Source organism: Daucus carota, chromosome 2, assembly GCF_001625215.2.
Source record: "Daucus carota subsp. sativus chromosome 2, DH1 v3.0, whole genome shotgun sequence".
Taxonomy (NCBI): Eukaryota; Viridiplantae; Streptophyta; class Magnoliopsida; order Apiales; family Apiaceae; genus Daucus; species Daucus carota.
The window spans coordinates 37,376,789-37,520,967 of NC_030382.2; the positions used below are offsets into that span (position 1 = coordinate 37,376,789).

A 144,179-nucleotide genomic window follows, 5' to 3' on the forward strand; every position below is an offset into this window, starting at 1 on the left:
TCTGCTCTGCATATTGCTTCTTAAGTCTTCCATGAACGAACTAAACACTAGGAATGACAATTTATCCGACCCGACGGATACCCGATCCGTTCCGATCTGTTTGAATTTTTCTAAACCCAATATTTTGGATTTGGATCCATTTCGATCCGGATTCGGATTTTTTTTCAGAACTGAAAGAGTTTGGAACTGGATTTGGATCTTAAGTATAGCGAACCGATACCTGACCCAAAATTGTACAAAATTACTCTTTTACCCCTGTAGCCATTAACTTTAACAATCAACTTGACGGAATATGGTCAAATGGGTGCAAATCGAAGCGCTTTTTAATCATTATGGTGCGTGCGTATTGACAAGAAATTTTATTTGAGATCAAATCGAAAAAATGGTTAAACTTAAAGGGTGCAAAGTGAAAATTACTCTTAAATTTAACATATTTAACACTAATGTTAAATAACATACATAAATATTCATACTACTATTTTTTGGGGTTATACACGTGTACACGCCGGGAGTTAGCCGCATCCCTGACCTACATTTAGGAAAACCAAAACCTCTCCGATAACCCTTTGTTAACTATTACTTTTCTATTCTTATTATTTAAAAAAAACCTTTTAACCTATCAAATTGTTACAATAATATAAATTTATTTATTTTTAAATAATTACGGTTATAAGATCCGAATTAAACCTTACCGAAATCAGAAAAAACCCGACGGGTCAGATTTAGATATTACGAAACCCAAACCGATCTAACCCGTTGACATCCCTACCAAACATATAGTAATTAATTATCATCTTATTCGACAAAAGGTCAAGTAAGATGTTATTGTTACTCATCACGTTCCTACTTCAAAGTGACATGATGATCTCTATTTACTAAAGCTTTTCTTCCGATCAGTGTGGTTTTTACTCTCCAAGTTTGGTTTTTGCAATTTGTTCAGACTCCTAACTTGACGGGGTATGTTATGCTACTAAGTTCAGATGATGAGGGCACGACATCAGAGATGCCAATTAGTCTCATTTTTGTATATAGCTATATATATGTGATACTTTTATATTATAAAGATAAAATTGTGTAGAAACTCAAGGTCATTTTCACTCCATAACTGTAAATACATCATCTCTTTACTTTTGATTTTTGAGTAAAAACTTCATTTTGTGACAAACTAGGTTTTGGAGAAGTGTTCTTAATTATGGATAGAGTACAAACCAAAATGCAGGATCCTGACTTGTGCTAGTACAGTGGAATATCGTGTAATTTTTTATAGATAGTGTGAATAATAGATTGATGCAATAGTAAGATCTACAATCATTGGTCTCATACGACATATAAATGAGGCTCAAAGATGGTGAACATCTCATTGAGTAGGTTGTAATTTGACATGTGCAAAATGATGAATTGAAAAAAAGATGAAGGAAGAAGCTAAAAATGGAAGACTTGTTGTATGCTATTGTTGTTGTATACCTTTCATAATATAAGCATTTTACTAACACAAGCATTTATACATTTACTAACACATTTCCACATAATATGAGCAAGTGAAGCCGTTGATGGTGTATAAAACCCTAACTCAGTATATCAAAAATATACCATTCTATATGAGGCTTTCTTTTCCTTTATACGCTCTATTATCTTCTTTAGACAAATCAACTCATTGCTATGTTTAAATAGATGATTCGATGGAATTCGGTCAATTAAAAACTAGGGTTTGGAGGGATAATGATTGGGGGTGAGATGGAGATAATTTTCAAAAATGGATGGAAATATATGAGTGTATTGATCTTTTATTTTAATTCATCTCATCTTGGTGAAAACACACGATATTACCCCTCATTTATCTAACGCCACTAACTCCTTTCCACAAATTTGAGGCGGAGACCACACATGACTATAAAATATTTCGGTCTCTCACAAAAGGTTTCAAGTTGGGTACATCAACCATCAAATCGCATAATATTTTTTGTTTAAATTACCAAAATGTAATTCAATATATAAAATATTGTTAAATGATTGTGCGTATATATCAAAATAACATATAAAAGACTATGGGAATCAAAATATTATACTTATTAAAATACATTTTATTTTTCATTTTTGGAGAAATATTAAATGAGATGCAATTTAGGCTCATTATTATTTATCTACCAATTTATATAATTAATTCGTAATTGTTGTTTCTCTAGAACCTTCTTGATTTTCACATTGTTAAACATCTCTTCTTATATAGACCATTCTCATATTTTTCATTTCACACAATTGTCCCATTCTGACCTCTTTTTTGTCGTCTAAAACTCCAAATCCCTCTTACCTCCTCCCCATATTTAACAAATCAGATCTTTCTTAAGACATTGATTCTGTCTATGAATGTTACTCTTTTACTTTCATATTAATCATAGATGCCAGAAGAATTTACACAAGAAATCGAGTACAGATCGGGATTTGTTTCGGTTTTTATTTCATTTAACCTTATTTTCCTTGCTATGCTTACAAAACTGCTAGAACTTTCGAATTTGCCTAATTCCAATTAGTAAGTAATTGTCAAATTCATATTTTCAATTTACTTTTCTTTGGATAGTTTTAGTTTTCTATAAAAATTTTGGATTTGAGTATTTTCGTCTCAATTTTTGATATTACTGTGTGCATTAAACATTATCTTGGTATATTTACATGAGAGCTTTGATATGTAGGAAATTTTCATCGCTTTTTGATACAAGTCCTTTGTAAAATTCTTATATCATATAATATATTTTAATTATGCTTGAAATTTTATCCATATTTTTTGTTTTGATTTCAGTTTACCCATATTTGGAACATTAGATGAGGAAATAATGAAGAAAATGCTCCAACTCGATTTAGGATCCGGAGACATATATTCAATCGGTAATTTATTCTTTATTTATTCATTCACTTGCACAATATATTTATCTTACCAATTTAACTATTTTATCATAAAATATTGTATAGTTCTTAATTTCATTTCTTTGCATTAGTTTAGTTAAAAGTGTTGTCATGCTACTTGAATTGATGAATTTTATTACTTATGCAATTACATTTTTATATTTAAAAATACAATGCTGGATTATGACGGAATTAAGACTTTCTTAGTGTTTTAAATTATCTATATCTTTCTGATAATAATTTTAAAATTCGGTATTTAGTCATAATACTTGTTACTAATATTTTTGGGACAGAGGGATACAGGGAGAGGGGGTATTTTAATTACTTCTCTTCATGTCTTTACAATATTAGTAGTGTTAATGATTGTTTCTTTGTTTATGGGCATTTCTTTTTAAATTTGAGTACAATCCAAACTCCATATTCTGCCGAATGGATCAAGGAGAAGATTATACACAAATCTTATTTACTTACTAGTTTTAGCGTGAATAACTGCAGTGAGTTATGCTAAGAAGACTACGGTCATGTCTCCGGAAGTAATTCTTAATGCTGGCATTCCATGTTGCAGGTAACTGTTTTATGTGTCTATGCTCCATGTTTTTAATACTCATCATTCTTTAACTTGTATGGAGTTGTAGCTTTAATCCTTTGTGAAACCAGGTTGGTCCAAAATCCGGGAAAATTTGTAGTCACATGTCCAAGGGCTTACCACTCAGGATTCAGTCATGGTCAGACATCTTTTTACCTTGGATTTTGTTTTTAATATTACTACCGGTTTTTCTATGGTGTGCCCATTGGCGCACACAATAAGCACAAAATTTGATAAATTTTTCTTATTTTGATTGGCTTACAGTCTTTAATAAATAATGGACCCCGTGCATTTACAACAACCACGTACTCAAGATCATCGGAATTCATAGATTTTAGTGCTTAGCATGTGCATATAGGCACACACCAGACTAACCCTATTACTATATCTATACTTTATCTATCTTGACATTGATTAATGCACACAGGATTCAACTGTTCAGAAGCTTCAAATATCGCAAATACTCCTGAATGGTTGCAGTTTGCAGGAGAAGCTGAAATTCGCCGGGCTGCAGTAAACTGTCCTGCATTGGTTTCCCACATCCAATTGCTCTACGATCTTGCACTATCATTCTCTTCAAGGTGGTCCCCTCTACATGAATTACCTCGACTTTTTAATGGCATGATTTAGTTGAACAGTGTTATATGTGTAGTCATAATTAATTGCATCATGATTAAGATTTATATGTAATTTTCACATTCTCAGAGTACCACTGAGCATTGGACGAAGAAGTGAAGGGGATTGCCTGGTTAAGAGGCTTTTGCTGCAAGATGAATGCATAATACCAACCTGCTGCATACTCTGGGGAAAGGATCTCCTGCTATACTTTTGCCCCGTGATTTTATGAAGAGAAATTCCCCTGAATTGCATAATGGTAATAATATTCCCTTATTTAGAAAAAACATTAATTCTTCGTGCACTGTGACTTCTCAGAACCAGAACATTTACACTCAAGAAAATGAAACTTGATCAATGTGAGTGGTTGGCTTATGCAGGACTTTTTTCATGCTTAGCTTGTGGGGTTTTATGTTTTGCTTGTGCTGCAATCATAAAACCTACTGAAGTGGGAAAGCATAATCTCATGTCAGCTGATTGTGCCAATATCAGAGGCAGTGGTGTTGTTTCTGACGTTGCTGGTACTAATTGGTGGTCTCGTTCCCCGGGATATGCTAACAATGTTGTGCTGGATTCCAGTTTAGGTAATGAATACTACATACTAGTTTAGATCTTTTAATTGAGCAATCAATCTTAATTGAATGCAGGGTGGATGGAAGATTCCTGTAGTAGTAGTATACCTCCAAAGGATACATCTTCACTTGCTCTTATAGCTTTGACCTATGAGGATGCTTCCGACTCTGAAAGTGAACCAAGAGAAGTTTCCCCAGTACCCGTCCTGGATGAGGACTCACTTAAATCACATGTCTTCTGTCTTCAGCATGCTGTTGAAGACTTAAAGTTTCACAGAAACTGGATGCTCTTGGGGGCATGCATACGTTACTCATTTGTCATCCAGGTACATTATTAGTTGTAATTGTTAGTACTTAATTATATGTGATTTCAAGTAATTACTTGTAATATGCATACTCCTTTACAATTTGGTGCATACTGCAACCAAGTTATTAAAATTAACCTATTTAATATATTGAGGCACAAACACTTGTGCGGTTATGCCTTCTCTGCTACAAGTCCTTTTATAACATTTAGCTATGCACATTTTGCAGATTATCCCAAATTTCTGGCTGAAACAAAACTAATGGCAACACTTTTTTATGCACAAATCCTATCTTCAGCCCTACGTTGATGATATTGATCTTCTCATTAACTATCCGCCTCTAGAGATAACAGAGCTCTAAATGCTCGAGCAAGAGCAAGAGAGATTGATGGCGTGCTTATTGAAAAAATATGGCAGGTCAGAAATCTTTATGAGCTGTATCATGTTTTATGACTGTCAGAATGTATCTGTTGTCAAAAAGTTTGTAGGATACTTCACCTGAGCACATGATTCTAAGACAAATCTTGTTTTTTGTGGCAGCAATTATACGCTTCTGTTACCAGGCCATTCACTGACACAACTGTTTGTTGAAGATGAAATCCCTAATATTTTGTGTAATCATCACATCTCCAAAGACCCCCACCTCCAATTTTGGGTAATCTTCCATTGAGCTTATTCGCAGGTAAATCTAGAGTGTACTATAATCAATCTGTTAAAAAGCGTTACAATTTGAACAAGTGTACTAAGGAAACTCCAGCTTCAACAGGCTGGTTTTTCCAGTTGTTGATGAGTGTTGCAACTGTTACCATTCACCGTTGCATTGGGTTCTATTCTGTTCGCCAGAGTTTAGATATTTTTCTTAGGACAAATAGCAGATTTTTTAGTTCTTTAATAGATCAAAAGATTAAAGATTTTGAAATACGAAGACAGTGGTTTGTCGTATCTGTGTAATTGTGAACCTTGTATATGATAATAATCTTGTTTTCTTAGATTATCACGAAGAATTAACTTTTGTATAATCTTCTAACAAAGGAACTTTATTTGTTTGATAATGCACATTGCACTGAGCTCTTATATCGACTCATAATAATAAGAAAGCAAATAAAAATGTTATTGAATATGCATATGTGATGTTTGTACGAATTGTCCTCTTCATTTCCAAACTTCACCACCCATCACACAGTGAATCATTGTCATTTGTCAATAATGAAATAATTAAATTGTAGCTCCGACTGAGCTCTCGGACTATGTGGAGGGTTGAGTTTGACTATCATATGATTTCTTTGTCAAGCTGGCTAGTATATAGGAGTACAATAGGTTATGTCCAAGAAACAACACTTCACAATTTTTATGAACAAAACTTGACAGATAATACTTTATCCTCAACTAGTGCTCGTACGAAATTGTCCTCTACATCTTCATCCAATACCAGGAATGAAAAATCTAATTGTTGTTGATTCAGTTGAACTTTCAGACTCTGTGAAAGGTCAAGGTTGACTTGGATCAGAAGAATTTTGTCTTCATCAACTTGAATATTATAGAAACAACAGCTTATTTGCATATTATATCTGTGACAGCTTCAAGTATTAAATTGTGTTATAATTATAATCAAACTACACACAGTGGTGATCGCAATCAAAACAAATTAAAATATATATACTGTACATTTTATCCTTTGAGATGCTTGATGAGGCTACTTATATTCATCATTTGACTTGGCAAGCTAAATTATTAGAACTTATCATTTAAACTAAATGTTGCATAATACAGCCCTTGGTAAGATTCACTGGCTTATCATATCATCCAGAATGTCAACCATGAAACCTATATAAACAACATCCCAAGACATAGGCCAGAACATCCTTTTATCAATAAATTTACTTGAGAGTTGTGCATTAAACACTTGTACAAGCAAAAGATGGGTGATATTGAAGGTTCCCCAGGGAGCTCAATGCATGGAGTCACCGGAAGAGAGCCTGTTCTTGCTTTCTCAGTGGCATCACCAATAGTACCAACTGATCCAACAGCGAAATTTGATTTGCCTGTTGATTCAGAACACAAGGCCAAAGTGTTCAAGCTGTTTTCCTTTGCCAATCCTCACATGAGGACCTTTCATCTTTCTTGGATTTCCTTTTTTACCTGTTTCGTGTCCACATTTGCTGCCGCTCCACTAGTCCCCATCATTCGTGATAATCTCAACCTGACAAAAGGGGATGTTGGCAATGCTGGAGTCGCTTCAGTGTCTGGAAGTATTTTCTCTAGGCTTGTAATGGGAGCAGTTTGTGATCTTTTGGGACCGCGATATGGCTGTGCATTTGTCATCATGCTTACAGCCCCAACTGTGTTCTGCATGTCATTTGTGGCAGACGCCAGCGGCTACATTGCAGTCAGGTTCATGATTGGATTCTCCCTCGCGACATTCGTGACTTGTCAGTATTGGATGAGCACCATGTTCAATGGTAAGATTATAGGAACTGTAAATGGCACTGCAGCCGGATGGGGGAACATGGGAGGAGGAGCCACTCAGCTGATCATGCCTCTTCTTTACGACCTAATCCAACGTTTTGGAGCTACTCCATTCACTGCCTGGAGGATTGCCTTTTTCATCCCTGGTTGGCTTCACGTGATCATGGGGATCTTGGTGTTAACACTTGGTCAAGACTTGCCTGATGGCAACCTTGGCGCTTTACAGAAGAAGGGTGATGTTTCAAAAGATAAATTCTCCAAGGTTTGTTCAGTAAAACACCTTATATCCTTTGGTAATTCTACTTTTGAGTAATAGATTAATTGACATACTTACTTATGTTCTTTTGTGCATCCAGGTGTTCTGGTATGCTGTCACCAACTACAGAACATGGATATTTGTTCTTTTGTATGGATACTCCATGGGCGTGGAATTGTCTACTGACAATGTCATCGCTGAATACTTCTTCGACAGGTAGTTTTTATTTCTTTCCTCGCTTATTTTTCCTTGTATTTCTTGTCTGGTTTGTCAATAGGAAGCAAAAACAATGCCTAACACATCTATTTAGTCAGTATGATTCTAAAAAGTGGTTTGGCAAGAACATATTTTCTGAATGTTGATTACTATTTTCACAGATTTGATCTTAAACTCCAAACTGCTGGGATAATTGCCGCTACATTTGGCATGGCTAATCTCCTGGCTCGCCCATTTGGTGGATATGCTTCGGATGTTGCTGCTCGAAGGTTTGGCATGAGGGGTAGGCTTTGGACTCTTTGGATCCTACAAACACTAGGAGGCGTATTCTGCATTCTCCTTGGCCGCTCTAATTCACTTCCAATTGCTGTAACAATGATGATTATCTTTTCTGTGGGAGCACAAGCTGCATGTGGAGCCACTTTTGGCATCATTCCTTTCATTTCACGTCGATCATTAGGTATTATATCTGGCATGACTGGTGCGGGAGGGAACTTTGGTTCTGGATTGACACAGCTTCTGTTCTTTACAAGCTCACAGATATCGACAGCAATGGGCTTAACATACATGGGAATTATGATTGTAGCATGCACCATGCCTGTGACATTGGTTCACTTTCCTCAATGGGGTAGCATGTTTCTACCACCTTCAAGAGACGTTGTTAAAGGTAGTGAAGAACATTACTACGTTTCTGAGTGGACTGAAGATGAGAAGCAGCAGGGTATGCATCAGGGGAGTGTTAAATTTGCAGAGAACAGCAGGTCAGAGCGCGGCCGTCGTGTGGCCTCTGCACCAACGCCTCCAGATGCTACCCCCAACCATGCTTGATGGCACATGGGCAAGATACAACACGAAGTTTTAGTGAACTGCAAGTTCAAAGTACAGAATTTAATTTTATAGTTCATCAATATATAATTTGATCAAGGATTTTGATGCCTCTCATATGGATGTAGCCATTGGATTTTAGTTCATATATATCATGTTGGTCGAGAGCTACTAGTTTCATTTTTGAGTATGACACTGGATTAGCACACACATAAGTATCACTTGTATTATCAGAGAATAGAGTTGGAACTTGCATAATATATTGGCCAAGCTCATGCATCGAATTCTGAATCCACATCAACTCTGTGGCTCCATCGGCTAATGCTTTAGACTCAGCCTCTAGATGATTGGGCGCGCTCTGTCAATGCAGGAAGTAAGTGCGTCGAAGCTTACTTTTAGTTTTTCCAGAATCTCATTGTTGGGTACTCTTATCAGTCAAGTATGCACCAATGACCTTGAGAGCTAATGGAAGCCCTCCACAATAACGTGCTGCTTCCTCTGAAACACACGCAAACTCTTCTAAAGGGGTTGGTTTGTTGAAGGCATGCCAAAAGAATAGCTCCATAGATTCCTTTTCATTTAATTTCTCCACCTCGTATCTGGTGTCTACTCTGGCTTGATATAGCAGTTGCACATGCATCTCTAGTTGTGATAATGATTCTGCTTCCTGAACGTAACCATCTTTATTTGTTTGATAATCCACATCATCTAGGACATTTTGCACATTCCTTCATCAAAACTTCCTTGATTAGCATTACCAAGGTTTACATCCCTCTACTTAATTTCCGAAACGAGCTGTTTTTGCATAAAATCTAGACCATCTTTCTTAGCAACATCCTTGACATTTTTCCATAAGCGTGTTTGGGCCAAAGAATTATCGTTGAAGCCCTTTGTATGAATACAAGTCCTTTGTACAGTTCTTCACTTGCTTGCATTGCTTTGCTTCAACATTCAAAGCAACTGAATTCATCTTGCTTGACTTTTTAATCTTTCTTTGTTAAATTTCCAAGTCACGAGTTTTAATCTACCATATAATTCATCATCAAACACTTCATTCAAATCAATGTTGTCCCTTATGTTTGTTGTTTTCGAATCCTAGTCTTTTGTAAGTGCCCTCATGCATTTGGTGTTGGAATCTTAATATGAATAATCTTAATCTGAATATTCTCTTCCAAGAACCAATTCGTTCAATGGATTCACAAACATATATATCGTAAACAAAGTTAACAGATTCACTTGGTTTTGCTTCAAAATCCTCATATTCTAGAGTTAGAACAGATCTTCTGTTCTTGGTTCCCTTTGTTCCTCGACAAGCAATCACCATATTTGATATGACTACATCCAAACTGTTCTAAAAAATGTTCCCCGCCTTAGCATCACTGAGATCACCAGTCTTCTCTTATTTGGTGTAATCAGCCTTTTCTTTAACCACATTATTCTAAGGTCCATTCTTTACATCAAAGTTATTTGTGGAACTAGCCTGTTTGGAACAAAAAAAAAAAGGCCCCCGTAGTCCCAAAACACTTGGATAATGCACAAAATAATAGATTTGGGAAAAATGACCCCAAATATCAGTTATTAACGTTGGATAACTAGCGTTTTTAATTTTGGAGGAAAATGTTAGATCGTGTAGCGTTATGTGTTATTTTAACCCCTTCTTTTAACCCCGCAAAACGCTATACGAAGTAATGTTCTATTCATTTGACCCTAACAAACGCTAGACGATTTAGCGTTTTTGATGATTATCTAAAATGTTGCACGATGTAGCGTTAATAAATAGTATTAGGGGCCATTTTTTCGGATTGTGATATTCTGGACATTAGTGATGAATATTTTAATAATGGAGTCAACACCCTTTGGAACATAGGGACCATGATGAATTTTGTGAAGATAGTCAAAATTTATGGCTTCTAAAAATTTCAACACTACGACTTTCCAAGTTTAATACTTATGCTTCTTTGGGATATTGATACTTTTATACTTTAAAAAAACAATTATAGAAGGGGTTTGAATATACAATTGTAGAACGTGTTTGAATACAATGTGGGTGAAATGGAGATTTTTTTTTCAAGAATGAAGGGAGAAATGAGTGCGTTGATTATTTATTTATTTGATCTCATGTGGACAAAAAGACGACCCTACCCTTCATTGATGCCTTTAACTCCGTTTCACAGAATTTGAGAAGGAGACCATACATCGTTTAAAAATAATTGGTCTTGCTACTGTAGGGCCGAGTTTACTTCCTCCATCAAAGTGCATAATAGTTTAATTTAAAACACCAAAATGTAATTTAATATTTATAATATTGCAAAATGATCGTATCAAAATAATATCTAAAAATTCGTGGAAATCAAAATATTATACTTAACAAAATACATCTTTTATATTATTTGAGAAAAAATTACACGATATGCAATATATTTTTATTAATTCATAACACTTATAACTTTGTTATTTTTCTGAAACGCTTTTCTATTATATATCTCTTCTTATATAAACTATTCTCACATTTTTCATTTCACACAATTGTCCCATTCTCATCTTTTTCAATCACACAATTGTCCCATTCTCACCTTTTTCTCTCCGTCTCAAACTCCAAACCCCTTCGACCTCTCCTTCCATATTAAACAGATCAGATCCTTCTTAAGACGGCGATTCTGTCTATGAATGTAACCCTTTTATCGAGTTCAGTCCAGATTAAGCACAAAAACCGCAAGAGTTGTATATAAGAAACTGAGTATGGATTTGTGCCCAATATTTGTATAATTGTTTCATTCATTCACGAAAATTTACCAATTAAGCCTCCTAGCTTTATCTGTTTTTATCTGATCTGTACATGATTTACCTAATTTTCTTTGTTATGCTTGCAAAACTCTTGAACCTTCCCATTTTGCCTGATTCTAATCGGTAAGTTATTGTCAAATTCATGTTTCCAATTGATTATTGTTTGCATAGATTTAGATTCTTTTATTAATTTTTGGATTATTTAAGTTTTTGATATTTACGGTGTGCAATAAGACATTATCTTAGTATATTTAAATTAGAGTTTTAGTCTTGGAAATTCACATCGTTTAATATTTTCTAATCATCCCTGAAATTCATATCGTAAAAGTCATTGATTATGTTTTTTTTATCTTGATCTCAGTTTACATGTATTTGGAACAATAATTTTGATAAACAATGAAGAAAATGCTTCGAGCCGATTTGGGATCCGCTTACATACTTTCAAGAGGTAATTCATTTTTTCATTATGCGTTTACTTGCTGGAAATGTTTCTTGTACTTGTTTAATGATTTTTTAATACATTTTGCATTAGTAATTTATTTCAATTTTGTGTATTAAGTTAGTTAAAAGTGTTGTCATGCTATATGCAGTCATGAATTTTATTAGTCACCCAATTCCATTTTTATAAATCTAAGATAAAATGTTAGATATAACATACGACGGAATTAAGATTTTATAAGTGTTCTATTCGGTTATTTAACAAGATAATTATTGTAACATGACTATTTAGTTGTATCATGACTTGATGCTTATTTATCAGAAATATCACCTTTTTAAAAAAAATTGCAATTTTAATATCCTCTGAAAATATTTGGGAAAATAAATTTCAATCCAAATTCAACTAAATGCAACTTTAGTATTTTTGTAAAATATATTTACAACCAATATCAACAGGATGCAACTTTTTTTCTCGTTTCTTTCTTTCATTCGCTCCAACAGCATCTATACACGACATCACCGACAATCCGGCCATCAGCACAACACAGCCTTATTGGCCATTAAGCTGAAATGAATGTGTTGCAGCTCACTAGCAGCAACTGGAAGTTTAATCAAATTTAAGTAACATCCTAAGTATTAAACGTCCATCCATCCGGTAGTTGATCTTATTATGACACAAGGTAAAAATTAAAGAGTACATGCAGATGAGCACAATCTTAGTCATGCCGTCTTTTCTTTCTTTGAGGATCGTTTGATAGCACCAAACACGAGCGTTTTAGTGGAAAAAAAGAACGGTCAATGCAAGCGAGGAAGACTATGCCTCCAATCATCCACAGCTTTCGTAATTTTTTATTCTTTGCCATCTCAGATGAGCCCATCGAGTCTGGCTGTAGTGATTCTGCCGGGTGTTGAGATCAATTCTTGTGTTGATCTGTGCAATTACTTTTGTGTAGGAGATAGGATACTTGAGGTTCAATTGAGTTTCATTGGCTTAGCCAAAATCAAATGAATTGAACCTCAAGTATCCTATCTCCTATACACAGCAGTCATGGCATAGATCAACACCAGAATTGATCTCAACTCCCGGAAGAATCACTACAGCCAGACTCGGTCAGCTTATCTGAGATGGCCAAGAAAAAAAGATTACGAAAGCTGTGGATAATTGGAGGCACTGTCTTCCTCGCTTGCATTGACCATGTTTTTTTCACTAAAACGCTCGTGTTTGGTGCTGCCAAACTATCCTCAAAAAAAGAAAAGAAGGCATGGCTAAGATTGTGCTGATCTGCATATATGTACTCTTTAATTTTCACCTTGTATCTTAATATGATCAACAACGGGATGGATGGGCCTTCAACACTTAGGATTTTACTTAAATTTGAATACACTTCCGGTTATTGCTAGTGATCTGCTACATATTTATTTCAGCTTAATGGCTGATAAGGCTGTGTTGTGCTGGTGGCCAGATTTTCCGGCGGCGATGCGGCGTAGCTGCTGTTGGAATGAAAGAAAAAGAAAGAAACGAGAAAAGAAGTCGCATTTAGTTGATTTTGGTTGTACATATATTTTGCTACAATAATACTGAAGTCGTATTTGGTTGACAGGTATTTCTCAAATATTTCAATAAGAAGATGGTAAAATTGCAAAAAATCTTTACAAAAGTGGTAAATACCCATCATGACATGAATTTTAATTTAATTATATATTTTTGGGTAACATTTAAAAACTAAGGAAGTTAGCCCGGGTCCTAATTTCACTATGTCTTTGTGACATACGGAGTATTATGTTGCTTTTCTTTATGTATTTACAGTATTAATGTTATGGACATGGGAAGTATTATGTTTACTTTTCTCTCTGTCTTTGCAATAGTAATGTTATGATCGTTTCTTTTGTTGATCGACTTCTTTGTCTAGAATTCAGTAAGTCCAATTAATATGTTATTGTCTGGCATGATACTTAAATGCATGATTGATACAAATGAATCAATTATTAACTGATAATTTTGTAGACACCGGAGCCTGTTTTATTTCCATCATACAGGATCAGCTGCCTTACCTGTGAGGTGCGGCTGCTAGGGTTGGTCCTGAAGAGATTCACAGGCAATGTGCTCAGGTAATATTTACTATAATGATTAGTAGAATGATTTTCCAACCTCACCGCATCCTTTCTAAGTACAATCAAAACTCCAGATTCTGCGGATATGGATGAAGGAGAAGATTATACACAAATCCTATCTTCAGCCCATGTTGATGATATTGATCTTCTCATTAAATATCCACCTCTAGATGACAGAGCTCTAAATTCTCAAGCAAGAGAGATTGATGGCATGCCAAATGAAGAAAATGATGTGCTTGTAGAAAGGTCTGTGCAGGGTGGAGTCTACTTATCCTGGAGGACAAGGGTTCCACATATTCACCAGCAGCACCTTATCGTGGTGTTGCAGTCTGGAAACACTGTAACTGAAGAACTAGAAGACTCTGAGGCTAATATTGACTGTCTTGTTTAACACTCTTCGAATTTGTGTAAACAAATTGTTCATTTGTCTTTTTAGATTTCACTTTATCATTTGAATAGCTTATAATTAATATATATCACATATTTATTCATTTACTTCATTTTCTTGTGAAAAACTTCTTGTACTCATAAAAAGCATTGTCTCATAAAATTAATTGAAACATTGATTTCTTGTTACAAAACCATTGTCCAGTAGAACGACCTACAACAATGATGAAACAGAAACAATTATCCGAACAATAACCGAAACAAACCACTACGTACTAAAAACAACTCAACAATTTGGCGGCATTTCACTTGCGTTAGATTAAGAAACTGTCTAAGCATGTTTGCCAAAAAGTCATGATACAATTCAAAAGAACATTTCACTTGCTCTTGAAAGAACCCAAAACCATATTTGTTACAAATTCAGAAACAATTCACAGGACTTAAACAATCCAAAGCACATTTGCTACAGATCAATAATATAACCCACAAGGACACAAAAAATAGTACAACTCAAAACTTTTCATCAAGAGGATTAAAGTTTTAAGCTTTGCTTACTCTTGCAATAACTTGCTACTGTCTTAAGCTTGCACATCATCTATCTTAGACTTGCCTTCATTTTTAGAAGTTTAGGGGCTACTTCCATCCTAAACATTTCCTTTTCTCAGAAGAGTGACTTGCTTTCTAGCATTTCTTTTGATTCTCTTGGGTGATCTAATTAGCTTGCACAACCTGACTATCTTATGTACTTGCATTTGGTGTACGTGTGGTAGTCCCAGTCCCAGTCTGAACTTGCATTATATGTACCTTGAAGACGTGCACTAGCTGCTGTAGTATGTGCATCCACTGGATCAACACTACTTACCTATATATGCACACGTATCTTAAACTTTTCTCCCTTTGTTTACAATAGATCGAATTTTGTACAAAGATGCAGATAAGTGCCAATATTTCATACTCTCATTCATATGTCTTAGAATTGTGTCCTTTAATTATAACCACAAGTTTTACACATGTTCGTCACTCTAGCTGTTGTTTCTTTTGATTCTTTCCTTCTTTTGCTATGCTCTCTTCATCATATCATTCTTTTTGACTTGGAAGGTTCTAAATTACGAGTATAAGCCTTGCATTATATGCACCGCATTACAGTTCCTACTTTAAATATATAGCATCGTTGGGTCCTCTATAATGCATATTTCTTTGACCATTTATCTTTTGACGGTCTTGTTACCACTTTGACAAGTCATGGAAGAGGCTTAGGCTCAGGTGCCATGTTGTGAAATTAATTACATGGCTTCTCTCCTTGTTCAAAGAACTACATATACCAGTTGTTACACCTGTTTCACTATATTGTGACTAAAAGTCTGCTCTGCATATTGCTTCTAACTCAGTCTTCCATGAGCGAACTAAATAGTAGGAATGATATGTTACAGTAACTATTCACCTATTTACGAATACTACTACAACTACCAAGAACTAATCAATATTTCACAAGAGGAAGATGAGACATGGCAGAAGAGAAGATGAGATGACAAGAACAACTTGATATATTTCAGAATGAATATGTGTTGTTGTAACTTCCTCACTTATACTAATTCTATTACAACCGAAAACGCATCCTGTAACTAACTTGAAACTCCAGTAACTAATAACAGTTTGTTTCCCGCCAACAATCTCCACTAGTATTTCACAGTAATGTAAATGTTATAGTGCCTACTATAACATATCCTCCCCCTTCCAAAAAGACTTGTCCTCAAGTCTGTAGATATGTCTGAACCACCTGAGGAAAACTGGTTGCAAAGGCTTCAGCAATCTCCCAAGAATCTTCATACACCTGAGCACCTTTCCACCTTACCAAATATTGCACCTGTGCCGCATTGTGTACTTTTACCATTCTATGATCCAGAATAAAATCAGGGACAGGTGAGGTTACTGCTGTCGGAGTATTGAGCCATTGAGGAACACTAGTAACAAGTGGAGGGTTTCCATGGAAAGCCTTGAGTTGTGATACATGAATAACATCATGAATTTTAATATCAGGAGAAAGCCTCAATCTGTATGCAACTTGTCCCACTTTTTCCATGATTTGAAAAGGTCCACAATACCTCTTTGCTAACTTCTGATTAGATCTAACTTGTAGAGTTGATTGTTTGTAAGGTTGAAGCTTGAGCCAAACCCAGTCCCCTTGTTGGAACACTCTCTCAGACCTGTGCTTATCTGCTTGCATTTTCATTCTGTTTTGTGCTGCCAGTAGCTGAGATCTGAGGGTAGCAATCATCTGTTCCCGTTTCCTCATACTCCTATCCACTTCCTCATTGCCTGACTCCCCTGCTAGGTAAGGTAAATGCAATGGAGGTTGCTGATTATACACAATTTCATAAGGAGTCAACTGAGTGGAAGTATGATAATGAGTGTTGTACCACCACTCAGCTAGAGACAACCAATTTGGCCATTGTTTTTCTTGATCCCCACACATACATCTGAGATATGTTTCTAAACATCTGTTGACAACCTCTGTCTGCCCATCTGTAGCAGGATGATATGCTGAAGACATTTTGAACTCAGTACCATGTAAAGAAAATAAAGACTTCCAAAAGTTGCTCAAGAAAATTGCATCTCTGTCACTTACAATACTTTGAGGCCAGCCATGTAATTTGAAAATGTTATCCAAATAGGCTTGAGCTACATCAACAGCTGTAAATGGATGACTTAAAGGAATAAAGTGTGCATATTTGCTGAGTCTATCCACTACGACTAAGATAACAGACTTACCTTTTGAAATTGGTAAGCCAGTTATAAAATCCATGCTCACATCTGTCCAAACTTCTGTGGGTACAGGTAAAGGCTGCAATAATCCAGGGTATGCAGCTGTGTCATATTTCACACTTTGGCACACTGAACATCCTCTCACAAACTGGTTAACATCCTTAGACATGCCCTTCCAAGTGAACAATGATCTAACTCTTTGAATAGTCAGATCTCTGCCAGAATGACCTCCTTCTGGAGTATTGTGATGCCAGTTCAAGATTTGTTTCCTTAAATTTGTATCAGGCCCAACTAGAATTTTATTGTGCTTCTTAATCAAACCCCTTTGTAATGTATACTCACTACTAGCAGTCTGATTCTCCAACTGAACTAACAGAGCTGTCAAATTGTTGTCCAATGTGTAGCTATTCTTAATCAAATCTTCTAAATTTGAAGAAATAACAGAAATAGCTAAGAACAATACCTCAGAACCATGAACCCTTGATAATGCATCTGCTACTACATTATCAACTCCCTTTTTGTATTGTATCTCATAATCAAAACCAAGCAATTTAGAGAGCCAAAACTGTTGAAATGGAGTAGAAATTTTCTGCTCCAGTAACCACTTCAAGCTTTTTTGATCTGTCTTAATAATGAAATGACTCCCAGATAGATACTGCTCCCACCTTTGCACAGCAAACACAATTGCTAAAAGTTCCTTCTCATAAACTGACAGAGACTTCCATCTTGGCCCCAAGGTTTTACTGATGAATGCAATAGGGTGACCTGCTTGCATTAAAACTGCTCCAATTCCCAGCTGAGAAGCATCAGTTTCCACAATAAAAGTTGAGTTAAAATTTGGTAAAGCCAAAACAGGTGCTGACACCAAAGAGTCTTTAATCTTTTGAAATGCATCTTGTGCATTTTGATTCCACATGAAAGCCCCTTTCTTCAGTAGTTCAGTCAAAGGTCTACATAACAATGCATAATTCTGGACAAACTTCCTGTAGTATCCTGCTAGACCCAAGAAACTTCTGAGATGCTTTATGTTTGTAGGTGAGGGCCAATCTGCCACAGCTTTGATTTTGCTAGGATCTGTAGATATTCCTTCTGCTGAGATGAAATGCCCCAGATATTCAATTTTGTTAACAGCAAATGCACATTTGCTGTCTTTGGCATACATCTGATTAACACTCATTAGTTTGAAAACCTCCTCCAAGTGCTTCCAATGGTCAGCCAGAGATTTACTGTAGACCAATATATCATCAAAAAACACCAATACTGTTTTTCTGAGTAAAGGCTTGAAAACAGTGTTCATCCACCTCTGAAACGAAGCTGGTGCATTAGTTAGGCCAAATGGCATAACTAAAAACTCATAATGGCCTGTATGAGTCTTAAATGCTGTTTTAAAAACATCCTCTGCGTGTAATCTCATCTGGTGGTAACCAGCCCTTAAATCCAGTTTACTGTAAACAGTGGAACCAGATAATTCATCCATCAATTCCTCAATTATAGGGATAGGAAATTTATCTTTGACAGTCCTCTTATTAAGCTCCCTGTAGTCAATACAAAGCCTCCAACTACCATCTTTTTTTCCTACTAGCACCACAGGAGATGAAAAAGGACTTGCACTTTCTTGAATAATACCTCTGTCCAGCATTTCTTGCACCAACTGCTCAATGATATCCTTCTGTTTTAGTGGGTATCTGTAGGGTCTTATGTTCACAGCAGATGACCCACTAATGAGAGGAATTTTGTGATCCAGTATTCCCCTTGAAGGTGGTAATTCCTTTGGTTCCTGAAAAATCTCTGAATATTTCTCTTTTAAATTCACAACTTCTTGGTATTCATTTGTAGATTTCTTACAATTAACTGCATTGACAGTCTCTGAATTTGCAGTTATCAGTTGTAAGAAACATAGTTGAGCAGCATTTGTGAGAATCTTCTTAGGTGCTTGCTTCTCTAATATCTTCAATTTCTTTGGTGGTACTCCCTTTAGAGAAACTGGTTCATCATTATATACAAAATCCATTCTTAGTTTCTTAAAATCCCAGTAAATAGGACCTAATGTGCTCAACCACTGAATTCCAAGGACCATATCACAACTACCCAAGGGAATCAACATAGCCTTTGCTGAAAATTGCTTATCACTCATTCCCCAACTGAACTTTGTACACAGCTATGTACAACTGATACTATTCCCATCTGCCACAGCTATAGATTGTGGAGAAATCTTCTTAACCTCAATATTCAGAGTACTAGCCAACTCTTCATCTAAGAAATTGTGAGTACTCCCAGAATCAACTAAGATGTGTAATGGTTTCCCATTGACCAATCCTCTAACCCTCATAGTCTGATAAGTGTGATTTCCAGCTAAAGCATTGACAGAGATACAGGGTTCCAACTGCAATTCAGCCTCCTCCATGTCACACTCACTAACCTCAGATCCGGGAACTTCAACAGTGAACAACTGAGCCTCCCTAAACTTACATTTATGCCCTTTTTCATACCTTTGATCACAGAAATAGCATAAACCTTTTGCCATCTTTTCAGCCCTAATATTTGCAGGAATATATGTGTTATTTCTTCCTGAGTTCTGAACCTTTTGAGGTACTGCAGACACATTATTGCTGGTAGCACTTTGGCTGGTGGAAGGAGTAGGCAAAAGTGGTGGTTTAGTATTTGCTAACAAAGGTGTAGACCAAGTCTTAGTCTGATTATTACTAAATTGTTTCCCTGGTTTACTCAACTGCAAAGATTCCTCCTGTAATCTTGCATAGTCAATAGCTTCAGTAATTGAAGATGGTTTAAAGGCTTTAACAAAGGGTTTGAGAGCAGGTTTAAGGCCCCCAATAAAGCTATCCAAGATATATCCCTCAGGCAAAACATGATTACTTTGCAACATGATTGATCTTAAATTCTCAAATTCATCTACATAAGTTTCAAGATTATCTTGCTGCTGTAGCTTATTGAATTGCTCCACAATATTAACCCCAGATTCATCCCTAAATCTCCCAGTTACATCCACAATGAATTCATCCCAACTCACAAATCTTCTACCAGAAAGATAGCTAGTTACCCACCCCTCAGCCTTATCAGTCATATGTAAAGAAGCTATATCGACTTTTTGATCATCAGGTATTTTACACAGCTCAAAATATTTCCCACACTTCTTGATCCACGTTCTTGTACTAGTGCCATTGAACTTTGGAAATTCCAATTTGGGAGTAAAATGTAAAGCTCGAACAGAATGATTACCTGTTTCACTTCCATTTCTGTTGTAATATCCCATATTATTAAATTCAGATTTGCTTATTATAAATCTATTTGTCTAGATATTATTGTTGTCTCTAGTTGAATATTGATGTGATTATGTGAATAGTTGTATGTGATTATGCTTATTTGTGGATTAATATGGATTATACTAATTATGCGTCCTCCTTTTTTCTCTGATTCCGAGGACGGAATCCCTATAAGGAGGGTAGATTGTAATGACCCGGATTTTTAAAAATATTTTTATTAGTATTAAAAGTGATTTTCTTATAAAGAAGGAATAAGATTTAATATTTATTCCAGTTTAATGAGTTTTCAAAATTTTATATTAAACTCCGGGTTATTGTGTTACTGATAAATGATTATATTTTTAAAACTGATTTTCATATATTGTTTCGAAAATTCTAGATGATTATTATGTGAATATATGTGTGATGTGAGTAAGTGGTATTGGTGGATTTGTTGGTTAATTAATTGTGGTTAATAACGGATATTATATGATTAATACATGAATTTTGTGAATATTGTACTATCTGGTTTATTTAATTGACCGCTCATATGTGCTCGGATTTGAGATATTTCAATTTCTATATAATCAGGATAAAATGTAGTTTATTTGGATATTTTGTATCGATTTATGGAATGTTAGATGATTTTATAATCGATTTACAGATTTAATTGCGTATATTTGTATTTATTTATTAATTATTTGATCTTTTTGGAAACCGTCCACTCGTGACGGAGCAACGATTTTATTCCCGAAAGTTTCGAGAAAACTCACCTTTAGCCTAATTTGAATATTCCGGACAGTTTTCGTGTTTTGACTTTTTCGATCCGGAGTACGGTTTTACTCGGAGTCGGTCCGGCGGAGTTTTGCGGGTATCTTAATTGTTGATAATTATCCAGTTTGTCTCGATAAGCGTGAAACGAGATATTTTGATTATTATATTCATCCTTATCTTGTAATAATTGCAATGGGACCCGCAGACCAATAATTGAGTTAAAAAGCCCCGTTTTGATGATTATCTCGAAAACCAGTACCGATTGGACCCCGCTTTATTAATATAAAGCTATTAAATACGTATTTTCATGTCATATACGATCCAAAGGGGTACCAATTATTGGTAAATATAAATAGACCTTTCTAGAGCTTATTTTCACCCGTAAAATCATTTCACCACTTTCTCTGCACCAATATCGAGAGAAACCGAGCGGTGTTCTTCGTGTTCTTCATAATCAAACAAGGATTTGAAGGTGTTATTGGAATCCGATGGAGGCGTATGAATAGTCAAAACGAAGCTCTCGACGCGTAGAATATAGTATAATCAATCATAACACTGCAGATTCATCAGGTGATTTTACATGATTTTTACAAAATTCGAATTATTATGATTTAAATAGTGGATTTTTGCAAACGTGTTTGTTTGATTGTTTTGATGATTCCATGTTGTAGTACATGTTTTTCTCGTCGTTTTGGTATATTATATGTTGAATTTTGAGTCCAGGATCATATAGAAAAAGGGGTTTGATTATCGAAGCTTGTTCTTGAATGTTCTTGGAAGATTATGAATATTTTCAATTGAAAATTGGGCGTTTCTTCCTTACTGATTCTGGGTAGAAATTGAAGCTACTGGAACGTTCAGGAGGATGAGGGGATGGTGTACGTGTGATCAGATGTGGTGTGGAGTGCCGGGAAGTCGGCCGCCGGAGTTTCGAAAGAAACTCGCCTCCGGCGAGTTTAACGTTACAATTCCGGCGAACTCCCACGGTTTTTGGCGTTTTCGAGTGCATGTACAAGTTCTTGGCAGTGGTTAGGATGATTCTGGAGATTCTGGGAGGCAGTGGTGGCCTCTGTGGCCGTCTCCGACGAGTTGGGGTGGCGGCGGCGGCAAATTGCCGTTTGTACCCCCAACTTTTGGAGATGGTGACTTTGAGTCACCCGGGTTTTCATTCTTTCAAAACAAACCCTGATAGTTTCAGTTTTTACAAATTAGACCCTGTGACAAAGTTTTAAAATCTTACAGAATAAACCTTTTCATTTTGAAAATGTTTTTAATTATTTTGATTTTCAAAAATAGTTTTTAATTATTTCTTTATTTAAAAATAAATCTAATTTGATTTATTAATTAATTTTAATTAGTAATTAATTATTTTAATTGGTCAATTAATTTAAATATTAATTGATTAATTGTTTTAATTAATTATTAATTGATTTTAATTGATTAATTAATTGGATTTAATTATTCTTTTTGATTTAAAAATTCTGAAAAATAGTTTCGAGCTTTAAAATATTTTTTCCAAATTATTTTCAAGGCTCGATAATTGTTTATGAATGATTTCAAGTCCAATTTCAAGTATTTGAGACTTGATTATTTATCCGAAAAGTGATTCTTTTATCGATTTTAATTCCGAAAAATGTTTAAAAATTCTGGAAAATTCCCGAAAAATCATTTTTAACCCAAGAATTGATTTGACATCCCTTGGGGTGGGAAACTTGGTGTGTAATGAGTTGTTTGCTATCGGTGTGATATATTGTATGACGATAGGGGAGTCAGGAAACGGTTTTGGTCATAACTTTTGACTCGTAATTCAAAATGGAGTGAAACGAAAAAGAGATTAAAGTTTATAAAGTCTATTTTATTATGACATAATGATATGATGGAGTCGAGAATGTGAATAATTGTTGTTAAATGTGCAGAATGTGATTATATGTTATTTGATTGCTATTAATCGATGATTACGTGATATATATGTTTATTCTCGATATTATATACATGATAAATGATTTGAATGACATAGTGTCATGACTTGACTGATATTGGATAAGAACATATGGATTATAGGAATTGAAATTGGTTGATTGGTTGTTGATTGAGAATAGGTTGACAGGTGGATAGTCGTATAAATAGACGAGACGATGTCGGATTTTCGATAGGATTCATATGATAAGTGATTGGTAATATGTTATGTGGAATATGATTTGACTATATGGTAGAGTCAAAGCATGATTATGTGTTAAGTGATATTTGATAGGTTTAAAAGGGTATATAAGTGGGTGTCGATATACGTGATATGTATATGCGATAAATCGATTAGTGACTATAGTATTATCTTATTCTCGTAAAGGATTTGGACGAGACGTGTACGCTCGAAGACGTCAGAAAGTCGAAATGGTATTGCAAAGCGAATAATGGATGAATCGAGTAAGCGAAGCGATGTGGCGAATAGAGTACGGCTAGAGATGGTCTAGAAATTATGATATGGATAGATTGTGGAAATGGAAAGATGAGATAGAGATGTGAGACTGGAGTCAGATTTAAGGCAAGTATCCTAAACCTTTCTCTTGGATATATTGCAAATATTCTGATCCATTCCTTTGGTATATGTTTCAAGTATTCATACCTTTCTTTTCAATGTTCGAAAGTGCGAGTATTCTGAACCATTCTTTCTAATCTTCAAGTTTCTAAAGAATTTCCGTTTTACAAATTAATTCGAAGTTCAGATTGTCATTGAAGCATGTGTTGCTCAGTGATAGTTAGAGCTTTGAATGAATTGGGATCTTCTTGATTATTCAACCCGCCATTGTCATGCTGGTTTAGCAGGCTAAATTCAGTTGCTTAGCCGATAATGGAGGATACTGAATAGTTGAGGATTTCCTGAACTGTGATTTATGAAATGATGGATCATGATTTATGAATAGATTATTATCAAAGTTTGAATTGAAATTATTCTGTTGTTGATGATATTTATGATGATGTTCTGTTAATTTACATTGGCTTCTTGAATTGAATTAGAGAATTGGATTATTGTTTTTATATAAACCTGTGGACCAGATTCGTGGTCATGTAAGGCCAATGAGTGCCTTGGATCCAGTGATAGAGCATGGCGGGGCCTGCTCGGGGTTAGTGCGGAACTGATCAGCTGCCTAACCTTGGTTTTAATTAAAATGTGATAGTCCAATTCAATAATTCTTTGGAAAGATTGAATTTCTCAGTTTAAATGCTGCAAGGTATTGTAAATCATTCTATACAATACCATGAACTCATGAACTCAGGTTGAATCCTCTTATATCTTGAACTCGTGAACTTCTATTATATCATTTCAGAACTATCATTGTTTATTATTACTTGCTGAGCATTGTTGCTCACCCTTGCTATTCTTTTCTAACCATTTCAGAAAGGCTTAAAGATGAGATGATTGATTGAGATTGTGAGTAAGGCTAATGCTAGGCGAGGAGACAGAGTTGAGGATCCAGTGGTCGAGGAGTGTTCAGGAAAGTTGATGAGGTTGGTGCAAGCTGTAATAGTTGACAGTGATTCTTCTTATCGAAGATGATCTGATTTGGTAAGAGATGTTGTGTAATAATAGTGGTAGATTCTAATTTCAATACTGTAACCTGGATGCGATCCTGTTGCTTTTAGGGGGTTTAAATGTTCTCTTTCGAATCAGTTATTAAAGTTTAAATGTTCTCTTGAAATTCTCCTATTATGGCTTTCAAGTTTGAAATTCAGGTTTTGAAATCATTCGATTTATGTTCTCATTCAAATCTTTTATTAAATGTTTTCAGGTTTTAAATTCTCTGATTTTATTATCTAAAAATAAATAAAAAAAAAAAAAAAATTTACAGGTTTTCGAAAGGGTTTTAAAAAGGTTTTTATGTGGTGACGTCAGAATCCAGACCCCCGGATTCCTGGACCGTCACATCTGTGCTCTCTGTTAGTTGCATCTGAATCTTGTCTTTGCTTCTGTAATTCCGTAATTGCTTGTACCAATTTCTCCAATGTATCCTCCACATTTCTGTTTTGCGTATCTTGCCGTTTTGCGAACAACTCAAATTTATGATCGATTGATTTGATTTGCTCGTCCATGGCAGCTGCTTTCCTTGTATGAGCCAGAATTGTGTTTAAGAACTTCTATCAAACAGTTTATATGCCTTCACGAAAGCTGTGTAAATCAGTTTAGCAGAGTATTAATGGCCCCCGGAAAGATGCTCTGATACCAATGTTACAGTAACTATTCACCTATTTACGAATACTACTACAACTACCAAGAACTAATCAATATTTCACAAGAGGAAGATGAGACATGGCAGAAGAGAAGATGAGATGACAAGAACAACTTGATATATTTCAGAATGAATATGTGTTGTTGTAACTTCCTCACTTATACTAATTCTATTACAACCGAAAACGCATCCTGTAACTAACTTGAAACTCCAGTAACTAATAACAGTTTGTTTCCCGCCAACAATCTCCACTAGTATTTCACAGTAATGTAAATGTTATCATGGCAGAAGAGAAGATGAGATGACAAGAACAACTTGATATATTTCAGAATGAATATGTGTTGTTGTAACTTCCTCACTTATACTAATTCTATTACAACCGAAAACGCATCCTGTAACTAACTTGAAACTCCAGTAACTAATAACAGTTTGTTTCCCGCCAACAATCTCCACTAGTATTTCACAGTAATGTAAATGTTATAGTGCCTACTATAACATGATAATTTTATGTGACCCGACGGATACCCGATTCATTCCGATATGTTTGGATTTTTCCGAACCCATTATTTTGGATTGGATCCAGATTCAGCACCTTTTTTTGGATCTGGTTTTGGATCTTAAGTATAGCGAATCGATACCTGACCCAAAATTGAAATTCGTTCTAATCCCTATCCGAACCTGAAACGTGAAAAAACCCGATAGCATATACATATATATAATACATATATGTCATGAATCATTAAAGAAATTAATATCTTACACAATTTTATAATAATAATAATAATAATACATGACTGATATACATTAAATAATCGAATCTAATAATTATAATGGGTAAGTTGGATAATTGTTGATAATTAAATTTAACACATTTGACACTAATATTAAACAACATAAATCAATCAATCAATATACTTATATAAAGGAGAAGCGAGGGGCGTGTAGGTGGCGCCTCTCACATCGCTCCGTCGTTTTACTAATTTTCTGGAATTTTTGGATGAAAAATATCAAAAATTAGAACTATCTTTTTCAGTTTCGGGTATATTAGAAGCACGTTTCAGAATCTGATTTTGTTTCAGATTATTTAATGGAATATGGTGATAGTTCTTTTGCTTGATTTATAACTCGGTGATGCCGTTCTTCTGCAACGATAAGTGAAGTCTGTTTATATAGTATTAAAAAAATAAATGTTGTTGCAAGCAAAGGTAGTTATAGATCGCTATGAGGGAGTCGACAAATTGAAACTGGGGAAAAGAATATAGTCTTGACATTATATTGATGGATGATATCAATAAATTAACTAATATTTGTTTTGTTCATCGGATATGTTGTTGTTAATTTTTATATGATTTACTTTGTATACAGGAAAATATGGTGGAGAAGCGAGGGGCGTGTAGGTGGCGCCTCTCACATCGCTCCGTTCTATTTTTTTAATTTTCTGGAATTTTTGGATGAAAATTATCAAAAATTAGAAATACCTTTTTTAGTTTCGGGTATATTAGAAGCAAGTTTCATAATCTGATTTTGTTTCCGATTATTTATAGAATATAGTAACTTGAAAGTTTTAATCTGATTTTGTTTCAGATTATTTAATTATGGTAAAGAGTAGCGCACAAGTCTCTCTGTACTTATAAATACCCCATATAGATAGTAAGGTTTTGGATCATCTAAACACAACCTCCTCTCTCTCAATAATACAACCTCACGGAATTTAGTTAGATGTTTTTGTGCACAATCAATCAAAAAAAATTGGCGGAAGGTGACAATGTAAGAACATAATTACTTTTCATGATTATTTTTCAAAAAAAAAACACAAATAAAATTAAGATTCGTCGTACTTTAAATTGTTAATTACTTGTATAAATTTATTTTCATTTTTTCACCATGAATTATAGTCCAATTTTGCAATTTTATATATTAGTATTGGTATTACATCAAAAATTTTATAATATAAAATTTATTTTATCCTACAAATATTAATTTTGAAACGTTAATATAGTTTTTATAGACAGCCACAAAAATATTTTATAATACAAATATTAATATTGAATCATTAATATAATTTTTATAGGCCGCCGCAACGCGCGGCTTCTCAACAAGTAATTATATAGAGTACTATTTTTTGCGGTTACACACACGTACACATCAGGAGTTAGTCGCATCCCACCGACATTTAGGAAAACCAAAACCTCTACAATAATCCTTTGTTAGCTATTACTTTTCTATTCCTCGATCGTATTAAAAAAAACTTTTTACCTATCATATTGTTAAAATAATATAAATTTATTTATTTTTAAATAATTATGGTTATAAGATCCGAATTAAACCTGAACCCGAACCGAAATAAAAAAAAATCCGACTGATCGGATTTGGATAATATTCATCTTCAATATCCAGGCCCGAACCGAAACATAACGGATCAGATTTATATCTTAGGAAACCCAAACTGATTTGACCGGTTGACTTCCCTACCAAACACATAGTAATTGATTATTTTGTTATTCCTACTTCAGAGCAGCTATGGATGATCTATTTACTAAGGCTTTTCTTCCAATCAGTTGTGGTTTTTACTCTCCAAGTTAGGTGTTTGCAATTTGTTCAAACTCCTAACTTGAAGGGTATGTTAAGCTACTAAGTTCACATGCTGATGAGGGGTCAGGTAGACACAGCAGAGATGTCAACTGTCATACTCCCTCCGTCCCTCTCATTTCTTTACAGTTACTATTTTGGGATGTCCCTCTCATTTCTTTACATTACCATAAATAGTAAGTTTTTTCAATCATTACACCCACTATCTTCCCCCACTATCTCATATTTAACAATAAAAACTACTATTACACCCACTACTTTCCTCCACTATCTCAAATCTATTATTAAATATTGATGGGTCCCACCACTTTACCCACTTTTCATCTAAATTTACTCATTTTTCATACATTGTCTTGGTCTCCGTGTCCCCCTCCAATGTAAACAATTGAGGGGGACGGAGGGAGTAACAAAATAGTCACAATATAATAATTATAGCTAGAAATTCAGTTAATTAGATAGTTAGTCTCGTTTTTTGTATATATCTATAGATGTGAGACTGTTATATAAAGATAAAAGTGTGTAGAAACCCAAGGTCATTTTCACTCCATACTTGTAAATACATCATCTCTTTAGTTTTGGTTTTTGAGTAAAAGCTTCAATTTGTGACAAACTAGATTTTGGAGATGTGTATTGATCGGAGATAATTTTCAAGAATGGAGGTTAACATGAGTGTATTGATCTTTTCTTTTAATTTATCTCATCTTGGTGAAACTACATGATGTTAACCCTCATTTATCTGACGCCTATAACTCCTTTCCACAAATTTGAGGCGGAGACAACACATGGCTATAAAATATTTTGTTCTCTTACTAAAGTTTCAAGTTGGGTGCATTTGCCATCAAATTGCATAATAATTTTTGTTTAAATTACAAAAATGTAATTCAATATATAAAATATTGTTAAATGATTTTGCGTATATATCAAAATAACGTATTAAAGACCGTGTGAATAAAAATATTATACTTATTAAAATACATATTTTATTCCTTCTTTGAGAAAAATTAAATGAGATGCACACTATTCTTTATCGAGTAATTTACACTTTGCACCCCATAAGTTTAAACGTTTTTCTGATTTGGTCTCCAACAAAATTTCTTGTCAAAACGCACCCTAATGTCTAAAAAACGCTTTAATATGCACCCATTTGACCATATTCCGTCAAGTTGACTGTTAAAATTAACGGCTGCAAGGGTAAAACAGTGATTTTGTATTGAAAAAATCAGTAGAAGGAAGTCTACAAAATTACTGTTTACCTCTGCAGCCGTTAACTTTAACAGTTAACTTGACGAAATATGATCAAAGGGGTGGATATCGAAGCGCTTTTTAAATATTAGGGTGCGTATTGACAAGAAATTTTGTTCGAGAACAAATCGAAAAAACGTTTAAACTTATGGGGTGCAAAGTGTAAATTATTCTTCTTTATCGAGTAATTTATATTAATTCGTAATTGTTATTTCTCTAGAACCTTTCTTGCTTTTCACATTGTTATATAAACCATTCTCTCAGTTTTCATTTCACACAATTGTCCCATTCTCACCTCTTTTTTTCCGTCTGAAACTCCAAATCTCTCTTACCTCTTCCCCCATATTTGACAAATCAGATCTTTCTTGAGACATTGATTCGTTGTATGAATGTTACTCTTTTATAGAGTCCAATTAATCACAGACGCCACAAGAATTTATACAAGAAATCTAGTACAGATTTGTTCCGGTTTTTGTTTCTTTTAACCTTATTTTCCTTGCTATGCTTACAAATTAAACTGCTTGAACTTTCGAATTTGCCTGATTCCAATTAGTAAGTAATTGTCGAATTCATGTTTTCAATTTACTTTTGTTTGGATAGATTTAGTATTCTATAAAAAATTTGGATTTGAGAATTTTCGTCCCAATTTTTGATATTTACTGTGTGCAATAAACATTATCTTGGTATATTTACATGAGAGCTTTGAGGTAGGAAATTTTCATCGCATTTTGATACAAGTCTTTTGTAAAATTCTTATATTGCATATAATATATTTTAATTATCCTTGAAATTTTATATCATATTAATGATTGATCATAATTTTTTGTTTTGATTTCAGTTTACGCATATTTGGAACACTAGAGGAAATAATGAAGAAAATGCTCCAACTCGGTTTAGTATCCACAAACATATATCCAACCGGTATTTTATCCTTATTTATTCATTTAGTTGCAGGATATATTTATTTTACTAATTTAACTGTTTTATTATAAAATATGGTATTAGTTATTAATTTCAATTTTGTGTAGTAACTTAGTTAAAAGTGTTCCATGTGCTACCTGTATCCATGATTTTAATTAGTCATACAATTATGTTTTTATCTTTAAAAATACAATACTGGATAGAACATATAATGGATTCATGCCTTTCCAAGTGTTTTAATTTAATTATACTAGCCTTCAACCCGTGCTTCTGGATTATATAGTTCATAATTTTTTATTTATAATTTAAATTTTAACATCATTTTATTAATATTTTAATATTAATGATTTGAAAATTTTAATTAAATTATACTAACCAACGGATTATATTTTCTCACAAAAATTTAGTTCTTACAATTTAATATCTATTTATAAATATTTTACAATTATTAATATGAGATAATTTATTATTCAATTAATTTTAAATCAGATTTTTCATATTTCGTATATCTTCAAATGTATAAAAAAAAAGATATTTGTCGTATAAATTAGAGTTAGAAAACGTTACATAATGATTAGTGTTTGTATTGAAATAGAACATGTTAGAGTTAAAAAAAAAGTTATATAAAAGGTTCTTGTTAATTCAAAATTATATATATATAATTTTATTTTTAACATCATACAAAGTGCTATTGAGATATTGGGCGGAAGCTGGTCATGGATGGTGGGAGTTGCATTTTTTTTATGAAATAAAATTATATGATAATGTATTATCATGAGTGTTTTCAGTATTTAAAATTGTTTAACAATATAAGAATATAAGAGTAATAGACATCCACATGTTGTAGCTATAGTTGCACAGAGAGTACTAAACCAAAAATTATAACTAAAATTTTCGACTACAAATTATAGGTATGTTGGTTTATTATAGTATAGTATAGTATAGATATTTGCTAGCAATTTTAAAGGGATCTTTTTAAAAATACCCATCTGTAAAATTATTTTTTTAAAAATACTACCATCTTTTTCATTGTTTTTAAAAATACCTTTTCATAAATTTTTTTTTTCAAAAATACGATTTGCAACCTTTGCAACCTCATTTGCAACCTTGGGCGGCGCAGCCGTAAAAGTTGCAAATGAGGTTGCAAAAGTTGCAAATAAAAATGAAAATGAGGTTGCAAAAGTTGCAAATGAGGTTGCAAATAAAAATGGAAAGTTGCAACAGTTGCAACTGCAATTGCAACTAGTTCAACTGAAAACTGTAAGTTGCAAAAGTTGCAAATGAGGTTGCAAAAGTTGCAAATGAGGTTGCAAATGAAGTTGCAACTGCAGTTGCAACTGTAGTTGCAAAAGTTGCAACTGCAGTCAAAAGTTGCAAATGAGGTTGCAAAAGTTGCAACTGCAGTTGCAACTTTTGCAACTACAGTTGCAACTAAATGCAACTGAAAACTGTAAGTAACAACAGATGTATGGTGTGCCCCTGGCGGGGCCATTAGATTACAATAGAATCAACTGAATGCAACCATATGCAACTGAATACAACCATATGCAACCATATATGCAATTACAAATCCTGATTTCAAGTTCCAGTTTTCAAATGTCGTTTTCGACCTCATTTTCGGAATCGATATATATATATATATATATATATATATATCGATTCCGAAAATGAGGTCGAAAACGACATTTGAAAACTGGAACTTGAAATCAGGAATTTGGTTGCATATGAAGTTGCAAAAGAGGTTGCAAGGCAGCTGGCGCCGCCTGGAGTTGCAGATGAGGTTGCAAAAGTTGCAAACAGTATTTTTGAAAAAAAGATTTTATGAAAAGGTATTTTTAAAAAGAATTCTGGAAGGTAGTATTTTTGTAAATAATTAAAGAAAGGGTAGGTAGTTTTGTAGATTTCCCAATTTTAAAATACACAGTATTATTTAGCCATATTTAGGTGTTTACTTTTGGCTAATATTTCTGGGACAAAGGAAGAAAGATATTGTCTGGCATGGTAATTAAATGTACTTTGTAGACACCGGAGCCTCTTCTATTTCCATCATTCAGGATCAGCTGCCTCAACCCGGCCTCTTAGGTGCGGCTGCTATAGGGTCGGTCCTATGGAGAGATTCACAGGATATGCGCTAAGGTATTATTAACTATAGTGATTAGTGAAAATTTTCAGGACATCTGTTGCTATTATTAGTGAGTACTTGTTGGCATGCAGGATTCATGACACCAGATGAGAAGAAGCAACACAATGCTTGTTTATTTTATTAATCAGGACATCTTTTTCTAATTTCATGAAATACTTGTTGGAATGCAGGATCCATGGAGCAACAGTTGCAGAAATGCCCCTCATTGCTACATGCAGTAGATATCGACGGCAGGGAATGTGTTGCCACCTTATGAATGTCATTGAAGAGGTAGTAATTATTCTATTTGACTACATGGAACGAATTTACCATAGAACTCTAGCATATGCACTGATAAATAAAGAAGGTACATATCACATCACCTATGATTGAAATACATTTGTTCTGACTTTAATTGTAAGGTAAATTTTTCATGAAATGGAAATTTATGTCTACCACGCCCTTTTGGCTTAAAATAAAATCCTCCAATGTATAAAACAAGGGATGAGGTTAAGTTCTTGGGTTGACAGTACGTAGTGCTAAGACTGTAATAGGAAACTTTGATCTTTAACATGCTGGGCAGTTGACACTGCGACCTTATCCGTCATTTAAAAATATTAAGTTGCCACATAGTAAGATTAATTTAAGATGTGTTTGGGAATATGCACTTTATTTCAAATTTTGGACTTCAAATGATATAGTTTTAGGAGTCATTTCAAATTCTCAGCTTTATACTATTATTCACCGGATCCTTTTTAAGTAAAATCAAAACTCCAGATTCTGCCGATGTTAATTAAGGAGAGGATTATATCTACACAAATCCTATCTTCAGCCCCATGTTGATGATATTGATCTTCTAATTAAATATCCACCTCTAGATGACATAGCTCTAAATTCTCGAGCAAGAGAGATTGATGGCATGCCATTGAAGAAAATGGCAGGTCAGAAATCTTTATTGAGCTGTATCATGTTTTATTACATTCAGAATATTGTATTGTTGTCAAAAGGTTCGTAAGAAACTTCACCGAGCACATCTTCGAAAAACAATGTATGAGGTTCATATTTTAGATTTTTTTTTTTGTACATGATAGATAAAAATAATGAAAAAAGGTGAAAACAAGTATTGTGTATTAGGCTTTCCCACTAGAACAAAAATTAAATCAGACAATAGTAATTAATACTAATTAGACAAAGTCGCATAGAAAAGTGTTGCCCCAAATCAAGACAGCTTATTTTCATCCTCGAAAAATCATTGTTTAACATGGGTATTGGACAACAGTTAAAAACCTATTGTCTAGTAAATTCAATAAGACAACCACATTTTTAGAATGGTATCGTGTAATAGATCTTTTAAGTTTTATCCATTCGATATGTGAGAATCTGTAAACTGAGTGTTATCTCTTTTTTTTGGGTTGGCACTCACAGATAGTGATTTTTGTGTCACAGCCACCTGCAGATGGCATTTACAGTTCAGCCTCCTCCCCAATCGAGTTACCAGGGTATGGTCTTACAAGTCATGGTATTGATCCTCATCATAATGGAGTCTTCAAGTGTTTGTTTCCCCTTCTTTTCCTCTCTTTCGACTCTCAACATTTCAAGCTCTCTTTCTTTATAACATATGGTTCTTTCATCCTTCCGTGCCTTCTCCTGTGCCCAGGCCCTCCGCTCCTTAACTTGTCCTTCAAGATCCTTAACTTGTTGAAGCAAATCTGTGATCATCTCATCTCTTTGATCCTGCACATACTCAATGTTCTTATCAGGGTTCAAATCACAAATTTTATCCATCATTGAACTGCCCGCGTTTTGCCATTTTAGCATCTGGTTGCTGCTCATTTTGCTCTACTACAGCTTCTGTTTCACTTATAGATCCAGTCGACCAATTAGCACTTAAGAAAGAAGCATTTCCGCCAGCACTAGCTTTAGTGTGTGAGTTTATAAAGTCTCCCTTGTATCCCCCAGAAAATGCAGCAGCATTCTGATTCAGTAAATCGTTCACTGAAGGATCAAGATTAAGATCATTTAATATGAGATAAAGCATAGCATCCCCTTTGCAGTCTGGAAACACTGTAACTGAAGAAGAACTAGACGACTCTGAGGCTAATATCGACTGTGTTGTTTAACACTCTCCAAATTTGTGTAGACAAATTGTTTATTTATCTTTCTAGATTTCACTTTATCATTTGAATACCTCATAATTAATATCTATTGCATATTTATTCATTTACTTCATTAACTTGTAAAATACTTCTTGTATTCATAAAAAGCATTGTCTCATAAAACTGAAACAATGATCGATTTCTTGTTACAAAACCATTGTCCAGTAAAATGACCTATAAAACAATGATGAAACAGAAACAATTATCCGAACAATAACTGAAACAAACCACTACTAAAAACAACTCAACAATTTGGCATTTCACTAGCATTAGATTAAGAAACAGTCTAAGCATGTTTGCCAAAAAGTCTTGATACAATTCAAAGGAACATAAACAATCCGAAGCACATTTGCTACAGATAAATAATATAACCCACAAGGACACAGAAAATACAACTCAAAACTTTTCATCAAGAAGATTAAATTTTTAAGCTTTGTTTACTCTGGCAATAACTTGCAACTGTATTAAGCTAGGGAATGACTTGCCCTTCTACAAGAATTTCTCTGCTTGCACATCATCTATTTGTACCTTGAAGATGTGTTGCATCAGCAGCTGTAGTATGTGCATCCACTGCAGGGCCGGGCCTGAGATTCCAGGTGCCCTGTGCAAAATTATGCACACGTATCTTAAACTTTCTCCCTTTCTTTACAATAGAATTTTGTAAAAAGATGCAGATTAGTGCCAATATTTCATACTCTGATTCATATGTCTTAGAATTGTGTCCTTTAATTTTAACCACATGTTTTACACATGTTTGTGACTCTAGCTGCTGTTTCTTTTGATTCTTTCCTTCTTTTTCTGCTCTCTTCATCATATCATTCCTTTTGACTTGGAAGGTTCTAAAGTTACGAGTATAAGGCTTGCATTAATTATATGCACCTCATTACAGTTCCCACTTTTAATAGCATCGTTGGGTCTTCTGTAATGCATATTTCTTCGACCATTTATTCTTTGACGGTCTTGTTACCACTTTGACAAGTCATGGAAGAGGCTTAGGCTCAGGTGCAATGTTGTGAAATTACATGGCTTCTTTCCTTGTTCGAAGAACTACATATGCTGGTTCTTACACCTCTTTCACTATATTGTGACTAAAAGTGTGCTCTGCATATTGCTTCTTAAGTCTTCCATGAGCGAACTAAACAGTAGGCATGACAATTTTATCCGACCCAATGGATACCCGATCTGTTTGGATTTTTCCGAACCCGATTTTTTGGATTTGGATCCGGATTCGGATCTTTTTTTCAGAACTGAAAGAGTTTGGATCTGGATTTGGATCTTAAGTATAGCGAACCCTTTGACATCCCTACCAAACACATAGTAATTGATTATCATCTTATTCGACAAAAGGTCAAGTAAGATGTTATTGTTACTCACAGTGGCGGAACCAGAGGGGGGCTAGGGGATGCTAGAGCCTCCCCTAACCTCGAAAAAACAGTGTATATTTTGTTTCAGCCCCTGCTGAATTATTCATGTCAATATAATTTAGGGTACTTAGAGCGAGTTCAAAAGATGCCTTATAACATGTCCTAAGTCATAATTTAGGATATTTGATTAAAAAATGTTGATCCAACAATGTACTAGTGATGCCTTATATCATTAGGACAACCTCTTGAAGACTTATTTATAAGAGCAAGTCCAACAATGTCCAAGCAAGTGTCCTATATATATAATAAAAAATAATGTCCTAGTGATTTAGGACATCATTTTAATATAACAACTCCAACAATATGCCTTATAATTGTGCCTTATTATAATAAATTCTTATACATACTCTCTTTCTCTCTCTCTTTGGACTTACTTTTAGTCTAAATAGAGTCTGATTAACAAATGCATTCAAACAGATACACTCATAAGTCATACGCACACACTTGACACTACCCTAACTCAGATTCTCACTTGGAACTGGTTGCTTACGCTTTTTCGGAGGTCTACAGCTATTATGTGGCGTAAAAAAATCGTTATTCTATGAGTCAATTTTTTTTTCGACGCCACTGCTTACTACTGTATTTATGTTAATGCACTCTGAACAACGTTCTCTTTGAGGCTTTTTAACCAATCAATACCTGCAACCCAGAGAGATGACCGTCTCTCTTTGATGAATTTGGTATCGAGGTTCGGTATTCAAATTTCAATCAATCCTTTACGATCTCACTTTACTTCCAAATTTGAGCCCCCCCTAGATTTCATTCCTGGTCCCGCCACTGGTTACTCATCACATTCCAACTTCAGAGCAACAGGATGATCTATTTACTAAAGCTTTTCTTCCAATCAGTTGTGGTTTTTACTCTCCAAGTTTGGTGTTTGCAATTTGCAATATTTTAAGCTGCTAAGTTCACATGCTGATGAGGGCAGGGCAGCTATAGACACAGCAGAGATGCTAACTGTCACAACAAAATAGTCACAATTGAATAGTTATAGCTAGAAATTCAGTTAGATATATAGTTAATTAGTCTCATTTTTGTATATAGCTATAGATGTGAGACTGTCATATAAAGATAAAAGTGTGTAGAAACTCAAGGTCATTTTCACATATAACTGTAAATGCATCATCTCTTTACTTTTGGTTTTTGAGTAAAAGCTTCATTTTGTGGCAAACTAGGTTTTGGAGAAGTTCTCATGGATAGAGTGCAAACCAGGATGCAGGATACTTGTGCTAGTGGAATATTGTGTAATTTTTTTAGATAGTGTGAATAAGAGATTGATGCAATAGTAAGATCTACAATCAATGGTCTCATACGACATATATATGAGGCTGAGAGAACATCTCACTGAGTATGCTATTGTTGTTGTATACCTTTCATAATATAAGCATTTTACTAACACAAGAATTTATACATTTACTAACACATTTCCACATAATATGAGCAAGTGATGAAGCTGTATATACAAAACTCTAATGTTTATGCTGGATAAAACCTTAACTAATTAAGTATATCAAAAATATACCATTCTAGCTATATGAGGCATTCTTTTACTTCACACGCTCTATTATCTTCTTTCCTTCTTTAGACAAACCAACTCATTGGTTTGTTTAAATAGATTATTCGATGGAATTCAGTCAATTAAAAACTAGGGTTTGAAGGGAGAATGATTGGGGGTGAGATGGAGATAATTTTCAAGAATGGATGGAAAAATGAATGTATTGATCTTTTATTTTTATTCATCTCATCTTGGTGAAAACACACGATATTACCCCTCATTTATCTAACGCGTGTAACTCCTTTCCACAAATTTGAGGCGGAGACCACACATGACTATAAAATATTTGTTCTCTTACTAAAGGTTCCAAGTTGGGTACATCAACCATCAAATTGTTTAATTATTTTTGTTTAAATTACCAAAATGTAATTCAATATATCAAATATTTTTAAATGATTGTGCGTATATATCAAAATAACATATAAAAGACCGTGGTATACTTCTTAAAATACATTTTTTTACCATTCTTTGAGAAAAATTAAATGAGATGCAATTTAGGCTCATTATTCTTTATTACATATTTATATTAATTCGTAATTGTTATTTCTCTCGAACCTTCTTACTTTTCACATTGTTAAACATCTGTTCTTATATAAACCATTCTCACATTTTTCATTTCTCACAATTATCCCATTCTCACCTCTTTTTTGCCGTCTAAAACTCCAAATCCCTCTTAATCTTCCCTCATATTTAACAAATCAGATCTTTCTTGAGACATTGATTCTGTCTACAAATGTTACTCTTTCACTGAGTCCATATTAATCACAGACGCCACGAGAATTTATACAAGAGATCGAGTCCACATTTGTTCCGGTTTTTGTTTCATTTAACCCTATTTTTCCTTGCTATGCTTACAAAACTGCTAGAACTTTCGAATTGTCCTAATTCCAATGTAAGTGATTGTGAAATTCATGTTTTCAATTTACTTTTGTTTGTATAGATTTAGTTTTCTATAAAAAAAATTGGATCTGAGTATTTTCATCGTAATTTTTGATATCTACTGTGTGCAATAAACATTATATATTATACATGAGAGCTTTGAGGTAGGAAATTTTCATCGCTTTTTGATACAAGTCTTTTGTAAAATTCTTATATAGCATATAATATATTTAATTATCCTTGAAATTTTATATCGTATTAATCATTGATCATAATTTTTTGTTTTGATTTCAGTTTCACATATTTGGAACATTAGACGAGGAAATAATGAAGAAAATGCTCCAACTCGATTTAGGATCCGGAGACATATATTCAATCGGTAATTTATTCTTTATTTATTCATTCACTTGCACGATATATTTATCTTACCAATTTAACTATTTTATTGTAAAATATTGTATAGGTCTTAATTTCAATTCTTTGAATTAGTTTAGTTTAAAGTGTTGTCATGCCACTTGAATTGATAAAAATTTTATTACTCATGCAATTACATTTTTATATTTAAAAATATGTTGGATTATGACGGTATCAAGACTTTCTTAGTGTTTTAAATTATTTATCTCTTTTTGATAATAATTTTAAAATACCGTATTTAGTCATTGTTACTAATATTTTTGGGACAAAGGGATACGGGGAGTGTTATGTTTACTTCTCTTTGTGTCTTTACAATAGTAGTGTTATAATTGTTTCTAATTTGTTTATGGGCATTTCTTTTTAAATTTGAGTACGATCCAAACTCCATATTCTGCCGAATGGATCAAGGAGAAGATTATACACAAATCTTATCTACTTACTAGTTTTAGCGTGAATAAATGCAGTGAGTTATGCTAAGAAGACTACGGTCATGTCTCCGGAAGTAATTCTTAATGTTGGCATTCCTTGTTGCAGGTAACTGTTTTATGTCTATGCTCCATGTTTTTAATACTCTTCATTCTTCAACTTGTATGGAATTGTAGCTTTAATCTTTTGTGAAACCAGGCTGGTCCAAAATCCGGGAGAATTTGTTGTCACCTTTTCAAGGGCTTTCCACTCAGGTTACAGTCATGGTCAGACATCTTTTTACCTTGGATTTTGTTTTTAATATTATTATAGGTTTTTCTATGGTGTGCCCATTGACACACAATAAGCACAAAATTTGATGAATTTTTCTTATTTTGATTGGCTTACACTCTTTAATAAATAATGGACCCCGTGCATTTACAACAACCACGCACCAATCAAAATCATCCGAATTCATAGATTTTAGTGCTTAGCATGTGCATATGGGCACACACCAGACTAACCCTATTACTATATCTATACTTTATCTATCTTGACATTGATTAATGCACACAGGATTCAACTGTTCAGAAGCTTCAAATTGCCCAGACTTGGTTCTCTGCAAATGATTCTTTGGTTCTATCACTGTCAAAGTCATGAAAATCAGAATCTGGAACCTCCATTTTCTTCAACTCTTCTTCTTTGAGACCCTCTATAGCTGCATCATCCATATTATCTGCAGGTTTGTGTGTATGGTTATCCCTAGCTGATGCATTAAGTTCATTGAGCTTCTTAATGTCTGGCCATTACTTCCAGTAGGCATGTTATTCGCTGACACATTTTTGCAGCTATCACCAGTGTTTTCAACTAAGCTCAACCTTTTTTCATGTCTTATATGTGTACTTATGGGACCAGCGACAGGAGGCAAACAAAAGCCTGATTCCTTAAACTTTGTGCGAGGAACCTTCACGCTAGCTGAAATTGTTAGATCCTCCCCTTCATATGGTCTCTTTAAATTCACATGTGGCAAAATGAAACAACTGTGAATTTGAAACTTTCGTTAAGCCACTCGGGTTATTAATTTCCACAAGAAATAACACAGAAAATTCAGTTTCATTGGCTTAGCCAAAATCAAATGAATTGAATCTCAAGTATCCTATCTCAAATGAATTGAATCTCAATAAATACGTCTCTGTTACCAGGCCATTCACTGACACAAGTGTTTGTTGAAGATGAAATCCCTAATATTTTGTGTAATCATCACATCTCCTGAGACCTCCACCTCCAATTTTAGGTAATCTCATCAAGCTTATTCGTAGGTAACTCTAGAGTGTACTATAATCAATCTGTTCAAAAGCGTTATAATTTGAACAAGTGTACTAAGGAAACTCCAGCTTCAGTAGGCTGGTGTTTTCCAGTATCAGTGTTGAAACTGTTACCATTCACTGTTGTGTTGTGTTCTGTTCTGTTCTGTTCGCCAGAGTTTAGATCTCTTTCTTAGGACAAATAGCAGATTTTTTACTTTTTTAATAGATCGAAAGATTGAAGTTTGAAATACGATGACAGTGGTTTGTCGTTGATCTGTGTAATTATGAACCTTGTATATGATATTAATCTTGTTTTCTTAGATTATCACGAAGAATTAACTTTTGTATAGTCTTCTATCAAAGGAACTTCATTTGTTTCTTTCTGCTGACAAGAATAAAACTTAGATTGTATATGCATAACGACCCATCACACAGAAAATCATTGTCATTTGTCAATAATCAAATAATTAAATTGTAGCTCCGATTGAGCTCCCGGACTCTGTGAAGGGTTGAGTTTGACTATCACATGATTTCTTTGTCAGGCTGGCTAGTATATTGGAGTACAGAAACAAAATCTTTATGTTTTTGGGTAGAAAATTTTCATTAACCACTGAACATATTTACCTTTATTTTTATTGGAATCCTCAATATCAGTAAATTACAGGACAATTATCTACTAGATTCCAATTTCATTAAATTACAAGACAATTATCTACTAGCCTAAGCTTTGCAGATAATATTTCGAAGAAGCCAAACACAGCTAATTCTGGCGTTCTGGAATACTTAGATAAAAATATACAATAGGTTATGTCGAAGAAACGACACTTTGACATTTTTAAAGAACAAAACTTGACAGATAATAATTTATCCTCAACTAGTGCTCGTACGGCACTGTACTCGGCATTTCCATACAATACCTGGAATAAAAAATCAAATTTTTGTTGCTTCAATTGAACTTTCAGACTCTGTGAAAGGTCAAGGTTGACTTGTATCAGAAGAATTTTTTCTTCATCAACTTGAATATTATAGAAACAACAATATATTTGCATATTATATCTGTGACATCTTCAAGTATTAATTGTGTTATAATCATAATCAAACTACACACATTGTCGATTACAATCAAAACAAATGAATATATATACTGAACATTTTATCCTTTGAGATGCTTGATGAGGCTACTTATATTCATCATTTGACTTGGCAAACCAAATTATCAGAACTAAATGTTGCTTATTGCAGCCCTTGGTAAGATTCACTGGCTTATCATAATATCCAGAATGTCAACCATGAAAACTATATAAACAACAACATCCCAAGACATAGGCCAGAACATCATTTATTCAATACATTTACTTAAGGGTTGTGCATTAAACACTTGTACAAGGAAAAAATGGGTGAGATTGAAGGTTCCCCCGGGAGCTCAATGCATGGAGTCTCCGGAAGAGAGCCTGTTCTTGCTTTCTCAGTGGCATCACCAATAGTACCAACTGATCCAACAGCGAAATTTGATTTGCCAGTTGATTCTGAACACAAGGCCAAAGTGTTCAAGCTGTTTTCCTTTGCCAATCCTCACATGAGGACCTTTCATCTTTCTTGGATTTCCTTTTTTACCTGTTTCGTGTCCACGTTTGCTGCTGCTCCACTAGTCCCCATCATTCGTGATAATCTCAACCTGACAAAAGGGGATGTTGGCAATGCTGGAGTCGCTTCAGTGTCTGGAAGTATTTTCTCTAGGCTTGTAATGGGAGCAGTTTGTGATCTTTTGGGACCGCGATATGGCTGTGCATTTGTCATCATGCTTACAGCCCCAACTGTGTTTTGTATGTCCTTTGTGGCAGACGCCAGCGGCTACATTGCGGTCAGGTTTATGATTGGCTTCTCCCTCGCGACATTCGTGACTTGTCAGTATTGGATGAGCACCATGTTCAATGGTAAGATTATAGGCACTGTGAATGGTACTGCAGCCGGATGGGGGAATATGGGAGGAGGAGCCACTCAGCTGATCATGCCTCTTCTTTATGACCTAATCCAACGTTTTGGAGCTACTCCATTCACTGCCTGGAGGATTGCCTTTTTTATCCCTGGTTGGCTTCACGTGATCATGGGGATCTTGGTGTTAACACTTGGTCAAGACTTGCCTGATGGCAACCTTGGCGCTTTACAGAAGAAGGGTGATGTTTCAAAAGATAAATTTTCCAAGGTTTGTTCAGTAAAACACTTTATCTCCTTAGGTAATTCTACTTTTGAGTAATAGATTAATTGACATACTTACTTCTGTTCATTTGTGCATCCAGGTGTTCTGGTATGCTGTCACCAACTACAGAACATGGATATTTGTTCTTTTGTATGGATACTCCATGGGTGTGGAATTGTCTACAGACAATGTCATCGCTGAATACTTCTTCGACAGGTAGTTTTTATTTCTTTCCTTGCTTATTTTTTCTTGTATTTCTTGTCTGGTTTGTCAATAGGAATCACCTTAACCACTGGAGCAAAAATAATGCCTAACAAATCTATTTAGTCGGTATATAATTCTAGAAAGTAGTTTGGCAAGAACCTATTTTCTGAATGTTGATCAATATTGTCACAGATTTGACCTTAAACTCCAAACTGCTGGGATAATTGCCGCTACATTTGGCATGGCTAATCTCCTGGCTCGCCCATTTGGTGGATATGCTTCGGATGTTGCTGCTCGAAGGTTTGGCATGAGGGGTAGGCTTTGGACTCTTTGGATCCTACAAACACTAGGAGGCGTATTCTGCATTCTACTTGGCCGCTCTAATTCACTTCCAATTGCTGTAACAATGATGATTATCTTTTCTGTGGGAGCACAAGCTGCCTGTGGAGCCACTTTTGGCATCATTCCTTTCATTTCACGTCGATCATTAGGTATTATATCCGGCATGACTGGTGCGGGAGGGAACTTTGGCTCTGGATTGACACAGCTTCTGTTCTTTACAAGCTCACAGATATCGACAGCAATGGGCTTAACATACATGGGAATTATGATTGTAGCATGCACCATGCCTGTGACATTGGTTCACTTTCCTCAATGGGGTAGCATGTTTCTACCACCTTCAAGAGACGTTGTTAAAGGTAGTGAAGAACATTACTACGTTTCTGAGTGGACTGAAGATGAGAAGCAGCAGGGTATGCATCAGGGGAGTGTTAAATTTGCAGAGAACAGCAGGTCAGAGCGTGGCCGTCGTGTGGCCTCTGCACCGACGCCTCCATATGCTACCCCCAACCATGCTTGACGGCGTGTGGGAGAGTTACAACACAAACTTTTATTTAACTGCAATTTCAAAGTACAAAATTTGATTTTATAGTTCAATATACAATTTAATGAAAGATTTTAGTGCCCCTCATACAGATGTAGCCAGTGGATTTTAGTGCATATATATCATGTTGGTCTAGAGCTACTTGTTTCATTGTTGAGTGATATCATCCTCATCATCGAGGACGATTTGCACCTAGTTAGACCAAAATCTTTCCTTCTTCAAAGCACTTCCTTGATTAGCATTACCAAGGTTTACATCCCTCTTCTTAATTTCCGAAATGAGCTGTTTTTGTATAAAATCTAGACCATCTTTCTTAGCAACATCCTTGACATTTTTCCATAAGTATGTTTGGGCCAAATAATTATCGACTTATTTATCGTGGAAGTCCTTTGTACGAATAAAAGTCCTTTGTACAGTTCTTCACTTGCTTGCATTGTTTTGCTTCAACATTCAAAGCAACTGAATCCATCTTGCTTGACTTTCTGATCTTTCTTTGTTGAATTTCCAAGTCACGAGTTTTTAATCTACCATATAATTCATCATCAAACACTTCATTCAAATCAATGCTGTCCCTTATGTTGTTGTTTTCGAATCCTAGTCTTTTGTAAGTGCCCTCATATATTTGGTGTTGGAATCTTAATTTGAATATTCTCTTCCAAGAGCCAATTCATTCAAAGGATTCACAAACATATCGCAAACAAAGTTAACAGATTCATTTGGTGTTGCTTCAAAATCCTCATATTCTAGAGTTAGAACAAATCTTCTGTTCTTTATTCCCTTTGTTCCTTGACAAGCAATCACCATATTTGATATGACTACAACACCAGTCTTCTCTTATTTGGTGTAATCAGCCTTTTCTTTGATCACATTATTCTACGTTCCTTCTTTACATCAAAGTTATTTCTGGAACTAGCCTCTTTAAAACATAAATAGGCCCCATAGTCACCAAACACTTAGATGATGCCCAAAATAACAGAGTTGGAGAAAATGGCTCAAAATACCAGTAGCCGGATAATCTAGCGTTTTCAATTTTGGAAGAAAACGCTAGATCGTGTAGCGTTATTCTATATTAACCCCTTATTTTAACCCTAACAGAATATTATACGAATTAGCGTTCTATTCTTTTAATCCTAACAAACGCCAGACGATGTAGCGTTTTTTATGGATATCTAATACACTACACGATGTAGCGTTGATAATTGGTGTTCAGGCCACTTTTTTGGATTGTGATATTCTGGACATTAGTGTTGGATATTGTGATAATGAGGGCCAACGCCACCCCTTGGAACACAAGGACCCTGGTGAATTCTTTGAAGATAGTCAAAATAAGTGGCTTCTAAAAATATCAAACACTACGACTTTCCAAATTCAATACTTATGCTTCTTTGAGATATTGATACCTTCATACTTAAATAAACAATTGGGTTGAAATACAATTGTAGAAGGTGTTTGAATACAATTTGGGTGGAGATGATTTTCAAAAATGAAGGGAGAAGAGAATGTGTTGGTTATTTATTTATGGGCTTGGCTAAACTCGGCCCTGATTATTAGAAAATTAGTGTGTATGCAGGGGGCTTCAATATTATTTATGGGATGAAATCAATTAATACTTGTCATATAAAATATGGCAAAGAAAAAAAAATTATGTTCTCACATTTTTTTTGCAAAAAAAATAATATTTATCATAAATTTAAAATTTAGAAGATAAATCAAAAGTGGATGTACAGTTAAACCTCAATTAATATCCGATAAAGTAATAACCTCGCTTAAGTAATAAATTTTGTCGGCCCCAACTTGGGCCAATGTCGTAAAGTAATATTTAATATTTTCGCTAAAAGCATAAGATAATAAAAATATAGAAATTCATTAAAGGCCCAGGTAATATTTAAAGTAATAATTCATGAATTATATATATATATATATATATATATATATATATATATATATATATATATATAAGGATAGAATCAGATAAAAACTTTTTTAAATTACAAAGTTACAAACTTTTTTTTTTGAATTTTTTTTATTCTTCCAACCTGTTAATCCTTAGTTATAGAAAGTATTTATGTTCAAAATTATTGAAAATACGTCACAATTTTAAAAATAACGCATAGATAAATCGTGCATTCAACACATTTGTAACCGGGGTTCAACATTGGGTGTAGAACTTTAGTTATCATTGTGTTGAATATATTTATAGAGATGTTTAAACTATACCTCTGGGGTTTGGGTAGAGTCTAGAAATATAAATATTAGTTATATAGGTTTAACTTAGTTTTTACATTGAAAAATTAGTTTATGTACTTATCCAACACAATTTTAATCGATGTTCAACAAAATATCTTAAAAAATGTTAAACTCAAGTTATATATGTTGATACTCTCAAGGTTTTGATGATCACACTGCCAGCAAGCTAATAGCATAAAATTGGTGCTTGTTAGCGAGCTATCAATGATATATGCATGTGCTAACAGCTTGATAAGTTTCAGTGTTATGTTTAACTGTCAGCAAGCTTACAGGTTATTATTCAGGCTTATCAGCAAGCTCACAGCGTGAACAGAATAACAAATGGATAAGGATTGAAGTCGAAAAGCAAGGAGATTTATTAGGAATCGATTTGTAAGGACTTTAATATTTATATATGACTTATATAAATATTAGAGCTCAGTTTTTAAATCAGTATTTCAAACAAAAACGATTTCCTAACTTATAGGAGTGTTTATCTCTATTTCGATCTTATCTCTAAAACTTCTCCTATTTGATTTCAAATTATGGTTTTATACATAAACGTTTTACTGAGATATTTACAACGTCTCTACACCTTTTACTCAGTAAAGATACATCGTTCAAACGTTCATTATTCAAGCAAATTAAACGTGAGGTTGTTGGGCCAAGAACGTTGGATAGTTTGTTGAGTTATGACCGTTTGGAATGATGGTATATAAACTTGAGTGTGGTTTCCGTTTTGGGTAGAGAACAAGAACACACTTCAAGCTTCTGAAATACAACACACTTTCATTGCAAAATCTCTACTTGAGCTCTAGTGCTTATATTTGATTATATATCTATATTGAGTTCATAGTTTCGGTTGTATTACACTTATTCATTGTATTGTTCAAGGTGTAATGTTTTGTTGCTGTGTATCCAGCTTGTGAAACAAGGGAACAAGGGAACTAGTTAGCTAGAAGAATATACTTGGGAAGTATAGGTCTTGGTAGGCTTTTGGTTCGTGGTTCAGGGGTTTCAGCAGGCTGATAACAGGAACAAGGGAGAAAGGGAGTTATATTATTGAATCTTGTAATCGTTGATATTATTGATTAATAATATAATCTCTTACCAGTTGGTAGGGGACCAGGACGTAGATCATTAGGGTTAGGGGTCGAACCTGGCTAAAATTCTTGGTGTTGCTAGCATACTGCTTTACTTTATCTGCATTGCATTTATCTTATTAGCAGGCTAACAGTTTACTCTGAAAATTAACAGCAGGCTGTCGTTGACAGATTAATTATTCGGTAACTTATAAAAATCGGGTATATTAGCCATAACACCTATTCACCCCCCCTCTAGGTGTGTAATTTCAATTGGTATCAGAGCTGTGTTTGTACTAATACTTCTGTAACAGGAATAGTATCGATCGATATGGCTGACAACTTTCAGGGAAAGTCCGATTTTAGAGCTCCCCTCCTCACGGGTTCTGACAACTACAACTGGTGGAAAGGCCAAATGGAGGCTCATCTGTCCAGAGATCCCCTAATGCAAAGAGTTGTGCAAAGAGGTCCTTATGAATATCGTGATAGCGATGGCAAAGTCAAGGACGTTGATGTTCTCACAGCGGACGAGCTATCAAAGGTTGCTGCCAATGGAAAAGCAAGGAGTACATTAATCAATGGGCTGAATCAAGCTGAATATGACAAGGTCTCTTCTCTCAAATCTGCAAAAGAAATTTGGGATGCATTGGAGACATATCACGAAGGCTCAAAGGCATTAAAGAAAGTCAAGCTTGGAAAGCTTATGAAAGAATTTGGAAGCTTTGCTATCAAGAAGGGAGAATCCATTCGAGAAAGCCAAGCTAGATTCCAAGTCACTCTCAACAGTCTTGAAAGACTCGGCAAAAAGATTCCTCAATCGGAAATCAACATGAATATTCTAAATGCTGTTCCATTCGAATATGGTGCCAAGGTCACAGCATTGGAGTCAGCTCTTAACATTGATACTATGGATCACCTGGCTATTTTTGCTGAGTTGGAACAATTTGAAGCTAAGATTGAAGCTAACAGCTCAGAAAGCAGCAAGCTGCCAACAGAGAAAATGAAGAATCTTGCACTCCACTCTACTGTCAGCAAGCTGGAATCAGATGAGGAAACAGAATCAGATGAGGATCTAGCTCTTATGTCCAGAAAAATCAAGAGAATGATCGAAAAGAAGAATAAGATGAAAAGAGAAAAGGGCAAAGCTTTTGGTGCAAAGAAAGATTCAAAAGATGATGCATGCTTCAAATGTGGCAAGAAAGGACATTTCAAAAGGGATTGCTACAAGCTGAAAAACAAGTCTAAGCCGCCTAAACAGCAAGCTGATTACAAGAACAAAAAGAAATCAAAGGCACTTCTCACATGGAGTGATGATGAAGATGAGTCAGCTTCTGATGTTTCAAGTGATGAGATGGTTAACTTGGCTCTTGTTGGTCTCGATGGTTCAATAGAGACAACTGATTCAGATTCAGAGACTAATAGTGAGGTACATTCTATTAATTCTGAATTACATTCTATTGATACAACATCTTGTGAACTAACCATGCAGGATAAGAGTTGTCTATCAATTATGGAACTCATTGATCTAAAGAATGAGAACTATGAGCTCGAGAAAGAAAATGTACATTTGAAGAAAGTCATAGGTGATTTCTTGAATGAAAAGAGTACCAAGGCAAGCAGTGGAATCATTGCTACTCTCAAGGAACAAATCTCACAACTTGAAGGGAACAACATGCAAATCCAAAGAAGGAATGATACACTCATGAAAGAACTCAGCTCGCTGATAGCAGATCTTAAATCTAAGGATGCTAGCTTAGAGGCATTCGAGTTAAGCAAATCTCAAAGCTTAGCCGAAATCTCTATTCAAGCTGAAAAGATCAAATCATTGGAGCAAGAAGTCAAAGATCTTCAGAAAGCCATGGGAAAGTTTGTTCAAGGAGAAGAAAGTCTCAAATCTATAATGAAACAAGCTAAAGGTTCTCATGATAAAGGAGGCATTGGTGCAGCTTCTACATCCACATCATCAATGAGATATGAAGGGAAAAATGGCATTCCATACAATTATGCCATGCCTTGGGTGACTTGTCACAAGTGTGGAAAGAAGGGCCATCTTGCTAATAATTGTCCAATGAAGAATACTCAATCAGCAAGCTGGAAAAGGAAGTCAGCTCACAGGCAGTATGCTGACAACAGAAACAGACAGAAGACAGCTCCAGGACAGAATGCTGATAAGACCAGCAGAACATGGAAGAAGAGTTCTAAAGTGATCCAAATGTGGATCAAGAAATCTGATCTTAATGTTTTGTCTTATCAACTAACACTGTTGGACCCAACAAAATATGGGTACCAAAACGTTGAGTTGTTTGTGTTTGTTTTGTAGGTTTGTCTCGTGTCTAAAGTAAAGCCAAATCAATGGATATTGGATAGTGGATGCACTAGGCACATGAGTGGAGACAAATCTCAGTTTCTAAGCTTGAAGATGAAGAAGGGTGGCCGTGTCACAATTGGTGATAGCAAAACTCTTCCTATTCTTGGCAAAGGAACTATAGGTAATAGTATCATTTCTATTAACAAGGTACAATATGTCAAAGGTCTTACTTATAACTTGCTTAGTATAAGTCAGTTATTTGATGATGGTCATATTGTTAACTTTGGTAAGGATGAATGTACTATACTTGTTGGTGCTAACAAAACTCCTCTAGTTGCAAAACGAGAAGGAAATATATATGTTTTGAACTTTGAAGAACAGGAGGCAGGTGTTTGTTTAGCAGCTGTGGATAACAATCCAGAAATTTGGCATAGAAGGCTTGGACATGCTCATATGGATCATCTCAGCAAGCTGTCAGCAAAGAAGCTTGTTCGAGGACTACCAAAGCTTAAGTATGTCAAGATGGAGACATGTTCTGCTTGTCAATTAGGAAAGCAAACAAGGACTCCACATAAGGCAAAGAAAATGGTATCTACTTCTAAACCTTTAGAGCTTCTTCACTTGGATCTCTTTGGTCCCGAAGCTTATAAGAGTATTGGAGGTATTCGAAGTGATCATGGTGGGGAATTCCAAAAAGACTTCATTACTTATTGTGAAGAAAGAGGAATCTCACATGAGTTCTCAGCACCTCGTACACCTCAGCAAAATGGAGTTGTAGAGCGTAAGAACAGGTCCTTACAAGAAACAGCTAGGACATTGCTGCAGGAGAGCAAGCTGCCAAGAAGTTTCTGGGCAGAAGCTGTCAACACAGCATGCTATGTTCTTAACAGAGTGCTTATCAGGCCAATTCTCAACAAGACTCCTTATGAATTGCTAAGGAAAAAGAAGCCTAACATCAGCTATTTCAAGGTTTTTGGATCTAAATGCTTCGTACTCAAAACCATTGATAGGGATGGTAAATTCGACTCTAAATCTTATGAAGCTATATTTTTGGGTTATTCTTTAACAAGTCGTGCTTATAGAGTGTATAATCTTGCTAAACATACTGTTGAAGAGTCTATTGATGTTTCATTTCAAGAGTCTACTGATGATCTTGCAAGGGATGAGGAAGAATGTGCAGGTACAGGTACTAGCAGCAAGCTGACAGTGAAGGAAACTGGAAATCAGCAAGCTGACAAGTCAACTGCCACAACTTCAGAAGGCAATAAAGCTACTGAATCCACTCCATCTCTTGAAGAAAGTTTGGATAAGATGTCTAAGCTCACATTGGATGAATCCAGAGGTCAAACTTCATCAGCAAGCCAAAATGTTGTTGATCAGACTCCTCCTAGGCAGACTACAAGGAATGCAGAGGTCATAGCTCAACATAATCTACCAAAGTCAACTAGAACAGTGAAGAATCATCCTCCTCAGTTGATCATTGGAGATAAATCAGCTGGAATCAAGACAAGAAAAGCTCAAGCCAACATTTGTGCTTATGCTGCCTTCATAGCTCAAGAGGAACCAAAGAATGTTCAAGAAGCTTTACAAGATGAAAATTGGATCATGGCAATGCAAGAAGAACTCAACCAATTCGAAAGATGTGATGTTTGGGAACTTGTAGATCCACCAGAGGATGCTTCAATTGTTGGAACAAAATGGGTATTCAAGAATAAAGTTGATGAATTTGGTACAATCACTCGGAACAAAGCTAGACTTGTTGCACAAGGGTACAATCAGCAAGAAGGAATTGATTTTGATCAAACTTATGCTCCGGTTGCAAGATTGGAATCTATTAGGATGCTCTTATCATTTGCATGCTACAAGAAGTTCAAGCTACATCAAATGGACGTCAAAAGTGCATTCTTAAATGGATATCTCAAGGAAGAAGTCTATGTCAAGCAACCACCAGGATTCGAGGATGAAAAATATCCCAACCGTGTCTACAAGCTCAAGAAGGCACTATATGGGTTAAGGCAAGCACCTCGATCATGGTATGAAAGGTTAAGTGAATTTTTGATCAAAAATGGTTTCATTAGAGGTAAAATTGATCCTACTTTGTTTACTATCTTCAAAGGTCAAGATATATTAGTTGTTCAAATATATGTAGATGATATTATATTTGGATCTACTAATGATTCTTTATGTAAGTGGTTTTCAAAGTGCATGCATAGTGAGTTTGACATGAGCATGATGGGAGAGCCTAATTATTTCTTGGGACTCCAAATTAAGCAAACTCCAGAAGGAATTTATGTGCATCAATCCAAGTATATCAAGAATCTACTCAAAAGATTTGGATATGAGAATATCAAGGCGAAATCAACACCAATGAGCGTTGTCAGCAAGCTGACAGCAGATGAAAATGGTAAAGATGTTGATATTCGAATGTATAGAGGTATGATTGGTAGTTTACTTTATCTTACAGCCTCTAGACCTGATATTATGTATAGTGTTTGTGTTTGTGCTAGATTTCAAGCAAAACCAAAGGATTCTCACTTACAAGCTGTTAAAAGAATATTTAAATATTTAAGTGGAACAATTACTTTGGGCTTATTCTATCCTATCACAAATGCTTTTGATCTTGTTGGGTATAGTGATGCAGATTATGCAGGTAGTCAAACTGATAGAAAAAGTACAAGTGGTGTTTGTGCATTTTTGGGTCAAAGCTTAGTTTCTTGGTTAAGCAAGAAGCAAACTTCAGTTGCTCTATCTACGGCTGAGGGGGAGTATTTAGCAGCTGGTAGCTGTTGCTCTCAAATGCTATGGATGAGACAACAATTGAAGGACTTTGGAATCAAATGCAAGCAAACTCCAATCTTTTGTGACAACACAAGTACAATCAACATTTCAGAAAATCCAGTCAATCATTCAAGGACAAAGCATATTGATGTTCGACATCATTTTCTGAGAGACAATGTTGCAAAGGGTGCTGTCAAGCTAATTTTTGTGGCTACAGCAGACCAATTAGCTGACATCTTCACAAAACCTCTTCCTGAAGAACGCTATGTCGTGCTGAGAAGGGAATTGGGTATGTGTGATGTGCAGTCAGCAGGCTCTTAAACATAGTCCGGGTACTATCAGCTTACTACTAGCATCTTATATAATTTTTATTTATTTTGCATGCCGGTCAGTTTAAGTGTTAATTTGAAATCTGTGCTCATAAATGATATTACCGTTATGTGCTTAGACTGATGAATTTTTGTGTTGAATTTTGATACGTGACTTTGTGCTTATCTGTGTAATTTATGATAAGTTTAAAATTCAAAATTAGTTTCATGGATATATATATGTGATAAGTGATAAGTGCTGTTAACTATTTTGAGTTATTCGGTTTCTAGTCGATAAACATGAATTATTTTAGGAATTTTAGTTCGTTTAATTTTATTCCTAAAACTACTCCCCTGATAATCGTTAAAAGAGTTTTGAAATACATACTCTCTCCACGCCTCTTCAACTACATATACAACCCTCCCCGAGACGCTAGGGTTTTAAACCATTTTCTCAGAAAAGCTTTCGTAATCACAATAGCAACTATCGGTTTACGGGTCGCAATGAGGAAGAAGACAAGGGCGAACTTGAAGGCTCACACTCCTCAGCCATCTTCTATTTCTCAGAAGCGCAAGCTAATTGATGAGGACGATGAAGAGTTCGTGACGGTTGAGAGCGGTGATGAACTTTCTGGTGTTAATCGCGATGAGATTGGGGTTGAGTCAACTCAGAAAAAGCCTAAATCGGAGATGTTGGCTGTTCGAGGGCTTGCAGGCCGAAAGGTCATCTTGGGTAAGCCTCTCTCTGGAAAAACTTTTTACTTTTGCGGTGTTGTTAAGTTGTTTGAGGATTTAGGTTTTCAATCGTTCTTGGTTGATTTACCTAAGATATGTTATCCTGCTTTGGTTCGAGAGTTTTATGCTAATCTTCAACTAGTTGGGTTGGATCAGTATGTTTCTTTTGTTTCGGATGTAAAGATCTGTTTGTCTTCGATGTTCTTGGGTGCGATTTTAAAAATTCCACCATCTACTGTGTCTATTCATACTAAGAGAGGTCCTAAGGATGTCGAGGGTTTTTCTCACAACGACCAGTTGAAATTGATCACTGGGTCTGAGAATGTTTCTGATACTATGTTTCCTTCCACTACACAACTACTTCCTCTTGCTCAAGCCCTTTTTAAGCTGTCAATTGAAAATGTTAGTCCTAGGCTTGGTACAAGGTCTAATCTGTCTTCGCAAGATATTGTGGTTGTTTCTATGATCATGGCAGGTCGAAAGTTTGATTTGCCAGATTTGATTCTTAAAAACATGTTGGATGCAGTTGAGGGTAAATCTTCTGGGGGTTTACCGTATGGGTTACTTTTAACCAGGGTTTTTGAATGGTTTGGAGTGTCATTTGTTGATGAGGACACTATTTCTGCTAAAGAATTTTTGGATGTAAAATTTTTGACTCAGTCGAATTTGAAGTTAGACAAGGATGGGAATTTGGTTGTTGTTGAAATTCCTCCACCTCCACCTCCTGCACAATCTGTTAATGTTGTTGATTTGGGAATCTCTGCTCAAGAGATTCGGGAATATATGGATGAGCTTCGAGCAAATCACAAGGAGGTGATGGATGGCCAGAAGCAGTTATCTGAGAAGATGGTCGAGTTGAATTCTCAGTTTGCTTTCTGGAAGGATATGATGTTTGGGGCTAGAACGTCTACTGCTTCAGAGAAATGCAGTTCGGGAAGCTTTGCTTATGAGCTCTGCAAAAGGATGTATGGCTCCGGAGGTTCATCTGATGTGAAGGCTACTTTCACTTCAGAGGATGATGCTACTGATAGCCCACGGCCGAGAACAGCTATGGATGCTTTGAAGGAGGCTGCTGGAACGGACTCCAAGTATGCTGCTGCAGGGGAAGAAATGCTAGCTCGGAATGTAATTGCTGCAGAGCTTGCCAAGAAATTTGGACTGGAGAAGGATGCTCAGGACAAGGCTGAAACTTGATTTTCTCACCTTTTTTAATGATTAAGGGGGAGGAAATTAGGAAATTAATAATACTTTACTTAAGTTTGTTTAATCTGCTTAAGTACATTGGCCCTAAGTTTTATTTGTTTTAAGACTAAGTTGTTCTGTGCTGATTTGAATTTGCTGGTCTCAGGTGGTTTATCCTGAGTTAACTTGGTTTGTTTTGTTTGGATAATATTTTGGATACCAGGTGGTTTATCCTGGTTAGGATTATTTGAAATATCTATGCAATTTGCTTTGATTAATTGTTTCTGTGTTAAATTTTGCATATCTGTGAATTAGATATATTTCTTAGATTATATTCTCTGTGATAATTGTGAAAGTTTAGTGATATTAGATTGCTATATTTAGGGGGAGTTTATTACTTTTCCTAAATATGGTGTAATCATCAAAAAGGGGGAGATTGATACTCTCAAGGTTTTGATGATCACACTGCCAGCAAGCTAATAGCATAAAATTGGTGCTTGTTAGCGAGCTATCAATGATATATGCATGTGCTAACAGCTTGATAAGTTTCAGTGTTATGTTTAACTGTCAGCAAGCTTACAGGTTATTATTCAGGCTTATCAGCAAGCTCACAGCGTGAACAGAATAACAAATGGATAAGGATTGAAGTAAAGCAAGGAGATTTATTAGGAATCAATTTGTAAGGACTTTAATATTTATATATGACTTATATAAATATTAGAGCTCAGTTTTTAAATCAGTATTTCAAACAAAAACGATTTCCTAACTTATAGGAGTGTTTATCTCTATTTCGATCTTATCTCTAAAACTTCTCCTATTTGATTTCAAATTATGGTTTTATACATAAACGTTTTACTGAGATATTTACAACGTCTCTACACCTTTTACTCAGTAAAGATACATCGTTCAAACGTTCATTATTCAAGCAAATTAAACGTGAGGTTGTTGGGCCAAGAACGTTGGATAGTTTGTTGAGTTATGACCGTTTGGAATGATGGTATATAAACTTGAGTGTGGTTTCCGTTTTGGGTAGAGAACAAGAACACACTTCAAGCTTCTGAAATACAACACACTTTCATTGCAAAATCTCTACTTGAGCTCTAGTGCTTATATTTGATTATATATCTATATTGAGTTCATAGTTTCGGTTGTATTACACTTATTCATTGTATTGTTCAAGGTGTAATGTTTTGTTGCTGTGTATCCAGCTTGTGAAACAAGGGAACTAGTTAGCTAGAAGAATATACTTGGGAAGTATAGGTCTTGGTAGGCTTTTGGTTCGTGGTTCAGGGGTTTCAGCAGGCTGATAACAGGAACAAGGGAGAAAGGGAGTTATATTATTGAATCTTGTAATCGTTGATATTATTGATTAATAATATAATCTCTTACCAGTTGGTAGGGGACCAGGACGTAGATCATTAGGGTTAGGGGTCGAACCTGGCTAAAATTCTTGGTGTTGCTAGCATACTGCTTTACTTTATCTGCATTGCATTTATCTTATTAGCAGGCTAACAGTTTACTCTGAAAATTAACAGCAGGCTGTCGTTGACAGATTAATTATTCGGTAACTTATAAAAATCGGGTATATTAGCCATAACACCTATTCACCCCCCCCTCTAGGTGTGTAATTTCATATGTGTTGAACAAAAAAAGTTTGTAAGTTTGTCAGTTTGAACCAGAACACTACCATATATATATATATATATATATATATATATATATAGGGGTGGGTTCTGGTACAAACTCACAAACATACAAACTTTATGCGTTCAACACATATATAATTTGAGTTCAACATTTTTTTAACATATTTTGTTGAACATCGATTAAAATTGTGTTGGAGAAGTACATAAACTAATTTTTCAATGTAAGAACTAAGTTAAACGTGTTGTATAACTAATATTTATGTTTCTATACCCTACCCAAACCCCAGCGGTATAGTTTAAGCATCTTTATAGATATATTCAACACAATGATAATTAGTGTTCTACACCCGATGTTGAACCCCAGTTATAAATGTGTTGAATGTACGATTTATTTATACGTTATTTTTAAAAATTGTGATGTTTCTTCAAGAATTTTCAACATGGATACTTTCGATAACTAAGGATTAACACGATCGAAGAATAAAAAAAAGTTTGTAAGTATGTAACTTAAAAAAGTTTTTATTTAGTCCTATCCCTATATATATATATATATATATATATATATATATATATATATATATATATATATATATATATATATATAGGGAATTGCTCAAAACAGAACACTCTTAAAAGAAGAACAAAGAAGAACACTTTGGAATCGAACATAGAATCTTATCTAAAACTTGAATTAAATTCTAACTTTAAGCTAATTAACCATTTATTATGAATGATAATAGTATCCAGCATGCTTAACAACAATTATGGATTAAAAATAACATGATTCTATATGATATTAATCATGTAAAGAATATATACATGATTCTATTCTGATTCTGTTTTGGATTCTGTTCTGGATTCTATAATATTTCATATTAATAATTTGGATAGAATTGGATGTTAGATTTCATATATTAAGTTTAGTTAGTGCTTAATTATGTAATTATTATCATAACAAATCATTTTTTATGAAAGAAAAAGTGTTATGATATATAGTGTTCTGTGTTGTTCTTTTTTTAAAGTGTTCTGTGTGGAGTGCAACCATATATATATATAGGGATAGGATCAAATAAAAACTCTTTTAAGTTACAAACTTACAAACTTTTTTTTATTCTCCCATCGTGTTAATCTTTAGTTATAGAAAGTATTCATGTTGAAAATTCTTGAAAAAAATCACAATTTTTAAAAATAACCCATAAATAAATCGCGCATTCAACACATATGTAACTGGGGTTCAACATCGGGTGTAGAACACTAATTATCATTATGTTGAATATATCTATAAAGATACTTAAACTATACCTCTGGGGTTTGGGTGGGGTTTAGAAACATAAATATTAGTTATATAATATGTTTAACTTAGTTCTTACATTCAAAAATTAGTTTATGTAGTTCTTCAACACAATTTTAATCGATGTTCAACAAAATATGTTAAAAAAAATGTTGAACTCAAATTATATATGTGTTGAACGCCGAAAGTTTGAAAGTTTGTAAGTTTGTACGAGAACCCACCCCTATATATATATATATATATATATATATATATATATATATATATATATATATATATATATATATATATATATATATATATATATATATATATATATATATATATATATATATATATATATATATATATATATATATATATATATATATATATATATATATAGGCCAACATTCCAGAGAGGGACTCCTTATATGGAGTTACATAGTGCGCCACTATAAATCATCAATTTTATTATAAATTTTGTTATAGAATACATATAAAACGTGATTCTAATATAGAATACTATTAAATATATCTATTTTAAGTAATTTAACACTTAAAATTTGACAAAAAAAAGTATATTTTCGAAACTGATTCTACAACAGAATAATTCTGGATGATTATTATTCTGTTATAGAATCATGTTGAGATATTGCATAATTTTAGATGATCTTTGGAATAAAAAAATTGTATAACTTCGTTTTCGGTTTAACAATCAAAATTTGCAATTATATTTCATAAAAAATATAATAGAATATATATTATGTGTATATTTATAATGGTGTGCTACATAACTCCATATAAGAGGGTATGCTATGGAGTGCTACCCTATATATATATAGGGTTGCACTCCACACAGAACACTATCATAACACTTTTTCTTTCATAAAAAATGATTTGTTAAGGTTATAATTACATAGTTAAGTAGTAATTAAACTTGATATATGAATTCTAACATCCAAACTTGTGACATCCCTCAGATCCGGGGGTCTGGATCTGGTGCCACTAAAAGAAAAACAATTGAAAACCAGTATTTTTTTTTCTAAAGAAAGTAAAAACAAGTATTTCAAACCTGGATATTAAAAAAATTGATTTACACTTTTGAAACATGTATTGTTGAAAAACTAATAAAAATCAAAGAATTGAAAACCTAAAAGCTTTAATAAAAGATTTAAAAGAACAAAGTTTAACCCCCTTTAAAAGAGGATCGCAAACAGGCTATAGTATTGAAATCAGAAAAATAAAACTAATAAATTCTATTACATGTTTTTACAACTAAATCAAATTTAGTCAACTCCAATTACCACTAGTCCCACAGACTCGATCTTGATTACTCTTCCTGACCATCAGGTTGAAACTTAATCACTTGCAATCCTCGCCTAGCCTTACTCTTACGCTTAGCATAAATAGGCGAACCATCTTTAACATTATCTGAAAGGGGTTAGAAGAAATAGCAAGAATGAGCAAAAGAATGCTCAGCAAGTATATAATATCCAAACCAACAATAAATCAAACAGTATGTAAAACCTGACAATGATATAAAGATAATGATACCAACACAATATGATTTAAACAAAACAGTTTCTCCTTTATGGAATTGGAACCAGATAAGACGCTACGAGCTAAGCTGGGTGATCAGCCCACGACATAGCTCCGAACCCGCATATTCAATACGAGTTCTCAAATATAAAGGATCCTAGGCACACTTTGGCCTTTAATAATTCAATTGGGACCGGCGCCTCGGTCATAAAACATTTTCATCCAATTCCCTTTCGAAAACAGATAAATCAAATCATTTTTCATTTTAAAACCAAGGTTCAAAATCTGTAAGCAACAATGGTTCTCAACCAAATATTCATTTCAACACCTTAGCATTAGAGTTCTACTAATTAAGTATTCTTTATCAAGGGTATAGGTTACTGAATCAAGTGTATCAATGTATTTTATAATAATGGCAGGGTAGGTTGTATGATGATAACTAAGGTCTTTCAAGAAATGGGGTTTCTTTTATGGGTCAGAAACAAACAAGTGAACTTGTTTTAGTTTATAAGCAAGAACACAATTTGTTGTAGTTAAGAGAGAGGTAAGAAAACAAGATTCTAAGCTCAATATTAAGTAACTGGCAGTTGAAGAAGATAAGGATGACAATTAAGTTGATACATTTTCAAAATATAAGTGACAAAGGGTATTCCATTTCATACTTGGACGCCCCCCCTATCAAGCAAGAAAGAAGCGGCGGCTTTCATCGTTGATGAACACATGCGCTAATAAGGGGTGATTCCAGAATACTAGTTAATTAGTAGAAGTCTAATTCTATGAGGAGTTTTGCAATATTCAAAGCATAACAAAAGCATTGCAGGAGAAAAATCTTTTAAAGAGAAAGTAGGTTGGATATATACTTGCCTTTAACTCCGGTGTCTATCTCAAATTTCTATTAACACTATGTAGTGCCATATCATTCCTTTCAGCTAGCTTCTGACAAGATTCTATCAATAGCAAATCTCTGCCTAACTTCAACTTGCAACACTACCTTGGCTATTTCTGAATATCCATTTCAATCACTTCTCGATCCATGCCACGATCAACATCTCGTTCAACTCTATACGATAATAAAACAGTATTTCAGTCGTCAAATCCGACTGATTAACTAACTCCAAAAGGCATTAAGACCTATATATAACTACCCTTCGCATATACATACCACGTAGCCAGATAAACACATAGCACATAGTTGAACAATTAACTTTTATAGATATTAAAAGTCAATATTGATAAGTTAACATATAACATGTTTCAGTTAACCATGTCACCTTATTCTAATCTATTTAATATCCTTTAACAAGTAAAACATATATAGTTTCTAACGAAAATTCGACAGCACTTCCTCTATTTATCGGACTATCCACCTGTTTTCTTATATTATTCAACAAGTAACCAGCTCAATCCAACTCAATAAACCAATAAGTACGGGACCAATATCAGTTAAAACACAATATCACAGTATGCACACTCACATCGCTAGATTTGAAATCATATATCACTGTTAGACATGATTAACACTGATCAACCAAGTATAACCTCCTCCTATGCACTAATCAAAGAAAGAAAACTAGAACAAATAGTTCAAACAGCCCTCACTCTATGATTTTTAATAAATTGAAAATTTATCTTTTTAATACAAAATTTTTATGAGACACTCCTAAACATTATTCCAATCTACTATAAAAATTTCAGAAGCAAATTCCATGTTTAAGAGAGTAAAACAGGGCCTGCAAGTCAAGAACCTGAATCTGTCCTGCAGAACCAGCCCCACGCTAAGAATTTTAATAAATAGAAAAATTGGTCTGTTTGTATAAAATTTTAATGACATATTCCAGACACTAACATCTAACTCCAGTAAAAATTTCAGAATTAAACACCAAGTATAAGGCCTCCAAACAGAGTCTGCAATCAGTACAACAGACCCTGTCGAGGAACTCTGCGCACGAAGCACCTCTTTGATCATAACTTTTAACTCAATTATGATTATAATCTAATTCTTTCGCAGGTGTAATCTACACTCCAAATTGTAACTTGTCACCAAAATTCATTGAAATATAACATTCTTAAGACAACTAAATGTTTGTACCAAAATAGTAGAAAATGGTAGCCACTCGAGAACCAATCTGCACCTATACAACTCAATCGCTTATAACTTTTAATACATTTAGCAAAACATAGTAATTCTTTTTCATACTTAATCTAAACTTCAAGAAACATAAAATCACCGAGAAATCAAGCATATCATACGAACTAAACAATTCCAAAACAGAGATTCAAAACAAGACAGCACTGCTACGGAAGCTTGACAACAATTGACTCAATTCTAATGCCACAACTCAAACTAATCAAAACCCATATAACTACATATCTTTATATGTGTAATCTGATTCGAATTAAAAAAAAATACTAATTCACAGCTTTAGACATCACACAAGCAGGTCTGTACATATACATACACACAAAACCAATAAAGGAGACAATTCAAAATATACCCAATTAGAATAACCAGAGGTGTAGGTGGGTTGTGGCCAATAGAGTTAATTGACCGGAGAACTGAAGTATAAGGCTGGCTTCGAGGGCCACTGTGCAGCGACTGGAGATGTGGTAGGAGGCTAGGAGCGGAGGATGGCAGCTACGGAGAAATCCGGCGGCGGCAGGACAACCCGACAAAGCACGGTGCCGGGAAACGAAGCAGCGGGTACAAAGGTGAAAGATGGAAGCGGGTGAGTGTTCAGAGAGAGAGAGAGAGACGCGAGAGATTGAGGGATAGCAAGGGATTGAGGGAGATTGAGAAACAGTGACGAGAGAGAATTGATGAGAGACGAGGGTTTTAGAGTCTGTAAATTAGGGAAGAAAGATGTACGTGGCAGTAGAATAGAAAGGATACATGACCACGCGGCTTAATTATAACCTGCCATCTATTATTTTATATATTGACTAATCAACTATCAAATACCCGCTTTTAACTGATTTACGGAGATAAATCACAGCAAAATTTCTCCCGACAACTACCGAAATATTTTTATAAATCCCGAAATATCATAAAACTAATCAAATAAAAGTTTCGGGATTTATAGAGCATTTTCAAAATTTGTACAAATTTCTGAAATTAGTTGTGTTTAGGAAATATTTAAAAATCATACCTTTATAAAAATAATATATTTAATACTTTAAAACTCCTTAAAATATTTATAATCATTTTCAAGTAATTAAAAGAATTTTTCAAATCATTTTTATTTTCTTAGAAATTCATTTTTTTGTAATCCATTTTTAAGTAAATCATAAATATTTATAAAACAACACAGCAGTTACTAACAAATATACACACAAGCATAAATCACATCCAGATAATAAAGTTAAATCATGGAACAAGTAATTCACATATTTTACATGGTATTCAATTCAAAACAGACAACAAATTTCAATACCCTAATGAACCGGAAAAATAATTTAAACAAATACTTTTAAAATTTATTAAACTAGAATAAAATATTAGATTTTTATTCCACATTTTCTGAAGAATCACAAATAAACTAACAAAATAAATTTCCAAAGATCCGGGTCGTCACAATCTACCCCCCTTAAAAGGATTCCGTCCTCGGAATCAGCGAGAAGCAAACTAAAGCGTATGATCTCTATATCCGTCATACTTTTTCTTTCTTCTATAAATTTTTTGTTGATCGCCTCCGTATACCCGCATTGTCATCCGTTTTCATCCCTGGTGCTTCATACTACAAAGTCTTAATTCATGTTGGCAACTTGGTTGGCATACCTCCAAAGTCTTAGAGATAACAAGAATCTTGAAGATTTAAAAGTATGACTGATTTCCTATATCGAAGCAAATGTCACGTGACTGTGGTCATATGATTATGAGTTTGTTGAATAAATCTTATTTGAATGAGAGAATAACTGAGAGACCAATATGATCTAAAGAACTCGGTGTTGCGTGTCTATATTACGACACTACTAAAGGTAGTTAACCTTCTTGTAATGTACAACACACACAAGTGATGGCGTCCCATCCAACTCCTATCACACAGACAGGTAGTCCTTGTGTCCCCTATAAGTAGGGTTGTTCACCTCAGTTAGAGTAGAGAATATGAAAGCGTTTGAAATTATTAAAATTGAATAGATTCTAATGATGTTACAGTAAGCACAAGTATCATTCGAGAACTCAAGTTAAAGGTAAAAATATATTCTTTATCAAATATCTTTGTGAAAGTGATGTCAGAACAAATCATTGATGGGGAAGGAAATCAATATAATTAACAATGAGGAAGGTATTGCCAGGATTCTCACAGATGTCTTCTTGATCGATTCCTTTGATGACTCGTTCTGATTCCAGTGATTCTTCTTGACGTTCTAGTGATCACTTGCATATATTATCGTTGACTCGTAATAGCCTCTGCAGATCCCATCATTGATATCGTTGTCGATCAGAAGTCTTATCCAAATTTATACAATCATCACCATAGAGCGTTGACGTCTTAACTCACTCATAACTACTAGATCGAGTAATCTAACACGAATTCTATGTAGCTCCAACGCTCACTACTGAACTATATACAAAGTTTTAAACTCGAACCTGGTAACACCTATATTCTTTCACCAATTCCATATATCTCTGATAAGAATCAAAAGGTGACTCTCCAAATAATACTCAACACTTGGAGGATACTATAAAGAATACATTAGACTGTGTTAGAAACACTAGTCCAACCTCAAGTGGTTCTAATTTCAAAGTTCTTATAATAGTCTAACTCTGATCCTCTCTATATGACTTACTAAATTAGTCAATATACTAGGGCTAGAAGAACTAGAATTAGGAATTGTGATGTCTATAACTATAAACACTTAAACTTAATCATCTAGCTCCATTTTATTCTGCTTAGAAAGACTATCCCCAAATAGTCTTACGGTACCTCTATGTGAGGTTACACCACGTAATCCTTTTTATCAAACCTATTATTACAATCTACATTCTGATTTCAATAACTTATAACCTGTAGCTCTGATACCAACTGTGACATCCCTCAGATCCGGGGGTCTGGATCTGGTGCCACTAAAAGAAAAACAATTGAAAACCAGTATTTTTTTTTCTAAAGAAAGTAAAAACAAGTATTTCAAACCTGGATATTAAAAAAATTGATTTACACTTTTGAAACATGTATTGTTGAAAAACTAATAAAAATCAAAGAATTGAAAACCTAAAAGCTTTAATAAAAGATTTAAAAGAACAAAGTTTAACCACCTTTAAAAGAGGATCGCAAACAGGCTATAGTATTGAAATCAGAAAAATAAAACTAATAAATTCTATTACATGTTTTTACAACTAAATCAAATTTAGTCAACTCCAATTACCACTAGTCCCACAGACTCGATCTTGATTACTCTTCCTGACCATCAGGTTGAAACTTAATCACTTGCAATCCTCGCCTAGCCTTACTCTTACGCTTAGCATAAATAGGCGAACCATCTTTAACATTATCTGAAAGGGGTTAGAAGAAATAGCAAGAATGAGCAAAAGAATGCTCAGCAAGTATATAATATCCAAACCAACAATAAATCAAACAGTATGTAAAACCTGACAATGATATAAAGATAATGATACCAACACAATATGATTTAAACAAAACAGTTTCTCCTTTATGGAATTGGAACCAGATAAGACGCTACGAGCTAAGCTGGGTGATCAGCCCACGACATAGCTCCGAACCCGCATATTCAATACGAGTTCTCAAATATAAAGGATCCTAGGCACACTTTGGCCTTTAATAATTCAATTGGGACCGGCGCCTCGGTCATAAAACATTTTCATCCAATTCCCTTTCGAAAACAGATAAATCAAATCATTTTTCATTTTAAAACCAAGGTTCAAAATCTGTAAGCAACAATGGTTCTCAACCAAATATTCATTTCAACACCTTAGCATTAGAGTTCTACTAATTAAGTATTCTTTATCAAGGGTATAGGTTACTGAATCAAGTGTATCAATGTATTTTATAATAATGGCAGGGTAGGTTGTATGATGATAACTAAGGTCTTTCAAGAAATGGGGTTTCTTTTATGGGTCAGAAACAAACAAGTGAACTTGTTTTAGTTTATAAGCAAGAACACAATTTGTTGTAGTTAAGAGAGAGGTAAGAAAACAAGATTCTAAGCTCAATATTAAGTAACTGGCAGTTGAAGAAGATAAGGATGACAATTAAGTTGATACATTTTCAAAATATAAGTGACAAAGGGTATTCCATTTCATACTTGGACGCCCCCCCTATCAAGCAAGAAAGAAGCGGCGGCTTTCATCGTTGATGAACACATGCGCTAATAAGGGGTGATTCCAGAATACTAGTTAATTAGTAGAAGTCTAATTCTATGAGGAGTTTTGCAATATTCAAAGCATAACAAAAGCATTGCAGGAGAAAAATCTTTTAAAGAGAAAGTAGGTTGGATATATACTTGCCTTTAACTCCGGTGTCTATCTCAAATTTCTATTAACACTATGTAGTGCCATATCATTCCTTTCAGCTAGCTTCTGACAAGATTCTATCAATAGCAAATCTCTGCCTAACTTCAACTTGCAACACTACCTTGGCTATTTCTGAATATCCATTTCAATCACTTCTCGATCCATGCCACGATCAACATCTCGTTCAACTCTATACGATAATAAAACAGTATTTCAGTCGTCAAATCCGACTGATTAACTAACTCCAAAAGGCATTAAGACCTATATATAACTACCCTTCGCATATACATACCACGTAGCCAGATAAACACATAGCACATAGTTGAACAATTAACTTTTATAGATATTAAAAGTCAATATTGATAAGTTAACATATAACATGTTTCAGTTAACCATGTCACCTTATTCTAATCTATTTAATATCCTTTAACAAGTAAAACATATATAGTTTCTAACGAAAATTCGACAGCACTTCCTCTATTTATCGGACTATCCACCTGTTTTCTTATATTATTCAACAAGTAACCAGCTCAATCCAACTCAATAAACCAATAAGTACGGGACCAATATCAGTTAAAACACAATATCACAGTATGCACACTCACATCGCTAGATTTGAAATCATATATCACTGTTAGACATGATTAACACTGATCAACCAAGTATAACCTCCTCCTATGCACTAATCAAAGAAAGAAAACTAGAACAAATAGTTCAAACAGCCCTCACTCTATGATTTTTAATAAATTGAAAATTTATCTTTTTAATACAAAATTTTTATGAGACACTCCTAAACATTATTCCAATCTACTATAAAAATTTCAGAAGCAAATTCCATGTTTAAGAGAGTAAAACAGGGCCTGCAAGTCAAGAACCTGAATCTGTCCTGCAGAACCAGCCCCACGCTAAGAATTTTAATAAATAGAAAAATTGGTCTGTTTGTATAAAATTTTAATGACATATTCCAGACACTAACATCTAACTCCAGTAAAAATTTCAGAATTAAACACCAAGTATAAGGCCTCCAAACAGAGTCTGCAATCAGTACAACAGACCCTGTCGAGGAACTCTGCGCACGAAGCACCTCTTTGATCATAACTTTTAACTCAATTATGATTATAATCTAATTCTTTCGCAGGTGTAATCTACACTCCAAATTGTAACTTGTCACCAAAATTCATTGAAATATAACATTCTTAAGACAACTAAATGTTTGTACCAAAATAGTAGAAAATGGTAGCCACTCGAGAACCAATCTGCACCTATACAACTCAATCGCTTATAACTTTTAATACATTTAGCAAAACATAGTAATTCTTTTTCATACTTAATCTAAACTTCAAGAAACATAAAATCACCGAGAAATCAAGCATATCATACGAACTAAACAATTCCAAAACAGAGATTCAAAACAAGACAGCACTGCTACGGAAGCTTGACAACAATTGACTCAATTCTAATGCCACAACTCAAACTAATCAAAACCCATATAACTACATATCTTTATATGTGTAATCTGATTCGAATTAAAAAAAAATACTAATTCACAGCTTTAGACATCACACAAGCAGGTCTGTACATATACATACACACAAAACCAATAAAGGAGACAATTCAAAATATACCCAATTAGAATAACCAGAGGTGTAGGTGGGTTGTGGCCAATAGAGTTAATTGACCGGAGAACTGAAGTATAAGGCTGGCTTCGAGGGCCACTGTGCAGCGACTGGAGATGTGGTAGGAGGCTAGGAGCGGAGGATGGCAGCTACGGAGAAATCCGGCGGCGGCAGGACAACCCGACAAAGCACGGTGCCGGGAAACGAAGCAGCGGGTACAAAGGTGAAAGATGGAAGCGGGTGAGTGTTCAGAGAGAGAGAGAGAGACGCGAGAGATTGAGGGATAGCAAGGGATTGAGGGAGATTGAGAAACAGTGACGAGAGAGAATTGATGAGAGACGAGGGTTTTAGAGTCTGTAAATTAGGGAAGAAAGATGTACGTGGCAGTAGAATAGAAAGGATACATGACCACGCGGCTTAATTATAACCTGCCATCTATTATTTTATATATTGACTAATCAACTATCAAATACCCGCTTTTAACTGATTTACGGAGATAAATCACAGCAAAATTTCTCCCGACAACTACCGAAATATTTTTATAAATCCCGAAATATCATAAAACTAATCAAATAAAAGTTTCGGGATTTATAGAGCATTTTCAAAATTTGTACAAATTTCTGAAATTAGTTGTGTTTAGGAAATATTTAAAAATCATACCTTTATAAAAATAATATATTTAATACTTTAAAACTCCTTAAAATATTTATAATCATTTTCAAGTAATTAAAAGAATTTTTCAAATCATTTTTATTTTCTTAGAAATTCATTTTTTTGTAATCCATTTTTAAGTAAATCATAAATATTTATAAAACAACACAGCAGTTACTAACAAATATACACACAAGCATAAATCACATCCAGATAATAAAGTTAAATCATGGAACAAGTAATTCACATATTTTACATGGTATTCAATTCAAAACAGACAACAAATTTCAATACCCTAATGAACCGGAAAAATAATTTAAACAAATACTTTTAAAATTTATTAAACTAGAATAAAATATTAGATTTTTATTCCACATTTTCTGAAGAATCACAAATAAACTAACAAAATAAATTTCCAAAGATCCGGGTCGTCACAAAACTCATCCAAATTATTAATATGAAATATTATAGAATCCAGACTAGAATCAAGAATAGAATCCAAAATGGAATCATATAGATATATATATTTTGCACGATTATTATACATAGAATCATGTTATTTTTAATTTATATTTATTGATAAACATGGTGGATACTGTTTTTATTCATAATAAAACATTAATCACCCTAAAATTTGAATTTAATTCAAGTTTTTGATGAAATTCTACATTAGATTCTAAAATGTGTTGTGTTGTTCTTTTTTTAAGAGTGTTCTGTTTTGAGCAATGGCCTATATATATATAATGTATGTATATATATATATAATGTATATGAATTCAAAATTCAGTCCTTTTTAAAATATGAATCTATAGTGGCTTGTTTCTTCTTTCCACTAAGGCAAAAATTAACCTCATCCTTAACTTTATGTAAATGATAAATAACTCCGGTATGTTTTGCTCATGTAACATGTATACTCTATCTTGTGCATGCATGAATTTAGTTTTCACATATGATTAATTATTATAAAAGTAATTTTAAATCAAATACATTGCATTTGATTGATTCTTGTTTTTAAAAATAATGAATTATAATTTATTAACATATAGAAATTTGGTAAAATAATAAAATATTACTTTATCGATAAAGTAATAAAATATTATTATATCGATAAAATAATAAATTCAGTAAAGTAATATTTTTTCTTGGTCCGAGGGGTATTACTTTAAAGAGGTTTAACTGTATAGTTGATACTTAATAAAAGTTTGAATGGTTCCATACAAATACACTGATAACTATACAAATACAAGAGTAGTTAAGCAGTAGTATTAGTTATCACTTATCTTGTGCCCAAGGGCACACTTAGCCATTCTGTTTATTTTTTGATCTCATGTGGATGAAGAGATTACACTACTCATGTGGATTTGAGCCTTTAGGATTTAGTCATATTCCAGCTTGGTTTTTAGTTTCTAGATTAAGGAAGTTTCTATTGGAGTAAGACTCTATATATATATATACACATATATATACATATATATATATATGAGTGAGGTTCCAGAGAAAACCAAGTTATCAAGAAAACCGAGGAACCCACTTAGATACCGTTCATTTTTTTTGGCATACATAATTGTTTCTGTTAGGTCCAATCAGACGTAGAAGGGGGGGTTGAATACGTCGTACCAATTTTCTTCGATTTAATTTAATTGCGGATAATCTTTGTTTCAGTCCATGTTAAATCAATCGTAAATAAATAACTCCAGCAAGTCGGGGAATATTCTTGTATTAGAAATAATCCTCGGGTGCTACAAATTCCAACACAAGTGTCGGCTGCAGAGACTACAATCACTCTATTACAAACTCTCGATAAATACGATCTTCTAATTGAACTCTCGAGAATGTGTATAGTGTGTGCACTTACAAAGTGTGTAGTTATTTTCAAATGAAAACACAAAGCCCTATTTATAGACTTTCCAACAACTAACCATGGTTAACGAGTTCGTCCTGGACGACTTGAGTTCGTCCTGGACGGATTCGTTTTATAAAAATAAAACTAACTCCTGGAATGCATGAAGTGGCGCAGGTTTCATATACATATTCACATATGTGTATATATATATAAAACCAATGTCATAAGTCAAACATGGCGCCTCAAATATAGTCAAACCTTGCGCACACCTTGATCTCCCAGTGAAGGACTTAGCCATTTTCATGAAGATGCGCTTGAGAGATGGGTGAGAGTCGCAACCTTTGACTTGGTCAAAGGTTGCGCTCCACTACTGGTGACTTCACTGTGTTGCCTGTGACTTAGCCAAATAAAGAGTTTGGCAAACTTGCGCTAGATGAGTTTCAGTGTCGCAACCTTTGACTAAGTCAAAGGTTGCGCTTCGAGAAGTGCCACACTGTTTCCCCTGTATGATACTTAGAAATTCTAGCACACAAGTCTTGTGCATTTGTATGAAGCGCAAGCTTTGACTTTTCATGGTCAAAGTTTGCGCCTAAATACAACTGAGTTCCCTGTGATGTACTTAGACATTTTTACAGGTCTTTTATTTGTGCAATAATTAAATATACATATATATACAATTAATTGTGTTAAGTTAATTACTTGAATTATTTAAACTCAAATAATTCACAATTAATATATATATATATATATCTAATTAATAATTCCCTTTGGCAATAAGTCCTGGAGCAGCTCGATTGACTTGATCAATTAATTCGTTGATCGAATCCATTGAATACTTTCGTACGTTCTGACGTCCTGTGCACTGGTCTGGTTCACGAACGACTCGAACTGAAAGAATCCTTTGAATCCTTTGCTTGATAATATACTTGATCAGTCATTCCGGGTTAGATGTTGCTTCGATAAATTTGATTATAAATAATCAAATTAAATATACTGGAATCTTCTGGTCTTTGATACTTGATCTTCAGGCAATCTTGATAGCAGAAACATATTGAACTTTATTCTTCACTGAGGCTTGAACATGTTAATGAACTTCTTCCAGTGGACGGATGCTCGTCTCAGATATCTTGATTGTCTTTGTCTGTTCGTATCGAGTCTTCAACCTGTAGATTCCTGTATAATACTTACGTATTGTTTCCTGTCTTTTGTTGTGTTGAGTTATCGTAATTACAGTTACGTTACATTATGCTTTACAATCTCCCCCTATTTGATTGTTAGAGTTCGACAAGCAAATCCTTTAAGAGGATAACTCAACTGACACAATGAAAAAGCATACTAATTTAAACAGGAAATAATACTAAGTACAGTCTGGATTATATTTTACATTTTCCAGAATTCAAAAGTAAATACAAGCAGCCATTTGTTCCTCTAGCCTGAACTAATCTGTCCTTGGTTTCTTGGCTCTTGCATTCAGTAGCTTTTGCTCAGCTTTCCTCTTTGCAGCTTCCTCTACTCTCTTCTGAGTAAGCTTGTTTTCAATCTCTTCAATCCTAGCAGTGATGGTACTCAGTGCCACTTGCTCCAGTGTGTTCTCAGGTGGAGGTTGCTCTAGATTCTTCTTCATCTTCTCCAAAGTCTGGACATGAACCATTTTCTTCAACTTCTTAAAGGTGACATTCATCTCCATCCCTTCAATTTTCATGATGATTCTTGATGGATGAGCACGAACCCTTGAAGTGTTATGAACAGTCTCTACAGCTTTCCTTATCTCCAGAAGATCAATTAAATCTTTAAGCACACTCTTATCTTCTTTCACAACTGATAACTTGACAGCAGCAACAGCACGAATGATTCTTTTGGAAGAGAACTTTCCAATTTCTGTCAGAGGTATAGCAGTGGCCTCAGAGTCTTTCTTCTTTTTGAATATCACAGAGGTAGGATTGTAGGTTACAACAGGTGCATTTGGATTTTCAGGAATTTCAGGGTTGAGTGGAGGCAGTGGATATGGTGGTTGACGATTGATGGCTGATAAGTCTAAATCTCTCAGAGCAGCAAAGTTCAGACGATAAGCATATAACAATTCAGCAGTTAGTCTTCCCTTGCTAGTCCTTGAGCACTTCTCCCTGACTTGAGCTTCCAGATATTTCAGTATACGAGGATTGTATGTTGATAATGCTTCATCAGTGAGTCCAATACTCTGAATCATACCATCCTTGAAATACTTGATAACTGAAGGTTTGTCATGAATTTCAACTCCAATATCAGATATCCAACCTTCCACCATATCTCTGAATATTTCATTATGCTTTCTGCCGGTTGAGATGATCTTGTTTCTTACCACAAACAGCTCAGTTAAAGAAAGATCTCTGAGAAACTGACTTGACACATGCTTGAGTCCATGGCCTTCTCTCTGTAGCTCAAATGATATGTTCACCATCCATCCTCTCCTGGGAAGAACAGCAACAGACACAGTAGAAATGATATCATTTAACACCTCGTGATAATCATGTAAATCCTTGTAGTTGTTCCTGAAGGAGTCAAAGATATCTTTTACTTCGTCATCATCATTGTCTTGAGTGACCTCTGGAAAATCAAACACAGATCTAGCAGCATCCCATTCAGCTCCATCTTTATGTAAGTTGGCAAGTCTCCTTTCCCTTCGAATCCGTCTTTGGTTTTCTAACTTCTCCCTTGCTCTCTTTTGCTCAGCATAATCCCTAGCAACATTAGCAATGTCTTGTGGATTTGCAATTTCAAACTCTTCAGCAGGAAAGATGTCATTGTGATATGCAAGTTCATCAGCAAAGACTTCAGCATCTGGGATTTCTCCTTCTTCAAGATCTTCATTCTCAGCACCAACCATCCTAATCACCCTGTCATCCACAAACTCAGGGATGTATTCATCATGAGTGTAACTGAATTGATGCCTAAGAGCAGAATCAATCAGTTCTTCAGACACCCCTGTTATCACCCTTTTTCCCTTTGCTTTTTCTGCTGCTCTCTCCCCCTCAGTTGAGTAATCCTCTCTGGAAGGTTGAGATGCCAGCAACTTAGCCTCCAGGGCAGCCAACCTTTGCTCCATTGTTGATTTTATTTCTACCAACTCCTCCCGTAGAACAAGATTCTCAGCTTCTAAGTGTTGAACTTTGAATTTCAGAGCTTCAAATTCTGTCACAGATACAGTTGGAATGGCAGATTCAATTGTAGGTTGGGATGTGGGGTTCTCACTAGTACGTTCTGCAGGTGTTTCTCTCATTTCACTCAAAGCTAGAACACTCAGTGGGTCAGAGGGTTTCTGTATAACTAGTTCTGTAAGTGTTTCCCTCTCACTCAAAGAAGTTCCAGCATCCTTAGATGTACCTGCAAGTGAAATCTTCTTAGCCTCTTCTAGAGAGGTCACAGAAGGTGCAATGAAGGTTCGTAAGCCTTCGTCCTCGGTTTCTTCGTCAGATGAATCTGAGTCATAAGAAACAAGTTGCCGACCACTTGAAAGTGGTGAGTCCTTTGATAGATCCTGAGTTGGAATCTCAGGGTGGGTAGACACAGGGCTCGAAGGATGTGATCCTTGAATTGGCGAAGCACCCTGGTTTCCCACAACTGCCTTTGACGGCGAAAGACTTTGTGACAAGTCCTCTGTAACTGGCACACTTCCTGATACGAAGGGCTCAGAAACAGATTGCCGTTCACCTTCGAGAGGTGAAGAGTCCTTTGAAGGATCTGGGAATGTTCCTCCCAGGGGGGTAGACAAGGATGTAGAATGTGGCAATTCATCCAAGTTTCCCCCAGAAGCCTGTGAAGGCAATTGACCCTGAAAAGGATCAGAAACAACAGTGTCTATCCCTGACATGGACGACAAAGTGTTCGCAACCGTCAATTCTTCAACTGTGTGTGCAACCTCACTGTGCATTGGAATAGTATTTGGCTGAGGTGGTGAAGAAATAGACATATCTGCAGTTGTCTCAGGTTCTATTCTCCTTTCTTGACTAGGAGACAGAGCTGCAGTTTCAGAAACAATCTCCTTATGTGGTGCAGCTAAGGCACTTTCTCCCTCGCTCTCAATTATTTGAAGTGGTTGGCTGAGGGGTTGAGATATTTCTGCTTCAAGTGTTTGGGAAGTGGTGCCTTGGTTATGAATTTGGGGGATTTCAAATTCACTGGCACGTGTGAGAGGTGGTGAAAGCTGATTGGAATCCAAAAGATTATGAACCCAATCAGGTGCATCAAAGGACAAGTTGTCAGAGTCAGAAGGAATACCTGACTGTAGCAGTGGATTGTAAGTGTTAGAGAAAAGTTCATCAACATCCACCATTACATCAGCTGCAGTGGTTTGAATAGGAGTATTCACTTCATCTTCTGAATCAGTGGAGTTGTCTTGCAGTGAATCCTCTCCCTCAGATTGAGCATTGTCATCTGAGGATGTCTGTGCATCTTCCACTATCACCTCTTCTTGAACTTGAGAAGTTTGAGTCTCAGGAATATCAGCTTGATGAGATGACTCAGTGACTTCTTCAGCTTGTGTTTCAGGGGCCTCCTCTTCCTGAACCACAGGATCAGCAACATTTTGAATGTGTGGTGGAGGCAAGTTCTGGTTGTTTAAGAATTCTTGCATTGCCTCCGGAAGAACCACATCCTCATTGTTAGTGTAGTTCTGGTGACTCTCCAGCATAGATATCACCCTTGTGGTCATGAAGGAGCATATGACATTGTCTATATTTGGATAGACAGCTCTCTCAGCAGGAGTCAGCATTTGATTCAGAACAATCTGAAAGAACCGAGGGTAGAGAAGTACATTCCTGTTCTTTCTTAGAGAATCCTGAAAAGCTCCCATGATTAAGTGTCCCAGATTTATCCTTGTGTTCTGTGCTATTGCAATTCCAATCTCCTGGTTGAAGGTTGTGATGCCATGGAACCCTCCAGTCTTTGGTGCAAATACATGAGAAATGGAATTAAAGAAGAAATTCCATTCTCGAGGTAAATGCTTGACGTACATTTTACTTGGAAGATCACCATTCTCCCTCTGGCAGTGAATAGCAAAGAAAAAATTAGTCCTTTCAGCTCTATCAGGAACAGCTTCAAAGTCTTCAGTTGGCAAGTGGAGTGCATTGTTCAGGGTGTGCTCATTTATCATCAGTGTTCGTCCCTGAATAACACACTTGAGTCCAAATACCTGTCCTTCATTTACAACAGAAATAGAAGACAGAAAATCTCGAAGTAGAGATTTGTTAAGATATACTGACTCTGTCATAGCAAATCTAGCAAACGAATATTCAGACATATAACGAACCCAGCGTCGATAATTCGCTTGCGTAATTAAATTATTATTCTCAACAATTGTGAAATTTGTTTTCGGAATCTCAAAATTTGCAGCCATTTTTAATTAGAATTAAAAATGATTATAAATTTCGTTTCACGAATAATAACGAACAAATTTCAACTTATGTCACGAAAATAATTAATTAATAACGCTCCGAAAAGCCCTAAATTCAAGAATTTCAGAATTCGATGAAATTACAGTATGTTGTACTTCTTGAAATTCTAAGAATAATGGTATCGGTTTCGCAAATTATTGATGCAAAAATCACGAACAAAACTAGCCTAGAAGTCCAAGAGGTTCGAAAAACCCTTACGAAAAACGATCACGGATCGTAAAAAGGTTCGGATCAAATGAAAGCCCTCGTCTCAGTGATTCTAAAACTGGTCACAGATCACAAAATGGACAAGATTTAGGTGGAGATTTGTGGGTTTAAAGAACTCGAGGTCGAGGGTTTTAAGAAAGGCAGTGGAGGTTTTTGAATGTGTCTATCTGCGTGTATATGTATAACTGAAGAATAATAGAAGAAAAAGACAAGTGAGCATACATATACATGACTGGAAAGGGCGCAACATGTATAAAGACAGAAAAGACCTTTATACTAGCCACAGACATAGGCAGATGGCGCAACTCATGGATTGACGAAAATGCCCTCTATACATACGACTGTATAGAGGCGCAACTTCGTGTTAGACTTAGAAAAAATCTAAGTCACACAATACAGTGAGCACAGTAAGGAGACATGGGCGCAACCTTTGACTTTAGTCAAAAGTTGCGCCAGGTTAAGAACTCCAGTACCTGACTTAAACAAAACAAAACAAAAAAAAATGAAACTTCACCACTCATATACGTATGTTGACTAGGGGCGCAACCTTTGACTTAGTCAAATGTTGCGCCTAAGTCCAGTTAACACCTGTATACTTGGGAAAATTTCACTTAGGATTATATCAAATTTGTCAAATGTATTTTGATTAAATTCAAAATAATCCAACAAATTGATATCACAATTAAATCAAATAAGTTTTAACTAAACCAAGATTCAGTCAATAAATATTTAATAAATTATGCTGCAAATATTTTAATTAAGATCTAATTAATGGTCAACTTAAAATTATTTGAATTGCTTCAAATCCATTAATCAAATATGATTAAAATATGAATTAAATAAACACTAATATTCATTACTTGAATATAAGCACTTAAATAATTTAAGAAAATTAATTCTAAATATCTACCACTTAGCAAATAATCACATAATCACATAAAATCATGCAAATCATATAAATCATGGCAAATAATTAAAACTAATTATCAGATAAATATGTAAAATACTGGATGCACTTTGTAAATTCACAAGTCCTGAAAATATGTACATTTTAAAACTTGTGAACTTACGAACAAATTGCAGTTATTTCTTGTCTAATTAATTAGACATATTTAACATCCCAAGTTCACCAACCAGTCTAGAGAAAGTGGATTCGTCTAGTGGTTTAGTGAAGATGTCTGCAATTTGTTGATCAGTAGGTACGAAGTGTAACTCTACTGTTCCATTCATGACATGCTCGCGAAGGAAATGATACCTGATATCAATATGCTTTGTCCTGGAGTGTTGAACAGGATTGTTGGCAATGGCAATGGCACTCGTGTTATCACATAGAATCGGAATTTTATTCAACATGAGTCCATAATCTTGTAGTTGATTCCTCATCCACAAGATTTGAGCACAGCAACTTCCAGCAGCTATGTATTCAGCTTCCGCTGTGGACGTAGACACGGAGTGTTGCTTCTTGCTATACCATGACACCAACCTTCGTCCAAGAAACTGACAGCTTCCTGAAGTACTTTTCCTATCAATCTTACATCCTGCAAAGTCAGAATCTGTATAGCCAATCAGATTAAAACCTGTATCTTTAGGGTACCAAATCCCTAGATTGGGGGTTCCCTTAAGATACCTAAAAATACGCTTAACAGCTATAAGATGTGACTCTTTAGGATCAGCCTGGAATCTAGCACATAAACAAGTTGCGAACATGATATCTGGTCTACTAGCAGTTAAGTATAAGAGAGAGCCAATCATACCTCGATACTTCGTGATGTCAACTGACTTACCAGATTTGTCCTGATCAAGTTTGACAGCAGTTGGCATAGGGGTTTTGGCAGTAGATGCTTCTTCCATTCCATATTTCTTCAGAAGATCCTTGATGTATTTAGATTGGCAGATAAAAATACCGTCAGGCTTCTGAATGACTTGAAGTCCTAGGAAGAAGGACAGTTCTCCCATCATGCTCATCTCATACTTGCTCTGCATTAACTTAGCAAATCTCTCGCACAAAAGATCATTAGTAGAACCAAATATAATGTCATCGACATATACTTGTACAAGAATTATATCATCCTTATGCTTTTTATGGAAAAGAGTTTTATCGATGATACCTCTGGTGAAACCATTTTCAAGTAAGAACTTGGAAAGAGTGTCATACCAGGTTCGAGGGGCTTGCTTCAGGCCATAGAGTGCTTTGAAGAGAAAGTATACGAAGTCTTCAAATTCTTTGTCTTCAAACCCAGGGGGTTGTTCAACATAGACTTCCTCTTCCAGATCACCATTCAGAAATGCACTTTTCACATCCATCTGATATACTTTGAAGTTGGAGTGTGCAGCAAATGCTAAGAACATCCTGATTGCTTCAAGCCTAGCAACTGGAGCGTAGGTTTCATCATAATCAATTCCTTCTTCTTGTGAATATCCCTTTGCAACCAGTCTTGCCTTGTTCCTCGTAACAATACCATCTTCATCCAGTTTGTTTCTAAAAACCCATCTGGTGCCAACTATAGATTTTCCTTTAGGTCTTGGCACCAGCTTCCAAACTTTCTGCCTTTCGAATTGATTGAGTTCTTCCTGCATTGCAGATACCCAATCTGGATCACTTAGAGCCTCTTCAACTTTCTTTGGTTCTGTCTGAGACAAGAATCCAGCAAAGTTACATTCATTCTGAGTTGCTCTTCTAGTCTGCACTCCTGTGTCTGGATCACCAATGATTTGTTCAACAGGATGGTCTCTACTCCATACCCTTTGTCTTGGCAGATTCAATCTTGATGATTCACCAAAATCATAGTTGTGTTGAGTGTGATGACTAGTGGATCCACTTTGACTTACTCCCCCTGAGCTGATGTAGATTCTATTTGTTGATCCTCCACTTTGACCACTGTGACCATGATGATCATTTGTATTGTTGCCAATACTTCCTCCAGATGGTTCAGGATCAGCATTTTCTTCATTTGCATTAGGATCTCTTATATCAGCTTCAGGTTCATCTTCTCCTAAGTAGATGTCTTCTAAATTCTCAAATTCCAGAGAATCAGATTCATTTTCCTTTTGAAGACTTGGGAGTCTGGTATCATCAAATCTTACATTGATGCTTTCAATCAGCTTGTCGTCATTGATCAGATAAACCCTGTAGGCCTTAGACTCCAAAGAATAGCCCAGAAAAATGCCTTCTTCAGCTTTGGCATCAAACTTTCCCAAATGCTCTTCTTTTAACACAAAGCATTTTGCACCAAACACATGAAAGTAACTCAGTGATGGTTTTCTGTTGGCCATTACTTCATAAGGAGTCTTATCCAAATCTTTGTTAATCAGGGTACGATTTTGAGTGTAGCAAGCAGTGCTTACAGCTTCAGCCCAGAAATAGATTGGAAGTCTTGATTGACTAATCATAGTCCTTGCTGCTTCAATCAAGGTTCTGTTCTTCCTTTCTACGACACCATTTTGTTGTGGAGTCCTTGGAGCTGAATACTGACGAGAAATGCCCTTATCAGTACAGAAGTCATTAAGAACAGCATTACGAAATTCTGTTCCATTATCTGATCTGATTGCCCTTACTGGCAGATCTGCTTCCTTTTCAATCTTCTTGATATGATCAATGATGACGAGTGCTGCTTCATCCTTTGAATGTAAGAATAATACCCATGTGTATTTTGAGTAGTCATCGACGATCACAAGAGCATATCTTTTCCTTGATATAGAAGGAATGTTGACTGGTCCAAACAGATCCATATGAATCAGTTGAAGGGGTGAACCAATGTCAGTCATGCCTTTGCTCCTGTGTGATGCTTTCTTTGACTTCCCTTTTTCACATGCATCACAGAGTCCTTCTTGACAGAATTCTTTCTGTGGCAATCCTCTCACAAGTTCCCTTTTGACTAAAGAGTTCATAGTCTTAAAGTTCAAGTGTGAGAGCTTCCGATGCCATAACCAACTATCATCAGCAGAGGCCTTGGTGTAGAAACACTTGACCTCCCCCTTACTTGCTGAGTCTATGTCGGCTATAAACAAACTTGATTTTCTTACACCACGGAGTGTAAGATCCTTGTTCTTCCGGTTCTGGATTAAGCAAACTTCCTTCTGAAAGATTACGTCGTATCCTTTGTCACAGAACTGACTGATACTTAGTAAATTATGCTTGAGTCCTTCCACCAGAGAGATATCTTCAATTATGACATTTCCAACTTTCAGCTTACCATATCCCGTTGTAAAACCTTTGCTGTCATCTCCAAAGATTACAATTGGGCCGGTTCTCATCACCACATCTGTGAGCAGGGACTTTTCACCAGTCATGTGTCTTGAACAACCACTATCAAGAACCCACACAACTTTTCTTTTCCTTCCTGTGCCCTGCATTCACAAATGGATTAAACTTTCTTTGGTACCCAGACGTTCTTGGGTCCAGGTGATTTAGTAGAAACAGGATTATCAACAGAAACTGGTTTAACATGTGCTTGTTCAGGGGTGACTGGACTCTTCTCCTTTTTAGTCTTAGCAGAAGTGCTTTTAGACTTGGAGTTGGGAGTTTCCTTCTTCTTAGAAGGACTAGCAGTCTTTGCCACAGGGGCAACAGAAGGTGCAGGCATATTCATATTCATGGTAGATGGTGCAAAAACAGATGCATTCAACATGGTAAAGCATGCAGACATCATATTCATAGCACATAACATGCAACCTACTCTACCACATGGCAAATGAACAGCATTCATGTTAACAGTATTAGGCATGCTAGAATCAGAATTATCTACTTTAATCACTTTACATGCATGAGTAAGATGATTAGTAGAATTGCAATTATTACAAACCTTTCTAGCATTAGAATTCCTAGAGTTGGTGTTCTTAGGATCTAACTTGCCATTTCTGTTGTTCTTCTTTTTGTTGGAACTAGTACTTCCTAATCCAGTTTTATCGGAGTCATCTCTGACATGGGAATTAGAAGGTACATCTTGTGATTCCTGTTTTACTTGAGGCTTAACAACTTCCTCATTTTTCAACTCTTCCTTGATGACAAGGTCTTCTTCTATCAGAGGTTCTGTTTGTGCCATTCTAAAGATAGGGGTCTTGGTGTTCTTTAGAATTTTAGGTATATTTGTTCCTTCAGGAGCATTCTCAGTTCCTGCTGAAACAAATATGCCTTCATTCTCTTTTCTCTTCTTTCTTTTAGCTCTTTCCAAAGAACTATAGTCAAGGCCAATAGCAACCTTCTTATCAACCCTTTGACTATCCAAGATCTCTTTCTGTAGAAAGGCAGAATTCTGATAGGCCCTAAGCTTAGTTTCTAGGTCAGCAATCTGAGACCTAAGGGACTCCTCAATTTCTGCACTACACTTTTCCTTGTTCTCTAGATATTCAATTCTATCTTTAAGGTTAGTGTTTATGAGTTTCTCTAAAGCTAATTCATCTACTCTTTCTTCAAGTTTAGCTATCTTTAGAGAAAGACTACTGTTATCTGTTCTGAAGCTAATAAACTAGTGTGCAAGTTATACATCTCTTGACCTAGTTCATTTATAGTCTTTTTATAATCAGCAGTAGTCATGTCATCAACAGAAATTTCAGGAGATACCTGAGATGGAGATTCCTCGACAGTGTCAGCCATTAATGCAAATGCATAATTGCTCTGGACAGGTTCATCATCAGAATCTGTGTCATCCCAGCTTTTTCCCTCAGCAATGTAAGCCTTTCCTTTGTGCTTGGCCACCATTGCTTCCAACTTAGCTTTCAGCTTCTCATTCTCTTTCTTCAGATCCTCATAAGAATTCTTCTTATCATATGAGTTGCTTCTGACAGGAGCTGCTTTGGGTTTCCTGCACTCCGTTGCAAAGTGCCCTAAGTCATTGCAGTTGTAGCATCTGACCTTGCTCTTGTCATACATGTTTGGTTTGAAACTGCCAGTAGTCTTTGACCCTGAGCCTGAGTATCCTCCTTTACCCTGAAACTTGTTCCCTGAAGTTTTCTTGTACCGGGGGTTCTTCCTGAACTTGATATGCTTGAACCTTGCAGCCATATAAGCCATTGACTTATCTTCCAGCTGCTCCAGCTCTTCTTGAGTGTAGAACTCATCCTCCGGTTCTTCAGAAACTTCATCAACTTCAGCTTCTACAATCTCAGTAATGGTAGAAGGATAGTCAGCTTTGATGGATGAACAATCACTCTGAGCAACAGTGTGATCATTGATACCATATTCAACTAATTGTTGATAACCAAAGTATGGTTGATCAGCAATCAGTGCAGTGGTCTTCTGTAAGGCCATACTCTTGGATTCTGTTGATCCACCACCATATATGATCTTTCTCTGTTCAAGTTCCATCTCAAACGTCTTCAGTTTTCCAAACAGCTTTTCCAAAGTCATAGTCCTGAAGTCGCTTCTTTCCCGGATGGTCTCTGTCTTTACAACTAGATGGGGTGGCATCACAAATGAGAACTTTCTGTTAATCTCTTTCTGTGGATAAGTCTTTCCATGCAGGGTGAGTTCATTCAGTAACAACATGAACCTCTCGTAGATTTGAGAAATGTTCTCTCCAGGTATTGCCTGAAATGCTTCATATCTGGCAATTAGCATATCGTATCTGTTTTCCCTGACTTCTTCAGATCCCTCCATCAATGCCTCAATAGTGTCCCACATCTGCTTTGAAGTTTTCAGACTTAGTATCAGATGTGTCATTGTCTTGGTCATTGATTCAACAATTATGAGTTGCAGATTATGATCCTGTGCAACATATTCCTTATCAGTGTCAGTGTATTCACTTTTCTCTTTGGGAACAGACTTCTGTGGAATACGAACACCATTTTCAACAGATTCAGGAATAATCTTCATAGGCACAAATGGACCATTTTCCAGAATCCCAATGAACATGGGATTAGCAACTCTGATGTACAGCAACATCTTCATCTTCCAGTTGTTGTAGTCATCCTTGTCAAATGGAGGTACTTTGATTCCTAACTTGTGTGTCGACATTGTTATCAGATAAAATTACGATTGTACGGACAGCTAGCTTTTCAGATTGGTTACGGATCTCAGATCTGTATATCGATCAGCTAAGCTCTGATACCAATTGTTAGGTCCAATCAGACGTAGAAGGGGGGGTTGAATACGTCGTACCAATTTTCTTCGATTTAATTTAATTGCGGATAATCTTTGTTTCAGTCCATGTTAAATCAATCGTAAATAAATAACTCCAGCAAGTCGGGGAATATTCTTGTATTAGAAATAATCCTCGGGTGCTACAAATTCCAACACAAGTGTCGGCTGCAGAGACTACAATCACTCTATTACAAACTCTCGATAAATACGATCTTCTAATTGAACTCTCGAGAATGTGTATAGTGTGTGCACTTACAAAGTGTGTAGTTATTTTCAAATGAAAACACAAAGCCCTATTTATAGACTTTCCAACAACTAACCATGGTTAACGAGTTCGTCCTGGACGACTTGAGTTCGTCCTGGACGGATTCGTTTTATAAAAATAAAACTAACTCCTGGAATGCATGAAGTGGCGCAGGTTTCATATACATATTCACATATGTGTATATATATATAAAACCAATGTCATAAGTCAAACATGGCGCCTCAAATATAGTCAAACCTTGCGCACACCTTGATCTCCCAGTGAAGGACTTAGCCATTTTCATGAAGATGCGCTTGAGAGATGGGTGAGAGTCGCAACCTTTGACTTGGTCAAAGGTTGCGCTCCACTACTGGTGACTTCACTGTGTTGCCTGTGACTTAGCCAAATAAAGAGTTTGGCAAACTTGCGCTAGATGAGTTTCAGTGTCGCAACCTTTGACTAAGTCAAAGGTTGCGCTTCGAGAAGTGCCACACTGTTTCCCCTGTATGATACTTAGAAATTCTAGCACACAAGTCTTGTGCATTTGTATGAAGCGCAAGCTTTGACTTTTCATGGTCAAAGTTTGCGCCTAAATACAACTGAGTTCCCTGTGATGTACTTAGACATTTTTACAGGTCTTTTATTTGTGCAATAATTAAATATACATATATATACAATTAATTGTGTTAAGTTAATTACTTGAATTATTTAAACTCAAATAATTCACAATTAATATATATATATATATCTAATTAATAATTCCCTTTGGCAATAAGTCCTGGAGCAGCTCGATTGACTTGATCAATTAATTCGTTGATCGAATCCATTGAATACTTTCGTACGTTCTGACGTCCTGTGCACTGGTCTGGTTCACGAACGACTCGAACTGAAAGAATCCTTTGAATCCTTTGCTTGATAATATACTTGATCAGTCATTCCGGGTTAGATGTTGCTTCGATAAATTTGATTATAAATAATCAAATTAAATATACTGGAATCTTCTGGTCTTTGATACTTGATCTTCAGGCAATCTTGATAGCAGAAACATATTGAACTTTATTCTTCACTGAGGCTTGAACATGTTAATGAACTTCTTCCAGTGGACGGATGCTCGTCTCAGATATCTTGATTGTCTTTGTCTGTTCGTATCGAGTCTTCAACCTGTAGATTCCTGTATAATACTTACGTATTGTTTCCTGTCTTTTGTTGTGTTGAGTTATCGTAATTACAGTTACGTTACATTATGCTTTACAGTTTCCCAAATTAAAATCAATCAAATATATATCCTAATCCAAAATACACAGGGGCAAAATCGTAACGAATCTGTTTTTAATCAATTAAAGATTTTCTATTTTTGGCATTTGCAAGAATCCAATCATAAATCATAAAACACTCTCAAATTATTACATATACATAGTGTCCTGCAGATTATATGCAATTGTAAGAAAAGAAAAAGCTACTGGGTCGTGTAAGAACAGCGAGTCACCAATCGAAGGTTTGTAACCCTTATCATTCTCATTGAGCTTAAAACTTTTTCATCCAATATATCTGTTATGACTTTTGTATAATCTACTCCGCAACCACATATTCCTTTTTCAGTGATATGATGGCTGAGAAGAATCTCGATAAGAATACCGGCCGTTTGTTGGTTCGAGCAAAACCTATGTTCTTGAAGAGAGTCGTGGACAATCTTTCGGATGTACAAAGGCAATAGGTTGTAGAGACTGGTTTTGAAAAGGTTCTAGTTTTCAACATCAATGAATACCCTCAACCTTTGACTTTTTTGATTGCGAAGTCATACAAATCAATCGATTCAAGAATTTCAATTGGTGAGAATATTATAAACTTTTCGGAAAATGATGTCCAGATTCTACTTGGCTTGTCGAAAGGGGGAGTTAATGTTTGAGGATCTTACAACAGTGAGTATACAGATGTTTGGAGATCACAGTTCAAGGAGTACAAGGGTCCTCATAAGATTACTGCAAATAGTTTATGTGATGTTATTTAATCATCGAAATTAGTTGATCGACTTGAGATTTAAATTGAACTTTCTCATTGTCCTCACTAATATTCTAATAGAGGGGTCCAGAACACCTTATGTGTGTTTGAAGATACTGTCGTATTCCGGGAATTTGAATCAGTGCTTTAAATATAATTGGTATGGTTATCTACTACAATGTGTAGATAAAGAAGTTTGATCAATGGATTATAAGCCCGTCAGGACAATGCTTCACTGGATCTGTTCCTTTACTTGATGGATGTTGATCAGAATCTCCTGGATATGGAAAGTTTCGAGGATTCTACATGATCTGCTTAGAATACTAGGTTCTTTACTAAGGTGGAAGTTGATCTTGAGTTAATTTTTGGGTGTTCTAGTTTGTATTCTAGTTATGTTTGTTTAGAATACTAGGTTCTTGTGAAAGTTGTTTTAGTTTCTGGGTATTCTAGTTTGTGTTCCAGTTATGTTTATTCAGAGGAAACTTTGAGCAGAATCTTTTATTCAGAGAAAACTAGATAATAAAACTTTTAGCGGAATCTAAATTTATTTAACAAATAAAATTGATAATAAAAATAATAAAAAAATGAATTTAATCATAAAACTAAAAAAAATACTAAATTTATATTAAGTTATAGGTGAAACACTTAGTAGAATCTTAAAATTATTATTGTGACCCTTAGTGAAATATCAATATTACATTATATTGGCCTTCTATTAAATTATATTATTTTAAAAGTTGTTAATAAGACTTTAAGAGTTGTATTCATAACTAACTATATGTCTTGTCGAAAAAATAAATTAATCTTTCACTAATTTGGAATATCAAAAAATTATAATACATCTTGTTTATTAAGTAGTAAAAAATAAATTAAAACATTAAACAGAAAGCATTTAGTATCATAAATGCTTAATATTAAATTTAGTGATTCGATATTAAAACACTTAATCGAATCTTACTTTTAAATAAATGATATATTCAATTTTAATATTTTTTAAAGTATCTTATAATTAATAACACCATACAATATTCTCTTAGAATATATATACGAGATTCTCTAAGATATTTTATTATTTTTAATAACAAAATTTGCGCCATGCAAAATTCTTTTAAAATTTGAGATTTTTCTTGTATAAATCAATATAAAAGAATCCCAATACAAAATTATAATAATATCTAAAGGAACATTTTAAGAAACCTCCTCCGTCCAAAAATCATAAATAAAAATAAATGTTAAAATATTTAATTTAGTACTTTGACATTAAAACACTAAATCGAATCTTAAAAATCTAATCATTAACAGGACCGTACAAGATTTTTTTCGAATATATGTACGAGATTCTCTAAGATATTTTATTATTTTTAATAGTAAATATTTGTGTCATGCAAGATTCTTTTAAAATATTTGTTTTAAAAGATTTGTTTTACCAAGATTCTCTTAAGTACTTTAATATAACTATAAATAATAAAATATTTGTTTTACCGAGATTCTCCTAAATACTTTAATATAAATATAATAAAATATTTGTTTTACCAAGATTTTCCTAAGTGATAGTAAATATTTGTTTTACCAAGATTCTCCTAAATAATAAAATATTTGTTTTACCAAGATTCTCCTAAGTACTTTAGTATAAATTTAATAAAATATTCGTTTTACCAAGATTCTCCTAAGTGATATTAAATATTTTTTATATCAAGATTCTCCTAAGTACTTTAGTATTAAGATTCTATTAATCATTTTACTAATGATGTTAAAATATTAAGATTCTATTAACCATTTTTCTAATGATGTTAAAATGTCAAAATCTTATTTTTATTATTCAATAGTAAATAATTGATTAAAACATTAAATAGAAAGCATTTAGTATCATATATGCTTAATATTTAATTTAGTACTTTGATATTAAAACACTTAATCGAATCTTAAAAATCTAATCATTAACAGGACCGTACAAGATTTTTTTAGAATATATGTACGAGATTCTCTAAGATATTTTATTATTTTACCAGGATTCTCTTAAGTACTTTAGTATAAATTTAAATAATAAATTATTTGTTTTACCAAGATTCGCCTAAGTGATAGTAAATATTTGTTTTACCAAGATTCTCCTAAGTGATATTAAATATTTGTTATATCAAGATTCTCCTAAGTACTTTAGTATTAAGATTTTATTAACCATTTTACTAATGATGTTAAAATATTAAGATTCTATTAACTATTTTTCTAATGATGTTAACATGTCAAAATCTTTTTTTTTTATTCAGTAGTAAATAATTGATTAAAACAATTAATAGAAAGCATTTAGTATCATAAATGCATAATATTTAATTTAGTACTTTGATATTAAAACACTTAATCGAATCTTAAAAATCTAATCATTTACTGGACCGTACAAGATTTTTTTGGAATATATGTACGAGATTCTCGAAGATATTTTATTATTTTTAATCGTAAATATTTGTGTCATGCAAGATTCTTTTAAAATATTTGTTTTACCAAGATTCTCCTAAATACTTTAGTATAAATTTAAATAATAAAATATTTGTTTTAACAAGATTCTCTTAAATACTTTAATATAAATATAATAAAATATTTGTTTTACCAAGATTCTCCTAAGTGATAGTAAATATTTGCTTTACCAAGATTCTCCTAAATAATAAAATATTTGTTTTACCAAGATTCTCCTAAGTACTTTAGTATAAATTTAATAAAATATTTGTTTTACCAAGATTCTCTTAAGTGATATTAAATATTTTTTATATCAAGATTCTCCTAAGTACTTTAGTATAAATTTAAATATATTTATATTATAATTTAAATATGGATAAATAATTTTTATTCATTATTAACTAGTATTGTATAAAAGTTCTAATTAGCATTATTTATTTGGCCAGAATCTTTGTTTCTATTAAATTCTTTTACGCTATATATATGAGATTCTCTAAGATATTAAGCAGATTCTTTTCAGCACCATAACTATTAATCACAATACAAAATTTTACTATTCTCAAAAATCTTTTAAAATTCTCCTATTCCTTTTGCTATATATTCTACTAAATAAAACGTCGAGAATACTAACCTTGATTGAGATCAATATCTTCGTCTGCCATGGCTGAAGAAGATGTTAAGCTTTTAACTGAATTTAATATATAGAATGTGGAACGTACTGTTCATATTATTTCTATGTCTGATTGAAGATAGAAATATTTAACAAAAATAAAAATCTCTCTAAATATGGAATATATCTTTGATTGAATTTATGTAAATCCGTATGCCTAAACTGACCCTTATTAACTAGATTTAATTGCTTTTTTCAAAAAATACTGATTAGATCATGATTATAAAATCAACGGTGATTAGATGGGTTTCTCGGTTTTCTTGATAAGCTGGGTTTTCTTAGGATCTTCCTCCTATATTATACATACATATATATATATATATATATATATATATATATATATATATATATATATATATATATATATAGGGTAGCACTCCATAGCATACCCTCTTATATGGAGTTACGTAGCACACCATTATAAATATATACATAATATATAATCTATTATAATTTTTTATGAAATATAATTGCAAATTTTGATTATTAAACCGAAAACGAAGTTATACAATTTTTTTATTCCAAAGATCATCTAAAATTATGCAATATCTCAACATGATTCTATAACAGAATAATAATCATCCAGAATTATTCTGTTGTAGAATCAGTTTCGAAAATATACTTTTTTTAATCAAATTTTAAGTGTTAAATTACTTAAAATAGATTTATTTTATAGTATTTTATATTAGAATCACGTTTTATATGTATTCTATAACAGAATTTATAATAAAATTGATGATTTATAGTGGCGCACTATGTAACTCCATATAAGGAGTCCCTCTCTTGAATGTTGGCCTATATATATATATATATATATATATATATATATATTCAAAGGTAGTTAAGAACATTACTACGTTTCTGAGTGGACTGAGGATGAGAAGCAGCCGGGTATGCATCAGGGGAGTGTTAAATTTGCAGAGAACAGCAGGTCAGAGCGCGGCCGTCGTCTGGCCTCTGCACCAACACCTCCAGATGTTACCCCGGACCATGCTTGATGGCACATTGGAAGTCCAGAATTTGATTTTAGTCGGACTCTTGGCAACCTCACCCACCTACTCTCAATAACAAAGATGCCAACTATCATAACAAAAAGTCACATTTGAATAGTTATGGTGTGAAATTCAGTTAAATAGTTATTCTCATTTTTTTTTATAGCTATAGAATGCATATTGTTATATAAAGATAGAAGTCCGTAGAAACTCAAGGTCATTTTCACTCCATAGTTATAAATACATCATCTCTTTATATTTCATTTTTGAGTAATAGCTTCATTTTGTGACAAACTAAGTTTTGGAGAAGTTTTTATGGATAGAGTACAAACCAAAATGAAGATTCTGACTTGTGCTAGTGGAAAGCGTAATTTTTTTGTGAAGTTAAGAAGAGATTGATACAAGAGTAAGATCTACAATCAATGGTCTCATACGACATATGAGGCCGAAAGATGATGAACATCTCAGAGAAGCAAAAAAGTGGAAGACTTGTTATGTGATATTGTTGTTGTATACCTTTGATAATATAAGCATTTTAGTGACACGAATTTATGCATTTTACTAGCACATTTAGACATAATATGAGCAAGTGAATTAAGCAATTACACAAAGCTCAAATTCTTATGCTATATAAAACCCTAACTAAGTATATCAAAGATATACCACTCTAGATGAGACATTCTTTTCCTTGTTACACTATATTATCTTCTATAGATATCATTAACCAACTCATTGTTATGTTTAAAGAGATGATTTGAAGGAATTCAATCAATTAAAAACTAGGATTTGAAGGGAAACTAATTGGGTATAGGAGGGAGATAATTTTCAAGAATGGACGTAAAAGAGAGTGCATTTATCATCTTTTATTTTAATTTATCTCATCTGGGTGAAAAGATGACATTAGCCCCTCATTTGTCAAACGTCTTTTTACTCCTTTCCGTAGATTTGATCGTGGAGACCCCAAATGGCTTCAAAATATTTTCTCCTGCTATAGTACCGAGTTGGAAATATCGGCCATCAAAGTGTTTAATAATTTTATTTAAACCACCAAAATGTAATTTTATTAGTATATAAAATATTGTTTAATGTTTGTGCGTATCAAAATAATCTATAAAAGATTGTGGAAATCAGTATATTATACTTATTAAAATATAATTTTTTTTCATTATTTGAGAAAAATTAAACAAGATGTAATTTAGGTTCATTATTCATTCTCTAAATATTTCTATTAATTTGTAACACTTTTAACATTAATGTTATTTCTCTAGAACCTTCTGGCTTTTCACACCATTATAAACATATGTTCTTATATAAACGTCGATTGTCACATTTTTCATTTCGCACAATTGTCTCATTCTCACCTCTTTCTCTCCGTCGTGCTCACCTCTTTCTCTCCGTCTAAAACCCTAAATTCCTCTAACCTCTCCTCCCATATTTAACAAATCATATCTTTGTTAAAGACATTGATTCTGTCAATGAATGTAACTCTTTTACTCAGTCCAGATTAAGCACATACGCTATAAGAATTGTATAGAGGATCTCGTGTACATATTTGTGCCTAATATTTGCATAACTTTTTCATTCATTCATAAATTAATTACTAAGCCTCCTATCTTTATCTATTTTTACCCGATTTTTGTTTAATTACCTCATTTTCCTTGTTATGCTTACAAAGCCGCTAAACCTTTCGATTTTGCCTAATTCTAATTGGTAAGTAATTGTCAATTTCACGTTTCCAATTTGTCTTTTTTTGATAGGTTTAGCTTTCTATTATAATTTTGGATCTTGGATTTTGGATTTGAGTATTTTCGTATTGATTTTTGATATTTACTGTGTGCAATAAAAATCATCTTGGTATATTTTACATTAGAGCTTTTGGTCAAGGACATTTTCATGGCTTGGTGACACAAGTCTTTTGTGAAGTTCATATATGACAAGTAATATCTTATAATTATCCTTGAAATTTTATATCGTAGAAATGATTGATCACATTTGTTTGTGTTGATTTCAGTTATACGCATATTTGGAACGTTATAGTAAATAATGAAGAAAATGCTCCAACTTGATTTAGGATCTGCGGACATATATTCGACTGGTAATTCATTCTTTATATTTGCCTCCACTTGCTGGATATATTTATTATACTAATGCAACTATTTTATTATAAAATACGGCATTAGTTATTAATTTCAATTTTGTGTAGTAACTTAGTTAAAAGTGTGGCCATGCCACCTTAATCTATGAATTTTATTAGTCAAACAATTATATTTTTATCTTTATAAATACAATATTGGATAGAACATAAAATGGAATCAAGCCTTTCTAAGTGTTTTAATTTAATTATGTATTTGGTAATAATTTAAAAATCCAGTATTTAGCCATAATACGTGTTCACTCTTGGCTAATATTTCTGGGACAAAGGAACATAGGGAGTACTATGTTTACTTCTCTTTATGTCTTTAAAATAGTATGGTTATGATTGTTTCTTCTGTTTATTGGCATCTTTTTCTAGATTTGAGTAATCCTAATAAAGATATTGTCTCGCATGGAAATTAAATGTGTGATGGACACAAATGAATCATTTATTAACCGATGATTTTGTAGACACCGGAGCCTCTTCTATTTCCATCATTCAGGATCAGCTGCCTCAACCCTGTTAGGTGCGGCTGCTATAGGGTCGGTCCTATGGAGAGATTCACAGGAAATGCGCTAAGGTATTATTTACTATAGTGATTAGTGAAAATTTTCAGGACATCTGATGCTATTATTAGTGAGTACTTGTTGGAATGCAGGATTCATGACACCAGATGAGAAGAAGCAACACAATGCTTGTTTATTTTATTAATCAGGACATCTTTTTCTAACTTCATTATATACTTGTTGGAATGCAGGATCCATATATGGAGCAACAGTTGCAGAGATGCCCCTCATTGCTACTTGCAGTAGATATCAACGGCAGGGAATGTGTCGCCACCTTATGAATGTCATTGAAGAGGTAGTAATTATTCTATTTGACTACATGGAACGAATTTACCATAGAACTCTAGCATATGCACTGATAAATAAAGAAGGTACATATAGAGCTATATCACATCACCTATGATTGAAATACATTTGTTCTGACTTTAATTGTAAGGTAAATTTTCCTATGAAATGAAAATTAATGTCCACCACGCCCTTTTGGCTTAAAATAAAATCCGTCAATGTATAAAAGAAGGGATGACGTTAAGTTCTTGGGTTGACAGTACGTAGTGCTAAGACTGTAATGGGAAACTTTGATCTTTAACATGCTTGGCAGTTGACACTGACCTTATCCGTCATTTAAAAAAATTAAGTTACGGAAGAGTAAGATTAATTTAAGATGCGTTTGGGAATATGCACTTCATTTCAAATTTTGGACTTCAAATGATATAGTTTTAATTAGGAGTCATTTCAAATTCTCAGCTTTATACTATTATTCACCGGATCCTTTCAAGTACAATCAAAACTCCAGGTTCTGCGGATGTGGATTAAGGAGAGGATTATATCTACACAAATCCTATCTTCAGCCCCATGTTGATGATATTGATCTTCTAATTAAATATCCACCTCTAGATGACATAACTCTAAATTCCCGAGCAAGAGAGATTGATGGCATGCCATTGAAGAAAATGGCAGGTCAGAAATCCTTATTGAGCTGTATCATGTTTTATAACATTCAGAATGTATCTGCTGTCAAAAGGTTCGTACGAAACTTCAGGGAACACATCTTCTAAAAACAATGTATGAGGGTCATATTTTAGATTATTTTTTTTTGTACATGATAGATAACAATAATGAAAAAAGGTGAAAACAAGTATTGTGTATTAGGTTTTCCCACTTGAACAAAAATTGAATCAGACAATAGTAATTAATACTAATTAGACAAGGTCGCATAGAAAAGTGTTTCCCAAAATCAAGACAGCTTATTTTCATCCTCGAAAAATCATTGTTTAACATGGGTATTGGACAACGGTTAAAATCCTATTGTCTAGTAAATTCAATAAGACAACGGCATTTTTAGAATGGTATCGTGTAATAGATCTTTTAACCATTCGACATGTGAGAATCTGTAAACTGAACTTATCTCTTTTTTTTGGGTTGGCACTCACAGATAGTTATTTTTGTGTCACAGCCACCTGCAGATGGCATTTATAGTTCAGCCTCCTCCCCGATCGAGTTACCAGGGTTTGGTCTTGACACATGAGACATCATTATTGTGAGCATGAATGGAGACTAAGACATTTCCTGCAGGTTCCTTGAAATGATGTGCTTGTAGATGGCATTTTCAGTAACTTTCTCTGATCATTCTCTATATCTGATATCTTACAATTCATGGTATTGATCCTCATCATAATGGAGTCTACAAGTGTTTGTTTCCCCTTCTTTTCCTCTCGTTCGACTCTCAACATTTCAAGCTCTCTTTCTTTATAAAATATGGTTCTTTCAGCCTGCTGTGCCTTCTCCTGTGCCCAGGCCCTCCGCTCCTTAACTTGTCCCTCAAGATCCTTAACTTGTTGAAGCAAATATGTGATCATCTCATCTCTTTGATCCAGTGGCACATACTCAATGTTCTCATCATTGAACTGCCCGCGTTTTCGCTTTTAGCATCTGGTTGCTGCTGATCATATGCTCTACTACAGCTTCTGTTTCACTTATAGATCCAGTCGACCAATTAGCACTTAAGAAAGAAGCATTTCCGCAAGCACTAGCTTCAGTGTGTGAGTTTATAAAGTCTGCCTTGCATCCCCCAGAAAATGCAGCAGCATTCTGATTCAGTAAATCGTTCACTGAAGGATCAAGATTAAGATCATTTAATACGAGATAAAGCATAGCATCCCCTTTGCTCATATGCATATTCACCCGCAACACCTTATCCTGGTGTTGCAGTCTGGAAACACTGTAACTGAAGAGGAACTAGAAGACTCTGAGGCTAATATCGACTGTGTTGTTTAACACTCTCCAAATTTGTGTAGACAAATTGTTTATTTATCTTTCTAGATTTCACTTTATCATTTGAATACCTCATAATTAATATCTATTGCATATTTATTCATTTACTTCATTAACTTGTAAAATACTTCTTGTATTCATAAAAAGCATTGTCTCATAAAACTGAAACAATGATCGATTTCTTGTTACAAAACCATTGTCCAGTAAAATGGCCTATAAAAGAATGATGAAACAGAAACAATTATCTGAACAATAACTGAAACAAACCACTACTAAAAACAACTCAACAATTTGGCATTTCACTAGCATTAGATTAAGAAACTGTCTAAGCATGTTTGCCAAAAAGTCATGATACAATTCAAAGGAACATAAACAATCCGAAGCACATTTGCTACAGATAAATAATATAACCCACAAGGACACAGAAAATACAACTCAAAACTTTTCATCAAGAGGATTAAATTTTTAAGATTTGTTTACTTTTGCAATAACTTGCAACTGTCTTAAGCTAGGGATCGAATGACTTGCCCTTCTATAAGAATTTCTCTGCTTGCACATCATCTATTTGTACCTTGAAGACGTGTTGCATCAGAAGCTGTAGTATGTGCATCCACTGGATCAACACTACTTACCTATATATGCACACGTATCTTAAACTTTTCTCCCTTTATTTACAATAGAATTTTGTAAAAAGATGCAGATAAGTGCCAATATTTCATACTCTGATTCATATGTCTTAGAATTGTGTCCTTTAATTTTAACCACAAGTTTTACACATGTTTGTTACTCTAGCTGCTGTTTCTTTTGATTCTTTCCTTCTTTTGCTGCTCTCTTCATCATATCATTCTTTCTGACTTAGAAGGTTCTAAAGTTACGAGTATAGGCCTTGCATTAATTATATGCACCTCATTATAGTTCCCACTTTTAATAGCATCGTTGGGTCTTCTGTAATGCATATTTCTTCGACCATTTATTCTTTGACGGTCTTGTTACCACTTTGACAAGTCATGGAAGAGGCTTAGGCTCAGGTGCCATGTTGTGAAATTACATGGCTTCTTTCCTTGTTCAAAGAACTACATATGCCAGTTCTTACACCTGTTTCACTATATTGTGACTAAAAGTCTGCTCTGCATATTGCTTCTTAAGTCTTCCATGAGCAAACTAAACACTAGAAATGACAATTTTATCCGACCCGACGGATACCCGATTTGTTTGGATTTTTCCAAACCCGATTTTTTGGATTTGGATCCGGATTCGGATTTTTTTTCAGAACTGAAAGAGTTTGGATCAGGATTTGGATCTTAAGTATAGCGAAACTGTTGACATCCCTTCCAAACACATAGTAATTGATTATCATCTTATTCGACAAAAGGTCAAGTAAGATGTTAGTGTTACTCATCACATTCCTACTTCAGAGAAACATGATGATCTATTTACTAAAGCTTTTCTTCCAATCAGTTGTGGTTTTCACTCTCCAAGTTTGGTGTCTACTAAGTTCATCTTATTCGACAAAAGGTCAAGTAATATGTTAAGCTACTAAGTTCACATGCTGATGAGGGCAGGACAGCTATAGACACAGCAGAGATGCTAACTGTCATAACAAAATAGTCACAATTGAATAGTTATAGCTAGAAATTCAGTTAGATATATATATAGTTAATTAGTCCCATTTTTGTATATAGCTATAGATGTGAGACGGTCATATAAAGATAAAAGTGTGTAGAAACTCAAGGTCATTTTCACATATAACTGTAAATGCATCATCTCTTTACTTTTGGTTTTTGAGTAAAAGCTTCATTTTGTGACAAACTAGCTAGGTTTTTGAGAAGTTCTTATGGATAGAGTACAAACCAGGATGCAGGATCCTGACTTGTGCTAGTGGAATATTGTGTAATTTTTTTAGATAGTGTGAATAAGAGATTGATGCAATAGTAAAATCTACGATCAATGGTCTCATACGACATATATATGAGGCTGGAAGAACATCTCACTGAGTAGGTTGTAATTCGAAAGGTACAAAATGATGAATTGAAAAAAAATGAAGGAAGAAGCTAAAAATGGAAGACTTGTAGTATGCAATTGTTGTTGTATACTTTTCATAATATAAGCATTTTACTAACACAAGAATTTATACATTTACTAACACATTTCCACATAAAATGAGCAGGTGAAGCTGTATATACAAAACTCTAATGTTTATGATGGATAAAACCTTAACTAATTAAGTATATCAAAAATATACCATTCTATATGAGGCATTCTTTTCCTTCACACGCTCTATTATCTTCTTTAGACAAACCAACTCATTGCTTTGATTATTCGATGGAATTCAGTCAATTAAAACTAGGGTTTGAAGGGAGAATGATTGGGGTGAGATGGAGATAATTTTCAAGAATCGATGGAAACATGAGTGTATTGATATTTTATCTTAATTCATCTAATCTTGGTGAAAACACACGATATTATCCCTCATTTATTGACGCCTGTAACCCCATTCCACGCATGACTATAAAATATTTGTTCTCTTACTAAAGGTAAGAGAACCATCAAATTGTTTAATAAGTTTTGTTTAAATTACCAAAATATAATTCAATATATAAAATATTGTTAAATGATTGTGCGTATATATCAAAATAACATATAAAAGACGGTGGGAATCAAAATATTATACTTATTAAAATAAATTTTTTTACCATTCTTTGAGAAAAATTAAATGAGATGCAATTTAGGCTCATTATTCTTTATTACATATTTATATTAATTCGTTATTGTTATTTCTCCGGAACCTTCTTACTTTTCACTTTACTTTTCACATTGTTAAACGTCTCTTCTTATATAAACCGTTCTCACATTTTCATTTCACACAATTGTCTCATTCTCACCTTTTTTTTGCCGTCTAAAACTCCAAATCCCTGTTACCTCTTCCCCCATATTTAACAAATCAGATCTTTGTTGAGATATTGATTATGTCTACGAATGGTACTCTTTTACTGAGTCCATATTAATCATAGACGCCACAAGAATTTATACAAGAAATCGAGTACAGATTTGTTTCGGTTTTTGTTTCATTTAACCTTATTTTCCTTGCTATGCTTACAAAACTGCTAAAACTTTTGGATTGTCCTAATTCCAATTAGTAAGTGATTGTCAAATTCATTGTTTCAATTTACTTTTATTTGTATAGATTTAGTTTTCTATAAAAAAAAATTTGAATCCGAGTATTTTAGTCGCAATTTATGATATTTACTGTGTGCAATAAACTTTATCTTGCTATATTTACATGAGAGCTTTGATTTAGGAAATTTTCATCGCTTTTTGATACAAAGTCTTTTGTAAAATTCTTCTATAGCATATAATATATTTTAATCATCCTTGAAATTTTATATCTTATTTATCATTGATCATAATTTTTTATTTTGATTTCAGTTTCACATATTTGGAACATTAGACGAGGAAATAATGAAGAAAATGCTCCAACTCAATTTAGAATCCGGAGACATATATTCAATCGGTAATTTATTTTTTATTTATTCATTCACTTGCACGATATATTTATCTTACCAATTTAACTATTTTATTATAAAATATTGTATAGGTCCTAATTTCAATTCTTTGCATTAGTTTAGTTTAAAGTGTTGTCATGCTACTTGAATTGATAAAATTTTTATTACTCATGCAATTAAATTTTTATTGCTTGAATTAAATCTTTAACTTGTATAGAATTGTAGCTTTAATCCTTTGTGAAACCAGGTTGGTCCTAAATCCGGGAGAATTTGCAGTCACCTTAGGGCTTACCACTCAGGATTCTTTGGTTCTCTGCAAATGATTTCTTTGGTTCTATCACTGTCAAAGTCATGAAAATCAGAATCTGGAACCTCCATTTTCTTCAACTCTTCTTCTTTGAGACCCTCTATAGCTGCATCATCCATATTATCTGCAGGTTTGTGTGTATGGTTATCCCTAGCTGATGCATTAAGTTCATTGAGCTTCTTCATGATCACATTCCTAGCCATCTCCATTAAAATGTTTCTATCTACATCCGCTAACTTCTTCTTGCTGTTTCCCTTTTTACTCCCAGATCCACCCACCTTTTCTGTTTCCCTTTTAACTTCCGGAATCACTTTATCTTGTGATACATTCTGTACAGCTGTCTGACCTTTACTTCTAGATGGCATGTTATTCGCTGACACATTTTTGCAGCTATCACCAGTGTTTTCAACCTTTTTTCATGTCTTATATGTGTACAAATGCCTGATTCCTTAAACTGTGTGCGAGGAACCTTCACGCTAGCTGAACTTGTTAGATCCTCCCCTTCATATGGTCTCTTCAAATTCACATGTGGCAAATGAAACAACTGTGAATTTGAAACTTTCGTTAAGCCACTCGGGTTATTTCCTCAGCCACTGCACCGGAAATAACACAGAAAATTCAGTTTCATTGGCTTAGCCAAAATCAAATGAATTGAATCTCAAGTATCCTATCTCCTACACAGTAGTCATGGCATATGGTGTTGTTTTTGAATCCTAGTCTTTTGTTAGTGCCCTCATGAATTTGGTGTTGGAATCTTAATTTGAATATTCTCTTCCAAGAGCCAATTCGTTCAATGGATTTACAAACATATCATATACAAAGTTAACAGATTCATTTGGTTTTGCTTCAAAATCCTCATATTCTAGAATTAGAACAGATCTTCTGTTCTTGATTCCCTTTGTTCCTTGACAAGCAATCACCATATTTGATATGACTACATCCAAACTGTTATAAAAAAATGTTCCCCACCTTAGCATCACTGAGAACACCAGTCTTCTCTTATATGGTGTTATCAGCCTTTTCTTTGACCACATTATTCTAAGGTCCATTCTTTACATCAAAGTTATTTGTGGAACTAGCCTCTTTGGAACCAGAAAAAGGCCCGAGTAGTCACAAAACACTTAGATAATGCCCAAAATAACAGGGCTAGTAAATATGGCTCCAAATACTAATTATTAAACCGGGATAATCTGGCGTTTTCAATTTTGGAAGACAATGCTGGATCGTGTAGCGTTATGCTGTTTTAACCCCTTTTTTTTATCCCTAACAGAACGTTATACGAATTAGCGTTCTAATTTTTTAACCCTAACAAACTCTAGACGATGCAGCGTTTTTGATGAATATAAAAAAAGCTACACGCTGTATCATTAATAAATGGTATTCAGGGTCAGTTTTTCGGGTTGTGATATTCTGGGCATTAGTGATGGATATTGTTACAATGAGAGCTAACACCTCTGGAACATAAGGACCATGGTGAATTCTGTGAAGATAGTCAAAATTAGTGGCTTCTAAACACTACGACTTTTCAAGTTTAATACTTTATTAAAAAAAAATACTTATGCTTCTTTGGATATTGATGCCTTGATAATGATCTAAATCCTCTGGAACATAGGCACCATGATGAATTCTGTGAAGATAGTCCAAATTAGTGGCTTCTAAAAATATCAACACTACGACTTTCCAAGTTTAATACGTATGCTTCTTTGGGATATTTGATACCTTCATACTTAAATAAACAATTGTAGAAGGGATTGAATATAATTGTAGAAGATGTTCGAATACAATTTGGATGAAATGGAGGTGATTTTCAAGAATGAAGGGAGAAGAGTGCGTTGGTTATTTATTTATTTGATCACATGTGGATGGAAAGACGACACTACCCCTCGTTGACGCTTTTAAGTGTTTAACTCCGTTCCACAGAGATGGAGACCGTACGTCGCTTTAAAATATTTTGTCTTGCTACTGTAGTGCCGAGTTCACTTCCTCCATCAAAGTGCATCATATTTTTACTCGAAACACCAAAGTGTAATTTAATATATATAATATTACAAAATGATCGTGCTTATCAAAATAATATCTAAAAGTTTGTGGAAATCAATATATTATACTTAACAAAATACATTATTTATATATTATTTGAAAAAAATTACATGAGACACAATATCGAGGGTGTATTCGATTGGGATTCTAATAGATTTTTTTTATCTATGAATTTTGATGGATTAATGTATGTGATATTGATTTGGTGCGGATTTTAAATAAAATGTCGTTGAGTTGATATAGGTTGTTTAAGATTTAAGCACAATACTTCAAAATCTCATGGATTTTGGCGGGATTTCAAAAAACTCAAAATACATTGAGAAATCTCACAAAATCCATCATTTTATCAAATCCAAAAAAATCCATCAGCATTTGAATACCATCAGAGTTTAATGGATTTTAAACTATCCCAATTAATACTATGGGATTTTAAATCATAATTTAAAATACTGATTGAATACCATCAGATTTTGTAACATAATTTAAAATCCGAATTGAATACCCCTAAGATTTTAACGGATTTTAAACGATCTCAATTTAATACCATCAGATTTCATGAATGAAAAAAATTCATTAAAATCTCAATCAAATACACCACAATAGGTTCATTAATTTTTCTATGTATATTTTTATTAATTCATAACACTTTTAGTTTTGTATATTTTTATTAATTTATAACACTTTTAATTTTTTTATTTCTTTAAACGCTTTTCTATTATATATCTCTTCTTGTATAAACTATTCTCACATTTTTCATTTCACACAATTGTCCCATTCTCATCTTCTTCTTTCCGTCTAAAACTTCAAATCCCTTCGACCTCTCCTCCCATATTTAACAAATCAGATCGTTCTTAAGACGTTGATTCTGTCTATGAATGTAACCTTTTACTAAGTTCAGTCCAGATTAAGCACAGACGCCACAAGAGTTGTGTACAAGAAACTGAGTATAGATTTGTGCCCAGCATTTATATAACTGTTTCATTCATTCACGAAAATAACCAAGCCTCCTAGCTTTATCGATTTTTATCTGATCTATATTTGATTTACCTATTTTCTTTGTTATGCTTGCAAAACTCCTGAACCTTCCTGTTCTGCCCGAGTCTATTAATGGGTAAGTCATTGTCAAATTCATGTTTCCAATTGATTTTGTTTGCACAGATTTAGATTCTTCTATTAAATTTTGGATTTGAGTATATTTTTGTTCCAGTTTTTGATATTTACATATATTTACATTAGAGTTTTAGTCTAGGAAATTCACATCGTTTCATATTTTCTAATTATCCTTGAAATTCATATCTGTAAAAGTCACTGATTACGGTTTTTTTTTATCTCAGTTTACACGTATTTGGAACAGTTTTAGTAAACAATGAAGAAAATGCTTCAAATTGATTTAGGATCCGCGTACATATTTTCAAGAGGTAATTCATTTTTTCATTATGCGTTATCTGCGGGAAATATTTATTATACATGTTTTAACTAATTTTTTAATTTTTTAATACATATTGCATTAGTAATTTTTTTCAATTTTGTGTATTAAGTTAGTTAGAAGTGTTGCCACGCTATATGCATCCACCGAAGAATTTTATTAGTCACACAATTGCATTTTTATAATTTAAATATATAATGTTAGATATAACATCCGATGGAATCAAGATTTTATAAGTGTTCTATTCGGTTATTTAGCAAGATAATTATTGTAACAGGATTTTTTAGTTATATTATAACTTGATGCTTATTTACCAGAAATATCACTTTTTAAAGATTTTTTTTGCAATTTTACCATCTAAAAATATTTGGTAAAACACCTTTCAATCCAAATCCAACTAAATGCAAGTTTAGTATTCGTTGTAACAAAATATATTTACAACCAATATCAACTAGATGCAACTTTTTTTCTTGTTTCTTTCTTTCGCTCCAACGGCAGCTACGCGACATCGCCGCCGTCCGGACAACCGGGTCGCCAAAAAATCCGGTCACCAGCACAACACAGCGTTATCGCCCATTAAGCTGAAATGAATATGTAGCAGATCACTAGCAGCAACCGGAAGTTTATTCAAATTTAAGTAACATCCTAAGTATTAAACGTCCATCCATCCGCTAGTTGATCTTATTATGACACAAGGTGAAAATTAATGAGTACATGCAGAAGAGCCCAATCTTAGTCATGCGTCTTTTCTTTCTCCGAGGATCGTTTGATAGCACCAAACACGAGCGTTTTAGGGGGGAAAAAAAAAAGAACGGTCAATGCAAGCGAGGAAGACTATGCCTCCAATTATCCATAGCTTTCGTAATCTTTTATTCTTGGCCGTCTCAGATGAGCCGATCGAATCTGGCTGTAGTGATTCTGCTGGGTGTTGAGATCAATTCTTGTGTTGATCTGTGCCATTACTTTTGTGCAGGCGATAGGATACTTGAGGTTCAATTCAGTTTCATTGGCTTAGCCAAAATCAAGTGAATTCAACCTAAAGTATCCTATCTCCTACACAGTAGTCATGACACAGATCAACACCAGAATTGATCTCAACTCCCAGAAGAATCATTACAGCCAGACTCGGTCAGCTCATCTGAGATGGCCAAGAAAAAAAGATTACGAAAGCTGTGGATAATTGGAGGCAGAGTCTTTCTCGCTTGCATTGACCGTGTTTTTTTTCACTAAAACGCTCGTGTTTGGTGCTGCCAAACTTTCCTCAAAGAAAGGAAAAAAGGCATGACTAAGATTATATTGTGCATATGTACTCTTTAATTTACACCTTGTATCTTAATATGATCAACAATTGGATGGATGGGCCTTCAACACTTAGGATTTTACTTAAATTTGAATAAACTTCCGGTTATTGCTAGTGATATGCTACATATTTATTTCAGCTTAATGGCTGATAAGACTGTTGTGCTGGTGGCCATATTTCCGGCGGAGATGTCGTAGCTGCTTTTGGAACGAAAGAAAAAGAAAGAAACGAGAAAAGAAGTCGCATTTAGTTGATTTTGGTTGTACATATATTTTGCTACAAAAATACTGAAGACGTATCTGGTTGAAAGGTATTTTCCCAAATATTCTAAGATGGTAGAATTGCAAAAAATCTTTAGAAAAGTGGTATTTGTGTTAAATACCCATCAAGACCCGAATTTAAAAACTAAGTTAGTTAGCCCCGGTCTTAATTTCACTATGTCTTTGTGACATACGGAGTATTATTTTGCTTTTCTTTATGTCTTTACAGTAGTAATGTCATGGCCATGAGGAGTATTATGTTTACTTTTCTCTGTGTCTTTGCAATAGTAATGTTATGATTGTTTCTTTTGTTGATCGACTTCTTTGTCTAGAATTCAGTAATTCCAATGAAGATGTTATTGTCTGGCATGATACTTAAATGTATGATTGATACAAATGAATCAATTATAAACTGATAATTTTGTAGACACCGGAGCCTGTTTTATTTCCATCATTCAGGATCAACTGCCTTACCTGTGAGGTGCGGCTGCTAGGGTTGGTCCCGGAGAGATTCACAGGCAATGCCCCAAGGTATTATTTACTATAATGATTAGTAGAATGATTTTTCAACTTCACCGAATCTCCACATTCAGCTGATATGGATTAAGGAGAAGATTATACACAAATCCTATCTTCAGCCCTACGTTGATGATATTGATCTTCTCATTAAATATCCATCTCTAGAGATAACAGAGCTCTAAAAGCTCGACCAAGAGCAAGAGAGATTGATGGCGTGCTTATTGAAAAAATATGGCTTGAGCTGTATCATGTATCTGTTGTCAAAGAGTTTGTACGATACTTCTCCTGAGCACATGATTCTAAGACAAATCTTGGTTTTTGTGGCAGCAATAATACGCTTCTGTTACCAGGCCATTCACTGACACAAGTGTTTGTTGAAGATGAAATCCCTAATATTTTGTGTAATCATCACATCTCCAGAGACCTCCGCCTCCAATTTTGGGTAATCTTCCAGTGAGCTAATTCGTAGGTAACTCTACAGTGTGCTATAATCAATCTGTTAAAAAGCGTTACAATTTGAACAAGTGTACTAAGGAAACTCCAGCTTTGTTGGGTACAGAACTTGAAGAAAACAGATGATTTTATTGTTTCTTGATAAATTACATGTGCTGCTATAGCAGTCTTTATATAGATAGACAAAGTATCTAGACTCTTCCTAGAATTCATCATTAATTAGATACATGAATAATTTGGAGACTCTTGGTCATTGATCATGACTCTAGGACTAGAATATTCTGGATACTTGGATTATAGGAATTACAAATTATCTTTTTAACATCCCCTCTTAATTTGTAATTCTCATCTGATCTCTAAAGTATGCGAACTTATTACTTGAGACTGACTTTGTGAGCATGTCTGCAACTTGCTCATTTGTACCAATGTAGTCCAACCGAATTTCTTCCTCTTGCACCAAATCCCGAATGAAATGATAACGAAGTTTAATATGCTTGGTCTGACTATGAAAAACAGGATTTTCAGTCATTGCTATGGCTGATTTGTTGTCGCAGTAGATAATAGTTGGATCATTCTGGACTTGCTCCAAGTCGGCCAAAAATTCGTCTTAACCAAACAGCTTCACATGATGCTTCTGTGTTGCAGAAACATATTCAGCTTCTGTGGAAGATAGTGCTGTTGTTTTCTGCTTTTTTGATGACCAAGAGATAGCATTTGTTCCTAAAAAGAAAACATATCCAGATGTACTCTTGCCATCATCCAATGAACCTCCCCAATCACTCTCTGTATACCCAATCAGTCTGTTATCTTCATTATGAACATACTTGAGACCATGATTTTTTGTACCCTTAAGATAGCGTAGAACGCGTTTTGCAACTGCATAGTGTATACGACTTGGATTATGCATGAATCTTGAAAGAAGGCTGACTGATTGTACTATATCTGGCCGTGTATTTGTGAGATATATAAGTGATCCCACAAGGCTTCTAAAACGTCTTTCATCAACCTTGTCTGATCCATCATCAAGTTGTAATTTTTGATTTGTAGCCATCGGAGTTTTCATTGGCTTACAACCTTCCATGTGGAACTTCTTTAACAAGCCATCAACATATCTTTCTTGGGACAAAAAAATTTCTCCTTTCGATTGCTTCACTTGAATACCGAGGAAATATATCATAAGGCCTAGGTCAGTCATCTCAAATTCCTCTTTCATTGAATTCTTAAAATCTTCTACCATGTCAGCATTAGTTCCCACATAAATAAAGTCATCCACATATAAACACGTAATCAGAAAATCATGCGTACCAGATTTTTTAACATATAACGATGGCTCATTTTTGCTTCTTTGAAAACCTTGTTGACGAAAATAACCATCTATCTTGCTGTTCCAAGCACGCGGTGCTTGTTTCAGGCCATGTAACGCTTTAACAAGACGATAAACTTTATATTCTTTTCCTTTTATCACGTACCCTTGAGGCTGCTCCACGTAAACCTCTTCCCTGAGTTCACCATTTAGGAACGCTGACTTGACATCGAGTTGATAAACTGGTAGTTGAAGTTGAGCTGCCAGTGCAAGAACAGTTCTAATTGTTTCCATGCGAGCCACTGGAGAAAATGTTTCAGTGAAATCAACTCCGGGCTGCTGAGAATATCCTTTCGCTACTAATCGAGCTTTGTGCTTCTGTATACTTCCATCCTCATTATATTTTGTTTTGAAAACCTATTTAACTCCAATTACGTCTTTGTTAGTTGGACGATCAACAAGATGCCACGTATTATTTCTCTCAATTGTTGAAATTTCTTCATCCATCGCTTTTCTCCAAGTTTGTTCTTTTGCAGCTTCTTCATAATATTGGGGTTCGCCAGTAAAAAATGCCACACTACAAGAATCGTATACATCATATATTGAGCGAATTCTTCTGACAGATGTATCTGTGGTGCCTTCAATTAATTCAAAGTGTTCTGCAGGTTTGAAATCGTCACTGAATTCTGGTACATATAAAGGAACATTATTTGCAGGTGATTGAGGTGATTTTTCATCAGGAAACCACCTTCCTGTTTCTTCAAAAATCACATCTCGTGAGATAGTAATATCCTTTGTGGCTGGATTATAGAGACGGTAGCCTTTTGACTCTTCACTATAGCCAAGAAAAATAAGTTTTTCACCCTTTTCATCAAACTTTTCTCTGCGTTGGGCAGGAATGAGAGAGTAAGCAATGCAACCGAATACTCGGAGCCCTTGTACATCAGGTTTCTTCTTGTACCAGGCTTCATATGGAGTTTTGTTGAATACGGCTTTTGTTGGAGAAATATTGAGTATATAGACAGCTGTGTTAACAGCCTCGGCCCAGAAATCATTCGAAAGACCTTTACCTTTTAACATGCTTCTCGCCATTTCAACAATTGTCCGATTTTTGCGTTCAACGACACCATTTTGTTGGGGGCTGTACCTGATTGTTAGCTGCCTTCGAATACCTTTCTCTTTGCAATAATCTCGAAAACGATTTGATAAATACTCTCCGCCGCGATCTGTTCTAAGCATTTTGATTTGTTAGTTGCTTTGCTTCTCCACCAGTGCCATAAATTGTAGAAAATAAGTTAAGACCTCAGACTTTTGCTTGAGAAAATAGACCCACATCATCCTTGTATGGTCATCAACAAACAAAAGAAAGTACTTGCTGCCATTTATTGATGGAGTTCGTGATTCACATAGATCTGAGTGAATCAATTCCAGCGGTGCTTTTGCTCTCGGATTCCGGGCATATGATTACTGCAAGCACTGTCAATATACCAGCAGTGGTGTTGTTGCAGTTGCGTATTCATGCATGAAAAAGTTACTTGCGCGTCTCCATCCTGCTCTGAGAAATTAGCCTGATCTCTATTTTGAAACCAGCAATCCTTCTGAGAATGATTTGGAATTTTGCATCTTTTACAACGAAAGATGCAATTTCTTGATTCATGATTTGTCTTGTTACATATAATGCATTTTGAATTATTGTTTCTGTTATTAAAATTGTACCTCTTTCCTCTGCCTCGTGTTCGCCAATTTTCATTCCTTCCTCTGCTGCTGCTTTGGTTGTTGTAACTGCTCCTTTTGTTCCTTTCCTGATGTGTAACTTCCTTCTTATCAGAGATGTTCATTTTTGCTTGAAAAGCTTGATCTATAGGCTGATTTGCAAATCTTTGTATTCTTTCTTGATGTGCTTCTAGGGCACCCATCAGTTCATCAAGAGTAAGTGTTGCCAGATCTTTAGAAACTTCAATGGCCGCTACCACATGTTCAAATTTTGCAGGAAGGCTTCTCAAGACCTTCATCACAATTTTTTTGTCTTCTAAGGTATCACCATAACTTATAATTTGATTCGTTATGGTTGAAACTTTGGAGAAAAATTCAGAAACAGTTTCGCTTTCTTTCATCTGCATATTATCAAATTCTTTCCAAAGTGATTGGAGTTTTACCGAGATTACTTTGTCATATCCTTGAAACTGCTTCCTCAGGATCTCCCATGCTTCTTTTGAAGTTTTAGCACTCATGATACGCGGAAAGATGGCTTTGCTGACTCCTTGTTGAATAAAAAGAAGAGCTTTTGCATCCTTTTTTCTGTTATTTTTGAATTCAGTTTGTTTGGCTGCTGACCAGGATGTTATCTCCTCCTGAGTTGCTGCTGCTGCTTCGTACCCCTCATCAACTAATTCCCATAGATCATGAGACATAAACAATGTCCTCATTTGAATGCTCCAGAAATCATAACTCTCACCATTGAAAATCGGAATACTGTTTTGAGCATAGCTGAATATTGAATCATTACTTGTTGCCATGATATTTTAAAAAAAAAGGAGTAATTTGATGATTTGGGTATTTGTAGGAGTGAGATAAGATTAGCTCTGATACCAAATTTGTTGGGTACAGAACTTGAAGAAAACAGAAGATTTTATTGTTTCTTGACAAATTACATGTGCTGCCATAGCAGTCTTTATATAGATAGACAAAGTATCTAGACTCTTCCTAGAATTCATCATTAATTAGATACATGAATAATTTGGAGACTCTTGGTTTCATACATTGAACATTGATCATGACTCTAGGACTAGAATATTCTGGATACTTGGATTATAGGAATTACAAATTATCTTTTTAACAAGCTTCAACAAGCTGGTGTTTTCCAGTGGTTGATCAGTGTTGAAACTGTTACCATTCACTGTTGTGTTGTGTTCTGTTCTGTTCGCTAGATTTTAGATCTTTTTCTTAGGACAAATAGCAGATTTTTGAGTTTTTTAAATAGATCGAAAGATTAAAGTTTGAAATACGATGACAGTGGTTTGTCGTATCCTGTAATTATGAACGTGGTATATGATTATAATCTTGTTTTCTTAGATTATCACGAAGAATTAACTTTTGTATAGTCTTCTATCAAAGGAACTTCATTTGTCTGACAATACGAAAGCTGCTTTCTGCTGACAAGAATAAAACTTAAATTGTATATGCATATGTGATGTTTGTATAAATTGTCCTCTTCATTTCCAAACTTTACCACCTATCACACAGCGAATCATTGTCATTTGTCAATAATCAAATAATTAAATTGTAGCTCCGATTGAGCTCTCGGACTCTGCGATGGGTTGAGTTTGACTATCACATGATTTCTTCTACAGGCTGGCTAGTATATAGGAGTACAGAAACAAAATCTTTTTGTTTTTGGGTGAAAAATTTTCATTAACCAAGAACATATTTACCTTTATATTTATTGGAATCCTCAGAATCAGTTAATTACAAGACAATTATCTACTAGATTCCAATATCAGTAAATTACAGGATAATTATCTACTAGCCCAAGCTTTGTAGATAATATTTCGAAGAAGCCAAACAGAGCTAATTATGGCGTTCTCAAATAATTAGATAAAAATATACAATAGGTAATGTCAAAGAAACGACACTTGACATTTTCAATGAACAAAACTTGACAGATAATATTTGTCCTCAACTAGTGCTCGTACGGCATTGTCCTCTACATCTCCATACAATACCAGGAATGATAAATCAAATTGTTGCTTCAATTCAACTTTCAGACTCTGTGAAAGGTCAAGGTTGACTTGTATCAGAAGGATTTTGTCTTCATCAACTTGAATATTATATATAGAAACAACAGCTTATTTGCATATTTTATTTGTGACAGCATCAAGTATTAAATTGTGTCATAATAATAATCAAACTACACACACTGGTGATTACATTTAAAAAAATGAATATATATACTGAACATTTTATCCTATGATATGCTTGATGAGGCTACTTATATTCATCATTGTACTTGGAAAATTAAATTAGAACTTATCATTTGAACTAAGTGTTGCATAATACAGCCCTTGGTAATTCTACTTTTGAGTGATTGATTCACTGGCTTATCATTTGAATGAACTGTGTTTTGCATGTCATTTGTGGCAGATGCCAGTGGCTACATAGGGGTCAGGTTTATGATTGGGTTCTCCTTCGCGACATTTGTGACATGTCAGTATTGGAGCTACTCATTCACTGCCTGGAGGATTGCCTTTTTTATCCCTGGTTGGCTTCACGTGATCATGGGGATCTTGGTGTTAACACTTGGTCAAGACTTGCCTGATGGCAACCTTGGCGCTTTACAGAAGAAGGGTGATGTTTCAAAAGATAAATTCTCCAAGGTTTGTTTAGTAAACACCCCTTATCTCCTTTGGTAATTCTACTTTTGAGTAATTGATTAATTGAAATACTTACTTATGTTCAGTTCTACATCCAGGTGTTCTAATACGCTGTCACCAACTACAGAACATGGATATATGTTCTTTTGTATGGATACTCCATGGGCGTGGAATTGTCTACTGACAATGTCATTGCTGAGTACTTCTTTGACAGGTTTTATTTCTTTCCTCCAAGGTTTTATTTCTTTCCTCGCTTCCTTTCCTAGTAATTCTTTTCTACTTTATAAATAGGAAACAACATAACTGCTCAAGCAGAAACAATGCTGGACAATTCTATTTAGTCAATATATAAGTTAAAATATAGTTTGACAAGAAGTTACCTTGTGGATGTTGAATATTGTGACAGATTTGATTTGAAGCTCCAAACTGCTGGGATTATCGCAGCTACATTTGGCATGGCTAATCTCCTGGCTCGCCCATTTGGTGGATATGCTTCGGATGTTGCTGCTCGAAAGTTTGGCATGAGGGGAAGGCTTTGGACTCTTTGGATCCTACAAACACTAGGAGGCGTATTCTGCATTCTCCTTGGCCGGTCTAATTCACTTCCAATTGCTGTAACAATGATGATTATATTTTCTGTGGGAGCACAAGCTGCATGTGGAGCCACTTTTGGCATCATTCCTTTCATTTCACGTCGATCATTAGGTATTATATCCGGCATGACTGGTGCGGGAGAGAACTTTGGTTCTGGATTGACACAGCTGCTGTTCTTTACAAGCTCACAGATATCGACAGCAATGGGCTTAACATACATGGGAATTATGATTATAGCATGCACCATGCCTGTGACATTGGTTCACTTTCCTCAATGGGGTAGCATGTTTCTACCACCTTCAAGAGACGTTGTTAAAGGTAGTGAAAAAAATTACTACGTTTCTAAATGGACTGAAGATGAGAAGCAGCAGGGTATGCATCAGGGGAGTGTTAAATTTGCAGAGAACTGCAGGTCAGAGCACGGCCGTCGTGTGGCCTCTGCACCAACGCCTCCATATGCTACCCCAACCATGCTTGATGGCATGTGGGAGAGTTACAACACGAAGTTTAACACTAGGATTTGAAGGGAGACTGATTGGGGAGGAGGGACATAATTTTCAAGAATGGATGTAAAAATGAGTGCATTGATCATCTTTTATTTTAATTTATCTCATTTGGTGAAAACATTAGCCCCATTTGTGAGAAGTCTTTAACTCCGTTCCGTTGATTTGAGGAGGGGACCCCAAATGGTTTTAAAATATTTTCTCCTGCTACTATAGTGCGGAGTTGGATATATCGGCCAATCAAAGTGCACAATAATTTTATTTAAACCACCAAAATGTAATTTAGTATATATATAAAATATTGTTAAAAGTTCGTGCGTATCAAAATAATCTATAATAGACTGTGGAAATCAGTATATTATACTTGATAAAATACTATGTTTATTCACTATGTGAGAAAAATTAAACAAGATGCAATTTAGGTTCGTTATTCATTTTCTAAATATTTCTATTAATTTGTAACACTTTATCATTATTATTTCTCTAGAACCTTCTTTCTTTTCACATAATTAAACATACGTTCTTATATAAACTATTGTCACATTTTTCATTTTGCACAATTGTCTCATTCTCGATCACCTCTTTCTCTCCGTCCTTCTCACCTCTTTCTCTCCGACTAAAACTCTAAATACCTATAACCTCTCCTCCCATATTTAACAAATCATACCTTTGTTAAAGATATTGAGACTCTAACTCTTTTACTCCGTCCAGATTAAGCACATACGCCATAAAAATTGTATACAAGATCTCGTATACATATTTGTGCCCAATATTTGCATGATTGTCTCATTCATTCATGGGATGATTACTATTTTACCCGATTTTATCTATTTTTACCCGATTTTTGTTTGATGACCTCATTTTCCTTGTTATGCTAACAAAACTGCTAAACCTTTCGATTTTGCCTAATACTAATTGGTAAGTCATGGTCAAATTCACCTTTTCAATTCATTTTTAATTGTTTGGATAGGTTTAGCTTTCAATTAAAGTTTTGGATCTTGTATTTTGGACTTGAGTATTTTTGTACTGATTTTTGATATTTACGGTGTGCAATAATAATTATCTTGGTATTTTACATGACAGCTTTGGTCAAGGACATTTTCATGGCTTTGTGAAGTAATATCTTCTAATAATCCTTGAACTTTTATATCGTAGAAATTATTGATCACATTTGTTTGTTTTGATTTCAGTTTACGCATATTTGGAACGTTATAGTAAATAATGAAGAAAATGCTCCATCTCGATTCAGGATCCGCCGACATATATTCGACCGGTAATTCATTCTTTATTTATGCATTCACTTGCAGGATATATTTATTATACTAATGCAACTATTTTATTATAAAATATGGTATTGTTATTAATCTCAATTTTGTATAGTAACTTAATTAGTTAAAAGTGTTGCCATACTACGTGAATCCATGAATTTTAGTAGTCATACAATTATATTTATATCTTTAAAAATAAAATATTGGATAGAAATATAATGGAATCAAGCCTTTCTAAGTGTTTTAATTTAATTATGTATTTGGTAATAATTTTAATTTACAGTATTTAGCCATAATACGTGTTCACTTTTGGCTAATATTTATGGGACAAAGGAACATAGGGAGTACTATGTTTACTTCTCTTTATGTCTTTACAATTAGTAGGGTTATGATTGTTTCTTCTGTTTATGGATCGGCATCTTTTTCTAGATTTGAGTAATCCTAAGAAAGATATTGTCTGGCATGGTAATTAAATGTATGGTGAATACAAATGAAACTATAGTGATTAGTAGAATGATTTTCCAAATTCACCGGATCCTTTCTAAGTACAGTAAAAACTCCAGATTCTGCGGATATGGATTAAGGAGAAGATTATACACAAATCCTATCTTCAGCCCCACGTTGATGATATTGATCTTCTCGTTAAATATCCACCTCTAGATGACGGAGCTCTAAATTCTCGAGCAAGAGAGATTGATGGCATGTGATTGAAGAAAATGACATGTCAGTATTGAGTATTGAGCTGTATCCAGTTTTATTACTTTCAGAATGTATTTGTTGTCAAAAGGTTTGTAAGAAATTTCACGGAGCACATCTTCTAAAAACAATGTATGATGGCCATATTATTATGATTTTTTTATTATATATACATGATAGATAACAGTAATGAAAAAGGGTGAAAAAAGTATTGTGTATTCGGTTCTCCCACTACAACAAGAATAGAATCAGACAATACTAATTAATACTAGGCTTAATGACCTTTTAGCCCTCAAAGTTTGGAGGGTTGCACCGATGCTGCCTCGATGTTTTTACTCGGCCGATTCAACCCTTTAAGTTTCACAAATGTACCTTTGAACCCATATGCCAGTATAGTTTCATACTTAATAGGACGATGTTTGGCTCCCATTCTATCAGGCCGTCAGGGTGGTGCCTTCTGGATCTACAATTGCACCCGTTGATCATAGACTTTTGCAGAGAGTTAGTAGTTTAATTCATTGTCTTTTAATACTTTGTTCTGATAATCTTAAGTGGCACTACTGAAAGACACCAAATGGCAAGATATGGAGGTGCCACATGGAATGACAAAGAGGTGCCACATGGCAAGATAGAGTTGCGCCGTGTGGCGCATTAACAAGATGCCATGTGGTGCCACTTTGGCATGTCATGTTGGCGACACGTGTATGAGGGCCACATAAGCTAGTGACACGTCATTTAGTGACTAATTATTAATTAATAATAAAATGGGCCCATACAATAAATTACCTACCAATATATGATGTGTAGGTAAAGAGTCTTTCTCCACCATCTTTTTCCTACCAATCTCTACCAATAATATATTGGTAGGTAATTCTTTTTAGCCACCAATATTGCATTTTTACCTACATTTCCAATTGGTAGGTAAAACCCAAATTTCTTGTAGATCATCTACCTCTATCTCCTTGCTTTCTTTATCTCTCTCTTACTCTTTATCCTCGCTCTCTTCTCCTTCTCCCTATATCTTGTTGTCTCTCTCCGCGCCCTCTCCTCTTTCTCTCGGACTTTCAATTAATAAGATGAATTTTTTATTAGAGTTTCAGATTTTGGGTAAATCAAAGATTGAATCAAAAAATTGATGAGATTGATTGTTGTTGGTTGCAGTGATTGTTGATTTTGATTTTGTAGTTGCTTAGGCGGAGGAGGCAGGGAAGGAAAATCAAGAAAGAAAGATGGACTGTAAGTATTAGCTCGTACTTGTTTTGAGTTGTTTTCTTGTTTGTTTTAGTTGGTTGTTTTTGAGTTGATTTCTAGTTTGTTGTTTTCGTTGATTTTTTGGTTGCAATGTGTTTGTTGATTTTGATTTTTTGATTGTTTTTGTGATATTAGTATTGGCCTCTTAGGGGCACTCATTTTTATGTCTTTGCCATCAGTTACAACTTATTATTCAAATAAATATAATTTTCAACATATTTTTTCAAATTTGCATTTGTGGTTGCTTAAATGGTTGTCATTAGTTACAGATATGGTTGCAAATGCAACATTTGTATCTTTGCAAATATATTTTGAAAGATAATATTTTTACAATTTGTCATGAGAAATGACAGTATTTTTACAAAAATTCATTTAGACTTGAGTATTTATGAAAAATAATAGTGATAAATCTTCGTCAACTCTCCTATCATTCCCAGAGGACGACAATCATAACAGGAGGAAAAGAAGTCCGGAAATAGCAATGAGCAATTTACCAGATGATCTATGGTTCCAGATCTTCCTCCACCTTCCGGTGGAGGATCTACTTGCATCCAAGTGTGTTTGCAAATCCTGGCTGGCCAACATTTCAAGCCGTCGTTTCATCACAGATCATCTCCATCGCTTAATCTCAAGTGGGGAGGATAATGAAACTCTCATCGTTCATCATTCAGTAAATCGAGCACGACATGGCTGGGGCCCTTTTTCACTCACCCACCTCACTTCAGGCGACGTTTTAGAACAACTCGACTCTCCTTGCGAAGGTTACTATTCTTCTGGTTACTATTCTCCTGCACCATTATATTGCTGGATATATTTATTATAAAATATGGTATTAGTTATTAATCTCAATTTTGTATAGTAACGTAATTAGTTAAAAGTGTTGCCATACTACCTGAATCCATGAATTTTATTATTCATACAATTATATTTTTATCTTTAAAAATAAAATAGTGGATAGAACATATAATAGAATCAAGCCTTTCTCAGTGTTTTAATTTAATTATGTATTTGGTAGTAATTTTAAAATACAGTATTTAGTCATAATACGTGTTCACTTTTGGCTAATATTTATGGGACAAAGGAACATAGGGAGAACTATGTTTACTTCTCTTTATGTCTTTACAATTAGTAGGGTTATGATTGTTTCTTCTGTTTATGGACCAGCATCTTTTTCTAGATTTGAGTAATCCTAAAAAAGATATTGTCTGGCATGGTAATTAAATGTATGATGAATACAAATGAAACTACATTATAGTGATTAGTAGAATGATTTTCCAAATTCACCGGATCCTTTCTAAGTACAGTAAAAACTCCAGATTCTTCGGATATGGATTAAGAAGAAGATTATACACAAATCCTATCTTCAGCCCCACGTTGATGATATTGATCTTTTCGTTAAATATCCACCTCTAGATGACAGAGCTCTAAATTCTCGAGCAAGAGAGATTGATGGCATGCGATTGAAGAAAATGACAGGTCAGAAATCTTTATTGAGCTGTATCCTTTTTTATTACTTTCAGAATGTATTTGTTGTCAAAAGGTTTGAAAGAAATTTCACGGAGCACATCTTCTAAAAACAATGTATGATGGCCATATTATAATGATTTTTTTATTATACATGATAGATAACAATAATGAAAAAGGGTGAAAAAAATTATTGTGTATTAGGTTCTCCCACTACAACAAAAATAGAATCAAACAATACTGATTAATACTAGGCTTAATGACCTTTTAGCCCTCAAAGTTTGGAGGGTTGCACCGATGCGCCCTCGATGTTTCAACTCGGCCGATTCAACCCTTCAAGTTTCACAAATGTACCTTTTAACCCATATGCCGGTATGATTGAAAAAAACCGGTAAAATCGTAAGGTAAAGTAGACAAATCCTAATATTGGTAAAGTTGGGGCATAAGGGTTAAAAGGTACAACCCTCCAAACTTTAAGGGCTAAAAGATCATTAAGCCTTTAATATATTGTTCGGCTACTCATGCGCATAAAGATTTCATAAAGAATGTGCTAGATATAGTTTCATACTTGATAGGATGATGTTTGGCTCCCATGCTATCAGGCCGTCGGGATGGTGCCTTCTGGAGCTACAATTGCACCCGTTGATCGTAGACTTTTGCAGAGAGTTGGTAGTTTAATTCATTGTCTTTTAATACTTTGTTATGATAATCTTATGCATGCGTACAATTGGAGATAAGTTAGTGATAAGTCTATTCTACTTTAAATTATTGTATTATGTGTTTCTTTAGTCTGATAAGGAGAGGGAGAGATGCTCAAGGACTATTTACTGTACAAATGTACAGAGAGAGGTAGTTTAGAAAAATATAATAGTTTCCTCTTTTGTTAATCGAAAGCTTATTTTCTTGATTATTTTGATCAATCTATATGCTTGTTTACTTTAGGTTTTTGCAGAAGAGATCATATACTTTTTTGAATCTTTCTGTGGGAAGGTTTGTGACTTCATGCTGCTGATCTATAGGTTCTTGTATTCTTAAAATTAGAAAAGTAGGTATTAAAGAATATTTATTCTGCCTTAGGTTCTTCGCTTGAGAGTGTTTGAAAACCGTCATTACCCAACTTGTGCTGCATTCATGGAGTTTGCCACGGTAAGTAGAATGAGTTGTTTAAAAAGAGAAAGGAATGAACTAGTTTATCATTGGAACAAGATACTACAGTTCAACAATCACATGAAACTCCTGCCTGTTAATGGAGTCGTCTGTACTGCTTAATGATCAAACTAATTCGGCTTAATGATTTTTTAGCCCTCAATGTTTGCAGGGTTGTACCTTTTAACCCTTATGCCCAAATTTTACCAACATTAGGATTTGTCTACTTTACCTTTCAATTTATACCCTTTTTTTTCAATCAAACGGGTATAAGGGGTAAAAGATATATTTGTGAAACTTGGAGGGTTGAATCTGCCGAGTTGAAACATCGAGGCCGCATCGGTACAACCCTCCAAATTTTAATGGTTAAAAGATCATTAAGCCTTAATACTAATTAGACAACGGTCGCATAAAAAAGTGTTGCCCGAAATCAAGACAAGATATTTTCATCCTCGAAAAATCATTGTTTGACATGGATTTTGGACAACAGTTAAAAACCTATTGTCTAGTAAATTCAATAAGGCAAGGGCATTTTCAGAATGGCACTGTGTAATAGATCTTTTATCCATTCGATATGTGGGAATCTGTAAACTGACCATTATCTCTTTTTTTTGGGTTGGCACTCACAGATACTGATTTCTGTGTCACAGCCACCTGCAGATGGCGTTTACAGTTCGGCCTCCTCCACGAGTTACCAGGGTATGGTCTTCACATATGAAACATCATTATTGTAAAAATGAATGGAGATTATTAAGACATTTCCCTTCTGTTGCAGGTTCCTTGAAATGATGTGCTTGTAGAAAGGTCTGTGCAGGTGGAGTCTACTTATCCTGGAGGACAGGGTTCCACATATTCACCAGCAATTTTTGTAACTGATGAACTAGTAACTGGAGAAGAACTAGAAATTTTTGTAGACAAATTAATTGTTCATTTATCTTCTTAGATTTCACTTTTTATCATTTGAATAGCTTATAATTAATATCTATTGCATATTTATTCATTTGCTTCATTATCTTGTGAAATACTTCTTGTACTCATAAAAAGCATTGTCTCATAAAACTGAAACAATGATTTCTTGTTACAAAATCATTGTACAGTAAAATGACTACCACAATGATGAAACAGAAACAATTATCCGAACAATAACCGAAACAAAGCATTACTAAAAACAACTCAACAATTTGGCATTTTACTTGCATTAGATTAAGAAACTGTCTAATTAGCATGTTTGCTAGAAAGTCATGATACAATTCAAAAGAACATTTCACTAGCTCTTGAAAGAACCCAAAAACACATTTGTTTAAAATTCAGAAACAATTCAAAGGACATAAGCAATCCAAAGCACATTTGCTACAGATCAATAATATAACCCACAAGGACACAAAAAATACAACTTAAAACTTTTCATCAAGAGGATTAAAGTTTTCAGCTTTGTTTATTCTTGCAATAACTTAACTGTCTTAAGCTTGGGAATGACTTTCCCTTCTACTGGAATTTCTCTGCTTGCACATCATCTATCTTAGACTTGCTTTCAATTTTAGAAGTTTAGGGGCTACTTCCATCCTCAATAATTCTTTTTCTCAAAAGAGTGACTTGCTTTCTAACATTTCTTTTGATTCTCACGGGTGACTTAATTAGCTTGCACAACCTGGCTATCTTTTGTACTTGCATTTGGTGTAGGTGTGGTAAGTACCAGTCCGTGGACTTGCATTATTTGTACCTTCAAGACGTGTTGCATTAGCAGTTGTAGTATGTGCATCCACTGGATCAACACTACTTACCCATATATGCACACGTATCTTAAAGTTTTCTCCCTTTGTTTACAGTTGAATTTTGTACAAAGATGTAGATAACTGCCAATATTTCATACTCTGATTCGTATGTCTTAGAATTGTGTCCTTTTAACCACATGTTTTACACATGTTTGTCACTCAAGCTGCTGTTTCTTTGGATTCTTTCCTTCTTTTGCTGCTCTCTTCTTCATATCATTCTTTTTGACTTGGAATTTTCTAAAGTTACGAGTATAAGCCTTGCATCATGTAAAATCTAGACCATCTTTCTTAGCAACATCATTGACATTTTTCCATAAGTGTGTTTGGTCTAAAGAATTATGGTTGAAGTCCTTTTGTACAGTTCTTCACTTGCTTGCATTGTTTTGCTTCAACATTCAAAGCAACTGAATTCATCTTGCTTGACTTTTTGAGCTTTCTTTTTTGAATTTCCAAGTCACGAGTTTTTAATCTACCATATAATTCATCATCAAACACTTCATTCAAATCAATGTTGTCCCTTATGTTTGTTGTTTTTGAATCCTAGTCTTTTGTAAGTGCCCTCATGAATTTGGTGTTGGAATCTTAATTTGAATATTCTCTTCCAAGAGCCAATTCGTTCAATGGATTTACAAACATATCATATAAAAAGTTAACAGATTCATTTGGTTTTGCTTCAAAATCCTCATATTCTAGAATTAGAACAGATCTTCTGTTCTTGATTCCCTTTGTTCCTTGACAAGCAATCACCATATTTGATATGACTACATCCAAACTGTTATAAAAAAATGTTCCCCGCCTTAGCATCACTGAGAACACCAGTCTTCTCTTATATGGTGTTATCAGCCTTTTCTTTGACCACATTATTCTAAGGTCCATTCTTTACATCAAAGTTATTTGTGGAACTAGCCTCTTTGGAACCAGAAAAAGACCCGAGTAGGCACAAAACACTTAGATATTGCCCAAAATAACAGGGCTAGTAAATATAGCTCCAAATACTAATTATTAAAGCGGGATAATATGGCGTTTTCAATTTTGGAAGAAAATGCTGGATCGTGTAGCGTTATGCTGTTTTAACCCCTTTTTTTTATCCCTAACAGAACGTTATACGAATTAGCGTTCTAATTTTTTAACCCTAACAAACTCTAGACGATGCAGCGTTTTTGATGAATATAAAAAAAGCTACACGCTGTATCATTAATAAATGGTATTCAGGGTCAGTTTTTCGGGTTGTGATATTCTGGGCATAAGTGATGGATATTGTTATAATGAGAGCTAACACCTCTGGAACATAAGGACCATGATGAATTCTGTGAAGATAGTCAAAATTAGTGGCTTCTAAACACTACGACTTTTCAAGTTTAATACTTTATTAAAAAAAAAATACTTTTGCTTCTTTGGATATTGATACCTTGATAATGATCTAAATCCTCTGGAACATAGGCACCATGATGAATTCTGTGAAGATAGTCCAAATTAGTGGCTTCTAAAAATATCAACACTACGACTTTCCAAGTTTAATACGTATGCTTCTTTGGGATATTTGATACCTTCAAACTTAAATAAACAATTATAGAAGGGATTGAATATAATTGTAGAAGATGTTCGAATACAATTTGGATGAGATGGAGGTGATTTTCAAGAATGAAGGGAGAAGAGTGCGTTGGTTATTTATTTATTTGATCACATGTGGATGGAAAGACGACACTACCCCTCGTTGACGCTTTTATGTGTTTAACTCCGTTCCACAAAGGTGGAGACCGTACGTCGCTTTAAAATATTTTGTCTTGCTACTGTAATGCCGAGTTCACTTCCTCCATCAAAGTGCATCATATTTTTACTCGAAACACCAAAGTGTAATTTAATATATATAATATTACAAAATGATCGTGCTTATCAAAATAATATCTAAAAGTTTGTGGAAATCAATATATTATACTTAACAAAATACATTATGTGTATATTATTTGAAAAAAATTACATGAGACACGATATCGAGGGTGTATTCGATTGGGATTCTAATGGATTTTTTTTATCTATGAATTTTGATGGATTGTATGTGATATTGATTTTGTGCGGATTTTAGATAAAATGTCGTATAGTTGATATAGATTGTTTAAGATTTAAGGACAATACTTCAAAATCTCATGGATTTTGGAGGGATTTCAAAAAACTCAAAATACACTGAGAAATCTCACAAAATCCATCATTTTATCAAATCCAAAAAAATCCATCAGCATTTGAATACCATCAGAGTTTAATGGATTTTAAATTATCCTAATTAATACCATGGGATTTTAAATCATAATTTAAAATCCTGATTGAATACCATCAAATTTTGTAACATAATTTAAAATCCGAATTGAATACCCCTAAGATTTTAACGGATTTTAAACAATCTCAATTTAATACCATCAGATTTCATGAATGAAAAAAATTCATTAAAATCTCAATCAAATACACCACAATAGGTTCATTAATTCATAACACTTTTAGTTTTGTATATTTTTATTAATTTATAACACTTTTAATTTTTTTATTTCTTTAAACGCTTTTCTATTATATATCTCTTCTTGTATAAACTATTCTCACATTTTTCATTTCACACAATTGTCCCATTCTCATCTTCTTCTTTCGGTCTAAAACTTCAAATCCCTTCGACCTCTCCTCCCATATTTAACAAATGAGATCGTTCTTAAGACGTTGATTCTGTCTATGAATGTAACCCTTTTACTAAGTTCAGTCCAGATTAAGCACAGACGCCACAAGAGTTGTGTACAAGAAACTGAGTATAGATTTGTGCCCAGTATTTATATAACGGTTTGGCTAGTGTGTGCCCATGGGCACATGCTAAGCGCGGAAATTTTTGTATTTGGGAGGTTTTGATTGGTGTGGTTGGTGTATTTGCAGGGGGGGTCCACCATTATCATGAGATAGGAGCCAATCAAAATGATCCAAGCACAAAATTTTCCGCGCTTAGCATGTGCCCATGGGCACACCATAGAAAAACCGTTTATATAACTGTTTCATTCATTCACTAAAATTACCAAGCCTCCTAGCTTACCAAGCCTCCTAGCTTTATCGATTTTTATCTGATCAATATTTGATTTACCTATTTTCTTTGTTATGCTTGCAAAACTCCTGAACCATCCTGTTCTGCCCGAGTCTATTAATGGGTAAGTCATTGTCAAATTCATGTTTCCAATTGATTTTGTTTGCACAGATTTAGATTCTTCTATTAAATTTTTGATTTGAGTATATTTTTGTTCCAGTTTGTGATATTTACATATATTTACATTAGAGTTTTAGTCTAGGAAATTCACATCGTTTCATATTTTCTAATTATCCTTGAAATTCATATCTGTAAAAGTCACTGATTACGTTTTTTTATTTTGATCTCAGTTTACATGTATTTGGAACAGTTTTAGTAAACAATGAAGAAAATGCTTCAAATTGATTATTATACATGTTTTACCAAATTTTTTAATTTTTTAATACATATTGCATTATTGATTTTTTTCAATTTTGTGAATTAAGTTAGTTAGAAGTGTTGCCACGCTATATGCATGCACCGATGAATTTTATTAGTCACACAATTGCATTTTTATAATTTAAATATATAATGTTAGATATAACATCCGATGGAATCAAGATTTTATAAGTGTTCTATTCGGTTATTTAGCAAGATAATTATTGTAACAGGATTTTTCTTTTTAAAGACTTTTTTGCAATTTTACCATCAGAATTTGGTAAAACACCTTTCAATCCAAATCCAACTAAATGCAAGTTTAGTATTCTTGTAACAAAATATATTTACAACCAATATCAACTAGATGCAACTTTTTTTCTTGTTTCTTTCTTTCGCTCCAATGGCAGCTACGCGACATCGCCGCCTTACGGACAACCGGGTCGCCTGAAAATCCGGTCACCAGCACAACACAGCGTTATCGCCCATTAAGCTGAAATGAATATGTAGCAGATCACTAGCAGCAACCGGAAGTTTATTCAAATTTAAGTAACATCCTAAGAATTAAACGTCCATCCATCCGCTAGTTGATCTTATTATGACACAAGGTGAAAATTAATGAGTACATGCAGAAGAGCACAATCTTAGTCATGCGTCTTTTCTTTCTCCGAGGATCGTTTGATAACACCAAACACTAGCGTTTTAGGGGGGGAAAAAAAAAGAACGGTCAATGCAAGCGAGGAAGACTATGCCTCCAATTATCCATAGCTTTCGTAATCTTTTATTCTTGGCCGTCTCAGATGAGCCGATCGAATCTGGCTGTAGTGATTCTGCTGGGTGTTGAGATCAATTCTTGTGTTGATCTGTGCCATTACTTTTGTGCAGGCGATAGGATACTTGAGGTTAAATGTATGATTGATACAAATGAATCAATTATAAACTGATAATTTTGTAGACACCGGAGCCTGTTTTATTTCCATCATTCAGGATCAACTGCCTTACCTGTGAGGTGCGGCTGCTAGGGTTGGTCCCGGAGAGATTCACAGGCAATGCGCCAAGGTATTATTTACTATAATGATTAGTAGAATGATTTTCCAACTTCACCGAATCTCCAGATTCAGCTGATATGGATTAAGGAGAAGATTATACACAAATCCTATCTTCAGCCCTACGTTGATGATATTGATTTTCTCATTAAATATCCATCTCTAGAGACAACAGAGCTCTAAAAGCTCGACCAAGAGCAAGAGAGATTGATGGCGTGCTTATTGAAAAAATATGGCAGGTCAAAAATCTTTATTGAGCTGTATCATGTATCTGTTGTCAAAGAGTTTGTAGGATACTTCTCCTGAGCACATGATTCTAAGACAAATCTTGGTTTTTGTGGCAGCAATAATACGCTTCTGTTACCAGGCCATTCACTGACACAAGTGTTTGTTGAAGATGAAATCCCTAATATTTTGTGTAATCATCACATCTCCAGAGACCTCCGCCTCCAATTTAATTTGGGTAATCTTCCAGTGAGCTAATTCGTAGGTAACTCTACAGTGTGCTATAATCAATCTGTTAAAAAGCGTTACAATTTGAACAAGTGTACTAAGGAAACTCCAGCTTCAACAAGCTGGTGTTTTCCAGTGGTTGATCAGTGTTGAAACTGTTACCATTCACTGTTGTGTTGTGTTCTGTTCTGTTCGCCAGATTTTAGATCTTTTTCTTAGGACAAATAGCAGATTTTTGAGTTTTTAAAATTGATCGAAAGATTAAAGTTTGAAATACGATGACAGTGGTTTGTCGTATCCTGTAATTATGAACGTGGTATATGATTATAAGCTTGTTTTCTTAGATTATCACGAAGAATTAACTTTTGTATAGTCTTCTATCAAAGTAACTTCATTTGTCTGACAATACGAAAGCTGCTTTCTGCTGACAAGAATAAAACTTAAATTGTATATGCATATGTGATGTTTGTATGAATTGTCCTCTTCATTTCCAAACTTTACCACCTATCACACAGCGAATCATTGTCATTTGTCAATAATCAAATAATTAAATTGTAGCTCCGATTGAGCTCTCGGACTCTGTGATGGGTTGAGTTTGACTATCACATGATTTCTTCTACAGGCTGGCTAGTATATAGGAGTACAGAAACAAAATCTTTTTGTTTTTGGGTGAAAAATTTTCATTAACCAAGAACATATTTACCTTTATATTTATTGGAATCCTCAGTATCAGTTAATTACAAGACAATTATCTACTAGATTCCAATATCAGTAAATTACAGGACAATTATCTACTAGCCCAAGCTTTGTAGATAATATTTCGAAGAAGCCAAACAGAGCTAATTATGGCGTTCTCAAATAATTAGATAAAAATATACAATAGGTAATGTCAAAGAAACGACACTTGACATTTTCAATGAACAAAACTTGACAGATAATATTTGTCCTCAACTAGTGCTCGTACGGCATTGTCCTCTACATCTCCATACAATACCAGGAATGAAAAATCAAATTGTTGCTTCAATTCAACTTTCAGACTCTGTGAAAGGTCAAGGTTGACTTGTATCAGAAGGATTTTGTCTTCATCAACTTGAATATTATATATAGAAACAACAGCTTATTTGCATATTTTATTTGTGACAGCATCAAGTATTAAATTGTGTCATAATAATAATCAAACTACACACACTGGTGATTACATTTAAAAAAATGAATATATATACTGAACATTTTATCCTATGATATGCTTGATGAGGCTACTTATATTCATCATTGTACTTGGCAAATTAAATTAGAACTTATCATTTGAACTAAGTGTTGCATAATACAGCCCTTGGTAATTCTACTTTTGAGTCATTGATTCACTGGCTTATCATTTGAACGAACTGTGTTTTGCATGTCATTTGTGGCAGATGCCAGTGGCTACATAGCGGTCAGGTTTATGATTGGGTTCTCCTTCGCGACATTTGTGACATGTCAGTATTGGAGCTACTCCATTCACTGCCTGGAGGATTGCCTTTTTTATCCCTGGTTGGCTTCACGTGATCATTGGGATCTTGGTGTTAACACTTGGTCAAGACTTGCCTGATGGCAACCTTGGCGCTTTACAGAAGAAGGGTGATGTTTCAAAAGATAAATTCTCCAAGGTTTGTTTAGTAAACACCCTTTATCTCCTTTGTAATTCTACTTTTGAGTAATTGATTAATTGAAATACTTACTTATGTTCATTTCTACATCCAGGTGTTCTAATACGCTGTCACCAACTACAGAACATGGATATTTGTTCTTTTGTATGGATACTCCATGGGCGTGGAATTGTCTACTGACAATGTCATTGCTGAGTACTTCTTTGACAGGTTTTATTTCTTTCCTCCAAGGTTTTATTTCTTTCCTCGCTTCCTTTCCTAGTAATTCTTTTCTACTTTATAAATAGGAAACAACATAACTGCACAAGCAGAAACAATGCTGGACAATTCTATTTAGTCAATATATAAGTTAAAATATAGTTTGACAAGAAGTTACCTTGTGGATGTTGAATATTGTGACAGATTTGATTTGAAGCTCCAAACTGCTGGGATTATCGCAGCTACATCTGGCATGGCTAATCTCCTGGCTCGCCCATTTGGTGGATATGCTTCGGATGTTGCTGCTCGAAAGTTTGGCATGAGGGGAAGGCTTTGGACTCTTTGGATCCTACAAACACTAGGAGGCGTATTCTGCATTCTCCTTGGCCGGTCTAATTCACTTCCAATTGCTGTAACAATGATGATTATATTTTCTGTGGGAGCACAAGCTGCATGTGGAGCCACTTTTGGCATCATTCCTTTCATTTCACGTCGATCATTAGGTATTATATCCGGCATGACTGGTGCGGGAGAGAACTTTGGTTCTGGATTGACACAGCTCCTGTTCTTTACAAGCTCACAGATATCGACAGCAATGGGCTTAACATACATGGGAATTATGATTGTAGCATGCACCATGCCTGTGACATTGGTTCACTTTCCTCAAAAGGGTAGCATGTTTCTACCACCTTCAAGAGACGTTGTTAAAGGTAGTGAAAAAAATTACTACGTTTCTAAATGGACTGAAGATGAGAAGCAGCAGGGTATGCATCAGGGGAGTGTTAAATTTGCAGAGAACAGCAGGTCAGAGCACGGCCGTCGTGTGGCCTCTGCACCAACGCCTCCATATGCTACCCCAACCATGCTTGATGGCATGTGGGAGAGTTAAAACACGAAGTTTAACACTAGGATTTGAAGGGAGACTGTTATAGAACTAAAAACGAGGGTGAGCGATTCGTGCTTTGGACTGGTCTCGGTGCGAGATGCCTACGTATCTTCTGCGTGGAGAAGAATCAAGTCCAAAACGTAGTTCTAGTTATGAGGGGTAGAGCCCTTTATATAGGCGCTTCGGAGTCAGAAGTGGGACGGAAGTATGATTCCGTGTATCAGACTTCTTAGCGAAGTATGCCTCGAAGCAAGAGATAAGATAGAGCTCTTATCCGTTTATCCGAACTTCTGAATATATATCCGCTAGAATCAGATGTATTATAAAATTTGGACTTGTAACTGGGCTTCTATTAATTAATTACGAAATTAATTAGCATTTAAGAGCCTCAGGCCCTATTTAACTGGGCTTTAGTGTTCTTGGGCTTTTAATATTAAATATCACTTCTGACCCATATCATTTGCCCCCCAACTTTCGACAAGTTTTGTAAAAACTTTTCAAAAGTTGCTGAGTCCCCATCGGATTTCTGAGCTCCTGATTCATATATCATGCGAGAAAGCTAACTTCTGCAAACCCTCATCGTTCAGGGTCTGAAGTTCCATAAATAGCGCAAGGATCCCACCGATCTTGACTACTTTGAAACAATTCGAGAGATGACTTGAATTGACTGTAGAGTAAAGATAGCTCTGTTTCGTATCCTTCGGGATCATACTTCATTTTCGATTGGAGTACCGGAAGACACGAGTCTTTCTTTTGACCCTCTGAGTCGTTTCCACGATACTACGAGTCACAAGTATTTTTCAAAACTACGTTTGTAATGGTACTTTCGAGTACTTGCGTATTTTTCCAGGGCTAAATTCAAATTAATTGAAATTTTTAGGATTAAATTTCAATCTTCTTGAATTTTTCTAGCCTTTAAAGAATTTTCAAAATAATTTTTGAGAACTAAATCTCAACTTTATTCCATTTTCCAGATTTTTGGATTTTTCGGAATCTAATTAAAGAATTAAATAATTCTTTAATTGATCAAACCAGCTGTGAACCAGATATGTCTCCTTGGCGTGCCTTGCCACGCCAAGGAGACATGTTTATCACCACGCCTAGGAGACATGTCTCCTGGGCGTGGTTGAAGTAAGCCATCCAAGGCTGAAGAGTGAGATGCTTCCTTGGCGTGCCTAGGCACGCCAAGAAGGCATATTATCTGCCACGCCTAGGAGACATGTCTCCTAGGCGTGGATAAGATAGGCCTGCCATGGCTGACATGTATGATGCTTCCTTGGCGTGCCTAGCCACGCCAAGGAGGCATGTTATATACCACGCCTAGGAGATGTGTCTCCTGGGCGTGTGTGGTCGATGCCCGTCTTGGTTCTTCAAGTTGATGCTCTCTTGGCGTGCGTGAGCACGCCAAGGAGACATGTTTACTCAGAGTGTCTCCTGGGCGTGGTTGGTCAAGGCCTTTCATGGCTGATCGAGGTGATGCTTCCTGGGCGTGCTTTGGCACGCCAAGGAGACGTATTTGCTAGACAACCAGGGGACCTGTCTCCTGGGCGTGTGTTAGCCTAGCCTATCACAGGTTGAAGAAGTTGTTGTTCCGTGGGCGTGCTTTGCAGCTCCTAGGAAGTATAGTTTTCATACGCGCCAAGAATACTTAGTCACTTTATGACCTTAGTGAAATTATCATTTATTATTATTTTTTAAATAAACGATGTTTTTGCTCAACAAGTGAATGTGCCCTAGGCGTTGCATGCCCCGCCTAGGAGACAGGGTAGGTGCCAAGCCTACATACTTGGGAGGTCTGTCGCGTTATAGGCTGTGGGCCTTAGTCTATAAACTTGTCAGGCCTATATTGTGTATTATTCCTTTATTTTCGGTGGTCATCTCCCAGAATTCTCGAGATCCTTCTGGAATAGGTTCGAATTATTCAAAATCATGGGCTTCCCGCCTGTGATATAGGTTTGTGACCGGCCCAAAGCCCATGTTACCGGTTGTAACCTGTTTATTTTAGGGTTTACCGGCAAGTGAACGGGTTGAGAGTTTCCTATATAATGAGTGACTTGAGATTTCATTTCTCACTTCACACAACAGTTTCCAAATTTTAAGAGCCACAAAGCCTTTCTAAACACTCTCAAAATCCTCTAGTTTTTCGGCGAATATTTAGGCGTATCTCCGGCAATCTTCAAGCCTTTTCCAGATTCCGGCCGACATTCAAGGCATTTTCCAGTTTTCCGGGCGACATTCAAGGCATTTTCCAGTTTTCCGGGCGATCTTCAAAGATTTCCCAGGTTCCGGTTAATCTTTATCTCCTCTTCATCAGTTTCTGGGTTTCATACCTTCATCCGAAGAAGATCCATGGCTGATTCTGCATCATCCCAGCAATCCCAGCAATCTCAGATTTCTCAGCCTCCAGCCACTAATGCTCGTGTTCGAGGTAAAAAATCACTCGTCCATGCTAGTGTTGTTTCATTACGTGATTTACTTAGCGAGTTTGGTCAAGCTTTTCCCAACCTTCATCATCTTGAAGCATATAATCATCCATCCAACTATAAACAAAAGGACGTAGATATCATGGCTAAGTTGTTCGGAATAGAGCATCCGTATAGGGCCGTGGCTCCAGGCCCAAATGATAGGGCTTGCTACCCTAGGCCTGGGGCCATTAGGGTTTATAAAGAAACGTTTTATGCGGGCTTTAGGCTTCCCCCTCCCATGTTTGTTTATAGGCTGTTGGCCGAAGCCCGGGTGTGTCCAACTCAACTCCAGCCCAATGGCTGGAGGTTTATTTATTGTTTTTTAGTTCAGTGTAAAAAACACAACTTAGAGCCCAGTGTGGCCGTGTTTAGATATCTGTTCAAGTTTGTTAACGCACCAAACGATGAGGGCTGGGTCAAAATCCAGTATAGGACTAAGGGCCGCAGTATTTTTATATCGGACTCGGCCCCTGACTCTTTCCCTCGTTGGAAGGGTCAATGGTTTTACTTATACATGGAGGGGGCCGATTGGGCCGATTACTTTTATTCTCACTTAGCCGGGCCGAGGATGGGACCATGAGGTCCCTTAAACTAGGGGTCGAAGAGAGAGCAGCTATAAAGATTTTGACCGAGGATTGCCTCCAACACACTTCGCTGCTTATTTCTGAGGCCTCGCTCCAAAGTCACGGGCTAAGTGATTTGGGCCCTGAGGGTAAGCCCACCAAGATTTCAGATTTTGACTTGTCTCTTAACATATTTACATTTTGTAAATACTTATGACATTTGCTTATCTGTCCTGCAGCTCAAGCCGCTCTTGGAAGCATTTTCAAGAAGCGGGAAACAGCCGCTTCCAAGACGGTGGTGACCGAGGTGCCTCGGGAAAAGAGGGCACGAAAGGAGGGGAAGTCCCCTATTATCGAGAAGGTTCCAACCTTCCTTACTCCTCGGTCCGTGCCCGTCGAGGAGGACCCAAGCCCCTACGTCGTGGAGTGGGGGCTTCTCAAAAAGGATACTGTGGTCGGAGATTCCCGGGCGGCTGCTGAATGGTCCCGGAGCGTGATTACACCCCGGGATCGAGCCCATGTGGTGGAGTCGAGCGAGGACCTCCAGATTGAGCTTTTGGGGGCCCAGGCCGTGGCAACGGTAAGCCCATTTTACGTATTACTTTGTTTTCAGGTCTTTTCCTTAGACAAATTTTCTAACTGCAAACTTTTTGCAGGTCAATACCTACCTCCAGGCTGCGGTCCACAACCTCAAAGCGGTTAGGGCCGAGAAGTCGATCGCGGAACGCGACCGCGATCGTTACTTCGATGCCTCGACTGCTAACTTTGAGCAGTTTCGGAGGGTGGAGGCCGAATTGGTGGCCGAGCAGGAGAAGGTCCGCACTCTGGAGGCGGAGTTGGCCCGGGTTCGCCGGGAAGCGGTGGAGGACTTCAAAAAGTCCAAGGAGTTCGAGGATATCCTGGCGGCGGAGTTCGACTCCTCCTTTCCCGAGACTTTCAAGTCTTGTTGGGAAAGGATCATAGATGAGCTCGGTTCCCAAATCGAGGGAGTCACCTTGGAGCGATTCCCCGTTCCAAAGCTTCCCGGGGAGGAGACTCCTTCCCCGATGGTGGTCGAGGATCTCGGGGATTCGCACCCTGTGGACTCCCAACCTTTGGAGATTCCAACCGAGACTCTGATGATCCCAGGTTCCAACTTGGACGAGATGGACCTCGGGGGAGGCGGGGAGGCCCAAGACGAAGCCCAGGACGAGGCCCAGGAGAAGGAGGCCCAGGGACCAGAAGCCCAGGACGAGGAAAAGGTCCAGGAAGACGAGTTCGATGATGGTCTTCCTTAGACTAGGTTCTTTTTGGGCCCTACGCGGCTTATTTTGTAACTATTAAATTATTCGAATGTGCATACCCTTCGGGGTTTAACTTATTTATTAATCTAAGTTATCTTTTGTTTCGCATTCTGCAATTCGCTTCTTTAGCATTCTGTACTTAGAATATTTTTCGTAGGATTTTAGTTAATCCAAATTCCTGGGTAATCCTCGGGATTTTCATTTGTGAATCAGAGTAATTCTTACTTAGAATTTTCAAACTCTGAAACTGACTATTTATGAATCCAAACTTAGGATTTTAAACATGTAAAGTTCGATCAGAATTTGTGAACTCTCCATCGAACCAAACTCAAGTATAAAGCAAAAGTGACTTGGATAAACAAGCTAGATAATCCTCAGGACTTTATTATTATAGTAAAAGAAATAACTATCTCTGGAAATCAACTACATGGCAGTGGTCAACATGACCTTATTTTTATGATAACTACTAACTTCTGTTATCATAGAGTAGACATTAAATATAATATATCTTTAAGTTGGTTGCATGCCAACTCCTAGGAACTTCAACTCCTTCCAAGGTCTGGAGCTTGTATGAGCCGTGGCCTGTGACAGCCTTAGTTTGGTAGGGGCCTTCCCAATTTGGAGCCATCTTGCCTTTGGGACCTACCCCTGAAGCCTCAACTTTTCTAAGTACCAGATCTCCTTCCCTGAAATATCGCTCCTTAACCCGTAGGTTATAGTAATAGGAAGCTCGTTTCTGGTTTTCCACAATCTTAGCATGAGCTTCGTCACGAATCTCATCAATCATATCAAGTGCAAGTCTCATACCTTCCTCGTTGGCTTCTGGCTCATACTGCTGTACCCTTGAGGAGGTGTGGGTGATTTCAAGGGGCACAACTGCCTCAGCTCCATAAGCTAGCTGAAAGGGGGTTGCCCCAGTTGAAACCTTACAAGTTGTTTGATACGCCCATAGTATGGGGAGTATCTCATCGGCCCACGATCCCTGGGCTTTCTCAACTCTTTTCTTCAGTCCATCAAGGATTATCCTATTGGCCACCTCAGCTTGTCCATTAGCTTGAGGATGGGCAACTGAAGTGAAGCGTAACTCAATCGAGTAATCCTCACAATATCCTCTAAACTCCGCATTATTGAATTGAGTCCCATTGTCCGTAACCATGACTCGAGGTATTCCGTACCTGCAAATAATATTTTCCCACACAAACTGAGCGACCTGCTTGGTGGTTATCTTGGCTAGGGGTTTGGCTTCAATCCACTTAGTAAAATAGTCAATAGCTACCAATAGAAACTTCCTCTGCGCACTGGCAAGTGGAAACGGTCCAAGAATATCCATCCCCCACATTGCAAAGGGGATAGGAGTGTTAATAGACGTCAGCATCTCAGGTGGCTGTCGTACAACGGGTGCAAACCTTTGACAACGATCACACCTTTTCACATAGTCTTGAGCATGCTTTAGCATATCTGGCCAATAGAATCCAAGGCGAGTTACTTTATGAGCCAATGCTCTTCCACCAAGGTGTTGGCCACATACTCCTTCGTGAACTTCTCTAAGAGCTTCTCGAGCCTCATCCGGCCTCAAACATCTCAAATAAGGGATCACAAACGATTTTCTATATAAGACCCCCTCAATGAGTACATACTTAAGGGCCCTTACCTGTAACTTTCGTGCTTCATCAGCATTAGGCGGCAGATGACCGTTTTGTAAATACAACTCAATCTCATCCATCCAAGTGGCCCCTGTGTCAATGGGGGCAACTAACTTTGCTTCGATGCTAGGGGTTCTTAAAACCTGGTAATAGACGCTTCCAGAGCATACCTCATCATCGGAGGACGCAAATTGCGATAAGGCATCAGCCTTGGTGTTCTCCTCCCTTGGCACATATTCTACCAAGCATTCTTCGAATAGTGCCATCTGGGTCTTTACAATCCTTAGATATTTCAGCATAGTCTCCTCACGGGCTTCAAACTCACCATTCACTTGGAAGACTACAAGCTTTGAGTCACCACAGACCTTCAAATTCTTTACCCTCAAGGTTCTGGCTAGACCAAGCCCAGCTATCAATGCTTCATACTCTGCTTCGTTATTGGTAGTCGGAAAGTCTAGCTTGATAGCATATTCCACTGTAAAGCCATCAGGGCTTTGGAGCACAAGTCCTGCACCACTACCTTTTGTTTTTGAAGCCCCGTCAAAAAATAGTAGCCAATATTCTTTGGGTTTTTCTTCCTTAGAAGGTTCTTCTACCTTGTCTCCTTGCCCCCCGACTTCCTGGTTGCTAATGGTGCATTCAACTAGGAAGTCAGCTAAGGCCTGAGCTTTAATCGCCGTTCGAGGTTTGTATCGGATATCAAATTCTCCAAGCTCAATGGCCCACTTGATCAATCTTCCACTAGCCTTAGGGCTATGTATAACATTCCGGAGAGGTTGGTCTGTCAGGACTTCTATCTTATGAGACTGAAAGTAAGGTCTCAACTTCCTCGAGGCCGTAATCATGGCCAAAGCAAACTTTTCGATCACTGAGTAATTGAGCTCCGCTCCATGCAGAACCTTGCTCACATAATATACTGGTTTCTGGACTTTGGATTCCTCCCGAACCAGGACAGCACTTAGCGCTTGTTCCGAGACAGCTAAGTATACATACAGGGTTTCGCCTTCTACGGGTTTTGATAAGAGCGGTGGCTCTGCCATATATTTCTTTAAATGTTCGAAGGCCACTTGGCTCTCATCCGTCCATTCAAAGTTCTTAACCTTCTTTAATGCTTTGAAGAAAGGCAAGCACTTGTCTCCTGACTTGGATACAAACCTTCCCAAGGCTGCAATTCTTCCTGTCAGTTTCTGAACATCCCTTACACTCTTTGGGGGTTCCATATCTAGGATAGCTTTTATCTTGTCGGGGTTGGCTTCAATGCCACGCTTTGAGACCATTAGACCCAGGAACTTCCCAGAACCGACCCCAAAGGCACACTTAGCTGGGTTTAACATCATCTTATGCGTCCTCAGGACTTCAAAGGCCTCTTTAAGGTGTTCAAGGTGATCCGCTTTGTTCAAGCTTTTCACCAACATATCGTCTACGTATACCTCCATAGTCTTTCCAATCAGATATTTAAACATCTTGTTTGCAAGGCGTTGGTACGTTGCTCCTGCATTCTTAAGTCCAAAGGCCATAACCAAATAACAAAATACACCAAAGTCAGTGATAAACGATACCTTGGGTACATCATCCTTGTCCATCCGGATCTGATTATATCCGCTGAAGCCATCCATGAAGCTCAGCATCTCATGGCCAGCGGTGGCATCTATCAGTGTATCAATCCTTGGAAGAGGAAAACAATCCTTCGGGCAAGCGTCATTTAGGTCAGTGAAGTCCACACACATCCTCCATTTCCCATTAGCTTTCTTGACCATAACAGGGTTGGCCAACCATTCTGGAAATTGTATCTCTTCGATAAAACCCGCTTCTAACAACTTATTGACCTCCTGTTTAATGGCTTCTTGCCTTTCAGGGGCGAAGTTCCTCTTCTTCTGCTTAATAGGTTTCCTCTCGGGGTTTACATTCAACTTATGGGTCATGAACGAGGGATCGATACCTGGCATATCAGCCGCTGTCCAAGCGAAAACATCACGGTTGTTCCTCAAGAACCTCACAAGCTTTTGTTTCAGATCTTCCTGGAGTAATGCTCCAACATAAGTGACCTTTTCAGGTTCTTCTGTATATAATGAGATCGGAACCAAATCTTCGGCAGGCTTGCCTCTCCTTTCCTCTTCTTCTCGGACATCGAGGTCCTCTATAGGTAATACCTGCCCCCCGGCTCCTCCAGATCTTAATGCCCCAATATAACAGCTTCGGGCCATTTTCTGATCTCCTAATTCTTCCCCAATTCCGTTCCTAGTCGGGAATTTGATCTTCATGTGGTAAGTAGATGGGATTGCTTTAAAAGCATGTATTCCAGTCCTCCCAAGGATGGCATTATAGGTTGATGAGGCTTTAACGACCAAGAAATTTATCATGCACGTGGCTTGTCGGGGTTCGGTACCCATAGTTACCGGAAGTTGGATCATGCCTTCAATTTTGGTTTCTACATTGTTGAAGCCATATATAGGCATGTCTGAGGGTGTTAACTGAGTGTCAGAATACCCCATCTTTTCATAAGCATCATAGAACAAGATATCTACCGAGGCTCCATTATCAACAAGCACTCTCTTTACGGACGAGTTTCCAATCACTGGGGTACTTACTAAAGGGTCATCATGAGGAAATTTCACCTTCTCAAGGTCGATATTGTCGAATGCTAGAGCATAATCGATTTTTGCCCGCTTCGGGGGTTCTCCCACTATATTCATCACTTCCCTTGCATAAGCCTTTCTTGAATTGCTTGAAGTGCCTGCAGCCGTAGGTCCTCCGGAGATTACATTAATAACAGGCCCTCGAGGCTGAGTTCTTTTGTCATCGTTGTCTCTCCCACGATTATCACTGTCTCGATGATTCTTGTCTCCATCCTTGGTAAATTTGGATAACTTGCCTCTTCGGATCAAGAACTCAATCTCATCCTTCAACTGCCGGCAATCATCAGTCTTATGTCCTGTGTCTTTGTGGAATCGACAATATAAATCTTTGTTACGTTTCTCCGGATCAGTCCTTATAGGCTTCGGCCATCTAACACTTTCATCCTTCTCAATTTCCAACAGGATTTGACTCCTCGGGGCGTTAAGCCTGGCATACTCAGTAAACCTCGGCCCCAGCTTCTTTTTAGCGGGCGATTTTTCCTCATCTTCCTTCCGGGAGTACTTATTCTCAGCATTATACTCCGTGTCATTCCCACGTTTCTTGAAGTTGGTATTCGGTCCCTGATTGTTCTGGGATTTTCTCAAGCTTTCCTCCGCCTTTATATACTTTCCGGCTCTCTCTTGTAGATCGTTCATATTGTCCGGAGCCCTCTTGGCTAGAGATCGGCGAAAATTTTCATCAGTGGTGCCTTGTTGGAGTGCAATCATGGCTACCTTCTGATCTAGATCTGGGACCTTCAAGGCTTCTTTGGTAAAACGATTCATATACTCTCGGAGCGATTCGTTCTTACCTTGATGCAAATTCATTAGAGAGGCAGAGCTCTTAGCATGTGTTTTGCTTCCAACAAATTGTCCTATGAAAGCCCTGCTCAAGTCGGTGAAACAAGAGATAGAATTCGGGGGTAGGCGACTATACCAGTGTTGAGCCATCCCACTCAAGGTTTGAGGAAAAGCGCGGCACTTGATTGCTTCGGTGACGGGTTGGAGTAAAAGAGCGTTCATGAAGGTCCGAACATGATTAGCGGGATCACCCGTGCCATCGTAAGCTTTTATGGTTGGGAGCTTGAATTTTCGGGAAATCCTTGCACCCATGATTTCTTGCGTAAAAGGGGGAACCGGGTTATCAGGATCGCCTGCTGGTAACAAGTGAATTTGATTCATCACGGTTTGACGAGGGTTTTCCTCCCTAGATTCCGGGGGTTGCATCCTTGCCTGGTCTCTTTTTAACCGTGCGATTTCCTCTTCATAGGCCTGGATCCTTTCCTCATAAGTTATTGGCCCCCGGGGCTCATTAGTTTCTTGCCTATGGCGGCGTCGACGGTGTCGGTCAGCATCTCTCCTCCTTCGAGGGGGTGTATCATGCTCCTGCTCCGATTCGGAAGAGTCGTAGTCAGTTACATGCACATAGTCATCTCTTGTGCCTCCACGGGTGGTTGTAGTGACCGTTGAGTAATGTGTGCCGGCGTCGGTGACGGTTGCAATTACTCGAGTCAGAGGGGGCAGCGAGCCAAAAGTCAGGGGAGTAGTAGTTTGAGCAATGGTCGTACCAAGCGGGAGGGTGGTAGTTACAGGGGTTGACTCAGTCGAGACCCCGGTGGTGGTTCAACTGCGTGGAACATGGATTTCAGAACGTGGTCCGGTTGGGTTCGTCATGGTTGTTGTTGTTTTCCCACAGACGGCGCCAAATGTTATAGAACTAAAAACGAGGGTGAGCGATTCGTGCTTTGGACTGGTCTCGGTGCGAGATGCCTACGTATCTTCTGCGTGGAGAAGAATCAAGTCCAAAACGTAGTTCTAGTTATGAGGGGTAGAGCCCTTTATATAGGCGCTTCGGAGTCAGAAGTGGGACGGAAGTATGATTCCGTGTATCAGACTTCTTAGCGAAGTATGCCTCGAAGCAAGAGATAAGATAGAGCTCTTATCCGTTTATCCGAACTTCTGAATATACACTACACCATATATGGCCTATTGTAACGAATCTTTTCAGTGTAACCAGCTAAAGTGTGACCATAGGTGCCTTAAAATTATTTTTGACTATCTATGGTTACACTTTGTTTTATTGTAACAGTTAGTATCATTTAATGTAACTATAGAGAAAATGAGGCATCAACCGTTACACCAAAATTGATGTTACAGTTGATCTTAAAAAAAATGTAACCAATCTTCAAAAATTTAGGCGGTTGAAAGAAAACATAGGCGGGATTGAATTTTAACTAAAACAGAGGTCGGGAAAACAAATGCCTTGTCTTAAAGCTGAAAAAACTAAATTAAAATCATTTATCCTACCTACAACTTCATCTCATCAAAGAAAACTCTCTCATGTCTCTCTCTATCTCACTAATCTTGCACCTCATCATTCACTCATCACTCTCAATCGGAACTCGCAGTCGGATTTCAATTCAAAACTCTCAATATATCAGACTTTAATGCAGTCAGAGAGAAAGGGCTTCAATTGGGGTTTGAGAAAAAGAGGCTAACTTGTTCAATTAATCTAGGGATCCAAGAATAGGGCTTCGATTTAAGGTTGATGCATCATTCTCTCTATCTATTTTGTATGGATCTCCCTCTTCTATATTCAAATGTTTTTTTCTATCGATTTGCCTATAATATTTGGGCTTAATCGAGTTGCCTATAATATGTGGGCTCAATCGATTTGAATTGAAACTGGGTCGAGACTTCAGTTCTTCGAACTAGGGTTTTAGTTTTATTGATTTTGTTTTTGTTTATGTTCTTCAACTGATTTTGTATATCTAATTTGTCTCTCTCTCTATTTTAGGTGTTCTTGAAATTAAGGTTCAATCAATTTAAGGTATATTGTAATTAAAATTAAGGGATGATTTTGTGTATGATTTTATACTTGTTTTGTATATTTTCTGTGGGTGCTGATTCATATAGTTTTATATTTTAATCTCTTTTATATTCAATTTAGTTTTTAGTTTTCAGTTTTGGCTTGAGATTGCTTGCTTTGTTTACTACTCTGTTCTTTTTAAATGTTAATTTTGGTTTCTTACTCTATTTTATTTTTAATGATTCAGTATTAATAATATTATATTTTCTTTTGTATTGTGTGTCGTGTACACTGAATAGAATGTATATGTACAGGCCTCTGTGTTTCTTAATTTAGCTTCGTATTGCTATGCTTGGGTACGTTCATATGGTTTGTTTTTAGAGGAATGGCTTGAATGCTTTCGAGTTCTGAAGTATGATATTGAAGTAGAGAATCTTCCTAAACCTGCACAAGGGAAAGAGAAGATAATTACAGAATGAATGGGCATGAATATGATTACTATCTAGTATAATGAAAATGGATAACTTCTGTTATGTCATAGTTGGTCTTTTGATGAGTATAAGGTTAAGCTTAATCCTGCGGGACCTAAATAAAGAAATGCAGTGGCATGCCAGGAGATCTAAACTTGGATTTTTCCTCACAATGTTGGCCTCGGAGTTACCAGGCAAGTTGGCCAACACCTTTTTGAGCATTTTGTTTAGTCATTGATTCGAACCATGGATCTGTGCTATCAGTTTTTTAATTGATTTTACTATTGTAGTGTAGGCTTTAATTAATTCTACAATTGTGCAACTTTTGTTAACATATCTAGTACCCGATATTATATACTTAAATAAGTCAGGGCTACTGGAATTCCTTACACATTTGCTCCTTGTATTGCGGTATGCTTGGATCAAATCTTTGCTACAAAGTGATATACTCTGTTCAGTTTCTAATAGCTTCTTTTACAGGTTTGCAGTGATCCAAGATGGGGCGGTTGTTATGAAATCTATACGAAGATCATAAGTTTGTTCAAGAAATGACTGAAATTATACCTGGTTTATAGGGCGACATGCCAACCAACTCTCGCAAGGGCGTACCTTTTGTCGCTGACCAGTAAGATACTATACCTTGCTACAGACGTCTTTATCATATTACCTCTGTGTTCACAACTAAGGTTTTATAACTGATTATTGTAATGCTAGGTTATTGTGATATCATTAAAACCTCTCAATACTCTGCTTTAATAAAAATTAAATCCATAGACAATCCTTTAGCATTCTATTTTCTTTCACTTGGGAAGCTAGGATCACATTAGCATAACTTATTTTTAAGTTACCAAATAAAATTCAACTATTAGATTGCCATATAGCTTGGATCACATAGCAATATAATTTGATAATATTTCTCTGGTGTAAAGTTGTTCCCTGAACAATTGTTTGCTATATGGTAAAAGAAATTATATTTCCCCTTTGCTTAATTGGGAAAGGTAGTGAAACATTTTTGAAGTGCTATTCGAGATTATGAAGTAGAAATACATTAATTACTGTGCTAACCAGTCAAGTTTTAGATGCTCATACATCTCAATTTTTTTGTTATTCATCTCAACATAATTTAACTTTAACTTGTGTGTTTTCGCCAAGTGAGCTGCTGAATTATCATTCTTAGCAGGCCGGTGCAGGTGCTGCTAATGTTGACCCTCTATATTCACTATATTCTTCGGATTTGGCAGAGCATAATCCAGATTTGAAGATTAATCTTGATGAGTCCGACAAGTATACAGAAGGGGAAACAAGCAGAAGCATAGTCATTCGAGTCATCAGTAGTAATACTTGTCGCAATTTAACTCTCTTTTGGTTTTTAATTGTACCTGGCCAGTAATTGGTTGATAGGGTTGGATCTTTGTTTTGGTTATTGGATTGTGTTTGTTGCTGAATGTTTGGTAAAGTTTGAAATAGGGAAGTGCTATTCTCAAATGTTATATTGCTTTTTTTTTGCCCATAAAGTGTTGGCAAAGAGTGTAGCTATTGATGTAAATGATTCATATTTCTTTGTTGGTAAATATCTAAAATTTGTTACTATAACTAATAGATTGTTTCCATTGAAACTTAGTTTTTCAAAATTCAGTGTCACAGTAGCCTAAATGGTGTTACTATAGGCCTTATGGTTACACCAAAGGTGATGTAAGAAATATCGCAGTGTTGTTACTATAGGTCTACAGTTACAGCTTTTTTTATTGTTACCAAAACATCAAAAGTGTAGGCATAGATGTTCTATGGTTACACTTTTTCACGTGTTACTGAAAAATGAAAAAGTGTTACCCTAGACCCCTATGGTAGCACCGATTTTAGTTACGATCCTATTTGATGAAAAAGTGTTACCATAGCCATTTTTTTCACTTTCAGCAACACTTTCTGGCCTTTATTCACACTTTTTTGGCTGTTACAATAGGCCACATATGGTGTAGTGATATATCCGCTAGAATCAGATGTATTATAAAATTTGGACTTGTAACTGGGCTTCTATTAATTAATTACGAAATTAATTAGCATTTAAGAGCCTCAGGCCCTATTTAACTGGGCTTTAGTGTTCTTGGGCTTTAGTGTTCTTGGGCTTTTAATATTAATTAGTTAAAAGTGTTGCCATACTACCTAAATCCATGAATTTTAGTAGTCATACAATTATATTTATATCTTTAAAAATAAAATATTGGATAGAAATATAATGGAATCAAGTCTTTCAAAGTGTTTTAATTTAATTATGTATTTGGTAATAATTTTAAATTACAGTATTTAGCTATAATATGTGTTCACTTTTGGCTAATATTCATGGGACAAAGGAACATAGGGAGTACTATGTTTACTTCTCTTTATGTCTTTACAATTAGTAGGGTTATGATTGTTTCTTCTGTTTATGGATCGGCATCTTTTTCTAGATTTGAGTAATCCTAAGAAAGATATTGTCTGGCATGGTAATTAAATGTATGATGAATACAAATGAAACTATAGTGATTAGTAGAATGATTTTCCAAATTCACCGCATCCTTTCTAAGTACAGTAAAAACTCCAGATTCTGCGGATATGGATTAAGGAGAAGATTATACACAAATCCTATCTTCAGCCCCACGTTGATGATATTGATCTTCTCGTTAAATATCCACCTCTAGATGACAGAGCTCTAAATTCTCGAGCAAGAGAGATTGATGGCATGTGATTGAAGAAAATGACATGTCAGTATTGAGCTGTATCCTGTTTTATTACTTTCAGAATGTATTTGTTGTCAAAAGGTTTAATACTAGGCTTAATGACCTTTTAGCCCTCAAAGTTTGGAGGGTTGCACCAATGCTGCCTCGATGTTTTAACTCGGCCGATTCAACCCTTTAAGTTTCACAAATGTACCTTTTAACCCATATGCCGGTATGATTGAAAAAAAGTTAAAATCGGAGGGTAAAGTAGACAAATCCTAATATTGGTAAAGTTGAGGCATAAGGATTAAAATGTACAACCCTCCAAACTTTGAGGGCTAAAAGATCATTAAGCCTTTAATATATTGTTCGGCTACTCATGGGCATAAAGATTTCATAAAGAATGTGCCAGATATAGTTTCATACTTGATAGGACGATGTTTGGCTCCCATTCTATCAGGCCGTCAGGGTGGTGCCTTCTGGATCTACAATTGCACCCGTTGATCATAGATTTTTGCAGAGAGTTAGTAGTTTAATTCATTGTCTTTTAATACTTTGTTATGATAATCTAAAGTGGCACTACTGTAAGACACCAAATGGCAAGATAGAGTTGCGCCGTGTGGGGCATTAACAAGATGCCATGTGGTGCCACTTTGGCATGTCATGTTGGCGACACGTGTATGAGGGCCACATAAGCTAGTGACACGTCATTTAGTGACTAATTATTAATTAATAATAAAATGGGTCCATACAATAAATTACCTACCAATATATGATGTGTAGGTAAAGAGTATTTCTCCACCATCTTTTACCTACCAATCTCTACCAATAATATATTGGTAGGTAATTCTCTTTAGCCACCAATATTGCATTTTTACCTACATTTCCAATTGGTAGGTAAAACCCAAATTTCTTGTAGATCATCTACCTCTATCTCCTTGCTTTCTTTATCTCTCTCTTACTCTTTATCCTCGCTCTCTTCTCCTTCTCCCTATATCTTGTTGTCTCTCTCTGCGCCCTCTCCTCTTTCTCTCGGACTTTCAATTAATAAGATGAATTTTTGATTAGGGTTTCAGATTTTGGGTAAATCAAAGATTGAATCAAAAAATTGATGAGATTGATTGTTGGTTGCAGTGATTGTTGATTTTGATTTTGTAGTTGCTTAGGCGGAGGAGACAGAAAAGGAAAATCAAGAAAGAAAGATGGACTGTAAGTATTAGCTCGTACTTGTTTTGAGTTGTTTTCTTGTTTGTTTTAGTTGGTTGTTTTTGAGTTGATTTCTAGTTTGTTGTTTTAGTTGATTTTTTGGTTGCAATGCTTGTTGATTTTGATTTTTTGATTGTTTTTGTGATATTAGTATTGGCCTCATAGGGGCACTCATTTTTATGTCTTTGCCATCAGTTACAACTTATTATTCAAATAAATATAATTTTCAACATATTTTTTCAAATTTGCATTTGTGGTTGCTTAAATGGTTGTCATTAGTTACAGATATGGTTGCTATAGATATGGTTGCAAATGCAACATTTGTATCTTTGCAAATATTTTTTGAAAGATAATATTTTTACAATTTGTCATGAGAAATGACAGTATTTTTACTAAAATTCATTTAGACTTGAGTATTTATGAAAAATAATAGTGATAAATCTTCGTCAACTCTCCTATCATTCCCAGAGGACTACAATCATAACAGGAGGAAAAGAAGTCCGGAAATAGCAATGAGCAATTTACCAGATGATCTATGGTTCCAGATCTTCCTCCACCTTCCGGTGAAGGATCTACTTGCATCCAAGTGTGTTTGCAAATCCTGGCTGGCCAACATTTCAAGCCGTCGTTTCGTCACATATCATCTCCGTCGCTCAATCTCAAGTGGGGAGGATAATGAAACTCTCATCGTTCATCATTCAGTAAATCGAGCACGACATGGCTGGGGCCCTTTTTCACTCACCCACCTCACTTCAGGCGACGTTTTAGAACAACTCGACTCTCCTTACGAAGGTTACTATTCTTCTGGTTACTATTCTTCTGGACCAATATCTTGCTGGATATATTTATTATACTAATGCAACTATTTTATTATAAAATATGGTATTAGTCCTTAATCTCAATTTTGTATAGTAATGTAATTAGTTAATAGTGTTGCCATACTACCTGAATCCATGAATTTTATTATTCACACAATTATATTTTTATCTTTAAAAATAAAATATTGGATAGAACATATAATAGAATCAAGCCTTTCTAAGTGTTTTAATTTAATTATGTATTTGGTAGTAATTTTAAAATACAGTATTTAGCCATAATACGTGTTCACTTTTGGCTAATATTTATGGGACAAAGGAACATAGGGAGAACTATGTTTACTTCTCTTTATGTCTTTACAATTAGTAGGGTTATGATTGTTTCTTCTGTTTATGGATCGGCATCTTTTTCTAGATTTGAGTAATCCTAAGAAAGATATTGTCTGGCATCGTAATGAAATGTATGATGAATACAAATGAAACTACATTATAGTGATTAGTAGAATGATTTTCCAAATTCACCGGATCCTTTCTAAGTACAGTAAAAACTCCAGATTATGCGGATATGGATTAAGGAGAAGATTATACACAAATCCTATCTTCAGCCCCACGTTGATGATATTGATCTTCTCGTTAAATATCCACCTCTAGATGACAGAGCTCTAAATTCTCGAGCAAGAGAGATTGATGGCATGCGATTGAAGAAAATGACAGGTCAGAAATCTTTATTGAGCTGTATCCTTTTTTATTACTTTCAGAATGTATTTGTTGTCAAAAGGTTTGAAAGAAATTTCACGGAGCACATCTTCTAAAAACAATGTATGATGGCCATATTATAATGATTTTTTTATTATACATGATAGATAACAATAATGAAAAAGGGTGAAAAAAAGTATTGTGTATTAGGTTCTCCCACTCCAACAAAAATAGAATCAAACAATACTGATTAATACTAGGCTTAATGACCTTTTAGCACTCAAAGTTTGGAGGGTTGCACCGATGCGCCCTCGATGTTTCAACTCGGCCGATTCAACCCTTCAACTTTCACAAATGTACCTTTTAACCCATATGCCGGTATGATTGAAAAAAAACGGTAAAATCGGAAGGTAAAGTAGACAAATCCTAATATTGGTAAAGTTGGGGCATAAGGGTTAAAAGGTACAACCCTCCAAACTTTAAGGGCTAAAAGATCATTAAGCCTTTAATATATTGTTCGGCTACTCATGCGCATAAAGATTTCATAAAGAATGTGCTAGATATAGTTTCATACTTGATAGGATGATGTTTGGCTCCCATGCTATCAGGCCGTCGGGGTGGTGCATTCTGGACCTACAATTGCACCCGTTGATCGTAGACTTTTGCAGAGAGTTAGTAGTTTAATTCATTGTCTTTTAATACTTTGTTATGATAATCTTATTCATGCGTACAATTGGAGATAAGTTAGTGATAAGTCTATTCTAATTTAAATTATTGTATTCTGTGTTTCTTTAGTCTGATAAGGACAGGGAGAGATGCTCAAGGACTATTTACTGTACAAATGTACAGAGAGAGGTAGTTTAGAAAAATATAATAGTTTCCTCTTTTGTTAATCGAAAGCTTATTTTCTTCATTATTTTGATCAATCTATATGCTTGTTTACTTTAGGTTTTTGCAGAAGAGATCATATACTTTTTTGAATCTTTCTGTGGGAAGGTTTGTGACTTCATGCTGCTGATCTACAGGTTCTTGTATTCTTAAAATTAGAAAAGTAGATATTAAAGAATATTTATTCTGCCTTAGGTTCTTCGCTTGAGAGTGTTTGAAAACCGTCATTACCCAACTTGTGCTGCATTCATGGAGTTTGCCACGGTAAGTAGAATGAGTTGTTTAAAAAGAGAAAGGAATGAACTAGTTTATCATTGGAACAAGATACTACAGTTCAACAATCACATGAAACTCCTGCCTGTTAATGGAGTCGTCTGTACTGCTTAATGATCAAACTAATTCGGCTTAATGATTTTTTAGCCCTCAATGTTTGCAGGGTTGTACCTTTTAACCCTTATGCCCAAATTTTACCAACATTAGGATTTGTCTACTTTACCCTTCAATTTATACCCTTTTTTTTCAATCATACGGGTACAAGGGGTAAAAGATATATTTGTGAAACTTGGAGGGTTGAATCTGCCGAGTTGAAACATCGAGGCCGCATCAGTACAACCCTCCAAATTTTAAGGGTTAAAAGATCATTAAGCCTTAATACTAATTAGACAACGGTCGCATAAAAAATTGTTGCCCGAAAT

General features: G+C 35.2%; 3 protein-coding genes, 5 long non-coding RNA genes and 2 pseudogenes across 12 annotated transcripts; 8 read left to right on the forward strand and 2 right to left on the reverse strand.

The window, feature by feature from the left end:
* Window positions 1–6,805: 6,805 nt before the first annotated feature.
* LOC108207492 (high-affinity nitrate transporter 2.1) lies at window positions 6,806–8,919 on the forward strand. Its single transcript, XM_017377934.2, has 3 exons — window positions 6,806–7,704; window positions 7,799–7,914; window positions 8,076–8,919. Exons 1-3 carry the CDS (start codon window positions 6,895–6,897, stop codon window positions 8,740–8,742), a joined length of 1,593 nt encoding a protein of 530 aa, XP_017233423.2. The 5' UTR covers window positions 6,806–6,894; the 3' UTR covers window positions 8,743–8,919.
* A 2,350-nt stretch (window positions 8,920–11,269) lies between these two features.
* On the forward strand, window positions 11,270–14,452 carry LOC135150182 (uncharacterized). The gene is made up of 4 exons (XR_010288468.1): window positions 11,270–11,646; window positions 11,885–11,971; window positions 13,967–14,070; window positions 14,148–14,452. It is a non-coding gene; the product is annotated as an uncharacterized LOC135150182 (long non-coding RNA).
* Window positions 14,453–20,519: 6,067 nt separating this feature from the next.
* Window positions 20,520–24,981, forward strand: LOC135150645 (uncharacterized). The gene is made up of 2 exons (XR_010288855.1): window positions 20,520–21,827; window positions 24,652–24,981. It is a non-coding gene; the product is annotated as an uncharacterized LOC135150645 (long non-coding RNA).
* Window positions 24,982–32,221: 7,240 nt separating this feature from the next.
* Window positions 32,222–40,463, forward strand: LOC135150646 (lysine-specific demethylase JMJ17-like). Its single transcript, XM_064087360.1, has 6 exons — window positions 32,222–32,368; window positions 32,546–32,645; window positions 38,663–38,747; window positions 39,247–39,316; window positions 39,407–39,474; window positions 39,764–40,463. Exons 1-6 carry the CDS (start codon window positions 32,340–32,342, stop codon window positions 39,814–39,816), a joined length of 405 nt encoding a protein of 134 aa, XP_063943430.1. The 5' UTR covers window positions 32,222–32,339; the 3' UTR covers window positions 39,817–40,463.
* Window positions 40,464–41,663: 1,200 nt separating this feature from the next.
* On the forward strand, window positions 41,664–44,111 carry LOC108208215 (high affinity nitrate transporter 2.4). The gene is made up of 3 exons (XM_017378719.2): window positions 41,664–42,697; window positions 42,792–42,907; window positions 43,088–44,111. The coding sequence occupies exons 1-3, from the start codon at window positions 41,888–41,890 to the stop codon at window positions 43,752–43,754; spliced, it is 1,593 nt and encodes a 530-aa protein (XP_017234208.2). The 5' UTR covers window positions 41,664–41,887; the 3' UTR covers window positions 43,755–44,111.
* Window positions 44,112–58,458: 14,347 nt separating this feature from the next.
* Window positions 58,459–61,760, reverse strand: LOC135150648 (uncharacterized). The gene is made up of 3 exons (XR_010288856.1): window positions 61,351–61,760; window positions 59,720–59,915; window positions 58,459–58,747 (listed from the first exon to the last, which is right to left on the reverse strand). It is a non-coding gene; the product is annotated as an uncharacterized LOC135150648 (long non-coding RNA).
* A 2,297-nt stretch (window positions 61,761–64,057) lies between these two features.
* On the reverse strand, window positions 64,058–67,359 carry LOC135150649 (uncharacterized). Its single transcript, XR_010288857.1, has 3 exons — window positions 66,950–67,359; window positions 65,319–65,514; window positions 64,058–64,346 (listed from the first exon to the last, which is right to left on the reverse strand). It is a non-coding gene; the product is annotated as an uncharacterized LOC135150649 (long non-coding RNA).
* A 41,298-nt stretch (window positions 67,360–108,657) lies between these two features.
* LOC108207493 (high affinity nitrate transporter 2.4-like) lies at window positions 108,658–110,088 on the forward strand (annotated as a pseudogene).
* A 13,880-nt stretch (window positions 110,089–123,968) lies between these two features.
* On the forward strand, window positions 123,969–125,512 carry LOC108207494 (high affinity nitrate transporter 2.4-like; annotated as a pseudogene).
* Window positions 125,513–136,189: 10,677 nt separating this feature from the next.
* On the forward strand, window positions 136,190–138,802 carry LOC108208545 (uncharacterized). 5 transcript variants are annotated; one of them, XR_010288473.1, is made up of 5 exons: window positions 136,196–136,451; window positions 136,705–136,737; window positions 137,031–137,380; window positions 137,667–137,811; window positions 138,367–138,802. It is a non-coding gene; the product is annotated as an uncharacterized LOC108208545 (long non-coding RNA). The 5 variants fall into 5 exon arrangements; XR_010288470.1 differs by having other exon boundaries at window positions 136,190–136,451; window positions 136,705–137,380; XR_010288471.1 differs by having other exon boundaries at window positions 136,198–136,737.
* Window positions 138,803–144,179: the final 5,377 nt, after the last annotated feature.

What these genes read in the sequence shown, in the direction of transcription:
- LOC108207492 (XM_017377934.2), top strand. Translation starts at nt 6,895, where the DNA reads ATGGGTGATATTGAAGGTTCCCCAGGGAGCTCAATGCATGGAGTCACC. An exon ending in CAAAAGATAAATTCTCCAAG is followed by an intron (nt 7,705 to 7,798) that starts GTTTGTTCAGTA and finishes TTGTGCATCCAG; the next exon opens with GTGTTCTGGTATGCTGTCAC. An exon ending in GCTGAATACTTCTTCGACAG is followed by an intron (nt 7,915 to 8,075) that starts GTAGTTTTTATT and finishes CTATTTTCACAG; the next exon opens with ATTTGATCTTAAACTCCAAA.
- LOC135150646 (XM_064087360.1), top strand. Translation starts at nt 32,340, where the DNA reads ATGGAGAGATTCACAGGATATGCGCTAAG. An exon ending in TTCACAGGATATGCGCTAAG is followed by an intron (nt 32,369 to 32,545) that starts GTATTATTAACT and finishes GTTGGAATGCAG; the next exon opens with GATCCATGGAGCAACAGTTG. An exon ending in CGGAGACATATATTCAATCG is followed by an intron (nt 38,748 to 39,246) that starts GTAATTTATTCT and finishes GAATAAATGCAG; the next exon opens with TGAGTTATGCTAAGAAGACT.
- LOC108208215 (XM_017378719.2), top strand. Translation starts at nt 41,888, where the DNA reads ATGGGTGAGATTGAAGGTTCCCCCGGGAGCTCAATGCATGGAGTCTCC. An exon ending in CAAAAGATAAATTTTCCAAG is followed by an intron (nt 42,698 to 42,791) that starts GTTTGTTCAGTA and finishes TTGTGCATCCAG; the next exon opens with GTGTTCTGGTATGCTGTCAC. An exon ending in GCTGAATACTTCTTCGACAG is followed by an intron (nt 42,908 to 43,087) that starts GTAGTTTTTATT and finishes ATATTGTCACAG; the next exon opens with ATTTGACCTTAAACTCCAAA.